The sequence below is a fragment of the Crassostrea angulata genome, chromosome 1, assembly GCF_025612915.1.
Source record: "Crassostrea angulata isolate pt1a10 chromosome 1, ASM2561291v2, whole genome shotgun sequence".
Taxonomy (NCBI): domain Eukaryota; kingdom Metazoa; phylum Mollusca; class Bivalvia; order Ostreida; family Ostreidae; genus Magallana; species Magallana angulata.
In genome coordinates, this window is record NC_069111.1 from 137,459 (window position 1) to 281,637 (window position 144,179).

The following is a 144,179-nucleotide window of genomic DNA, read 5'->3' on the forward strand; positions in this document are numbered from 1 at the left end:
AATCAAAATTCCTAGAACCTCAGCACATAGCAGAAAAAGATATGGGGAAATTGGGTCACCCTGTCTACATTTTGTATAACACAAGATTTAATATCACTATAAAATGTTCGGATTCAGTTTTTGATTGAAATCCCAAAATTTAAGAAGTCCAGCGTTTGGTATATAAATTTCCAAGAGATAGTATCAAAAGCTTTTTCAAAATCGATTAACATTAGAAAGCCAGGGATCTGATTTTGTTCAGTGTATTGCATTATATCATATATCATTCTAACATTTTCTCCAATAAATCTACCTTATAAAAACCCAGTTTGGTCTTCATTAATTAATTTATATAATACAGTTTTTATTCTATTAGCAATGCAACCTGAAGCAATTTTTATATGATACATTAAGAAGGCTAATTGGGCGCCAGTTTTTTAAGGACTGTTTTGGTTTTCCTGCCTTTGGAAAACATGTTATTATACCTAGTTTATTTGATTCTGTAAAGTGTCCTAACTCGTAAGTATTTTTTATGGCTCTTGTTATAAAGCTGCCTAAGTCGTTCCAAAAGAATTTAAAAAATTCGCTTGTAAACCCATCAGGCCCTGGGCTTTTATCGATTTCATATTATTCTAAAAGTTATAGACTTCCAATTTATTTAATGGGCCTTCAAGAAGATCAGACTCTTGTTTATTTAATTTGGGAATGTCATACAACTTTAATTTTTTGTAAATGTTTTCAGAGTCTATAGTTTCCCTCTTCTGATAAAGGTTATCGTAGAACATTCTTAATTCATTTAGTATTTCAAATTGATTAAAAACAGTGTAGCCATCTTCTTTTTCAACTTTTGTTATAACTTTGCTCGAAAAATTTCTCGATTCAAGGCTAATGAAATATTTTGATAGCTTTTCACCTTCCTCTATCCACTTTACTTTTGATCTAATATAATGACCTTGCAATCTGTTTTTTTCTAATAAGTTCTAATTCTGTTTGTTTATTTGATAATTCATCTTTAGTTTCTACTGAAAAATTCTGTTCAAGAAGCAAAATCTCTTGCTCTAATTGCTTTTCTAGTTCTGTTGTTTTCTTTTTCTTATAAGTTGAATAGGATATTGATTTTCCTCTAATTTCCATTAGTAATGTGTCTAGGAATGATTAGTCACTTATAATAAATTTCATATTATTATCATCTATTGTTTCAATATTTTCTAAATTGTAAACTGGGCAGGCATACTGCTGTTTTACAATTTTTATTTTTTATTTGATTAGATATACATATTCTTTGTCTTTAAAAAGAGAGTTGTTAAATTTACAAAAACCCTTTCCTTTACGAAAGTCATTTGTTCTTACATACAAGACAACTGGGCAATGGTCAGAGCGATAACTGTTTTCATATTTTACATAGAGAGATAAGTTAAGTAAAGATTCTGATATAAGAAAGAAATCAAGTCTAGCCTGTTTAATTGGGTTTTTTTTCCCTCAAAGTGAATTTTTTAGAGTTGGGTTCTGCTCGCGATATACATCTTTCAGACTAAATGTATCCATTATTTTTAAGACTTCGAGTCTTGATTTGGGATTACTTAAGTTCTTATAGTTCATGGAGTCTAAGTCCTTAGCAAAAACTAAATGAAAATCATCACCAATAACTATATGCTGGTTAGAATAAATATCTTGAATCTTATTAAGGAGGTTTATGTATAAGGCTGGTGAGTCCAAATTTGGTCCATATATATTTATTAATGAGAACGAAAGACTTTTTATGGTAACATCTAATAGAAGAAAATTACCATCACTATCTTTATGTTCATTAAGTATTGTAATATCACAGTTGTCATTGATTAGTATAGCTAGTCCTCTAGAATTTAATTTTGTATGAGTTAAAGTAGGCTTTATAACCCCATTGTCCCTTTATCATGCTTTCTTCCTTTTCAACAAAGTGAGTGTCTTGAAGAAAGTATATATTATAACTTTATGATTTTAAGACTTTAAAAAATGTCCCTCCTTTTATTGATATCACCCAAGCCTTGGCAATTTAATGTCAATATGCTTAGATAGCTTTGCTGCACTTTATCATCCATGTCTATATAAATGCTTTATAAGGTTTACAGTTCCCGAAAAGAATAGAAAGGGGGAAAATAAAAGGGGAGAAAAAACAATTAAAAAGCAAAAGTTTGGAATTGTGAAAGCACATCACGCTTGCTAATTTTACCAACAATAAAAAATAGTTGACTGCATGAAGTTGACCAAAAACAACCTTTTTTGTCAACGTAAAAAAATCGTACAATGATGAAAATAACTAGACACGATCTCGTTGCGAGCAACGAGGAGGTCTTCCGTCTGAGTTTTAGAATAAGGAATGACCTTACTCTTGATCTTCGTCAACGAAACTTATCCGGAAAAGGAGGCGGAATCCATGAGTGTAATGGGTGAAAGACTATCTATCCCTTTGGTGTCCCTTATTTAAGGGATCAGCTCCTTTTCATTCATTTAAGTTTAAAGGTATTTTTATGTACCGCTAATAAGTGTTTAGAAATTGGTTACCGTTTTTGAGATATCTGGGAAAAATCGTTTCGATATCCGGTCCTAAAACTCCTAATAGGGTCCAGATAACAAACAATACATGGTTGTACATTGTTAAGCACATTATTTTGAGCATCTTTTGTTAAATACTGCTTCTAGAATTTTCCTCTATTTCGAGATTTTGAAGATCAAAGTGTTGGACCTCTGGCCCCTTAAAATCCCTAATTACATAACATAGGAGGAAATGGTTACCATGTATAGGTAAATAACCTTAGAATAAACATAATTGGCTCTATAACGTATCACAAAATATTTCACAGTAAAAACTTATCATTAAAAGACTTTAGAGCACCCTCAGCCCCTTATTCGAAGGGCCAGCACCTTTTTCTTGACTTCATCAGAATTTTCTTGTCAATTCAAACACATTTTGTTCAACAAGTGTTTACAAATTTTGTACCGTTCTCGAGATATCTTGAGAGGGTCGTTTCCGGGGCCGCCCCTGTAACTCCTTTGAGGGACCGCATAACAAAGACATTATGGTTGCAGATTGTTAAGCTCAATATTTTGAGCATCTTTTGTTCAACATTGCTTTTCAAAATTTTCCTCTTTTTTGAAATATTGAGCATCAAATTTTTGGACTTCTGGCCCCTTGAATCCCTATTTACGTAACATAGGAGTAAATGATTGCCATGTATAGGTAAATGACCTTAGAATGAACATAATTGCTTCTATAACGTATCACAAAATATTTCATAGTAAAAAGTTATCATTAAAAGAATTTAGTGCCCCCTCAGACCCTTATTTGAAGGGCCAGTCCCTTTTTCTTGATTTCAAATGAAAGCTCTAATCAATTCAAACACTTCTTTTTTTCAACAAGTGTTTACAAATTTTGTACTGTTCTCGAGATATCTTGAGAGGGTCGTTTTAGGGGCCGCCCCTGTAACTCCTTTTAGGGACCGCATAACAAAGACATTATGGTTGCAGATTGTTAAGCTCAATATTTTGAGCATCTTTTGTTCAATATTGCTTTTCAAAATTTTCCTCTATTTTGAAATATTGAGCATCAAATTTTTGGACTTCTGGCCCCTTAAATCCCTATTTACGTAACATAGGAGTAAATGATTTCCATGTGTAGGTGAATAACGTTAGAATGAACATAATTGCTTCTATAACGTATCACAAAATATTTCATGGTAAAAAGTTATCATTAAAAGACTTTAGAGCTCCCTCAGTCCCTTATTTGAAGGGCCAGCCCATTTTTTCATGATTTCAAATGAAAGCTCTAATCAATTCAAACAGATTTTGTTATAATTATAATTAATTTGCAACAATGTCCTCTAAACCGGGCGTTGCCTTATCCGGCAAATTTTTTAGAACCCCGCTCTGCCGGATTAGACAAGTTTTGCTGTACAATGTACAAATCTATTTACAAAATACTTCGCCTCGTGTTTAGACTAGCTCCTTACGTCGAAGCTAGTATGCTTGTATTACGACTTTGACATCTGTCCTTTTTATATGATCTATCATAACATATAAAATATACAGCATGACTATTTAAAAGAACAAAAATAAAGCAGTGTACATTTGTTGATTAATAGTTTTTAAGTTTACGTTGTTTTATAATCGATGCTAACAATGCAGAATGAATAAAACCAATCATTCGGAAGATGAAACCAAACGGTTTTCTTTTCTAAACATTACCATCATGTATTTTTTTTTTTGGGGGGGGGGGGGGGTTGTATACCCAATTTTTAAAAATTACTTTGAATATTTTTAACGTTGAAAGGAGAGCAATTCCGTGTTAATACGTCTATAACTTTGTAAGACCATTCATTTGGTTTGCATGGAAAATTATTTGATACTGTAATGGCCGACAAATCGGAACATGCAACTTAAATAGGCACCTAACAATGAAGGGAAATGGAAATATCCGGCGGATCTAAATGTTAAAATATTCTATATATTTTTCTTAATTACAAGGCCAAAACAGCATTACTTCGTAGGTAATTGTATAATCTTTTTTTCATTTACTCTTTTGATATATGGTTAAAATCGGAATTCTTTGTGTTTGCAGCTACATAAATAAACACATGTGTGCATTACAGCAAGGCGCAAATTTTGTGTATTGGATAACGGTAGACCGCTCGCTAGTCCTGCCGCGACCTGTTTCCTTAGCCGCGGACAGTGGATCGGATACGCATAATTGTTTACATACATGCAGATCGGAATCCAGCTAGATTTTAAATGCGACTCAAATGCATTGCATGGAAGCGGTTCTTTTGCCCATATCGTGTTTTCCTAGAAAAGAATTAAACTGTTTAGACACTTTCCGAATGTAAGCTAGTACACTGTCTATGGTAGTATGTAGAGGTATAATCTTTGTTTTATTTACTATTCAAATCGTTAAAATCGGAATTTTTGAGTTTGCAGCTACAAAAATAAACCCATGTGGGCATTACAGCAAGACGCAAATCTTGTGTATTAGAAAACGGCAGACTGCTCGCTAGTCCAGCTAACCGCGACCTATTTCCTCGGCCGCGGGCAAAGAATCGGATATGTAATTGTTCACATACACAGCACGGAAATCCGCTAGATTTTAAATGCCACTCAAATGCATTGCACAGATGCAGGGGTTTTTTTTATCCATAATGTGTTTCACTAGAAATAACTAAACTGTTTAAACACTTTCCGAATGTAAACTGGTACCCTTTATGTCAGTTATACGCACAAATACAACGTTTATTTGTCAAATAAAACACAAATACATGGTAACAAGTCTAGCTTTTTACTCTCATATTACGCAATAACCGAACAAAATCTTATTGTTACGGTATTAATACGATCATAATGAAGAATTTTTGCAGAGACAGCCATATTGAAATCTTAAACGTTTTTTAGTTATAGATCGATTACTTTCAAGAACTCTAGGTCCCAAATTTGAGGGGCCAGTCCCTTTTTCTTGATGTCAAATGAAAGATCTTTTAAGCATAAATTTTGTTTGTTCTACATGTCTTAACAAAATATTTCCGGGAAAAAAGATAAAGTAAGAAAACCATGCAAAATCACAACACTTTTTTATCTCATTTTTGGAGCCCTGACGTGCTTCGGCGCTTTTTGCGCTGAAAAATTATAAATGCCCTATTGCATATCAACATTCTTTTGACTATCATTCCTGACATTTTGAACTCAAAATCTTTTTTAGTTTATGAGATCCTTCGTGGACGCGCCGACCCTCTAAAAATCGTTGAATTGTTAATATCTCAAAACCGAAAGTGACGTCCGGATTAAAAAAAATTTCTAATAAGGTTCAGAGCTATATCTATCAGATCTGAAAGTTTCACGTAAATCGACCGAGTAGTTGCTGGGAAATCGTGTACACAAAATTTGTAAGAAAAAAAATAGGGAAAAAGAAACCGAACGAAAACAATAAGGTCTTCCGTTGGAAACGGAAGACCTTAATAATAATAGGGAAAAAGAAACCGAACGAAAACAATAAGGTCTTCCGTTGGAAACGGAAGACCTTAATAATAATAATAATAATAGGGAAAAAGAAACCTAAGAAAAACAATAAGGTTTTCCGTTGGAAACGGAAGACCTTTATTAAGAAAAGAAACAATAGAATAACAAGAGGTGCTTCCGTCGTAAACGGAAGACCCTAATGAGAATAAAAAGAGAAATTGTAGAAAAACAAAAGGGTCTTCCGTTGGAAACGGAAGACCTTAATTAGAGATGTATCTAGCCAAGGCTAATAAGTGACAAAAAATGTTCCTTGTTCAAGCATGCGCTCTATATTTCCCATTCATAAAAAAGATGAGAAAAAAGTTATGACTGATTTTGATTGAATTATAGAAATAGCGTCATTTCAAACGTCATATACTGCCAGTGAGTGCAAATAAATCAAATAAATAGGTGAAAAGATATATTTTACATCAACTTTTCTAAAATATAAAATAACATTTTATTGCACCCGAAAGATTTAAAAATGGCGAATTATGGAGACCAAATTTAACTCATATCATATATACTTGTAGTTCTTTATTAATTTAATACTCGCTGACAGATTATGTTGAAAAAAAAATTTCACATATTGTAAATCAAATCAGCAGTTTGGGAGTATGCATTCACTTAAGATGATCATGTAACATTATGATGTTTTTCTTTTTTATTAATGTGGGATTTTTTATTATTGCATTAAGTTGTCCCTCTTTATAATTATTAAGAAAACTTGCAACAAAACTATGTAGATTTTGAGAAAGTTAGAAATATGGAACAGGAAAACAAAAGAATGCCGTACTAGCAAGGCAACAAATACTCTGCCTTCGAATGTCTCTTTGAGGAACAAAAGTCCGTAATCTGGGGATTGGGTCTATGTCCTGGTTGGTTAAATTACAGACAATAGAGTTTAATGTATTGTGTGATTAAGGAAATGTCAGAATTTAAACCATCCGACGTGTCTTTAAAATTTCAGATAATAATGATATAAAAAATCTTCTCATTGTTTCTTGTTCAATTCCTGGCTGTGTGTTTATCAAATGAATTCTGCAACGCATTGTGTACTTTAAATATACTCAACAGCTGATGAATGCATCTACTGGGGTGCATCAATTTTTAATGTTCTGTTATGCATTTTATGGCATTGCTCTCAAACCGGAAATACCACTAAAACGATCTCTAGCTGCGAAAGTTCCCATAACAACAATTGTTTGTTCTATTTCTCATATATTTATTTTTTACTATTGAACTATTATAGCTTAAAAGATTAAGAAACAAGTAAGAATACGATAATAGCATGTATAATAATAATATTTTTAAAAAAGCGTAAATTGCTCCAACCCAAGTTATACGAGTAAAATTTCGGTAGATATTGAGTTCATTCCTTATGATTTAATTTTCTGTTATTTACCGTACAAATTAAGTGCGTTTCACTTTTAAAAATGATATTTATCAGTTCAAAATTCTAAAGTCGTGTCAGGCGGATTAGTGCGTTTTTGATGTTGGTGCATTGTGACGTGTCCTGTGACGTGCAATTCAGGTTATACTTTAACTTTATTTTTCTATCCAATCAAATGCCGCGTTACAACCAGAATTAATTAATTTGGGGGGGGGGGGGGTTTGTATACCCAATTTTTAAAAATTACTTTGAATATTTTAACGTTGAAAGGAGAGCAATTCCGTGTAAATACGTCTATAACTTTGTATGACCATTCATTTGGTTTGCATGGAAAATTATTTGATACTGTAATGGCCGACAAATCGGAACATGCAACTTAAATAGGCACCTAACAATGAAGGGAAATGGAAATATCCGGCGGATCTAAATGTTAAAATATTCTTATGATAAAATTTTGTATTTATGGCAAACATAGATTTATTATTTTTTATCTCCCTCAAGACATAATTGCACTTTTGTTTGTATCAATCTCTTTTTAACTCTTTGTCACCAAATCTGTCAAAATTCGTGGTCGCTTTATCCTCTTGTGTAAACCACGCTGAAATGTTCACAATCCTTGTTCCTTGTTCCACTTAAGCTGCCTTTTCTTGAACGCTTTTCATTAAATATATTTCAACTGTTACTTTCTACACCCTGCTTAACTCTCTCTCTCTCTCTCTCTCTCTCTCTCTCTCTCTCTCATAAAAAGTCTAATATTTTGTTAGCCAAATGAGTTATCACTGATTACATATATTTAAGATGTTCGAATGGAATAATCCTGTTGTGAATAGCGCCCTTTTTGTTGAAATGGGTAATGTAATGCATTATATTCTCAGCAGCAAAATGTCAGAAAAGGACACAGGTGAATATATTTACATTTCAACTCGTACAACTGTAAAACGTTATATTATATTCATTGATGGCAGTGTTTTTCTTTATTTTACGCACTATGATTTTAATCAATGGTTTGATGCATCGTAAACCAATATAATTGAAAATTTAAATAATTTAACAACGAATCAATGTGTGATAACGTATACATGTAAACACGAGAAGCATGTGTCTTAGACTACAGCGAATCGGTTGTCCACTTGCGCGGCGTCTCCCGGCCCGTGTTATGTAAATGTACCCTCAACGTGCTGGGTTTGAAATGTTTTCAGTTTGATAACTGAATTTTATTTCCCAACAATAACACTATTTTATGACATATACAAGATCACAATGAACGCCCTATTTCATTCATTGACAGTCATACTAGCTATATATTTTTTTAATTACGGGGCCAAAACAGCATTACTTCGTACGTAATTAAGGTCTTCCGTTTCCAACGGAAGACCTTATTGTTTTCGTACGATTTCTTTTTCCCTATTATTATTAAGGTCTTCCGTTTCCAACGGAAGACCTTATTGTTTTCGTTCGGTTTCTTTTTCCCTATTATTATTATTAGGGTCTTCCGTTTCCAACGGAAGACCCTCTTGTTATTCTACGGTTTCTTTTTCTTTATTATTCTTTTTTTTCTTTTTCTGACTTTTTTGGAGCACTATTTCTCAAAAACTATCCAACCGATTCGCACAAAATTTTCAGGAAAAATAAAGCATGATCGGCGCTACATTTAATAAAATTTTTAAATGATGACGTCACTTCCGGTTTCAGATATTGACGATTTTGTAAATGTTTTAGGGTCATTTTGTCCACACATCTCCTCCGAAACTAATCAAGATATAAGCTTGAAATTTTCAGGGATTGTAGATGAATGTATGTAGATGTACCCCCATGCTTCCAATGATGAAAATTGCTAAAGGCCTTCAAGCTCGCCTGAACCTGAAAATTGGCACCAAATTTTTTCACGAAATTTTTGCACATTTCTGTGATATCTTTTGATGTATAAATATTTTGTTATAAGATGTAATGCAAAAGTTGTTTCAAATTACACGGGCTTTCGTTTGATATCAAGAAATAGGGACTGGCCCCTCAAATTAGGGGCCAAGAGGGCTGTAAAGTCTTCTTACAATAACTCTTTACTGAATAATAATTTGTTATTAATTATAGAAGCAAAAATGTTCATTGTTCGGCTGTTTATCTATACAGTACCATACCTAAGTCATATGTTACGTAATAAGGGGTTTAAAGGGGCCAGAATTTCAAAATTTCGATCATTAATATCTGAAAAAGGAGAAATATTTTGAAAAGCATTGTAGAACAAAAGTTGCTTAAAATAATGTTCTGTACAATATGCTACCTTAAATTTTTTTGTTCATGACCCCATTTAGGAGATAAAGGGCCGGCCCCTAAAACACATTTGTAAAGATATCCTAAGAAGGGTTAACATTTCGTGAACACTTGTTGAACAAAATATGTTTATATTTGCAAGACCTTTCATTTGATATCAAGAAAAAGGGGCTGGCCCCTCCAATTAGGGGTCAAGAGGGGTCTTAAATCTTTTTACAAGAACTGTTTACTGAACAATAATTTGTTATTAATTATAGAAGCAAAAATGTTCATTGTACAATTGTTTATCTATACAGTATCATACCTTAGTCATATATTACGTAATTAGGGGTTTCAAGGGGCCAGAAGTTCAAAACTTTGATCATTTTAAAATATCTGAAAAAGCAGAAATATTTTTTAAAAGCAATGTAAAACAAAATAATGTTCTGAACAATATGATACCATAAATGTTGTTATTAGTGGCCCCGGTAAAGAGTTAAAGGGTCGGCCCCTAAAATACAGTTGTTTAGATATCTCGATAACGGTTAACCATTCGTTAACATTTGTAGAACAAAATATGTTTATATTAGCAAGACCTTTTATTTGATATAAAAAAAAGGGCTGACCCCTCAAATTAGGGACCAGAAGGGCTATTAAGTCTTTTTATAATAACTCTTTTCTGACCAACAATTTGATAAAAGTCATAAAGCAACAAAGGAGCTTTTATTAAGCTTAATTTAAAACTGAAATCCGTTTTAAAATCGGACGATGCATTACAAAAATATTGGGATTTAAAAATTGAGTTTTCCGGAAATTTTGTTTCCACGTTCTTGGTTAAGAAAATAGTGTTATTTTAAAAGTTAAATTAACTCATGCCTAAAATAATTCGGAAATTGTTAATTCGTACTTGAAGACATTCGGGACTTTTTTTTATTAAGTTGTTCTAGAAATTGTAAAGGTTTTTGTTAATTCGTTCTTGAAATCATTCAGACATTGTTAAGTCGTACTAAGAATTATTCGATTTTTTTTTTTAATTTTTTTTAATTTTCTTTGTAGTTGGTTTTAGAACTCTGCTTCTTACAGGAGCTTCTATCTTTACTCTCGACACCACCGGAAGACCCACTCGTTGCTTTGCAACGAGCTTTGCTCTAGTTATTTTTCTTTTTTTTTCTTACAAATTTTGTGCACGCGATTTCTCAAAAACGGCTCAACCGATTTTCATGAAATTTTCAGATCTGATAGATAGTCATCTGAACCTTATAGGTTTTTGATTTTATTGGTGACGTCACTTCCGTTTTTGCGAAACTGACGTTTTAGCGATTTTCAGAGGGGTGGCTTGTCCCTCTAAGTTCTCATAAACTATAAAAGATATTGAGTTCAAACTTTCAGGGATAGTAGACGAAAGATTGTAGATTTGCAATTTTATTTTCATTTTGATCTAGCTTTAAAGGCGCCGAAGCTCGCCTGGACCCGAAAATTGAAATGAAAAAAACGTCGTAATTTTTTGTGGTTTTCTTTAATTATCTCTTTTCTGAAAAATATTTTGTTAAAACATGTACTGTAAGAATAGTTTTTATTTACAAGACCTTTCTTTTGAAATCAAGAAAAAGGGGCTGGCCCCTCAAACAAGGGGACTAAAGGGCTCTAAAGTCTTTTATCTGTAGCCCTTTACTGAACGATATTTTGTGAAATGTTATAAAAGCAAATATGTTTTTCTCACAGGTATGTATCTAAGCAATGTAATGATTTTATTATGTGTTACGTAATTAAGGGTTTTTAGGGGCCGAAAGTCCAAAATTTCGATCACCCATATCTCAGAAAGGAAAAATATTTTGAAATGCAGTACAGAAGAAAAGTTGTTCAAAATGATGTTCTTAACAATATGCAACCTTCAAAATTTCGTTAAACGGCCCCTAAAAGTAGATAAGGGATCGGCCCCTAAAACATTCTTTCTCATATATCTCCAGAACGGTAACACATTTCTAAACACTTGTTGAACAAAATGTGTTTAGAATTAAGCGACCTTTTATTTGATATCAGGAAAAAGGGGCTGGCCCCAAAATTAGGGAACCAAAGGGCTCTAAAGTCTTTTATCTATAGCCCTTTACTGAGGGAAATTTTGTAAAATGTTATAGGAGCAAATATGTTTTTCTCACAGTTATGAATCTAAGCAATGTAATGATTTTATTATGTGTTACGTAATTAAGGGTTTTTAGGGGCCGAAAGTTTAAAACTTCGATCACCCATATCTCAGAAAGGAAAAATATTTTGAAATGCAGTACAGAAGAAAAGTTGTTCAAAATGATGTTCTTAACAATATGCAACCTTCAAAATTTCGTTAAACGGCCCCTAAAAGGAGATAAGGGATCGGCCCCTAAAACATTTTTTCTCATATATCTCCAGAACGGTAACACATTTCTAAACACTTGTTGAACAAAATGTGTTTAGAATTAAGTGACCTTTTATTTGATATCAAGAAAAAGGGGCTGGCCCCTTAAATTAGGGAACCAAAGGGCTCTAAAGTCTTTTATCTATAGCCCTTTACTGAGGGATATTTTGTAAAATGTTATAGAAGCAAATATGTTTATCTCACAGTTTTGTATCTAAGCAATGTAATGATTTTTTTATGTGTTACGTAATTAAGGGTTTTTAGGGGCCGAAAGTCCAAAATTTCGATCACCCATATCTCAGAAAGGAAAAATATTTTGAAATGCAGTACAGAAGAAAAGTTGTTCAAAATGATGTTCTTAACAATATGCAACCTTCTTTAAGCTGAATTAGGTATAAAACGTTTATATATCCTAACAATATAATTATTTTCTCTTGCGTTACCTAATTAGGGTTTTTCAGAACCCAGAGGTAAAAAAGTTTAATCTTTTCTATCTTAGTTTGAAGAAATGCAAGTATTTAAAAAAGCAATATAAGAGCAGTTATAAAATGCGATACAAAAAAGCATTAGTTCTTCACTCTTTTTACCATATCATGTTTTTTGTCGAAAATCAAAGTCGATGATGTCAAATTTCCTTCTCATTATTTTTCTTTTTTTTCTTACAATTTTTGTGCACGCGATTTCTCAGAAACGGCTCGGCCGATTTTCATGAAACTTTCAGATCTGTTAGATAATGATCAAAACCTGATAGGTTTTTTATTATATTGATGACGTCACTTCCGTTTTTGAGAAATTGACGTTTTAGCGATTTTTAGGGGGGTTGCTTGTCCGTGGAACTTCTCTTAAACTATAAAAGATATCGAGTTGAAACTTTCAGGGATAGTAGACAAAAGAATGTAGATTTGTAATTTTATTTTCATTTTGATCCGTCTTGATAGGCGCCGAAGCTCGCCTGGACCCGAAAATTGAGATGGAAAAAACGTCGAAATTTTTTCTGGTTTTCTTTAATTATCTCTTTTCTGAAAACTATTTTGTTAAGACATGTAATGTAAAAAAAGTTTCTATTTACAGGACGTTTTCTTTGAAATCAAGCAAAAGGGGCTGGCCCCTCAAATAAGGGGTCCAAAGGGCTCTAAAGTCTTTAATCTGTAGCCCTTTACTGAGAGATATTTTGTGAAAGGTTATAGAAGCAAATATGTTTATCTCACAGTTATGTATCCAACCAATGTAATGATTTTATTATGTGTTACGTAATTAAGGGTTTTTAGGGGCCAAAAGTCCAAAATTTCGATCACCCATATCTCAGAAAGGAAAAATATTTTGTAATGCAATACAGAAGAAAAGTTGTTCAAATTAATGTTCTTAACAATATGCAACCTTCAAAATTTCGTTAAACGGCCCCTTTAAGGAGATAAGGGATCGGCCCCTAAAACCTTCTTTGTCATATATCTCCAGAACGGTATCGGTTTTCTACACACTTGTTGAACAAAATTTGTTTAAATTTAAATGACCTTTCATTTAATATCAAGAAAAAGGGGCTGGCCCCTCAAATAAGGGGATCAAAGGGCTCTAAAGTCTCTAATCTTTAGCCCTTTACTGAGAGATATTTTGTGAAAGGTTATAGAAGCAAATATGTTTATCTCACAGTTATGTATCCAACCAATGTAATGATTTTATTATGTGTTACTTAATTAAGGGTTTTTAGGGGCCAAAAGTCCAAAATTTCGATCACCCATATCTCAGAGAGGAAAAATATTTTGAAATGCAATACAGAAGAAAAGTTGTTCAAATTAATGTTCTTAACAATAAGCAACCTTCAACATTTTGTTAAACGGCCCCTATAGGGAGATAAGGGATCGGCCCCTAAAACCTTCTTTCTCATATACCTCCAGTACAATATCGGTTTTCTAAACACTTGTTGAACAAAATTTGTTTAGAATTCAATGACCTTTCATTTAATATCAAGAAAAAGGGGCTGGCCCCTCAAATAAGGGGTCCAAAGGGCTCTAAAGTCTTTAATCTGTAGCCCTTTACTGAGAGATATTATGTGAAAGGTTTTAGAAGCAAATATGTTGTTCTCACAGTTATGTATCAAACCAATGTAATGATTTCATTATGTGTTACGTAATTAAGGGTTTTTAGGGGCCAAAAGTCCAAAATTTCGATCACCCATATCTCAGAAAGGAAAAATATTTTGTAATGCAATACAGGAGAAAAGTTGTTCAAATTAATGTTCTTAACAAAATGCAACCTTCAAAATTTCGTTAAACGGCCCCTTTAAGGAGATAAGGGATCGGCCCCTAAAACCTTCTTTCTCATATATCTCCAGAACGATAATGAATTTTTAAACACTTGTTGACAAAATGTGTTCAGAATTAAATGTCCTTTCATTTGATTCCAAGAAAAAGGGGCTGGCCCTTTAAATTAGAGGATCAAAGGGCTCTAAAAGAATTTTATCTATAGCCCTTTAATGAGAGCCATCTTGTGAAAGGTTATTAAAGCTAGATTAAGTATAATACGTCTACATATCCTAACAATATGATGATTTGCTCTTGCGTTACCCAATTAGGGTTATTAGGGACCAGATGTAACAAGTTTAATATTTTCAATCTTATTTGGAAGAAATGCAAGTATCTTAAAAAGCAATGTAATAGAACTAAAATGCAATACTTTAAAGCATTAGTACTTCACTCCTTTTTCCATATCATGTTTTGATGTCGAAAATCAAAAGTCGATGATGTCATATTTTCTTCTAAAAATCGGACGGAAGACCTCCTCGTTGCTCGCAACGAGATCGTGTCTAGTTGTATAATATTTTTTTCATTTACTCTTTTAATATATGGTTAAAATCGGAATTCTTTGTGTTTGCAGCTACATAAATAAACACATGTGTGCATTACAGCAAGGCGCAAATTTTGTGTATTGGATAACGGTAGACCGCTCGCTAGTCCTGCCGCGACCTGTTTCCTCAGCCGCGGGCAGCGGATCGGATACGTATAATTGTTTACATACATGCAGTTCGGAATCCAGCTAGATTTTAAATGCGACTCAAATGCATTGCATTGAAGCGATTCTTTGACCGATATCGTGTTTTCCTAGAAAAGAATTAAACTGTTTAGACACTTTTCGAATGTAAGCTAGTACACTGTCTATTGTAGTATGTATAGAGGTATAATCTTTGTTTTATTACTATTCAAATCGTTAAAATCGGAATTTTTGAGTTTGCAGCTACAAAAATAAACCCATGTGGGCATTACAGCAAGACGCAAATCTTGTGTATTAGAAAACGGCAGACTGCTCGCTAGTCCAGCTAACCGCGACCTATTTCCTCGGCCGCGGGCAAAGAATCGGGTATGTAATTGTTCACATACACAGCTCGGAAATCAGCTAGATTTTAAATGCGACTCAAATGCATTGCACAGATGCAGGGTTTTTTTTTATCCATAATGTGTTTCACTAGAAATAACTAAACTGTTTAAACACTTTCCGAATGTAAACTGGTACCCTTTATGTCAGTTATACGCACAAATACAACGTTTATTTGTCAAATAAAACACAAATACATGGTAACAAGTCTAGCTTTTTACTCTCATATTACGCAATAACCGAACAAAATCTTATTGTTACGGCATTAATACGATCATAATGAAGAACTTTTGCTGCGACAGCCATATTGAAATCTTAAACGTTTTTTAGTTATAGATCGATTACTTTCAAGAACTCTAGGTCCCAAATTTGAGGGGCCAGTCCCTTTTTCTTGATGTCAAATGAAAGATCTTTTAAGCATTAATTTTGTTTGTTCTACAGGTCTTAACAAAATATTTCCGGGAAAAAAGATAATAAAGTAAGAAAACCATGCAAAATCACAACACTTTTTTATCTCATTTTTGGAGCCCTGACGTGCTTCGGCGCTTTTTGCGCTGAAAAATTATAAATGCCCTATTGCATATCTATATTCTTTTGACTATCATTCCTGACATTTTGAACTCAAAATCTTTTTTAGTTTATGAGATCCTTCGTGGACGCGCCGACCCTCTAAAAATCGTTGAATTGTTAATATCTCAAAACCGGAAGTAACGTCCGGATTAAAAAAAAATTCTTATAAGATTCAGAGCTATATCTATCAGATCTGAAAGTTTCACGTAAATCGACCGAGTAGTTGCTGAGAAATCGTGTACACAAAATTTGTAAGAAAAAAAACAGGGAAAAAGAAACCGAACGAAAACAATAAGGTCTTCCGTTGGAAACGGAAGACCTTAATTAGAATCGGTCGTGAGGAGGTATATATGTATAACTTATTGTCTGTTTTTTGAAAACCTTAAACCCTATGCTGCGCATACTATGTATTTAAAAACCCTAACCCTAACAAAAATTTTGACCGTGCGCCATGACCTAATTTTTTGCAGGATTAGATTCTAAATAATTCTTAGAAGTAAAGGAATTTATTAACTTTTTTCTTGCCAATTGGTTGAAACTATTGCTAAATTATGTATACCAAATTTAGTAATGATATGACGTTAAGTAACATAGCTATGACAAAAGTCTTCGTCTTTTTGATTGACCCTCGTATATTGTTAATTTTAACAACAAATTTTGTAAATGGTTTTTGAATTGTGAAAAATTATCTGAACAGAAATACTCAATACATCAAATAAATTATGGGTGTTTTGAGCCACTTAATATGCATGTCAGAAAAAACCATTCCGTTTGAACAAATAAACAATTGGTTATCAAAATAGCAATGATTATTTTTCACCTTTGTTGAAATGTATTGTATTATATATATGTTCAGAGCAAACGAATAGAACACAGTTTCTCAAAACTAGTGCCGTGAATAATGTGATAAAACTTGCTTCAAATCTCAACCAGTCATTAAGTGTTAATATGCAGAATTTCAGATTTATGGCTGAAGTAATTTTACATCGATTCGATAATGCAGGGTATAGGCTATTCGGTCACAGACAGACTATTTCATGACCATCGAGGGACTACTTAATAATCCTGATAAATATTTGATGTCTTTTTAAAGGGTTTGTCCAGTAAATTTTCTCATTAAGTCACAGAAATCAAATTAATTATTCCCCCTCACTTCGAAAAAGTTCGTAAATAGTAGGCCTTGTGCCAGAGTCACTAACCTGTAGTGAACAAACTATTCTTTTTTTAAATCTATTCTGCTACTCACTATCAGAAATGCTATTTTTACCAAGACTATGAATGTAATACTAGTTGAAACAATCAAACTAGTAAACTATATTCATCATCTCCCGTAAACATTAACAAAAAGTCGATCTATCATCAAAAAGTCATTTTCAAACGATACGATTTAGTACGTCTTTGTAGTCGAAAGATCTGGCCTCAGGATCACGAAGGAATTTCCGACTTAAAGCTGCTTGGTCCGATTTCATATCAATTTTTATGCACGCTTTTAAACGATGGCTATGCTTAGTATATGTATAATAAAAGACATTGCAGTAGTTTTACCCGTCAATTATGCCAAATTTCAATGAAGAAAAATACGTACAAAATTTGCTAACAAAACAAACGACATTAAAAGGTACCTTGTTATTTCGCCTCATGTTGAATTTCACCCCTGACGACGAGACGGGTATAGTTGTATTACGAATTTGAAATCGCCTTAAATAAAGGTCGAAATGATCAGACAAATTACAAATAAACATGTGTACATTTTGTTCGCTTACATTTCTAAAGTCTGCTTTCTTTACAATCGATGCATAGCATGCGGGTTGAATAACCCCAATCATTCGGGGGACGAAACCAAGGGGTTTCCTTTCTAAACATTCCCGTGATGCATTTTGGTTTGTTTTTTCGTTTGCCCAAAGAGAAATTATTTTTATTTACTTTGAATATTTCTAACTTTGAAAGGAGACTGATTCTGCTGGTGTAAATAGGAGAAAGTCCATAACTTTTTAAGATAAATGATTTGTATGAAAAAAAAAATGATACTGTAATTACAAGAAAATCGGACCAAGCAGCTTTAAGTCAAAATTTCAGTCAGCCATAAAATTATTGTTTATCATAAAATTACGATTAAAATTTGTAATTAACAAATCTATATCAAGCCAATTTTAGTAGCATTTCAATTTTGTCAGTGTTTTCAATCTAGAGACATTAAAAGTGTACAATGTTTTACTTAAGTCTAAGATTGCTTCATGATCATGAGGCCAGGATTCCTAATACACTTTTTCCACATAAATAAATTTAACAATTGGATGGAAATAAATATTTTTTTTTCAGATTAATTTTTAATACGTTTTCTTGTTATGTCACAAATGAGATAATTTTATTATTATACCCCAAAATGCTTAATCACGCCGAAAACAGTTATATTATAAATAGCTCGGACAGCTTCTCCTGTTCAGAAGAACTTATTTTTGTTTAATTTGAAAAATTATCTACTTATTGAGAGCATCGATCGACATTTTACAAAACATTGATTTGTAAGATATGAATATGCATTCATAGCTAAAATACACTTGTTTAATGGGGTAAATATGTTTTAAAACTTATTTTGATTTTTTTAATGTTATATAACATATTACATCTCTCCCCGAGCGTCAATACCAGAATATTTGTCCCTCAATGACTGGAAAGTCCTGAATTGTTATGTCACCGAGGGGCAAATATGCTGGTATGTCGCCCTCGACGCCATTCAATATATGAATTGTATTCTATTAATGTAGAATTTCAACACATGATTAATTATTTTCAAGAGATTTTTTAATATACATCTCCAATATTGAGATTTAACATTGTGAATGTGACACACCTCCAACGGGATGCAGTAAAAGTAAAAGTTTTTTTTTCAAAGCATCACAGATTGGCTATCGATCAAATACAAGTTATTTTTTACCTTATCCTAAATCAAAAGAGAAATCTCTTCATTGAACATTAGAATTTTTAAAAAAAAATGATACATGATTGCTCTACTCATGACGTGGTAATAAACCTAAATCTGAATGTTTTTTTATTTATTTTTTTTGTTCGATTTCACAATCATATATGATTTCATAAACAAGGTGATATATAAGGATGTTTTGGCATTCTCACTTTCACATTCTTTCTCTCCCTTTCACACTACATTCTCTTCAAAGCAAACAAAAAGGATAAAAATACAAACAAATACATAGATAAATAAATAAATTAATTAATTAATATATGAATAAATAAATCTGAAATTTAAAATTCTCAAAACTGTCAGAGCTGATTAACTTTTTGTTGAAAGCAAAAATCTTTATATTTTTTACCACATATAAAGAAATGCCATGTTTTCTGATATTTATCTCACATAGATACCTAAAAAGTTGCATAGCTTCGCAGTTCTAAGAGCGTCGTAAATTTAACAAAAGAAGATAAGAGTTTTCCCCATATTTTTCGATCTCAAAAATCCCCTTAGCAATTCCACTCAAGCTATTGCAAAGAAAGTGTACAACTGTAGTAACATTAATTAATGTAAATTCCGCCCACAAACTAAAAGATGGAGAGAAAGACCTGCCTTGATCCAATGATTCTTCTGGCTACCAAGTGAGCTAAAATTTAATTAGCTTTATAAATGTCGTTGCTAGACCAACATCTCCATTTTGCCTCGGAGGATAAGGGACAAGAATCAGGTAAGTAAGTGGCCACTGTTGTATTAACCAGACTAAGCTTGAATTTTTGTCAGCATCTTCATTTTTCGCGTTTATTTATCTAGGACTCGACCAAACAGGAAATGTTAAAACTTCTATGGATTTTGGGGCTAGTGGTTGCGTTTACAACAGACGAGGTACATTCTCTATGTACGTGTGACAAGATGTACCTGGACTGTAGGGTACACTGTTTTTCTGTGAACCAAATGTTTTATGCCAAATGCTCCAGGAGGTGTGGCAATGCTTACTTGTACTGCTTCAAAGATTGTATATAGTGCATCACTATCAAAATGAACGGAACATTAAAGTGATTTCTATATCTAATGAAATACTTGTATCATGATCACTAATGGAAGATTTTGATCGATGTTTTGAATATATAAAGTTACTGCAATGTTTTTGGAAGTTGTTTAGTTAATTAATTCTAAAATGTATAAACTCATATCGTGCCTTAACTATATTTCTATAGTGCATATTCGTTTACAGTAAGTATGAGGTGTTATTAAACCGTAGAAAACCGGGTTTTCTTTTCAAGTTACTTTTGTGAACTGTTAAAAATTTTAGAAATAATTTCATAGGGACATATAAAAAAATTCTTTTATTGTAGAAAACATTTGATTTAACTGAGTAATTAACAAGATATGCAACAACAACAAAATATTTATTTTTTTTAAAAGTGGATTACTTATATGCATACGGTATTTCATATGGTTCTGACCTTATCTCGGAGATACTGTCTTTTCGAACCTTGATATTCATGAATTTCAACTTGTCACTATCTTATTGATTTTGCAATTGGTTGATTTTCATTGTGATCGGAGGAATAAGATTTACGAGGTAAATAGAAATTAAATTATTTTCAAATTTTTAAATGAAGATACACGTCGATATAAAGTGATTTGTTTATGGTGATTTACAATGCAAACGGACCCCACTCTACAGATTCTAAAAATGTGTAACTGATATAATGAGAGAATAAAAGAGACATTTGTTGTTAAAAAGAACCTTACCAAATGTATTCAAAAGTGTGCATTAGACTAAATTTATGAGCAAAAAAAATGGTTATGGTATGTAAATTTTTATAATCATTGAATTTTAAGATCTTTGATTAGACCTTGTACTAAGCGATACTGTAATTCAAATTCGTCAATTTTTTTATAATGATAATTTCATTAAACAAGATTGTGCGATATATATCACACGGGAAATAATATCCATATCAAACATTCAAACTCAAAAAATAATAAAACCATCATGCAAACTCTTCTAAATGTAAATTTTATATATTGATCTCTATAATTCCGTTTTAATTATAGCGTACACTGTATCAACATCTATTGTGTTATTTTAAAAACAGCACACAACTGAATTATTTATCCTCATGATTTATTTATAACAGAATTGAAATTTAAATTATGTTACAAAATCATTCTCATAAAAAGTATCTTTGTTTGAAAGCTAAAAAAAGTATTGTTAGTAGTTTACTATGTTTCATAGAATTGTACAATCAAGATTTAAAAATAACCCAAAAACAACCCCCCAAAAACGGCTTCATTACAATGTTGCAGCAAATCAAAATACAATAAATGCAGACCTGCTGTTAATTCGAGATGACGACTGTAACCAGTTTTGTACATACAGCAAGTCTCGAAAAATCAACCCGACGGTCGACAGTCGACATCTCATCGGTAATGAACTCTAATCCACGTTATGGCGCAAACTAAAGGACATCTTCCAAAGATTGTTTGGCATCAAATATTCACAAGATGTTTTAGAATATCAGAAAGTATAATTTCAAATTAATCTTTCTCATCTTGTTGTCTACGAATATCAAGTATGATCTTTTTTTAAATAAGTCAACCTGTGAAGGCGTGTAGTGTTAGTACTTCTCTTTAGCGGGGACCACCTTGCCATTCATTATGTGTATCATGGTCAAGTAATGGAGGGAGCGTGGAATGTATGAGCTTGCTCACTTTTTATTGTATATCAAAAACAGCGCAGTCAGAGGATATAACCTAGCTGTGCTCCCATACATCTGTCTTTACATATACAGTATCAGGGAGGTGGTGTTTACAACAGAAGTCAGCCACACAGGCATGAACTTAGATTTGTTTCTACAGACAATTAAATTAAGTCGGACAAGGAACTTGGTTGTGCCCCTATATAATTCACCGCATAGACAGAGTATAGACAGAGTAAGACAGATTTACTTTGCTATGTTGTTATTTGTTTACCTACAAAGACATAGACTTTTATAAATTAACTTTAAAAATACGTGTCCATACGTAAACTGATTCAGACAAGTTAAACTTAGTTTACTTCTATATAGTTACCCACACCAACATTAAGGTAAGAAAAGCTATTCTGGGTGTGCTCTCAAATACACGCATTCATACAGACGCAAAATGTACTTAATGTAAGGAAAAAGGTAATCTCAATGTACTCTTTTTCTGTATTCAAGCAAAAACTAAATTAGACTAGGTAACTTGGATGTAGTTTCATATAGTTATCCAAGTTAACATGACTGTGCTCCAATATGGAAATATCCTTACAGACATAATACCACGGCTGCAAAAAAATAAAAGCCAGAATTTTTTTTAAATTGATAGTAAAAATAAATATCCACAAAAATCCTAACGAAACTAGTATTCGCTTTACCTTCAAATATGAATCGAAAAGTACAAAGTTCGCAATAAGAAAATTTAGTTTTTTCGGAAACGAGGAAACACAGCACCGACTTTAAATTTAGAGCTGACAAGAAAACCGATCGATAGAAGGATGCTGTGTGTAACGCTGGACAGGTAGGATTTCTGCAATGTGTGCGAGTGTGTGTCTGTCGGTATTCTCATGTCCGATGCTGTGTTAATTATTCGCTTAATTAATAACACATAGTGTGTGTTGAATTCCACTGGCCAGTATATCTTCTTTTTTTTTGGTTATCTATAAAGGAATCAATACTATGCTGCAGTATGCGATAAACATGTGTCGGACCGTTCTGGAGCGTTCAACAGCGACAGTAGTTCCTACAGCATATTAGATTGGTCCAGGTCTCCATTTCTCTGTTGTGCCCATACATTCAACACTTACCTTTACGGCTGTGTAAATCATTTCTCTAAAGCGGGTTAAATGTAAAAAAAAAAAATTGAGATTGAGATCGCAAGACATCTTTATGCAGCATTTTTATAGTTGCACAAAGATCCATATTTCTTCTGTGCAGGTAGTATGATCGATTGAATTCCATCGCATTCAAATGGATGAAATCGCTGACGAGTTGTCCCCTGATAATGAATTGCACCAGAGAATCAATCAGGAAATGTTGGCTATCCAATGCTCAGACATATTATTCGACGCTGTTGAAAACCACATTGAATGCATATGGAAGACGATTGAAAAATTAAAGAGGGAAAAAAAGAGACCTACGGTTATCGTTGATACGCTAGTAGATGATAACATAAAGAACCTTACAGAAAATGTACTTTGTTTGCTGTTCAAACATAAAGAAAAACTAGTAACCTTGGCTGGACCTTCATCACAAAACGTCCGGAATTTCCTGTCCATTGTGTGGGTGGGGACTGACTCATCTGCTCGGCTCTGTCACCAGTTTGTCTGCTCGTCAATCTTTGTTCAGAATACATCCCAGCTTCTAGACTTTCTGAATAATACCACCACGAGTGATGTCGTACAGTTTGTGATTAAGTTCATTCTGGGCTGTTGGCATAACTGTCTTAGGCACGTGACCTCAGCTGCTGTAATTCACTTCAAAGAATTCAAACTAGCAAACATTATCCAAAATACAATTGAAAAGTTCAATGATCAACAAATGATTCTAGCCAAAGGCATCATTGTACTGTCGTATTTGCTCACAGACGATCAAAAGAATGACAAAATTCTGGAGAACAAGGTTGTTGGGTTCATAGTTCAAATTTTGAAGCAGGCCTCGATATCGGAGGACGGTTTGTCTCGTAGACATGGAATGAGTGTCCTTGAGGTTCTCCGTGGAATCCACAACCTGTCCATCAACGACAACAATAAGGAGCAAATAGTCACATCCGGGGCTCTGCCGATCTTAGTGGAAATAATGAAAAAGAGGCGAGAGACGGGAGAAGTATTAGAAACACTCATGATTATCTGGAGACTTTCTTTCCTGAATCAAATATTTTCCAAAATCATATCCGAGCCTGACTTAATAAATGGTAAGCGTTTCTTGTTATTGTTTGATATCTTCCATCTTTAAAAGGTTTTTTCCCAACAATTTTGATGCAGCTTTGTCTATGAATGAACTCATTTGAAAAATATTTTGCTTTACTACTATGCAAAAGTTTGAGTATGTGTTTCAGTAATGATTTTAATCCTTAGCTATAGAAAGCCTCAAATTCGACACTGATGAAAGAATCCGACACTCGGCTACTGGTGCATTATGGGAAATAAAACAGCGCAATTCTAAGATGCCAATTCCTTTTGGTAATGCTCATGAATGAGATTAAGTTGAAATAAATTTCCCATTTGCTGAATTAGTTTCGCGTTTTAAAGAACAAGAAAACTACTGAAAAACAAATAGTGTACCGGTTTATGTTAAACATATACATGTATGTATAATTTAAAAGGAGACTGCCGACCCCATGTGATGATAAGTTACCAATGGGATTCCCAGTCAACGATGCTAAAGGTCAAGGAATCCTTAAAAGAGGCGGGCTTTAAAGTATGGATGGACGTCGAAAACATAAGTCAGTGATCACATTTCACGGCTGGTTATGAAAACGATTTGATATATTTTGCACTTTGAGTTAAAAATTTCAAACTGCGTGATATCAATGTATTCCTTGAGTTTCTAGGTGGTTCCACGTTAGAAGCTATGTCCTTGGCCATTGAGAATGCGGCAGTGGTGCTGATTGGTATGTCCAAGAAATACAAGGAAAGTCCAAACTGTAGATCAGGTAATGGCCGCGTCTTACGTTGTTTCCTCAGATATCAGAGTCGTTTAATTAATTTTCAAGATTCTAAATTATGTAAAAAAAAAAAGCACTCTGTGTCAACTCTCTGATTAGCTAATTATTTATTCTAATGCACCCGTTGAATCTAATGTAAATTAAACCAACACGTGCCTATACTGAACCCTTTTAGAGGCAGAGTACGCCTACAAGTTGAGGAAGAGCGTAGTGCCCCTACGTCTGGAGCCTCGCTACGTGCCGGACGGTTGGCTGGGGATCATTGTCGGCACCCGCCTCTACTTCGACTTCACCTCGCCACGTGATTACGACCACGTGATGACAAACCTTCTCCGGGAGCTTGGCTTACGGGGCAGACTGTGTGACACAGTCGATAGCGGCAGAGGTAGGGTAACACGAGACGCACTGTCTTCTGGCGCTATCCCACGTCTTTTGAATCATCTCTATTGCCTCTCTTTGTACTTTGTACTTACTTAATAACATTCTTCCTCATTAGGTACAGTAAGACAAGATACTTCTAACAAAAAAAGCGTCGACTTGGATAAGCAGTGGACGACAGAGCAGTTAAGAACTTGGTTGGACAGTTGTCACTTCACCGCAGCCAATGAAAGGTACGTATACATCTTATCATAATATGACTATGCACGAAGCAGATTGAAGTTTTCATTTGGTATACACGTTATCAGTGTACTGAAGTTTTACTGTATGCACTGTATCATATAACATCGACATAACAACAACAACAGAGTTATACATTAGAAGTTCTTAGTTTTAGATAACATTAACAGCAATTCTTTGAGTGATCTACATTTCGTAAACTTCCTGATAACCTGTCTAATATGTTTTGCAGTTTGTATGCACTGGACTCAGATCTTTTATCTGAACTACGCCTTCTGCAGTCAACCTCGCCGGATGCATTCTTCTCTATACTCAGATCTGACCTTCTTTTGAGAGGAATTGACATACTCAAGTTTTCAAATGCACTGCGAAAACTTAAAGATAATTTCAAAACTACCAGTCATTTTTCATAAATAAAAGTTGCATGTAAACAAGATGAACAGAATTAATGAACAGTATTACGAAACGTTTTCATTTGTCTAAATCTCAAATTATTCTAATATTGACTACATGTATGCAATACAAATGTAATATCTGCATGTGTTGTCTGTGCAAGCAGTAGAGTTATTTTTTTAATGATATGAATTTAAAACTTGGGAAGGTTTTTAAATTCGAAAAATCCCTTTTCTTCCATTCGTTTTAAAACCCAAGGACCATATTTAACAATTGTTCCAGAATGTTCATCCTTGGATTCATTCAATACATTCACACTTATATCGGCATCAAAGCGAGGTTCCAAGAAAAACGGCACAGAAAACCTGTCCACTCCAATGTCAAGGACTCTGTGTTGAGTGGCAACAAACCGACCTCCAACCATTCGGCTTAGAACGTCACCAACATTCATAACGAGACCGTCAGCGATTGGTTGAACAGGCAGCCACGTGCCCTCTGGCGTCAGAACTTCCAGTCCGTGATATTGAAAGGTTGCTAGGAGAGTCAGAAAGCAGGAATCGGTGTGTACCGGGGTTGTGACCGCCTTACCTTCGTCTAGGACAGCGTTGTCTGGCGGACTTCCTTCCCAGGGAGGATAATGTAGCAGTCTGAATGTCGAGCAAGGCTTGTCCCTAAACAGATACTCAAAACAATTTTCTTTGAACCCCAATCCTATAGAAGCTAGCTTCAAAATGTCCATGGCTATCTGATGCAGTTGGTCATAAGCCTCCAACATGGTGGCCTTGAACTTGAAGTCTCCATTTTCTGGGGGCCAGATGGACTTTTCATAAAACCAGTTTCCACTGATCATGTCGGGATCATCTGCTGGGATATCGGCGCCAATCTCGAAGCCTTCTTTTCTACTCGGTGAATTCTCCAGGACTGGAAAATATCCTCGATACACATTCCGGCTTTTACTGTTAAAAGATTTCTTCATGAGAGAAGATTTAACTTCCCAGGACTGACTGAAAAACCACTGACAACATTGTCTGAGTTTGTCCACATTAAATCCGGGGATATTGACAAGGCCCATGAACCCCGCCCCCTGCAGAGCGCTCACAACACTCTCTCCTCCGGGGCCTGGGTTCCTGAGGGCCTCCTCAAAATCAAGTACTGGTATATCAAAATATTCTAGCGATGACATTTCAAACGTTTTCCTTTGATCGAGCTCTATGTGTGTTAGACTATACAGTATGAATAACTGATAAACTTTGTGCCGAACAGTCTGGGTCTGTATTGATAAAGCAGATCTCAAGTCATGGAGTTATTTGGACAACGTAAACAAGACATGACAATACGATAAGATGAAGAGTTCGCTATATTACATAGAAACTTTTGGTCACTTAGATATAAAAAAAACCTGCACACTGGAATATGTGAATAAAACTGGAAGTTCTGGGTTTTCAATAAAACATCTTGGAAATGCTGACTGACAACAATGGCGCTACATGTAATCTGGAACGTACACACTAAAACACAAAAACTGAGTTAAAAATACAATCGTTTAATAAACTTGTTCTGTGGTAAGTTGCTAACAATGATTACTTACACAACAAAAACAGAAAAAAACAACAATCCATGATAAAATATATATAGTAAAATAATAAAGACTCAAGAAATAGGATTTCAAAATGAAAAAAAAATATACACTGTATTTATGTAGAGCTATAAACATATTTGAAGACTATATCGAAATACATTTAAAAAAAAATTTCTTTTTAGAATAAAACAATCACTCAAAACCATGATATATTTTGAATTTGTCTTCAAACATCAGAAGAAGGGTATAACATTTCAAACTGTTTCAAAATCAAAATGCAATCAACAGGGAAAATGATTTCTCTGCTTGACTTTCTGAGAAAAATGAATAACTGAAATTGGTGTATGGAATACCAAATAATACTTGGTTTCATACATGGTATTTTCTTTAATACACACAATGTATAAGATAATGACATTTTCAATTAGGCCACCTTTTAAAAAAAGTTTGTTAGCACTTTTTCATTTGAATAATTGAAAAATTACCAAACTCATGTTTTATGAATATTCTAGGCATCAACTTTGTTACAAAAATTAGTTTGCTGTTCCATTATTGTTATTTAGTAACAAAGGTTTGAAGACAACTGTACACTGTAAAAAGATCCGTTTACCTGACTACCCCCAGTTTACACGCAGTGTCAGGGAAGACAAACATTTTTTTTGGTGGCTTTTTATTAGGATATAAACAGTTAATCAGAGATCTCTTTAATTGTTCATATTATGGACAATTTATGGCAAGAACAGTTGGGGTCTACCATTAATCAATAAAAAAACTCCCCCTTTTGTCATACATCTGCAGATAACTGTTCTTTGGATGCCCTTGGTGGTTGCATGTCAGCTGATCCCAGAAATCTGCATCAGGACAACCAATCCACAAAGTTGACATCATTGATGTACAGTTTCACTTTTTCAAATTAAGATTTTTAAATCTCTTTTACATTTAACTTTCATTTTACAATAATCTACTTTCACTTTTATTTGCACTTCATAAGAATGCTGTAGTTGCTATTGCTTCCTTGTATTATGCAAATCCACCAAAGCACCAACTAAACGTGAAACACATGACTTACGTTCTATGTTTTTACCTTAAAGTATATAAATTAATATGCAAAACAAATTAACAAAATATTTAAAAGATAAGCAGTAAAATGTATATAGTCATGATGTATATATATCAAATCATTCTTTCAATGAATGATATTATAAAACCTTGATAAAACTAGACATCCAATATTATCACAGAGCTGTGTTTAATATATCAAGGAAGACCAGAGTACTATAGATGTTCTGGGTGGTTTCTCAGACAAGATATAAACTCTTTGGGATCCATCTCTCGTATGCAGATCTTGTGAATGGCAGTAAAGAGTGGAAATCTACAACAAGAGCAGTAATCTTCATTAGACATCAGTGTGATAAAGAGAAAAATATGGCCCCAACTGCCTTCTAGGTACAATGGAATCTTACAAAATTACAAGCAACCTTAATTTTTTATCATAGACATTATGACACAAAAAAATCATTATGCTTATGGTAATGGAGCACATTGCTCACCAGACCAATTTGAAATCTGTACAAAGCCAGTTCGTAATTAGATTTACTTTTTAAGGAATAAGGAATTATTCTGATGAGTTTTATTGGGGCATGTTAAAATCCAACAAAAGTCTAAAGGGCTTCATGATAGATTTGATCATGCTCTGACTGAGATGATCACCTCATAAAATTCAAAGAATGATTCTTTATTACTTATTTCTATATAATTTTTAGAAATTGTGCAACTAAATATAAAAAATATTGCCATGTGATTTTCATTTCTTTTAGTTATGCAAACCTTGTAGCTTAAGCCCCGACAATACATCATTTGAATTTATTGGACGGAACAATACAAAATTGATTGTAGTGTTATCACAGACAACGACACTAAAAAATGTAATTATATCAAATAGTATACAGTATTATAAGCCTGTATATTGACTTTGATGACAAAACTTTCTCAAGACATAGCAACTGCTTCCTGGGTTGCATTCGTAGTCGATTTTAACAGTCAGTATGTTTCTTAAAATTTCACCATTTTGTGGCTTGAAATTATAAACTGGGACAAAATAAAGAATTAATTAATTCTGTGTCTTTACTTTACAATGTTTTCTGAGCACTAGGACTATGAAGGAGATGGTTTAAGATGAAGGAGAGAAAATGCTTACTTATCGGTCATGTTCTTCTTTTCTAACATGGTATAGATCTCCCGCGCAATCAGAGGTCCCTGGAAACTCTGGCCCTTCATCAGCTCTTTTTCTAATTGCTTGATTGTCTGAAATAAGAATTCAATACTTCACATAACATCAAACTACAAACAGATCATGCAGATGGAGAGTTTTTAAAAGGGTTTGAATCTATGGAACTTATCTATAATACACTGTATTACAGGTGTACCTTGTATTTTAAGGAATCTACATGACCTAATGACTAAATCTATTGTTATCCTATTTGAAGAAATATTCTGTAATAAGTATAACATTTTTGAATAAGTTTTTTTTTACGTAACAAATAAGATAATTTTATTACTATGCCTTGGAAACTGCTCAATCATGCCAGAAACAGTTATATTGCCCTCTTAAAAAAACAGATATATTGCCCTCTTAGAAACAGTTATATTGCCCTCTCAGAACCAGTTATATTGCCCTCTTAGAAACAGATATATTGCCCTCTTAGAAACAGTTATATTGCCCTCTTAGAAACAGATATATCGCCCTCTTAGAAACAGTTATATTGCCCTCTTAGAAACAGATATATTTCAGATTTTATGACAGAATCAAGACTCATACTTTATCACATTTTATGACAGAATCGACTCATTCTGTATCACATTTAGTGACGGATTCTACACTCTTACTTTATCAGATTTAATCACCGATTCTAGACTCATACTTTATCACATTTAATCACCGATTCTAGACTCTTACTTTATCAGATTTAATCACCGATTCTAGACTCTTACTTTATCACATTTTATGACAGAATCAACTCAATCCACTCATTCTGTATCAGGCGAAAAAAAAAATGTGTGTTTCCGGTATCCCGACCGACCCTAATTTTACCCGCCGACCCTAGCACTTTTTATTGCAAATCCGGATTACGTACCATAATTCTTTCTAAAACTACAGTCTTCAAAACAGGCGCAGTTAAAAAGACGCTTGTAACAAATGAATAAAAAATCGTCTTTTCAAGCATTTAAAAGATTTCACATGTGTAGATACTCGACAACATGGCGGGTATCGCAACCCCAAGTCCACCACATGTTGTCATGGGGTTTAAGTTAAAAAATTGTCTGCATTCACCCGAAATTAATGCAATAAATAGTTTCCTGGGCACTGGACTGTGGGGAATTTATACGGAGAAATTCATAATTTTGAAGCAAGCAAAGCCAAAGGATCGACGTTTGAGGCATTAAATGAGTTCTATTGAGATGACGGTTCATTTCCCATTTATTATAAAATGGTTTGTTACACACAGGGCACACATGTTGGGGCTCACTATCATGTTTCTTCATATGTCTCTTGAGGGAGGAGAAGAGCTTATAAGAGTTTCAGACCTCTCGATTCTCTTTAATTGGGGCCGATATTCGGCCCAATTCCCAAAGTAAAAAAGACATCTTTTTCCCAAAATTGAGTGTGTTTTTCCCAATTTGAGAATGACCAATATAAATAATGTAACTAAAAGAAAACCATATTTATTCTAAATTTATATAACGTATATTCAGCAGTCATAAAAACACTGTGAAGATGTGCAACACTAACGCATTGTAAACTGTTTCTTGTGATCGGTAACTTATTAAATTAGGCAGAATTTCCTCAGACAGAGACAGTTTAATTGAAAAACGATGTTTATTACTTTTAATCCTGATATAACATTTGGTTGGTAAGCTGTTAATAGTTTATAATTCTGCAATAAATGTTAAAATTATTATAAAAATGTTTGTCTAAACAGATCCTCTACAAAACGGTAGTAAGTGGGTCAGAGGGTTGGACTAATACCCCAAATACACAGACTAGTACAGACTGATTTTATAAATATTGTCATTCAGCTTACACAATCAAAAAACATTTATTTGTAAAAGGTATAAATACAAAAATAAATTAAATTTTACATTAATACAAATAAGACAACTTTTTTAAAAATTCTGATAAACTTTCATTTTTTTCTTTGCCATTTGACATACATGTATATAGTAATTACACAAAGACCTTTTGGGAAATTTTAAATCTTCATTAAGAAACTTGTATCAAACTCGATGAATAAACTTTTTTATCTTTTCAATGTTTTACGCACATGTCCCCAGTTTTGAAAACAATTTAAAAAAAAAATATTAATTTCTCAAAAAATCATATTAGTATATCGATATCCTAGTTTTCTGTCCAGGGGACTGTACGTGTAAAGTAAGAAAAAAAATTCCCAATTTTTATCAAAACGTTGCATTTTTCCCAATCCATTGGCTCCGGCCCCAGTACCAAAAATGGGTGTGAGGGGCCTGCACTTTTCACATTCAGTTTACTTAAAAAAAACAGTTAAATATAATGTGAAGTTAAAATAAAAAGTTAAGTTAAAAAAAAAGTAATTGCCTACCTACCTACCCTAATTTTGGGGAACATGTTACCGGAAACACACATATTTTTTTTTTGGCCTCACTTTGAATGACAGATTCTAGACTTTTACCTTATCACATTTAATGACAGAATCGACTCATTCTGTATCAGATTTAATAGTGGATACAAGACTAATACTTTATCAGATCTGATAATGGATTCTAGACTCGCATTTTATCAGATTTAATCACCGATTCTAGACTCATACTTTATCAGATTTAATCACCGATTCTAGACTCATACTTTATCAGATTTAATCACCGATTCTAGACTCGTACTTTATCAGATTTAATCACCGATTCTAGACTCGTACTTCATCAGACTTAATCACCGATTCTAGACTCATACTTTATCAGACTTAATCACCGATTCTAGACTCGTACTTTATCAGACTTAATCACCGATTCTAGACTTGCACTGTATCAGATTTAATCACAGATTCTAGACTCATACTTTATCAGATTTAATCACCGATTCTAGACTCGTACTTTATCAGATTTAATCACAGATTCTAGACTCATACTTTATCAGATTTAATCACCGATTCTAGACTCATACTTTATCAGATTTAATCACAGATTCTAGACTCATACTTTATCAGACTTGATGACGGATTCTCCCAGCAGTCTGTTGCGTCCTCCATGGCAGGTCGTCACTAAATCAGCTATACCACAACTCTCAAAGAATGTGGTCACCTTCATTTCTAAAAATCAAAGCAAACAAGATCAGAATATCGTAAAGATAGCAGATTTGTATGTATTGAAAACATCCTTTTCAATTATGTTAAGCATTTTTTTCTTGTCCAATCATGATATGAAAAAAAAAAAAAAGGAATTATTAGATTGCTTACAGATCATCAAAATCTTAAAACTATCAGTTAAATCAATTTCAGATAAAGTGAGCCTGTAAAGTCTTTGAAATTGAGATGGATACATTTATTAAAACAAGAGTTGTTTGTAAAACACTTATGCCCCCCCCCCCCCCCCCTTGGAAATATCTGAAAACAAAATGAGCGGAAACTGCAAATAACTGGAATTTTTCTACATTCAAGGGCCATAACTCTGTCGAAAATTGTTCGATCGTACCCAATATCGAACTTGACCTAGACATTATCATGCTAAACCTGTATACCAAATTTCATTTCAATATGTACATCCTCTGCAAGAAAATGAACAGAAACTCTTGGTGGACCAACCGACCGACAGAAAGCAGCAAAGCAATATGCCCTCCCTTCTTCAAAGGCGGGCATAAAAATCAGTGAAAAATTTAATCTATCCTTGTACCTGGAATAAACATTTCTGTGGCCTTGATCATCTCCATAAGTCCGAGTCGTATGACGGCTGCTTTAGTGTTGTCACCATAACCCAAACCATCAACAATGCCTGCACCAATACCTACAATATTCTGTCAACAGAACAATGATATCAGTACAATCAATACATCCAACAATTTGTGAATAGAACAGTGAAAACCTGCAGTGTAATGATACCATTTGCAACAAACTGTCAGAATACTGTGTCTAGTGATGCATTGTCTGGATACTGTGTCTAGTGATGCATTGCCTGGATACTTTTTATAGTGATGCATTGTCTGGATACTGTGTCAAGTGATGCATTGTCTGGATACTATGTCTAGTGATGCATTGTCTGGATACTGTGTCAAGTGATGCATTGTCTGGATACTATGTCTAGTGATGCATTGTCTGGATACTGTGTCTAGTAATGCATTGTCTGGATACTGTGTCTTGTAATGCATTGTCTGGATACTTTTTATAGTGATGCATTGTCTGGATATTTCTAATGATAGATTGACTGGATACTGTTTTAAGTGATAGATTGACTGGATACTGTTTTAAGTGATAGATTGTCTGGATACTGTTTTAAGTGATAGATTGTCAAAGTGATACTGGTTCTTTTTACCTTTAGTGCACCACATGCTTCCACTGTCTGCCTGTCAGAGACCACTGCCACCCTGAAGTAAGGTGTCTCAAATAGCTCCTTCAGTAACTGTCCCATCTGGTCATCCTCACAGCCTATCGTGGATTCACAGAACTGCTCCTGGGCTACTTCTGTGGCAAGATTGGCTCCACTCAGGGCTGCACAGGGAATCCCTAGATCCTCACCAATTACCTTGGACATTGGAATTACTACTCCATCTTCATGAATCGAAAAACCCTGTAACAACAACAAAATAAAACACATCATTTCACAAATTGTTTTATCATTTCACAAATTGTTTTATCGCAAATCTAACTTGGGTGTACACACTGCAACCGATAGACTGATGCGTTGAGTGATGACACTATTGGTTGTAATAGATGAACAATTTGAATCTGAGTTGCAGTTTATGAAACAAGCATTTTCATTGGCCCTCTGAGTAACTGCCCACTCTTACCTGCTTTTGTGGTATGTATTGATAATTATGCATCAACTGCCACTTGTGATGTTTAACTCTGTATTAGGCTGCAAAAACTAAACCACTGCAATAGTTGACCAAGAGTTCTCACAATGATCACTTCTTGTTTTTGTGGTGCAAACAATTATCAAAAACACAGTGTTTAAACAGGTTCCCCATTTCATTTTTCAGCATAATGCTTCATCCATAATTTGGATCATTTTTAACTCATCAATTTAAGTTGAAGCAGTATTTATTTTGTTGTAGCTTATTCCAAAGAATTCACAGAGATACTAACAATTAATATAACATAAATTGCAATTCTATTGAACTTCAACTAATCAATGACACACTTCTACAAATGTGCTCCCATGTGTTATCAAACGTACACCAAACTAAATATTTTTGGTACAAACGTGTTCAATTTTGGACTGTTCTGTGATTAACCTTATTTTGTAACTCACTCAGTCTATAAAAACATTAATTTTATTACATGTTCCTCAATATTCATCAGACAATATTTACTACTAATGTTGACGCTTTACTTGCCGCCAACTTTCTCTCAAACATGTTAATCGACCCGGATTGTAAAATTCATGCGCTGATGGAGTCACCGTTTTAGAGTTTTACATGTATATATAAACAAATCACACTTCTTCATATTACGGATCTGGCGACAATGTTTCGAAGATTTTCAGTACAGATTTATTGTAAGCAAATACCGGTAAGTGAGGACATGCTGTAAAACGTCTAATGGATTTCATGACCTCTTCACCTGAATTTTCCAGAAATTCTACATTTGGCAGCAAGCTTTTTGTGAGGAAAAACAATCTGTTCAACTCATGCAATTGCACTAAACAGTTTCTGACAAATTTTTTCACAATAAACTGAATAACATTATTCTATGAGCGAAGTACAGTCTGTGACTTTAATTTATATGCACCAATCCGTACTTTTACCTTTTCTCTGGGTTTTTTTCACTAACATTATTTACTCATGTACCTAAACATCACCCCATTTGTTCTCAAATAACTCTGTATGTAATTTTAACTTGGGAATACAACTTTTTTACAGTTTAGTTTTCTTTCTCCAATATTTGTTTCCAAGTATAAGCATCATGTTCTCAACATGCATTTGATAAATTTGATAAATACACTAATCAGAATCTTTGTTGCAAATAGCAATTGAAATACACACCAATTAGAAAGTGTCATCAATCAATGCAATGCTACATAAGCTGTAGCATGTACTTTCATGCTAGATTTGTGATAAATGGAGGTTTACTCCGACAATGAAATTGCTGTGAACTAAAAATGTCAAAAAGTCAAAACCACTCTGCTTAGATTATAATGATTCACAAGTCCGCTTTTTGGGTTTCAGCACTATACATAAAAGTTTAAACTGTAAAGCATTTCATTTTATGGGGCTGAATTGAATTTTTCTTGATTTTTATTATTACTGATTCAATAGGGCCTTGTTTCAAGGATTTCATTGTTTAAGTACTAAATGAGTAATAAATGTGTGTCATTATTCTTTGAGGATTTGATTTTTAAAATATTTTTTTTTTACCTTGATCAAAGAAACTGCCACTGTGCCCTGTTTGATGTTATTTTTCAGAGTACTGCAGATCTTGTGGACATATTGGTGAGGTAGAACAAAAACCAAGATATCTGCCTCTCTTGTGGCCTCTAGAAGGTCTGGAACTGCTACCTGTAATCAGGAGAGGAAAGTCAGAACAAAAAAAGTATGCCTCTCTTGTTGCCAGAATGAGAAGGGCTGATCAAACATAGAAACTTCAAACTCACATTTCGAATGTTATTGCTTGGATCAAACATACAGATATCAACCTCACACACTGTTCATGTCAAACATGCAGTAACAACTCCACATATTGTTCAACAAACCACATTTTCTGGGAGTTTGATGCCTGGCAGGTACTTGACGTTTTCATGCTCAGTGTTGACGATCTCCGTCAGCTTTCTGCCGTCAATCATCTCCTCGTACATGTACATCTTAACTTCTGGGTTAAATTTTTCCTTCCTCTCCACCACATTTTTTCCAAGAATTTTGGCAATCGCAGACCCCCTGACAAAAAAATTCCCTTTAACAGAATATTTTAATTTATGTAGAAAATACACATCAAACTTTAGCTTAGAGCATGTATCTCACCATCTGTTTTGTTTTACTTCACAGAAAAACAATAATAGTTGCTGACGTCTCAATTCATTACATCCTAAAATTGTATTAAAATGGTTTCTTTTGCACTTAAAAAACACAGAGGTTTGTCTCCAGTAAATCAAAAGGTTTTCCTTTTATATGTTTTAGTTCATATGTGTTCATGTATTCTCATGTAATTTCAGTTCACATTTAAGGGTCCTTAACACCCAATGATTTATATTTCTAATGACAATACACTCCAACATTTAAATTGAATTGGGAAATTGTTTATACATGTATCAACAACACTGACTAACTTTAGAGTGCAGTGGATATGGTATCAGACTACTAACCTGCAGATACAGAGTTTGAATACAGCCAAAACTTTTGTTAATTTGTATGTTAGCAATATTTATACTTTGTCCCAAGATATCCTTGGTTCACATTTTGCTTAATTTTTCGATAATCACAAATACCCCAGGGTTCAAACAACGTGAACATTGTTGCCGTTTTTAACTATGGGATGCACTGTAGCTCTCAGGTCGTGCATTCAATTTTTTTTCAGACTGGGAGCTACAGACCTGCAGCTATACACTGCTAAACATAAAAGAGTCTACAAGGTTTTGGCATTGAATAGTACCTAGATGATAAAGCTTAAAACTTGTGTGAGGTATTCCGTGTGACTTCAAATGGAGAAAATATGTCATAACATTTCACATTAATAATCTCTGTATGAAATTTTTTTTTGTTCCTGTGATTTTTTCCAAGTGAAAAATGATAATGTATTAATGAAGATATTTGATCTTTTCCAATTTATCTATTTCAATTGTACTTTTATGTAAAATACCTATTTGAGGTCATTTTCAAATCCTCTACACATACAAGCTATTAAAGTGATACTTGACATCATAACGAAAACTGGTTGTACTTCCCCACAATAAATGGATCAGGTGGACTTGTAAGTATATCATGCAGTAAAAAAATTGTGCGACATGTACCTCATATTTAACGGATAAATGCTTGTACCTATCAGGTCCAGCACAATCTCCTGATTTAACTATATAGCTTTTTTAAGCTATAAAGCTTAAAAAAGCTATTCAGAATAAATTGATTTAGCTATTTTGTCATACAATTTTCTTAAATGTGTATTTTTTTCAGCATGTTAACAAAATTGCACTTTAGTGCAGTTATAGTTTTCAACTTTAAAATGTTCTGTAAATAATGCATGCAAAGATTACTCATCAATTTCTGTCTCTTTTAGAGACTTTGCATTTTCAAGTTCTACAAGATTTGGGGCAATTGATTCATGACTTCACAGTTACTTCTTGAATGAAATGTAAAGAAGGTCAGTTATGGTAAACAAGATAATTGATTTGTAATAATTCAGCACAATGAAAAGAACTCATACTTATCCACGCCTCAGTGCACATAACGTGGTGGACAGTTACCCAAACAATGGAAATATATTTTTTGCTTAAAAGTGTTCTATTAAGCTATATAGCTTTTCCAAGCTATATAGCTAAATCAGGAGGTTGTGCTGCATGAACCTGCCTATACCTTGGCTAATTTTTTTTAATTGCATAGTGAAATCGTTTGGACTGGAGTGTCAAAACCGATGATGGACATTTACATGCTATACACAACTGAACATTTTTGGAATGGTTCTTCTTTATTTGTTTAATTATCTCGTTAAAGGGTATTCCAGGAAAAGCTGGCTCATGAAATTTTGACAATTTTTTTTTTTGTTTCCTGAAATGCAAACTGTAAAAAAAAAAATGAAGAATACTCGAAGCACAGTGTCATCTAAAAGAAAACATGAAACAGACAAATGAAATGTCTTTCTGTTTCTCTCACCAATTTCCTGAACCTACGATGCTGACAGTTTTCCTCTCCATGTCCGTTTCGAGGTCGCTGTAACATCCGTGTGTATTTGGCGCTTTGAAATTTTCGGACATACTCTTGTGGAAGGCAATCGTAACCTCTCGGAAATGTTTCCCAAGACTCCCGGAAAGGCCCGAGAAGTTGCGATTGGATGATAAGGGAATTATTCAAGGTGTGCCGAACGAAGGATGTCGATTATTTTAACGCATGCGCAGATAACAACTAGACGTCACAACAAAAATAAACGTCGTCATAAGACGGGGAAGGTAAATTTTGTAAATATAGCTGATTTTTTATGTATTCGCCAAATGTTAGAAGATGACATTAATGTTTTTGATATTTTATCGTATTTGGCTAACGAATTCATCATTTAAAAGAGAGAGAGATTTTCTACTTTCGATATATTGGTAACAAAAGTAATGTAACGCAAAGTTTATTTTTAGAATTGATAAATGCACATTGCAAATATTTTCCAAGGCATTACAAATTATTTCGTCAGAAGATTATTATTAGGGTAGGTGGCATTAATTCAGAACAGTGATTAAGTTTGTTGAGGTCTCTTATGAGAAGAATTATTTATTTTATAGAAGATAATATGCGAAGTCTGTTTACACTGATTATACAGACCATTAAACCCAATATAAAATGTTCCACAAGATGAAATGTTAACTAAATCAATCCAACCACTAAGTATTTGATAAATAGAACATGTAACTTGTAAGTAATCTGGAGCTTTTTGATACAGCCGTCAAGTTTACCAGGTACAAGCAGCAAGGGTTCTGTCTTAAATCATTTGATTATTTCATCAAAACTAAGATAATTAATGTAATTCAAACCTTTCCATTTTTCCCCATTGCACTGGACTGACAACTTCTTAATATGATATAATTATAAGTCTGGGTCTCTTTGATGTTTTAGATAATAAATGGAGGAAGAAACAAAAAAAGAAATGGAAAACATTCCACAGAAGCGTCCAGAGTTTGCAGCCGTTGTCTTTCAGCGTATTCCTGAGACCTATCCAGCAGATGCTCACATTGAATGCCGATACACAATCACTCCAGATCTAATTCCAACTTCACGGGACTGGGTGGGACTCTATAAGGTCGGCTGGATGACCACCAGGGACTATTACTACTACGAGTGGGCACAAACACCAACAGGTTATGAAGCTGGAAAGGAAATTGATACAAGCATTCTTTTCCCAGGTAAATGTTATATGTATATTAAACTTTGATATATCTAAACATGAAAGAAAAAAAAAGATTTTCTCTGATTTGTTTCATTGTTAGCAGGGAAGTACATATGTATATATACATTAAAACCTAACTAAAATTTAGAGCATTCTAATGCTTACACTTGTTGTTATCTTGATAATTTAGAAAGTTCTCCATTCAGTGTATGGCTACTGTATAAACTGTCACTGTATTACAGCTCATAAGCTTCCTGGGGAGGATGGGGAGTTCTACCAGTTCTGTTACGTGACGAGTGCAGGACAGATCCGCGGAGCCAGCACGCCATTCCAGTTCAAGAATCCCAGTGCCGATGATTTTGTGGAGCTTGATGATGAGGAGACAAACATGCTTGTGATTCGGTCCAAGACAATAGTCCTGGAGGAAAACATTGAGAAACTCAAGTCAGAGCAGGAAGCCCTGGTGCTTGGGAAACAGGAGCTGGAGTGTGAAAGAGACGGGCTGCTCACCCGCCTGTCAGAGACGGAGAAAGAACTGCAGGTTGGTAGATCCCATGCTAAGAGTAGAACATACAAACAGGAACAACAGTAATACAGGTACAACAGACACACATGTACAACAGTCAAACAGGTACAACAGTCAAACAGGTACAACAGTCAAACAGGTACAACAGTCATTTAGGGACAACAGACATACAGGTACAACAGTCATATAGGTACAACAGACATACAGGTACAACTGACATACAGATACAACAGACACATACAGGTACAATAGTCATACAGGTACAACATACATACAGGTACAACAGACATACAGTAACAACAGACATACAGGTACAACAGACATACAGGTACAACATACAAACAGGTACAACATACAAACAGGTACAACAGACATACAGGTACAACAGACATACAGTAAGAACAGACATACAGGAACCACAGATATACAGGTACAACTGACATACAGGTACAACAGACACATACAGGTACAATAGTCATACAGGTACATAAGTCATACAGGTACAACAGACATACAGATATACCAGTCATACAGACATACAGGTACACAGATATGCAGTAACAACAGATGTACAGGTGTAACAGACATAAAGTAAACTCTGTGATAAAGCATTCAGCTGTGTCAGTTTCTGATCAAGGGATTTTTTGGATGAGTTTAAATGTGACCGTACTCTGGTTACAGAGTCTGATGGATGACAACAAGAGACTGGAGGATCAAGTGCGAGCGGGAGAGAACTACATCAAACAGCTGAACCAGGAGGCCAGGGACATGATGGTGGCCTCCGAGGCCCTACAGACCAAGCAGGAGACACTGTTCAGTGTGAGTAGTAATGCTTCACTGATCCCTCTTCATTGTTGTCCTTACAGTCGTAACCAATTTATGTCAGTTTGATGTGCACTCAACAAGATCAGATTTACTGTGGTTTTATTAATATATGTATGCATTAATTTTCATGAATTTAATGAAATTTATAGTTTCAGAGATACGTGAATTAAATCTACAAAAATTGATAATCAATGAATATTGATGAAACAGCAGTATGTTAGTTCATAAACTCTTTACAATTAGAAGTTTATGTCAGTCTTATAACATACACTATACAATTTGATGTTTACATTGGGTTTTTAAATGCTTTAAAGTTAGAATTCTTTGTCATTGCATTAACTAGAAATCAATGTCATAATCACCTTTAAGTTTAAAGAAGTCTTCATCAGCATTAAAAACAGTTAACATTTTTTTCATTAAGGATAAAGATTAATGTTTTACATGTTAATTTAAGAATGAAATATTAAGCAATTTCTTCAGATGAATGTTTGACATGTGTTTCTCAGACACCTTTTAATGTATAGATTTGGTGCCAGTGGTAATTAAGAAATAAATATATTTTATAGTACAATAAATTTGTGTTCCTTTTGATACAGGAAAAAAGTGATGTTGAAGCCAAACTGACAGAAAAAGATGAGGCTCTGAAAGGTTTGCAGGTCATTTTGATGAAAATGACAGGTGAAAAGGATGAGCTAGCAGGAGAGAACAGAACTTTGAAAGAACAAATGGAACTGTACAAGGTATGTTTCTCTGGTACATGTATCAATGGTTTAAGTTCTAAGAAAAATCAATGTTTTTAAGAAGGAATGCTTTAAAAAGATTAAATGAAATGTTCACTTTTTAACTCAATAAAAAAATAAGTAATCATCAGCACTGCCATTTGGCCTTCCACTGTTTTGGAATTTGATAATTGCATTTTAAGCATCAAGTATTTAATGACGCTGCCTGTGTGTTTGATTGATTTAGAATCACTTCACGACATCTGAGAGCTCGGCCCAGGAGTACGGTCGCCAGATTGAAGAGATGAGAGTGGAGGTCGCTAAACACGAGAGTATGGAAATGGAACTGAAGCGACAAATCCAGGAGAAGAAGGACCAGCTAGAGGAGGTCAGAAAGAGGCTGGAGAGACAGCAGGTCATGTCCAAAGAGGACAAGGTGTGTAACCTTATTTACATATACACACATTTCATGTATATATAGCTCATTTACTTGATTGTGTAGCTCAGTGTAATGTCATTTAGATGTACATGTAGCTCAGTGTAATGTCATTTAGATGTACATGTAGCTCAGTGTTATGTCATTTAGATGTACATGTAGCTCAGTGTTATGTCATTTACATGTATGGGTAGCTCAGTGAAACATCAATTGCATATACAGGCAGTGTTTTTTTTTTTAGCCTGATTTGGGGCCGAAATTTGGCCCCAGTCCCAATCGAAAATTTCCAAATATTTTCCCAATTTCAGACCAAAAATTCCCAATTGTAATTTTAAAAAAATCTTTGTACGAGTTGTCAAAATTTTACGTACGTCTTATCTAGCGTGTTTCGGTTACGGTAATGAATACTGGATGAACAATAGAAAAAGAAGCATTGTGCTTTAATTTGTATTTCATTTTGAATAAATTATAGTCATAGAAACCATTAAATTTCATTATTATCAATGAAAATGAATTTTCCCAATTTTCCTGTTTTGTCGCTATTTTTCCCAATTGAAAGGGCCCCAGCCCCCAGTCCCAAATTGGTGAAAAAAAACACTGACAGGTACATGTATTTCAGTGTAACATCATTTACAAGTATATGTTGCTCAGTGTAACAACATTTTACAAGTATATGTATCTCTGTAACATCATTAACAAGTACATGTGGCTCAGTGTAATGTCATGATATCTGTATTAGTTATCATCACTGACTTTTGCTCAGTAATATCATGTCAAACAACAACTGTTCATGTCAGAAGATCGTGGGATCAACCCCCTTATTTGCCGACCAAATGTTTTATAAAAATCTTTCCTTCTCCTCTATTTTCCACTGAACTTAACAAGACATAGTCATGCTTTAATTCGTAAACTGTGTTGATACCATGATATTGAACTCAATTTCATACATGTACTGTTATATATAATGTGTGAAGTGCATTGATATCTAAAGGATGATAAAAGTACTGTTGAATTTAGCAGATTGATGAATGGAGAACCTCATTCATTTTTCTACAGATTTATTTGATTTTGTTGCGCTTTTCTTTTGTAGAATCAGATTGAGTCTTTGACTGAAAAGTTACGTAACACAGAAGATAAACTTGATGCTGCTGAAAAGGTCAAGTTCATTCTTCAGGAAGAAATAAAATCATACGAAGAGATCAATGGAAAAATATCTCAAGATCTTGAGGTAAGTCGGCTGACTTTTTCCTGGAAAGCAGATTCATCTACAGTTGTGATCATGCTAAAAATGTATATATGCTTGTGTGATTTTTAGAAATTAATTGTGTACACATATTTTTTGCTTTAAATAAAGGTTAAGTCTTTGTTTATGATATTTATATAAAACTGAGTTATATTTAATGACATATCTGGTCTCATACTGTACACCTTGCAATAATGTGTTAAATGTTTACATGTAACTTAAGTGTCAAAATTTGTACAACATATACTGTAAACATATTATTTTTGGTTTTTATGATATTTTTGTGGAAATAAGTTTAATTCAAGTTGGCGTGGATTTGAATTAGCGCATTCTTGAATGTGACTATTCTTATATATATGCATGGAATAAGTGACATACTTGATTTAGCCGCATTCTGCCATAAGCGCTAAACAGAATACTCAGCCTAATGCAGTACATTTACAGTATAGATAGCAGCATAAAAAAATGTCTAGTTGTGATGTGTTCCTTAATTCTTGTTCATTTTTACAGAGGTCAGAAGGTCAAAATCATGCCCTGAAACAGCAGATGGCTCAGATTGAGGACCAGATGGTCAGTGAAACAGAACTATTGAGGACTGAGGTGATATGCTCACAGAGGGACCTCAGCCAGGCTCTACAGGTAAGAGACAGAGTTATTGAGGTCTCTCTTCGGTTCTTGACATTGTTATCCAAAGTCACCCTAAATTGGTGTCTGTTTTGTGAGGTTGTGTTGAATAAGAAATGTGTTTTCAGGAGAAGAGCAAGCTACAAGAAGAGGTGGAGGAGCTGAGCAGCCAGAGTCGGGGGGATATGTCCTCGCTGTCCTCCCTCCACTGTCTGCAGCTGGCCCAGGCCAGTCTCAAGGAGCGCTACGCCAAGATGGTCCAGACCCACACAGAGCTACAGGCCGACTTCTCCAAGACCAAGGTATGATTGTGTCCCCTTCTGTGTCACCTCTTGATAATAGGCTGACAAAGCATTGTAAAGGGGGGGGGGGGGGGGTCACACTAAGTCTTTTCTCTCCAGCTGTCTCTTGTTGATAACAGGTTGACAAAGCATTGTAGGTGTGATCCATGATTCTTAACTAAGACTGACTTCATATCCTAACCTAGAAATCGGGGAAGTTAATGTTGCTGTTACAAAAGTTTGAAGAGTTTAATTTGAATTGAGTTGCTACTACATGTACAGGTATAAACCTTTCTTAGTATTTAAGATAGAGGCATCAAAGAATTTAAGTGGATTTAAGTGGATATTCTAAAAAAAATTTAAAAAAAAAAACAAACAAGAGATGCTTGTTTGAAAAAGCATGCCATTGGATTTTTGGCAAGGAAGTAATAACATTAAGCCTAGTTTCCTTCCTATTCCACAACAGATTCGGATTTTAAGACGTGTTGACATGTTATTGGAAATTTTAGTTTAGTGGTTGTTGTTTCCTTGATCCCTTTATAGTACATGTATCAGAATCAGTTTTGGTATTTGCCTTCTGCTGTTGTTAAAAAAAACTATTTATCCAACAGATGGTTTTCAAATTAGAGGGTTGTATGTAGATATATTGGTTTATATCAAACTTGTTTTAATGACATAGAAAACTCATAATTATTATTAGTGATACATGTTCTGTTATCTGTCCTTTTTGTCCTCTATCTCAGCAAAGTAAGGTGTGTTGTATGCTTGTAGAAGGAGAATTCCCAATATGTGAGGGAACTCAAGAGAGAAATTGAGGATTTGAAAGAGAGACTTAACATGGCTGCTGAGGAATATAAAGCTTTGTATGTTGAGAAAAAGAAGTATCAGAAAGCAGCGGAAAAGCTACAGAGAAGTAAGTTTTGCAGACACTTTCGAAATGTAGGAAAAGGTTCTATCTAATAGAGGAAGTAAATTTAAAGTGTTTCTAAACAAGTACTGCAGACATTGTATAACTAGGACCAAAGTCATCAAATATGTATTAATATATTTCATATCCATATTACGTACTTCCGTTTTCGTTGAAAGTAACAGAAAACAATAGGCCCACAGATCTTTATAATTTTGTATTGTACACTTGTAAGTCATCTGCCAAGTTAATACATGTAAATCTGTATGTTTCATCAAAGGAAGTGGAGTAACATGTCGGTTTACATGAACTGATTCAGTAAGTACATGGTGTACCTTGTCTTGTTCTAGGATTGGGATCAGGACCCTCCAAAACTTCTTCATACGGATCCTTGTCAGAAGTGACCAGTGTCAGTCTGAAGACTGAGCAGAATACAGGTATTATAGGCATCAAATCTCAGCATCCTTAAGACAAACTGTTGTGAGAGTTTAACCAGCCATACATGTACCGGTACTTTAAGGATGTTACATTGTTTCACCATCTGTTGAAAGAAAACATTGTCCCTATTACTCTGTAGACTCTCTGTATGTATCTGCAGAGAAAGTTTATTAACATAAATTGTTTTATAGTTGTATATATACTTTGTAAACTATGTGTGTCAGCAGAGAAAGTTTAAACATTGTTTCATCGTTGTATATGATTATACTCTGTAGACTCTCCCTCTGGGACAGAGTTGAAGGAGGACTCTGTGTCCAAGCTTCAGACTGAACTAGATGATGTGTCCACAGAGCTTCAGAAGAGGAACGAGAAGAAAGACAAGTAAGATATCTCTCTCTTGTTGTGGAGAGCTCTGTTGACCAGGCCGTACTGTCACCAAAATGTAAACATTATTCAACTCATCTCTCAACTCAAATTATTTGAAGACAAGTGCACAAGTTGTGATAAAATCCCAGGATTTAGATAAGAAAACGCAGTGAAGGCAGGGCTAGGTGGACTATCGTAATTACTGTTATTGATAAGATTGTTGTATATAAAATGTAATTGCTCAATATCAAAAACCCTAATTTAGATGTGTAGCATTGTAATATCTTACAACTTAAGTAATTTAATTACATTCAGTCATGTAACAGTGTAAACATGTAAATGTATCTCTTTCTACAAAGTTCTTTAAATTGTAATTTAGGGAAAATCTGTGATGATAAAAGCCAGGAAAGTGTGCATTTGATACTGCTGGGACTTTGGGCCTGTATGGTCAGGTGCTTACTTCCTAAGAATTCATTTTATTTAATTAGGTACAAGAAAATGTACAAAGAAGAGAAGGAGAGAATGGAAGTCCTTCGGAGACATTTTCATGATGAGCTGCGAAAGAAAGATGAGGAAATTGATCGGCTCAGGAAACGTGTACAGGAGGTCTCCATGGAAACTGATATCAAGGTCCGCTCCCTGGAGGTAACTCAATACAAACTCTCTCAAATAGACATCTGTCTAAAGCTTTTTGTTTCTACAGACTCTCCTAATGTGGCTAATGTTAGAGGGTATTATTTGATGTGACTCTCGAGACTTTTGTTCCAATACTTGCAGAACTATTTGGTGAACAAAGACAACACTATAGAGGAACTGAATCGTAAATTACGAGACAATGTAAAACTGCATGATGTAAGTTTGATATATTGAGTCATAACAGAGAAAGCTTCATTTTGATAATGTAGTTATGTGAATAAACTAGAGAGCAGTGTTCTAAATAATGGACACATCTAGTAATGCTGTTTAAACAAGAAGCCAATGCTTTTTGTCTTACCACAAAGCTACTATATGTACACAAGGCTGTCAAAGTGAATCAGTTATATTTAACTACTTTACATATCTTAATACTAAGTTTGAAACATAACTGTAAAATGAGAAAATTTGCTGCATACATATTTGAGCACAAACTCGAAGTGTCCATACGTTGGCCAGATTAATTCTAGTGCTCACACCTTCACTTCAGCCAAATTTTTCAAACTTTATTCTATGTTCACGTCAGCACTCAAAGCAATAGCTTTCATTTTTTTCACACAGTCACTTTTCTAATGATTTAGGACATGAATGCTTTTTATCAAGACAAACCACATTGAAACAATCGGAATGTGAAAGGGGATAAAGAGAATTGACATGAAGAGATTGATTGGCCCTAACAATAATACAATTAAATTAATCAGCCCATGATTATTTGGCAGAGCATTCTTGATAACCCATACTCTTTACTTTTATGAATGTGTACAAAAAAATCTACATCATCCAACTAAAATTATGCCAAAATAATGGTTCCAGTGTTATAGGGGCGTGATCACTATTTTGGTCAAAAATTATTTTTCGATTTGAGTATTTAAAATGCTTCAGTAAGGCATTTTTAATAAGCAACCAAAATTTGACTGTCATTCATTGAGGTATAAGCAAGTTACAGAGCTTACAATTCTCTGCTATGTAAAGCTTTAATTTACATTTTGAATGTTGATCAGATGTGAAAATTCCAGTTTTAGACCTAAATTGAATGTGTTAATGTAAGAAACTGTTTATCGATGATTAAACTGAATAAGAGGATAGACAAATCAGCTTTAGAAGCTTAAAAAAGGTTCGTACATTGAACATAATTATGTAAACAAAACCAAGGCACGAGCCTTGTTTACATGACAAAGAATTGTGAGCCATAATCTTGCTTATAACTCCACAACTGACTCTTAAATTTTATTGGTCAGTAGAAATGCATTCCTTAAGCACTTTAAATAATAAAAACAGAAAAATTGAATTTGACCAAAATCGTGACCATGCCCCTTTAAGAAAAAGAGACTGAAAGTGATTGTTTTAACACATACATCTACAGTACTACAAAATCTTTAAATGTCAAAAAATTAAAAGCCTATCTCATTTTGATTTTGCTTTCAGTCATACATGAATTGATAATGTTTGTAGCATGTAACACAAGAGATGTGATTGGATATTTTGTTCTTCAGAGTCCAAAAGAAAGCCATCAGAACACGGCTGTGAAGCCTCCTCATTCCGGGACCCCTTACCCACTGTACATGTACGGCAACCCCTACCACGGGCCAGTCCTCTACCCTGCCCCCATTGTGTACCCCCCAATGTCCCCATGTCAGGGACCGGACGGCAAACCACTGCCCCCACTCCGATATCCAGGTACATGTATATCTCACCTGTTGTATGCATGCTGCGCTACATGTACATATAAAGTCAAACATGTATATTACATATACAGTACATGTAATATAATGTGATCAAGTCAAACATATGTTATAGGTACATGTAATACAATGTTATCAAGCAAAACGTGTACTTTGTTACATGTACATTTCATACATTGTAGTTAACTACATTGTGTATTAATTATCAATACTTTTGTGATTTTGACATGAATACATGTAATTGTCTTTTAGGTTTCACCAAGTTAATGTTACATGTATTGTCTTACATGAAGTCAAATTCTAATTTTCCTCTGGTATTTTTTGTTCACCCAGACAATGGGGGTCACTCAGCAACTGCACCCCAAACAATTAAGCCAATTGTGTACCCCGACCAAGTCATTATCAGACAGCCGCGACCAGTGAAGTCGGTCAACCCTGACCATCTGTCCGACGACCAGCAGAGTCTGACCAATGACCAGAAAGAACCCCTGAAACCACTCCCCCCACCCCTGGTTCCGGAGAGGCTGCCATCTGCCAGGCTCTCTGCTCTGAAGTCCTTTCTCATGGAGGGAGGTAATTCCTTAAATTGTATTGAATCTTGAATTCATTAGTCTGAAACCATCACAACCATATTTTGCAGAATATAATATACACTGGTGTATAATACACAACCTCACTTTGGGCCTGAACATTTTTGAACAAGCTGTTGACTTCTAAAATCATGGTTAGGCAGGGGAAGTCTAAAATGAAACTTTAATGCGCACAAAAAATTGCTCATCTTTAATTCACAAATGTGAAACCATCACTAATTCAAGGTCTAAAGACTAAATTAATCAAATTAATGTTATATTGAATAAATTTATGTGAAAAAAATTGCTTTATTGTAGCATTTGAAGAATAAATTTTTGTGAAATATAGAAATACAATAAGCTTTTTTTTCTCCAGACGTCCAGGTAGGGGAGATCAGTGTGAACTATGGCAGTAATCACTTCAAGGTGGGAGATGATGAGGTGGATGCCCCCCTCCCCACAGCTCCCCCCGACCAAGGAGAGGACACTGCCCCCCACGGCTACTATGGTCAGGGAGAGGACCGCTTCGAGGACGCCATTGGAGAGTCCATGAAGATCTGCCCGGTGTGTGGTGAGAGCTTCTCTGCGGACATTGATCAGGTTAATTTTGACGCCCACATTCTGAGTCACGTACAGAAAATCTGTCCCATCTGCCACAACCTTATAGAGGAAGTGGACGATAATGGCTTCCAGTTCCACGTCAATCAGCACCTGGACAAGGACCAGGACTAAACACACAGACAGACAATGTCAAACACAGAGCAACACAATGGATCCTGCTTGTTGGATCTTTCCTTTCTTGAATTTATTTTGATCCATGCAATTAATAACTGTAAAACTTCATTGGTGGTACTTGTATTGATTACTCTATCTCAGACTTTCAGTATAAGCATGATTATATAGATTATAGATTTTTTTTTTGTCATTTTCTTTCAGTGCTGTAAAGAGTCAGCTATAATTTATTTACAGCTAGTGTTTACACAGTAGTGCTGTGTTGTTTGTGATGTTTGTATAGTAACTATTTTGATTGTAATTTTACTATCTAACATTAGTTGTATATACGGTATGTATTGATCAAAATTCTTTGAGATAACAATCATGTTACTAAATGATTAATAAGAACACTCTGTTCCCATGGTTTAAGGGTTAATTATTTCTTGCTTAGTGTGACTAACTAGCATCACTAGTCCTGACTATTATGGCCTGTTGTTTAACTTAAAGATTTTTTCTTATTTTGTGTGTGCAATGCTGACAGCTGAATCCTACATGTATCAAATTGTATATGGTGGATACTGATGACACGTATCATGATAGATGGACATATAAATCTGAGAGTGATCAGTAGAAATTTCATGTGGAATGCGGTCGAAAATCCCAGTATTTTCTTTACGAGGTCTTATCATTTGATATCAGCTTGTAATGGTGTTTAAAAGCATTGGATTTTTGTTATATTTGCTATATATTCCCATTTTTTCTTAAAACAGATTGGCTGTCTTTCATCACCTTGTACGATTGTATTGTTTTGTTGTTTTACCCGAGTGGTTTGCATATTTATTTTTATTTTATGCAATTTATTTTTTTTTTTGCCTTTACCAGAGAAAGTTAGTTTTGAAACCTGTGGTCTTCACTCTATGATGAAGTGCTTACAGAAAACTGTACAAGTTATGAATGGTTTAAAAGAGAATGGGTCAGATAAAGTACCGAGAATTACACCGGTGTATCCAGACGTAATGCACAACAGTCTGTTGTCAGCTGTGTGGAAAAACGGGTGGAGCTGCAATTAGTTTTCATTTGTAACCGCAATTTGTGAATGAATCAAGTTTCAAGTACTGTCGTTTTTCAATACAATATGTTTTTTGTATAATGTAAAAGCCTTGATTTGTGATAAGAAGATGTGATTAAAGTTTATGTATACATTACAAAGCTTGTTGTTTTAACTGAATTCTTTAAATTTTCTTGGTAATGAATTTGATTTGCCAATTTGAAAAAAAAATTATAGGACTGGGCCCTTGTAATATGTAATCGGGTTTTCCAACGGAAAAATCCGGTTATTAAAATGGCGGGTGGGCGGGCGGCTTCCAAAGGGTACCCTCATTGTACAGATAACTCCTTCTACAGTTTTCAAGATAGGAAGTTGTTCTTATGCAGATCAATTGTACATATAATTTTATCAGAGGTGTGCATATTGCTAGAATTTTGATTTCTGACAATTCATGAAAAAAATACCAGCTTTTGAACTTAGTCATTTTCAGGCAAAATATTGCATATGGGTATTCCATTTCACTGGATACGGTAGGTAGTGTTTATCAAGTCAGGGTTGACATGGATTATGGATACAGTTCACATAAAAGAAAACCTGGTTTGCTGTCACATTGACAGCTTTTCACTGGCTTTATTTTTAACTTAATACGTCATTTGTAACCATTGTATCTTGGTCTTCTTTCAGACAGGAGGTACATGTACCGTTATATAAAGCTCCCGTTTCTATGGAGTTTGACGTGTAGGGGGAATAATCTAAAGAAACTAATGTTTACTTTTAAAATCTTCTCTACATTCTAAAGTTTATTACAAGAGCATTTCTAGACTCCAGAACTCTTGTAGTGCTGTATCTATTCATTAGGCAGAATATGAGAAGTTGATCAAGTTTTAATTGTATAATACATTAATTTGATGAGATTATGCTACAGAACATTACAGAGGTATGAACACTAATCACATGGCTCCATAGACAGTCAATAGAATTACTCCAGGCAGTGTAAAGACAAAGTTCTAGATTTCAGTGGACACCTGGCCTGCTCTACAAAGGATGCCTAGTGACTGTGTCTTGCACCCAGCTTCTGTGTCTCATGCTTTTGCTGGACCAGCCGACTGTTGAGCCTGCATCTGATTCTGAATCTTAAGTTGTAAAATCTCTACGGTAACTGAAACAAGAAATGCAGATACACGGTTAACTGTAAAGAGTACACATTGTAGATGTGGAAAACATTACAGTCATGGGGGTATTCATTTCATTATGTTCTCGACGAGACAATTTTCTGTGAACATAAAACCATCATGAAGATAATGCATTAATATTAAAAATCATTTCTCCATAGCTATACAGGGATTTAGACATTTACTTTAAAATATTTTTAACTTAAAAGAATTTTTGATTAAAAAAAATAAAGTGATCATTATTAATATGGTATTAATTGACACAATCATTGGACTATTCGATAACAGGAAAAAATTTAATTGAACCTCTGTGAAATTAAACCACCATGAAAGATATCAAAACAGCAAACCGTGAAATTTTAGGCACATGGAACATAAAAGCCCCCCCTCCCACCCCCACACTCCTCCAGACAGAGTTAGTGAGGAAATCTTACCTTGTTTCATTTTGTACTTCTCAGCCAAGACTGGTTGAACCTTCTCCATTTGTTTTGTGACAAAATCAATCTTCCTTTTAAAATACTCCTTTCCTTTGGATACTTCCTGATTTAACGAACAAAAAATAAAAATTTTACAAGAGGAAACATAGTGAAAGAGTAATTCTGCTTGTTTTACTATAAGAGAAAGTGTTATAATACAATTTCAGAGTCAAAAGACATGGCTCTAGGTTGTTGAAGAGAGGTAAATAATGGTTCTGTCTGGTCTTCCTGCCTTTAACAATTAGACCTCTTTCTTACCATTTCTACATAGTAGCCGGTCCCTACATCGACTAGCACTGTGGAGACATCACTCAACTGTCCCGGCACATACATCTGTTACTGTTAAGGAGCAGTTGATACAAGTCATGCTATCAGACTACACATACAATGTAAATGTGGATTACACATGTATTACACTCTCACGTGTTCATATATACTGGTACAATACATGTATTTACATTGATATGATCTCCTCACATCCACCCAACATGTCATATAATAAATTCTTTTAAATGTGGTATAATTGGAAATCTGTTGATATAAATGTGGATTAAAGTACATTAAAATTAGAATACTTTCACCGGTTTAGAATTTTCTAATTTTACACTATAACCAAAAAATAGCTAAATTTAAAAATTTTGGAGAGGTGAAAAATGTAAAACCCCCAGCGAGATTTACATGACTTACAGATTCATAGTAAACCCTCTAACCTATTGCGCTGTTAGGTGACTATACTGAGAAAGAAATACTTATAATATGATTACACTTCATTTTATTGTTTATTTCGATAAACAACATGAACAGTATGTCACAACATGGAGGTATCCCATACCACCTTAACAAGTTTAAATGTTTCCCAATCCCTTTGCCCTAAAACCTGACACCAATTCTCCAACTGTGTGTACAAGGCTCTCCTGTCCCTAGCTGCAGGTCTGTATCTCCCGGTCTGTAAAAATTCGGATGGACGACCTGGGAGCTACAGTGCCTCCCATAGTAAAAAACTGCAATTTACGGCGCACAAAAAATTGCACTAGTTTTGGACTGATTAATCTCATTTCCGAACATATTCTGTACAAATACTTGCTTCCAAAAAATTTCTCGGACAATTCACTACAGATATCGTCACTTCACTTGCCTCCGATATTCTTTTAAACACGATCACCAGCCCTGTAAAGTGAAGTGGTGCAGTTTGTTTACATGTAAAAATGGCGACTCTCGATCTCGACGTGAATTAATATACTTTATTTTCCGAGATCGGTTAGCATGTTTCAAAGAAAGTCTGAGGCAAGTAAAATAATAATATCAGTAGTAAATTGTCTGAAGAATTTAATGGTACTAATTGTTTTCACAGAATTTGCGTGAAAATAAGGTTAATCAGTCCAAAACTAGCGCAATTTTTTGTGCGCCGTAAATTGCAGTCTTTTACTATGGGAGGCACTGTAGCTCCCAGGTCATCCATCCGAATTTTTTCAGACCGGGAGCTACAGACCTGCAGCTATCCTGTCCCCACATGCAGATATTCTGGTATGTCCCCAAAGAAGGCCTGGTTATATATGTATGATTTTCATAATCTAATTTATAGTAGGGCTAAACTGAAATAAATTAGTCAGTGGTGTAGTTACATGTATTACTGATGAGCCTATAGAGGCTTGGTGTTAAAACAAGGATACAGAGCTGGTCAAAGGAACTAAGATGTCCTTGCTGTTGTTTTCAGGACTAACTTTATTCAAACATTCTTGGGATTCCAAAAATTTCTGTTGAGCAAGTTTTAATTGGTTAAGTGATGATGTGAATAACTCAATTTCCTGGAAAGAAAAAAAACGACAAATTATTTTAAATTTTATAGTTATTATCTACTTTTTCCCTTAAAAGAAAACAACTACAGAGATGATCCTAAAAGATCTTTTATCATCAAAAGATCATTAGATTCAAAAATTTTCATTCAATAATTAACGTTTCTTAAAAAATGAGCAGATTTTGGAAAGAAAGATTTGTTTATACAAAAAATAATCAAAAATCTTAAAGTAAACAAAATTAATTCGATTTACTGTTGACTTTATGACAGAATTTAGCTTCTAATCTTTGAATGAAGAACAAACATGGTGATTTTACCTGCTCCAGTTGTTGAACCAGTTGATTCAGCTGAGGTATCGGTAACTGACCGATGTCAACTTGGCCTGCTTGTTTGGAAGCCATGCTTGCTGTCAAGAGAATTCCTTCAAGGGAGAAAACTGTGTTCAATTATTTATAAAAGCAGAAACCATTATTGACAGATTTCAAAATCCCGGTTAAAGTATAATGTGTTGATGGCATCCAAATTATTTTAAAAAGTTTTAATCATTCTATTCATTAAAAGGTGCGTTTTATTAATTTATTACATGAATAATTGTATTTAGTTATGCATTATGTTGAAAGTAAACCAATAAATGAGTCTCTGATATGGGGGCAAACTTTACAAATTACAGATGCTTGCGGCATTATATAAGCACAGTTTCTCTATATAGTGGTTGATATTGCAGAAAAAAAATGTACAGGATAGGAATGAAGGTACGCTCCAGGCAAAGAATCAATGATGAATCAGAATCACGAGTCTGGCTCTACTACACAACTGCTCAGTGGCTAATGGACCATTGTACACTATGTACTAAGACCATGTTTTACTATAATTGAACAACCATTATATATTCAGATGAATCTTCTTATAAAGCAGAGTGACTAAAAAAAAGAAAGACACTTTGTTGTTCTAGCTGTTTTTATTACTCACCAAGATACATGCTACATGTATGCACATCGATCTATAGGCTGATAGAAAATAAGCCTGTAGAGTTTGATAGACTCAGATTTTAATCATTGCTACGGTATTTCATGAACTGAACAGACTGCATACTGTCATGTTAACCAGTATTAATAATATCTCCAAATAAATAAATACATGTACATATGAATAAATACTAGTATATGAAGATAGTGTACAATTTGTCATGTAGATAAATACATGCACTTATGCTATAATATCATATATTAATCAACTGTACTACATGAATAAACTCTAAAGAGCATTACATTGTGTAATTATAACGAGACTGAATCAGTCCTCTACAACAACAGACTAGCCTTAATTACATTGTGTAATAACGAGATACTGAATCAGTCCTCTACAGCTAGACTACCCATAATTACATTGTGTAATAACGAGACACTGAATCAGTCCTCTACAGCAACAGACTAGCCATAATTACATTGTGTAATAACGAGACACTGAATCAGTCCTCTACAGCAACAGACTAGCCATAATTACATTGTGTAATAACGAAAAACTGGAACAGTCCTTTACAGCAACAGACTAGCCATTATTACATTGTGTAATAAGGAGAAACTGCATCAGTCCTCCACAGCAACAGACTACCCATAATTACATTGTGTAGTAACGAGAAACTGCATTAGTCCTCCACAGCAACAGACTAGCCATAATTACATTGTGTAATAACGAGAAACTGAATCAGTCCTCTACAGCAACAGACTAGCCATAATTACATTGTGTAATAACGAAAAACTGGAACAGTCCTTTACAGCAACAGACTAGCCATTATTACATTGTGTAATAAGGAGAAACTGCATCAGTCCTCCACAGCAACAGACTACCCATAATTACATTGTGTAGTAACGAGAAACTGCATTAGTCCTCCACAGCAACAGACTAGCCATAATTACATTGTGTAATAACGAGAAACTGAATCAGTCCTCTACAGCAACAGACTAGCCATATATCCTGATTATCACGTCTAGCAGAACCCGGTCACAAAACACCATATTAAATCCTACAAAAACGAAATAGCTTTTTTGAATGTACTAAATAAATGATGCCCCTATGGAACCCTTACCCTCTCTATACCAGTATGCTGTCTGCCATACGTAAGTCTGGTATTCAATGTATTCATATATACTCAAATAAAATTGATAGACTAAGTATTAATTAATGTAAGAATGGTACAATTTGCTGATTATAAACATTACTGATGTTGGCTGTATACACTGTACACGGGAACACAAAGAAAGAAGTTGAAATTCAAACACAAAAAAAATAAGAAGGGACATTCTTAATTGGCACAGGTATTAAATTCCATGAAGCTTTTCAGTGTAATACTACAATGCAAGATAAAAATGTGTATTCCATCACAAAATCACAATGGTACATCAACTTTTTTTATAGTAGATATATAATTTTGTGACCATTTTTAAAACTTTTCCAAAAAATACATAATATACAAATTGTAATAAAAGCTTCCAGATTAAGACAAGTTGAATATCATATCTAACAATGAAAGCAAACATGTAATCCATACATGACACAATGACTTTTAATCTTCTAACGTATACATATGCTTTTATTTACAATCTAATATCTAATAAAATCTAATATCTTTTTTCTTTTGGATGGGGAGATTTCCCTTTGAGATCCTAGAAATCTATTCCTGACACCATCAGCTGCTGTTGGGAATTCCGGGCTGCAGAAAAAATTGCATACTTAGAAAAAGTCAAAATTGCTGATTCAACTTGCATACAGTAAACTGACATTTACATGCTGCGACAAATACACAAAGCACCAATGACAAACGGGGTTTCGACAACTTATTGTTGTTATCAAATATAAGATACCTAGGAGTACTAGATCACAGCAGAAAGAAATATTTTGGACTATGATGTTCCTGCATAAAATGTGATATCTTACCACATTCTTAAGGATTACATTTACTCAGGGTTTGAGATTTCAAAAAATATTTTTACAAAGTCCAATACCTGAAGTCAAAAAATGTTTTAAAAAATAAAAATAACAATTTTATTGACAAAAATCAATATTGATATCCGTGTTTTGTTTATTTGAGGAAGCTATGCTTCAATAGTAGATAAATAATGAAACAGAGGAAAAAAGTAGATCATTGACCTAGTTATTTGAAAGTGAAAAACAGCACCACAGTAGTAGGGTTATAATGTAGAATAAAAAGTTTTTCGTTCCTATTTAATAGTGGAATTTTTTTCGCCCCTGAGTAAACGTAATCCTTGATAAAGTTGGTGTAAAGTCATCTGAGATGAAGAGTTCTTTACCTTCAAAGTAAGTTGTGTCAGCATCATCGTCTGGTTGTGGGACAAATGGAGGCTCCACCTCAAGAAGGTGGTCCCAGTCCACACCGCTAAAGAAGCTCAGCTTCCTCACATCTGTAACAGAACATAGGGTAAAAAACACAGGGAAAATAAACTGAGTACAGATCTCAGTTATTCATTAAATGTTAAAAAACGGTGTATTGGTGGGGCTAAAAAGAAATTGATATTAAGTGTCTTTGGCCAAAATTTTTTATATAAGCAATAGACATGTATTTTGTTAAGATCAACCACCTTGGCAGCAATTGACATAATGCAGCAAGGCCTGAGAAACTATAGTAATCAATACTTTTTTTTGGACTAGTTCTCAAACATCTCTGATCTATAGCATACTAAATCACACCTAACGATACTACGATATAGGAGCTGACTTTGCATAGATTTGCTACTACAATATCTAATCAACTTTGTGGGCCTACAATACGTCTATAGATATTTCTTCAAACCTTGACTTTAATCCTGAACAAGAGCCTGTATGGCCTCACAATGACCTACTGACCTCGTTCTTTGGGTCTGTGTTGGGGCTCCATGGTCAGTAGTGCATCAATGGCTGACTTGGCAGCATCTGACAGAGGCTCCTCTTCTTCCCCTGGCCAAGGGATATCTACAAACCAGTCAAAAACTAGTAAGTCAGCAAGTCTACAACAAGTCAATACCAGATCTTTAGAGTGTGAGTTATCTATAAGTCAGTCAGGAATTAGTAAGTCAGCAAGTCTACAACAAGTCAATACCAGATCTCTAGAGTGTGAGTTATCTATAAGTCAGTCAGGAATTAGTAAGTCAGCAAGTCTACAACAAGTCAATACCAGATCTCTAGAGTGTGAGTTATCTATAAGTCAGTCAGGAATTAGTAAGTCAGCAAGTCTACAACAAGTCAATAAAAGATCTCTAGAGTGTGAGTTATCTATAAGTCAGTCAGGAATTAGTAAGTCAGCAAGTCTACAACAATCAATAAAAGATCTCTAGAGTGTGAGTTATCTATAAGTCAGTCAGGAATTAGTAAGTCAGCAAGTCTACAACAATCAATACAAGATCTCTAAAGTGTGAGTTATCTATAAGTCAGTCAGGAATTAGTAAGTCAGCAAGTCTACAACAATCAATACAAGATCTCTAAAGTGTGAGTTATCTATATTTCAGTCAAGAACTAGTATTAAGTCAGCAAGTCCATAACAAGTCAATACCAGATCTCTAGAGTGTGATTTATCTATAATTATTAGTTCTCTCTGTTTTAAGGCAGTATTAATAGACACCTCCATATTATCATGTATTTCCAATCAAAATAAACAACAAAATCTGATATAATTTTATTCTTTTCCAAAAATTGTTATGAATTCAAATCTCGCTGGAGCTTTTAAAATCTTTACCTTTCAAAAATTAATTAAACATATTTTTTGCACAAACAGTGTAAAATTTGAGAAATTCTACACTGGTGAGAGTAATTCAGTAATAATGAACTTTCATCTGCATTACCGGTAATATCGACAGATGTCTCATACCACCTTAAGTTATCTGTTTGCCAGTATATCAATTTACTACAGATCCTTTAAATATTACAAGAAGTGCTTTATAAACCAGCTATCTGTTTAATGAATTACAAAAACTAAGGATTGACTGTTTATTGGAATATATATGTAATCAGACAGATGATATCTACATACCTCTGTTGAGAATGTTTTGGAACACAAGTTCTGGGGTTTGGTCATTAAACGGTGGAACTCCTGTCAGGAACTCAAAAAGACAAACTCCGAGAGCCCACCAGTCTACACCTTCATCTGTCAACAAAACAAGAGGCCCAGGGGCCACATCGCTCACCTGAGCAACAATTGCCTTAATTCTGATCAAATTAGCATTACAGTATCAAAATATCTTAACAACTAAGTACAGTAGATCTTGCTAAAAAAATTGAAAATCTGCCAATTTTTATCCACCTCTTTCTTTTGGTAAATACCAAGCCCCTTTTCTTGTTGTACCTGTAAGATGATTTTTCTCTTTTCCTATATACCCCCCCCCCCCCCATTTTGTTGCCCCACTTTTCTCTAGGGTATCATGGTTTCACCAAACTTATATCTGCATAACCTGTGCTTTCACACTAAGTACTGAGTTTTGGACCGAAAAACTTTCCCAGAATATTTTTAAAGATTTTCTCTATATATGTAAAAATTCAAACTGCCATCACGGCCCCGCCCTACCACTAGGGACTCTGATTTTGAATTTACAATACCCGAGGATGCCTCTACACAAGTTAAAGCTTTTCTGGCCAAATGGTCTTTAAAAAGAAGATTTTTAAAGATTTTCTCTATATATACCTAAGTAAAAATTCATCCCCCACTGTGGCCTCACCATACCACTGGACTATTATTTTAACAAACTTGAATCTATACGATTTGGAAATGCTTCCACTCAGATTTGGGCTTTCCTGGCCTAATAGTTTTGAGAAGAAGATTATTTTAGAGATTTTCTCTATGTATAAAAATATATCCCCCATTGTGGCCCCGCCCTACCCTCAGGGACCATGATTTGAATAAACTTGAATCTACATTATCTGAGGATGGTTACCTGCCAATTTGAGCTTTCTTGGTCATATAGTTTTTGAGAAGAAGATTTTTAAAGATTTTCTCTATATATTTCTATGTAAAACTTGATCCCCCAATTGTGGCCCCACCTTACCCCCAGGGACCATGATTTGAACAAACTTGAATCTACACTACCTGAGGATGCTTCCATTCAAATTTGAGCTTTCTGGCCTAATAGTTTTTGAGAAGAAGATTTTCTCTATATATTCCTATGTAAAATTTGATCCCCCCGTTGTGGCCCCGCCCTACCCCAAAGGACTATGATTTGAACAAACTTGAATCTACACTACCTGAGGATGCTTCCATTTTAATTTGATCTTTTCTGGCCTAATTGTTTTTGAGAAGAAGATTTTTATAGATTTTCTCTATATATTCCAATGTAAAACTTGATCCCCCCATTTTTGCCCCACCCTACCCCCGGGCACCATGATTTGAATGAGCTTGAATCTACACTACCTGAAGATGATTCCATTATAATTTGAGCTTTTCTGGCCTAATAGTTTTTGAGAAGAAGATTTTTAAAGATTTTCTCTATATATTGCTATGTAAAAATTCATCCCCCTATTGTGGCCCCACCCTACCCCCCAGGGGCCATGATTTGAACGAACTTGAATCTACACTATCTGAGGATGCTTCCACTCAAATCTGAGCTTTCCAGGCCTAATAGTTTTTGAGATAAAGATTTTTAAAGATTTCTTTATATATTCCTATGTAAAACTTAATCCCCCAATTGTGGCCCCACCCTACCCCCGGGGACCATGATTTGAACAAATTTGAATCTACACTACCTGTGGATGCTCCTATTTTAATTTGAGCTTTTCTGGCCCAATAGTTTTTGAGAAGAAGATTTTTAAAGATTTTCTCTATATATTCCTATGTAAAAATTCATCCCCCCACTGTGGCCTCACCCTACCCCCGGGGACCATGATTTGAACAATTTTGAATCTACACTTCCTGAGGATGCTTCCATTTAAATTTGAGCTTTTCTGGCCTAATAGTTTTTGAAAAGAAGATTTTTAAAGATTTTCTCTATATATTCCTATGTAAAACTTGATCCCCTTCTTGTGGCCCCTCCCTACCCCCGGGGACCATGATTTGAAGAAACTTGAATCTACACTACCTGAGGATGCCTCCACACAACTTTTAGCTTTTCAGGCCAAATAGTTTTTGAGAAGAAGATTTTTGAAAAATACCAACAAATTTTCAATAATTCTCAATTATCTCCCCTTTAAAGAGGGCGTGGCCCTTCATTTGAATAAACTTGAATCCCCTTCACCTAGTGGTGCTTTGTGCCAAATTTAGTTGAAATCTGCCCTGTGGTTCTTGAGAAGAAGATGAAAATGTGAAAAGTTAACGACGACGACAACGACTACGACTACGACAACGACAACGACAGACAACGGACAAATTGTGATCAGAAAAGCTCACTTGAGCCTTTGACTCAGGTGAGCTAAAAACAGGCCACTCATCAGTCAAACCTCCATTGTGTATCTACATGTACATGACTTTTTTGTGTGTGTGTATTCGCAGACATTAGTCTACATAACAAAGATTTATCTTTTGTTACATTAATACATTCCTGATTTATGTGACTTCACCCATGGAAACCACTTTTTGATTAATTACAAACATAAAATTATAACAAGTCAGCTGTAAGTTTTTGTCTCCTGTTTGGTTTATGCACATGAACTTTAACTGATAACTGAGAGAATATGCATAAAAAATCTCACAAATAAAATAGTTAAAAGGGAGAGTGTAATCAGAGGCTTTGGGGTATTTTTCAAATTACGGAATTTTTTGTTTTGAAAAAAAATACCCAGTAGTTGTTCTACAAGAAAGTAGAATTGTAAAAGTTGGTTGTACAATGTAACTATTTTCTACCAATAATTCCAGAGACTAGAGGTAAAAGATCTTAAATATAGTCATGTACATTAAGGTTTCAAGTGTTTGATGAAAAAGTTCTAGTTTACCATGACTTTTACGGAGCAATATTTCAGGGGCCAGATAATCTGGAGTTCCAAGAATCCTCTCCTCCTCGTCGACCGGAGGCCGGCCCCGCCTCACACTCCGCGGTGTCTTAAATGGAGTTTTCCTGGTGGCGGGTGTTCTGTGACTGACCGGAGTCCCCATCATCTGTCCAGCAGGCGTCTTGGGGATAAAAGGTGTCCCAATTTTTCGAGCAGAGAGAGGGGTGCAGGGGGTCTGAAATCCTGCCCTCTAACAAAGAAATCAGAGTTTGACATTACACATTTAATTTGCTCATTCATAGGGAGATCAAAGAAGATAATTCAAAAAAGGGAAATCTGATAGCTGTATGGTAGCTATACTAATTTTTCTGTTGAAATATTTTAATTACAGATATATATTGAACATGAGCATTTCCATCAGATAAAGGAAACAATACCCAAGCTCATTAAAATGAGACTTAAGCTGTGACATCAAGACACAACATTAAGCTGATGAATTGTCACTTAGCTGTGATGTTAAGCTACGAGATAAAGCTATGACATCATGATACAACATTAAGATGTGACGTTAGGCTATGGTGTTAAGCTGTGACATAAGCTATGACATTAAGCTTTGACATAATGATGTTAAGCTGTGAAATGGGCTGCGACGTAAAGCTGTGACAGTTTACTATAACATTAAGATATGATGTTAAGATGTGACATTAAGCTTTGTATTTTACATTGACATTAAACTGTGACTTTAGGCTATAACTTTAAGCTTTAACATTCAGGATTGAGACTAAGCTATAACATTAAGTGATGTCTAGACCTTGAGTTTGCTTGGTTCTGGTGTGGCCGGTACAGAAGCCAGGGGTGAGGACTGGCAGTCCCCTGACCCATGAGACAAAAACCGCACATGTGCCTCTCTGGTGACAATCTTCTCCTAAAAAGTACAACATATTTTGTATATGACAAAAAAAGTGGTTGTCTAGATTTTGATAGGTGACGAATCTGATTTAGTGACTGTTAATGTCTTGTTAAAAGCTTTGAATTAAAGTAAAAATAAGAATTAAAGATTTATGACCTGATTTACCATTCACAGTATATTGTTACACATGAAAACAATATTTCAACTAGATTAATACACAGACTTAGTAAGTGACTAGTTTACACAGATCACATGACCTACTGACCTTTTGGACCTCCATTTTGACCTCTCTGCTGTCAGGAGAGCTGTCACTGTTGTCACTAATGCTGATGTTGTCTATCCCTGACATCATCAACACGGACTCCTCCTCTGTCTGGTCCTCTCCCTTATCCTGTCCGGGGTAGGGTACCAGATTACAAGGGGAAACAACTCCATTGTCAGGGGAGGCCACCTGTTCCTCTTCACAATGAAACGTAAGGACTTTAGCTTTAAGTCTTTCTTTGTTGGAGTTCTTTAGTATGCCAGGTTCTTTCATTGAAAAATTGCTTTGACTCTCAGAAATCTGAGTAGTCATTTGGTTTCCATGGTTACTATCAACATCTGCCTCCATGTTGCTGTCTTTGGCGACTCCTATCTGTTTTCGTTTGTGTCGATGCTCATCTCCAAACAAACCAAGAACCTGAATCTCCTGAGTCAGTCCAGAGTTAGAAGGATAGATCTGCTTAAGGGCAGGGCTCTTATCTATCCCACAGAACTTTCTCTTCCTGACACAGTTCTTTGTAACCGTGTCAAGGTCAGCCTCCTCTTCATCAGAGTGGTAGCTGAAAGAATTACTTGTTACATTCACTCTACTTCTTTGGACTTCCAAAGCTTTTTCTTTCTTAGTTAAGCTTTTACAGCCCTCATTATTGACAAGCTGCTTTTCTTTACTCAGCTTTCTTGCACTAGAGGAGCTTCCTAGTTCCAGTTTATTTTTATAGACTAAGTTTTCTTGGTCATCACTGTCCTCGGAATAGGACCCATAACGCATTGAGCGAAGATTACGTGCTGCGTAAGAATTCCACACAGATTCGTCTGTCCGATGCATTTGAGGTGTATCATCCAAAATGCTCTCTTGCCGTGATGGTGCCTTTAGATGGCTGTTACAGCAGTTCCCATGACAACCATGGTGTTCTGTTTCACACTGGTTACTATCACAGCTATGGTCTCCTGACTTACATTGGTCAAACACGGAATCACAGCTTTTCTTTGAAATGGAAATAGAAAACTCCACACTTGAACTTGAGCTAAATACACTTTCATCAAAGGAGATAGTTGACAGTCCTTTATTTTCTTCAATAGCTGACAGTTTAAGCATTGGCAATGATTGGCTTTGACTTTGGAGGCTTGACAGTTGAGTGGACTCAATCTGAACATGACTAGACTCAACAGACAGCCGAGTGGACTCAATCTGATTGGACTCACTGACATAGGAATGACTCCAGTTGAGTGAGTCCTGGAGGGTGGGGGTAAGGCTTTTGACTGGAGGGGTGAGCCTGGCCACCGTACTCTGGCTTACCACCCTGTCCCTCAGGGAAAGAGGTTTGGCTGACGACTGACACAGGGGCGAGTTCAGGGACCGAATGGAGCCGAATGACTTCTGGGATCCACTCTCCTCCAGCAGGGAGCTTAGCTTGTGCTTCCTTATGGACTGGAGATTCTACAATTATACAGAATCACATTACAATCATATTTAGAATGGAGATTCTACAAGTTAATACATAATCACATTACTGGTACAATCATGTTTAGAATGGAGTTTTTACAAGTCAAAGCAATAAACTACTGAAGAATTTTTTCACACAGTCAAAGATTGGGAGTTTTATAGATTCATGAAGAGACAAAGTGTATATTCTATTGTTTAATCCAATAGATAGTAACAAGCTCTGTGTTGTAGAACTTACAAATCCAAGGTTGCTCTTCAGGGACAGGATTTGGCCCGGGGTCCTGGTGTTGACAGACATCTTACTGTAGGGGAGGGGGGTCCTGTGTACTTCTCCTGACCCTTGACCTGTTTGCAAAGATTGACCAATTAATTACAGATGCAACCAACATTGTACACACCATACTTACACCATACTTACAAAATAAACATTCAGGAAAGAGACTAACATTAGACTTAGGGAGCCATATTTCTTTCAGTTTGAGGTGTCCTTACCAATACATAGAGCCAAAAATCTGTCAGTTTTAGGTTTCAGGTCTATTTTTTTCGAACACCCAGGTTAATCATTGAAAGTCTGCCATATGAAGTTGCCAATAACAATACTCAAATCAATCAAAGAAAGTCCAAAGTCCATCAGTTTCAATTGTTTCTGCTACCAGTACATTAAAGACAACAAGTTAATTAGTGGTAATGTTTTCTTACTCACAATTATCAGTTACTAATGCTCTAATGGAAAAATCAGTGATTTTATCATGGAACATTGCATTACCGGTTCGGTAATCTTAGATTCAGTGTCCAGTTGCCTTACCCACATTCAAGTTGATCTTGGAGAGCCCAAAGTCTGTCAGTTTGAGATGGCCTTCATTGGTTATCAGCATGTTGTCTGGTTTAAGGTCCCTACACACCACAGATAGTTTATTAAACAGGATATCAATGTTTACATGAAGCATGCATCTAAGAATGGTCCAGTTTTGTGTATAAAGCATGATAATTCAGACTGAGAGAGTGCATGATTTCACAGATCTATCGAGGATTCTCGGATTATCAATTATTTCACCTGTAAATCACTTTGTGACACGAACAAATCAGTCTATTTATAATGAGTTTACCAGTGAAATAAACTTGAATTTAAAAATCTGTCAAATTACATAGATATTACCTATGAATGATGCCGTGGGAATGTAAGTACTGGAGAGCTAGGGTGACCTCAGCAGAGTAGATGCGCGACATGTCTTCATCAAAATAACCATATATGGCCAACAGACTTTTTACATCACCACCAATCAAATACTCCATTATCTATTGAAACAGAACATTCCTTTCTTCTATTTAAACAAAGCATCATAGTCTTTAATGCTTCAATTTTTTGGTTTGCATTTCAGTAATAAACACTATTCTACAGTGATGTTAATTTAGGTTAATCTGCAAAGAACTATATTTGATATGGTCTAAAATAATGGTTTAAAGCTCTCTATAAAACTTCAGTTTTGGAGGCTAAAAATGCATAATACCATATATAGTCTTTATGTCTTTGTCAAATAACAATTCCTTCATAAAATGGCCTCATAATTTAAGAAATTAATAATATTTGGATGAAGCTCTTAGTTTGAGGTCTAAGTAAAAAGGATTTTTACAAGAATTAAATTACATAAAATACACTGTTCATTACCTGCTAGAGAATACAGTATTTGTTATTTATCAAAGATTACCTAACTCCTTCTCTATTAAAGAATAAAGAATCCTTTCTCTTCCAGAGAATATACAATCCATCGTTTACCATAGAATACAATTTTTACCAGAGATTACACAATTTGTTACCTTTTCCACAGAATACACATTTCATTATTTACCAGAAAGATGTTGTTCTGGGACTGCAGGGAGTAGTATAAGTGCACAATGAAGGGGCTGTTGGACAATGCCAGGGCATCTCGTTCTGCCAACACTGGAAGAAAAATTCCAATAACTGATGCATCTTTATCCCTCAAACATTGTTGAATTAATTTATAACAAATTAATCTGCGGTATAAGTTTCTTGAAGTTCACAAATCAATTTTCAGTTAAATAGAATTAAGACTTCATAAATTTGAAAGCAATGCAGAGAACAAATGGATTCACATAGACTCCTTATTCTGGAAATGTTCATAAAAAATGATAAGAAAGTTTTCACCCTGTTAGAAAATCTTGCAATTTTTAACTGATCCTACATTTATCATCTTATTACTACTTGAGTTTTCTCTCTAACATAACTTTGTGTATATTATGTTACTTGAAGTTTCTTTACCTTGGTTCACCATATTTTTGTTGACCATGTCCGACTTCTTCATCACTTTAATAGCATACTTCTTGTTTTCTTGGTTTTTCTTATGACCCAGAAATACTTTCCTTATCAAGTGAAACAAAATGATACACATGAATATAAAACTCACCATGTCGTGATGTGTACTGGCTAATCAGAAGTTTTATTTGACATACAAGAATACCTGAATGGCGAATAATTCAGGAATTCTATACATACAGCTCACAATGTTTAAAAATGGATTCCTTTAATAAAAATGCATTCTAATGCAACGAACTTAAAAAATGGTGTAATTAACGATTTCAGAAACATGCATTATTTATGATAGTAAACTTTCGCCCATTGTGAATGGCAAGGTTCACCATGACGTGATAGTTTGTTGTTTGTTTTTTTTGTAAGTGACATCTGTTAGTAATGTACTTAAACAGAATCATGGACAAATTTATCTACATTCATATGTAAATTACACATAGAAAACATCGTTGTTTTACAAACCCAAAGGCCCCTCTGCTGATAGGCTTCATAAACACAAAATCTTCTATTGATGTGGGCTGAAAAAGATAACAAAACACAATTAGCATCAACATTACATGAAACAAATATTACTGTACGGATTATCTACATCGAAGCTTTTTCAACATTTTATCTGACTCTTGAATAACTGTATTGACATTATTTGATTGACATGGGCAAATATTTTAGCTAATACCCATCCCTTTCAAAAGTGTTATATTTTTTTTCCATTAACTTTGTGTTAATCTGCCTTTGTTCTATCATTGGCAGAGTAAACGCGATCCCGTTCAAACGGATGACAACATTATGAATCATCGTTATTGGCACTGCATCCGCACTGCGCTTGGGTTGGCGGCTTCGTATAAAACTAACTTACTCTCTCAGGAAGATCGACACATCTTGACATTCCAACGTCTGCCATATTTACTGTTGAATCTATTGCTTGTTGTCTACATCTACATAATTATCTGTTTTGTACATCGGATCCTTTCATTTGCGGTGGGTTTTGAGTCAATGAGTGTTTTCGTATTTGGTGGCACATCTACACACAATGCGCCTCCTAAATGTAAAGAGCATTTCAACCGGTGTTGATTTTTTTCGCATCCCCTGAATTTCAGTCTTTTTAGCAGCAGGGTAAAACACACAGCGTATTTTCCCACCGAAAATAGGCCATCGTTCAAAACACCTAATACAATAAAAAAAATCTAAAATTAAAAAAAAATCGACTGTTTGCATGATCAGTGAGATAACATATCCATATAGGCCTAGGTCTACCTAATATTGTGCGCGTGTGACGCCATGAAAAAAAAAACCCTCAAAAGGGTGATAATGTATGTATACATATTGTAGAAGTAAATTATTTGAAATTTTCACATAGAGAAATATACATAACACATTTCTATTCCCTATAACTTTTTGTACGAATTCTTAATCTAAATCATTTTTGGGAGTGCTATAAAATGAAATGACGGATACTTTTGTGATTTTAAGAAGAACCCTTCTGAAAACTGACCAATATTTTTCTTGCAAATGACGTACATTGCGGCTCCTTACATTTGAATCTTGTAATTTCATGTATATATAGTTCTTTGTGTAAACAATTATTGATTTATTCATTTTGTAAGTACCTCCAAAAAAAAAAAAGATAAACAAGTCGATAGACCATGAAACACTATACACGTGTACACTATTAAAATATGTCAATGTGGGTAACAAATAGTATAATTAAAGATTAATGTTTTTACGCCAAAAAGGGAAGTCGGACTCCTTTAGAACATTCGGCAAACCTCGACAGATTCTGTAAACTACTACACCAACTTGGAAATAGATTTAATTTCCCATTAGTCACTAGATTGTACGCATTTACCATAACCTAATAGCTGTGACTCCAAGTAAACTATCAAATTTCAAATTTTGAATTAAACTTTCAACATATACTGTAAGATCTCAATAAAAAGTAGTCACATCACTTAATATTGCGAAGACGCGATAATAAATGTATACTGCCGGGTATATATACATACATGTAGGAACTCAGACATCCCCCACCACCCTTAAATCTATACAAATGAATCTAGTAAATGACAAATGTTATGGCTCGCGAATTAGAACAACTACAGTCCATGCAATCACGTACCAGAAAAGGAGTACAACAGAAAATAATCAACAATATCATGGGGTAAGTTACTTGTACCATAATTTACGATTATTCATTATATCTAATTATTATACTAATATCGGGAGTGCACTTGCCTCTAAACAATACGGTGCCAATGCATTGGTTTTTATATATGTATATTGTACTTTGTGAATTTCCAAAATGACTTTCTATCCCCGACAAAGATTAGTTATTCTTAATTTAAAAAAAAAAATCATAGCCCTAATGAATAGATCGTCTTCTCATTGTTATATTTTTATTTCATATTCATTCATTTTCCGACTTATAGTATCGATATTTGCTTCAAAGAATTAAGCTTATTAACACAATTTCATATTTCCGAACCCTAAATTGTGCAATGCTTCTGTTTAAACAATTGCAATCAAATTTAGATTAATGAAAGTAATTAGTTTTTTTAAAATCTCATTTAATACTCTATATCAATGTAGGTTTTTTAAAAGTGGCTGAAAAAACATGTACATATATATTTTGAACAAAATCAATCAATAAGCAAAAAAAAAAAATTATTTGAGAAATGCATGTCGCGAAACCGTGAATGTCCAATTCGATTGGCTACCGCTATTCACTCTGTCCACAAAACAAGTTTTCTATTCAAACGCTTTCTTATCACGTGATTGACATTTTATAAAACCTTTAAACACGATACCCCTATTTTATTTAACACGACGATCTCTATATGGCCGAACACATGGAGAGGAATATTAAAATAGAGTCTTTCTGACAAAGCCATTGCCGATATTATTTTGTCTCGAGCTAAAAATGAGATTTATTCGACGAACTAGGTTAGTCGAGTCATTTATCCGTGTTGAGTTTTGGCAATTTTGATCTGGAGGAAACTCTTACTGTTGAGTATTATGAACGCGCTAAATAACAACTTTGTTGATGTTGTTTTTACTCGAGATAGTGGGCGGATAAAAAAAAAATTGTAGGGTATGTAGTAGTTACCCCATATAATATTGATGGTTATGTGCAGATACCCCATGGGCGTGGTCATAATGACACTCGGGAGCGTAGTCGTTATGACCACGCCCATCGGGTATCTGCACTTATAAAATGTGAAGATTTTTTTCCTCAAAACATGGATATATTGTGCGTACATGTAATTACCGATAATTTACAATATATGAACTTTTCTAAATGAATACACTTATAAATAACCTAAATATAGATTAGAGCTAAAGAGATTAACAACTCAAAAGGGGGAAATTATTAAACAACTCTAATGATAGGCAAACAACATTGATTTCTTACAAATAAATTATCGCTTCTATCATGGTTTTGTGGAAAATGATTCATTTTTTATTTTTAAAAAATCACAGGCTGAAATGAAAAATAGACAGGTCAACATCAACGAAATGAAAAGAATTTCCTAGAGAGACGGATGAAATGTCACATACCGTAATTTATTTATATCAAACTGCCATAAAGTCGTATTCAATCATGCCCGGATCCATGCCTTTTTTTCTTCAAAGGGGGGGGGGGGGGGGGGGCGAGAGGTTTTTTTGTTTGTTTGTTGGGGGGGGGGGGGGGGTCTGAGGCAAATATTTTAATATGTTAATGCAAATATAACAATTAGAAGTCGATATGCATTGGCGGATCCAGAGGGGGGGGGGGGGGTCGGACCCCCCCCCCCTTTCTCTTAGGCATGTGAATTTTTTTGAAGACTTTTAATGCCTATTTAAAGGCAATTTTCCCCATTTATAATATAAATACTGTAGTTATCTCTGATAAATGCTTTTAAAATTGCTTATTTAAAGAATTTAGTACAACGTATCGTAATTTTGTTCTTATATGAAAAACCCTATCGAATTCTTATCGAAATAAAGTTGGCAGTATTGCTAAAAAAAAACAAATTTACAATAACAGCTCCAATGTATTTAATTTTCTACTCTATTTCTTTAAAAAATCGATTATAGTTCATACAGTTACAGTTTTGAACCGACAAGCCATCGAGTAAAACGACGTTCAAGTACGAGTACTCGCATTCATTTTACTTTTTAAAGCCGCTTTCAAATGTATTGTTTAGTTTATTAACTTAAATTGACAAGTAATGAATTTTGCACGTATTGATTTTCATCAGTTGGAACCAAACCCCCCAACCCCCCCCCCACCCCCCGCCTTTTCCAAATCGCTGGATCCGCCTCTGATATGGCTGTGTAAAGCAAAAACGTCAAATCAAATATCAATTATTTTATACCTAATAATTAATCATGTTGTGTTTTTTTTCATTCATCATAATACTGTGTTAAAATTAACATATTACTCTACACTCTCTTCGTGCTGTTGATAATATATGCGTATATCAGTGACAACTAGTCACTATAAATAAATAAACTATACTACTAGCGCTATAAAGCGCGATGTTTCATTCGATGAAGATATAAATACCCTACTTGAAATATATCGAGATTTACGAAAAAGATATTTCGTATTAAATATTTCATAAAATTTATGGAATAACTAGAACTGTTATTGTAATAACAAGATACATGTAGCTAAAAAGCCTGTTAATTTTTATTGGTGCCCAATTGTCACAAGACAATGGACTATGCAGCTATATAGTCTATATGCATCGAAAGAGTTGAACTTGATGCAGGTCTCAAAAGAATATTCACAGATTTTATTGGCAAAACTTACAGTTTGACATTTATAAGTTGTTGATTTCCACATATATGAGCCAGTTAGATTGCCAAAGTACGTGCCCATTTTTAAATCGTGAACTAAAGGGGCTTATTTAACAATAAAAGAGACATAATACAAGTTAGTCAAAAATTTGACAATACTTAAAAAACGGACACTCAATCAGAAAATTAAAAAAGTTAAAAAGAACAAGTTACTCAATTTGAAAAAAAAAGAAACATGAGAAGTATATTTCAAACGTTGCTACTGATATTTTTTTCCCGATGCATGCAGTTATTTTAAAAATATTATTTTTTTTAAAAATTATCATTATTAATCTATTCCAGTTTTTTTCACTTGTATAAATAGCATTTTTCATCAAATAATATATAGTAGTTATATTTCAGAAGATTTTTTCCTAAATAATAATACATTGTATATTGAAAGTTATAAAAGTACGAACGACAACTCTGGATACAAGTCTTTTCAGAGGGCGTGATCTTTTTTATTGGAATAGCCAATCAAAATCTTGATGTTGTATGGAAATATAGACACGATTTTTCATCGTACACGTTGAATTTAAACACAAGCAGATGTAAGTAACTGTATTTTTCATTGAACAATTTAAATTTTTATATTTCTTCTGTAACCATTCCCTTAATCTGCGGTACCAAAAACCAAGATGTAAGTTTACTGTCGACCGACTACCGAAAAGTTTGAATACCTGTGATTATGTTTTGTTTGAAATGTACCGACACGGTATCATAAAGTACGACAAAGAGCAATCAGGGAAGAGTATATACTGGTCACGAACTTTAAAATGAAATGTAACAAGCCATGCCTTCATTAATGTTGAATTTCCATACCACTCCTTTGAAATAACTTTCTGTGTTGAATGTTTACAGTTTACACCTGTGTGGACGCCATGTTGAATCATGGCGTCCGGAAAAGTGAGAAAGAGAAAAAATAGGGTTTAGAATAAAACAGATGCGTAAAACATATTTATGAAGTATTACACTGATTCCGCATACACATGTTGATAAATCAAGCCTCTTGGGGCCTACATTGTAATTTATTTGGCCTCAAAACTCCAGAATGATAAAAGCAATATTGTGCTGCTCAGGTGAAGAATTGACATTCCTGTTGGGGCCTTCAAGGGGCACTATGATAATTTTTTTTTTTAACTGTCAAGAATTTACTTTTTCTAATTTAATAAAGTAAATAATTCAAAAGTAGATCTATATGTTTATAGTATGTAATCTGTAGATCTTCTGGTCTTATTGCAAACTATAGTGAAATTATATAAAGGCATATTTATAAAAAAAAAAAAGAAGAAGTAAATATAGGATTTAGATACAGTGCATGAAGACACATGGCCATGCATTCAAATAAAGATATGAACCATAAACCTTGTTGTTTTTTTTAATGAAAAAATTCAGTCCAAGAAAAATATTGGGAGATTAGAGGAAACGACAGTATTTGTTGGATTATCTGAGATTATATAGATCATATAAAACCCCAGACTGTCTCAGAATCATGTAGACAGTATATATTATGCTCTAATATTTACTTTTAATATTTTGATATTTCCAGTGACTTTGTGAAAACACTACAAATTGATTTTGTAATGTATAGTCCAATACATTTCATCAAAGGCTACTTTAAAAATTTACCCATACAATTGCTGAAAATTAATATATAAATAAAAGTGAAAAGGAATCATTCTTTAAATAATATTAGGTGATCAAAAACGGTCGGGAGTGATCTATCGTAGCCCTTTGGGCTTTATTGGACTTTAATCATTTCCTCCCCTACCATATTTGATCATATCATTATACTAAAAGAATGATTCCTTATTCCTTAATTAAATAGAAAAGTATTTGTTTATTGCATGACTTTAATTTTCACCATGAATATATAATTTAGTGTATCACTATGTGCAGATTACTGAAAAATGCACAATGTTGCACATTTTAAAATTTTTCACTGAGTGCTGGTCATGCTTGTTTGGCCAAAGTTTGTGTGTATTTTTGGGTACTTGAATAAATGAAAATGAAAAACTGCAGATTGAAGGAGAAAGGTGCTAAATTAATATGATAACATCTAAATTATTAGTTTTTAGTGTTTTTCTTTTTACACTCAGTTTTGCAACTTCTCTCAGATATCTTTTATAAATTGGGAATTAAAAATTTAATATTGTTATTGACCTTGCTCATAATAAGTACAGGTCCATGTTCCAATATTACATGTATATACCTTATCTGCTTCCTTGTTTACAGAGATTTAGGTCCGTCTGACGGTTGAGACCCATGTTGTGATTCCGAGATGCCGGTGGGTCCATATGACCAAGACAGTTTTTATCTGAACACCCCAATCCATACCCCAGAGAGAACCCTTGGAAATGAATCCAGCTCCAGCTTGTTGAAGTCTGTGAAGGCACAGGTATGCAGCATTCCGCTTAGTTTGGTCAAATCATTCTGTGTCTTGTACCATATCAGTATTTGTAAGATACAATAATTATTTGATTTTTAAGACTGCTTTGCCTTAATCCATATGCATATATAACATGTATGTGCTAGAATATGGTATAATGTAAGTTAATGTCTTGTGGGGAAGTTTGAACAGGATCATTTTATCATGTTTATGGTGTTGGTAAATATGCTGCTCTGTCATAAGGCAGAAGTAACGCCTCCGACTGTTCACAGTTCTATGAAGTAACTTCAATCTCTGACAAATCTTCCCTTCTGAATTTTTACGCAAGCAAGATATTTCATTATCATTAAGAGTGCCCAAAATTAGAATTTTTGACATTTGTAAAATATAGGTGACATCATGGTCTTACTGGAATTTTAAATAATAGTTTTAATAGTTTTATTCAAAAGACTAAAGTCATGATTATGGAACATGTGTCTATTTCCTGTTCCTGTTGTAAAAAAAAAAGTATGTGGGTTTTATATAGCCTGTCTTGTGTCATAAACTGTATAATGACTCAGTGAGCTCTGTGGTTTCCTTACCTGTCTGAAACTTCCACCATGTAACTGGGTATAAATCAGGTAACAATGGAGACCAGTAACAGGAATTATACGAAATGTTGTGAAAACAATCTCCCCATTGCATGCCTATTGTGGAAAATGAAATATGTGAACTTATCTTTATTCACATTGTGTTTGGTTATTGAACTGAGTGCCCCTTTGGGTGGCCCCCGTGTTATGACAAGGTATCAGCCTACTCTAATGGCTTATAAATGCACCTACCTAACATACCTGGTCAATGAATGATTTACACAAATATCTAATCAGACGAAACATCTCACCTTCAAGATGTGACACAGGTGAAGTCAGTATGGACAAAAATACTTCATTTAATAATATGGATAACTTGTGTATAATTGGAAAATAATAGTTTCATTTTATAGATGGATTTATATAGCTTGGATGTACCACAGAACACTGTGCCATTGTGTTGTTACAAGTGAAAGGGGCAGCATTTTTATGGAGTGAATCACTGAATTAAAGTTGCCTAATTTAATTAGTTTGACAACAAGCATGTTTGGAGATTGTGTCTGATATATACTAGCTGCATGATTCAGTGGTGTAAATTTTTTTTTTATGCAGGAAGACCAATTTAAACGAATAACTCGGGAATTACAAACTGAGAGAAGAAACCACAAGCAGGTAAGAGTTTTCTTTGTAAGTGGCCTTAGACAAGGTGATACATGTATTATGCAGATTGAGTCCTTTGTTCCTGTGTAGGTAGTACACAGATCTAAAACAGCAGTAAGTAGTACACAAATCTAAGACAGCAGAGATTGTGTCGTGGATAGATCTACATGCCTCGAGCTGTCAGTGGATATTGTATGAAGATTATGTATTATCTCTGGTGTGTGTCAACAAGACAGACAGATTTCCTTTTACCCAGTGGTGGGACTAGATTCCTCCCCATGTGGACTAGTCTCAGATGTAAACTTTGAATTCTGAGGATATCCTACATTCTTGGAGTACGTGTGTAGGACATGTCTGGAGTGTTAAGTAAGAAACTGTTGACATACGGTGACCAGGAATAACTTCCCTTCCTCTGCTAGGTAATACCTGTCTCACCTGGGCCAGGTAAAAACATGCATACCTGCAATCTTTAAATCTGTACACACCACAGTTGGCTGACCTTTTTGTGCAATTTTCTCTTTCAAATTGGTTGATTTATTGAACAAGCCTTTAAGAAATGTGACGCACTCAGAAAGTGCTTTGCCTTCCCTGGGGAATTCTTATCCCAATTTATTGAAACTTTTGAAAGGCTTGTGTGAAAGAAGTTTTCATGAGTGAGTGTATGCAGCACATTTTGCTTCCGATATCAATGTTTTTGTTATTTTCTCACTGTATGGCAGTTTTGTTTGCTGTGTTGAAATTTGATTGTGAATACATGTATCTGTGTAATGTAACACAGAGATGATTTAATTCCTGCCTATTTATAAAAGGGAAAGACTATTAGAATCCCTAGTAAGTTTGGTCTGTAGGTAGCACTAGGTTATTTTGTATCAATGAAGTGTACTTTCCATCAATATTCTGTGTGTAGCCAGTGAGGGCATCGTCTTCATACACAGCTCCATTTCAATCCCCTGTTCCCCCTTCACACACCCACACACATCAAGGTACATATACAGGTAGGCTAGGAAATATGACATCTTATTCTGTATTGGTGTTATATTGTGTATCTGAGGTCTTTAGTGACAGATCTAACTATTGACTAGTACAGACTCATTGACTGTGAGACAGATTGTTATGTATGATTGAACATGAAGTATGTAACCTCAAGCTCCAAAGAAAACAAAAAATCCCAGAGTGTGGGTGAAATCGATGATTGAAGAAACTAACACATATCATACCTACAAATTGTAGGAGTAGGCCGGTCTGTTGAGTTTTAAAAAGGCTCCAATATTGACAGGATTGATTGAGCTTATAGAGGTAGATCACAATGTAAATATGATCAGGACAGATACAAATTAGCAGATACTGGCGGTTAGCGGGCACTGAACCAATTCTCTACATGGAGTCTAGGTCCCATAAAAGCCTTGTCGCAGTCTTCTATCCATACTTTCTCCCCAGAAATCCACTTTCAGAAACTTGGAGAACTAGCATGTTAGGAGATGACAGCCCTGAGGATAAAAAATAACATCTGGCCAAACTCCATGGGTTTTATTTCTCTAACAGCTGGAGGATTTATTATCTCCGGATAAAACTTTTAGCACTGTTGTGTATTTCAGTGCCTGAATTGAGTGAGAGTTAAATATTCCATATGTTTTCATTTAAAACTCATTATCTTTAAAATGAAGCTTGAAAATTCTCATTTTCCCAAGGGACTGTTAAAACCTTTCATTTATTGTTTGATTTATGTAATATGTAAGCTGTTTTGTGTGTAATTAAGTTCATGTGAGGCTTTAAATTGTGTGTAATGTAGCATGCTTTTTATAATTAGATGCAGGCAATTATAGCTAATGAAACTCCCTATGAGAAATATACATCCATTTTAGATATGCTGTATTCTTAAAGTTGGAATATTTTCTGAAAGTTGAATTAATGTCATCATTATTTTGTCTGTATGGTGTCACAAACAGTATGTTGTCACTTTGTACATGTATTGTTTCTAAACAGTATGTTGTCAATATGGTGTTACAGACAGTATATTGTCAATATGTTTTCAGTATGTTGTTAATACGTTGTCAGTATGTTGCTACATACAGTATGTTGTCGGCCTGCCCCTGTGAAGGTCTCGCTTTGTTGTGCATCAAAGTGTGGATGGCTTCTGTTCTGGGTGAGGCCGTCTCTCTTGTTTGCATTGCATGGCTGTTCCATCTTCTGTCACTTCACCTCCATATCATCTCATCATGTCATCCTCACTAAAGCCTAGTTGTAATGACTGAAAACTGTCATTTTAATTTTATATTTACAAGTCCTTGACTCCATGGATGTATTGTAATGACTAAAAATTTATAATTTTTAAATCATTGAAAATCTGTTTCCATGTGATTTGGAAAACCCCTAGGCAAAAGATGCTGGAATTGATATGTTCATTCTCACGTATTGGTGGTGGTTTCAATGATAAATGATTGATTTACTGACAACAAAATGAGGGGTCGGGTGGGTGGGTGGGTGGGGGTTGAAGTTTCTGGCCAATCTTAGAGATGACATCGAGTACGTACAGAGATGGAGGGGCTAGCTCCCTCAGATCAGGAGACCTGATTGTTGGTGATTTATATTTCCAGTACAAAGCTTCCCCAGGTATTATGACTAGTTTTAACACCACGGAAGACTCCCTCCCCTGGCGGAGTCCCCACTCCCTAGCCAATTCTAGAATAGAGGACGACAGTTTTGTCTCGCCAAAAATGAACTCCCACCTCTTGGATTCTTGTATGTAAGTATGCATAGACAATTAGAACCGGAATCCCACTCCCAATGGAAGAGAGTAACAGATTCAGTACCTAACATGTTGAGTTCTATAGATCCCAGTGTTATAGAGTTCTGTTCATTAATCTGTTGCATGGACCATCACTATATAATCCTGTGTTCTGCATGTATCATGTACCCCAAGGCATGTGTTGTGTCAGCTCATCTCTGTTTTAGACCTCGGGTGGCCAACGACACAACATCTCTATTTCAGACTATAAGGGTGGTCAGTATGTTGACTCGGATTATATGAACGTGTAGCATGGATAAGTCCTAGAATTTGTTTGTTATGTAGTCTGATAAATTCATCTGTGTGTATATAAGTACAAAGTGTTGACTACAATCTATGTACATCGTAAAAGCTGCATATTGAACACAAACCATCACATCGTTAAGGACTGCAATAGAAGTATTTATACTGACAAATATTTCACAGAGATCCCATGAAATAATTAGTGATTTAAGCTTTCAAACACTGAAGTGTTAAACAGTCAGATTATCAAGAAATATCGCTCAATTTCAGAGGTGATATGACGTCACAGAGATAAATTTAGTCCTGTTAAGTTTCTAAGAAAATCTATAACATCCTTACATTTTACATTGGACTTTTGGTGGATTTTGAATTCATTTTTGCTCAATATGTTGCACTGAGCTAGTTTCCTGAAGAAATGCCTAGCATAGCCACATTTCTATAGAGGGCTATTACAGCTAATGCCTCCCTCTCTGTTTATCAACTTGCTGCAAACAATGCCTAAAAGAATGTGTAAGAAATAGCTGTTCTTAATGTTGACATAAGAACATACCAGGGCTGTTTAATTGAATCGTCTGGCACTCGGGTCATAGATCTATGTTTGGTGTCTTATACACGGACAGGAACCTCAGTATACTCTATTCTACCATATTGATTTTATAGCGTAATATAAGACCCTCTCTCCTAGCCCCAAGCATGAAGCAAGCATGATGATAAAATGCACTTTTCATAAGTTAATTATGCAGGTTTTGGTAAAGAATTTAAGGAATTCAAATTGTAGACGAGCTTTTTCTGTCGCCACCTGTAGACCGACAGACCTGTGTACTCGTGTCATTACTGTGTAACACAGTGGTTGCTATATGATAGGAGGGAGTCCATAAAACAGTGTTAGGTAAAAAAAAAACCCCATTAAAACCACAAGGAACTTGGCCTTCACAGAGGAATAAAGAATTGCAGCTATTGGAATGTTGTATTGTCTTTTCACTATTGATTGGGATAGTATACATACAATGTTTGACATTTTTTGTGATCAGTCATGTGGAAATGTCTTTAGAGGTGACAGTGGGTTTTAATGGTGCATTTTTGTGAATGCATGAGTGACTACTTTAAGAAGAACACTTTGAGACTCTATTTTTACATTCGATGATCTCCACACCTCCACAGATTGTTTACGAGTCGGGCCCTGATCCGTGGTGTGTGAGAGTGTATTGGGATTTACTCCGCCTGCCATTAATTGGTAATGGTCACTCAACTCAAACCATGTCCATGTCCTAGTTCACAGGAATGAAAACAAGTTTTTAAAATATCTGCCAGGGAATTAAGGTTATGGCGTAGTGACAAATTGTTGTAACAGTAAGTGTATTCTGTACCTGGGGACCATTATTGGACCGTCATGTAATGGGTGTTGATGATGTGCTGGTCCCCACCTGTTTCTGTGGGGGAGTCTGTGTACCAATAGTATTTCCCTGATTCTGTGGAGGATCTCCCTGATTCTGTGGAGGATCTCCCTGATTCTGTGGAGGATCTCCCTGATTTAGAGGGACCTCTTGGATTAAAGTGAAAACTCTGTTTACTGTAGGAATCTATTTACTATTAGACTGTGATCTGTAGGTAAGGATCGGTAGGTAAGGATCGGTACTGGGGTGAGAGTGTTTGCACTGACACAAGAGTATTGGGGTTGGGCCAATGTAAAGTATCTGTACAATATTTTTCTAGGTGGAAAAGAACTACATGTATTACTACTGTAACAGCTGAAAATTAATATTATTATTGATCAATGTGATAAAACATAGATATGCTTATTGGGTATAATTGGATCATAGATTATGAACAAGTAGGAAATTCTCTCTACATCTTGCCTTTCTTATTGTAGGAGGGAGTTAGAAGATAGAGGCACATTTGGGTAGGTAAACATACCACATCATACAGCATTGGGGATAAGACTTGGCACATGATACAGTGACATTGGTATAAAGGGGATCTATATCATATATATCATACAATTTTATGATATGATGAAGTGACAATCTCAGCCGGGATCTGTTCCTCTCTTAGAATTGATTACCCTCACAGTTCCTAGATTCTACAACTCTGCATTCTGCTGTCTATGTGGTTTGAAGAGTTTCTTGTTTGACCTGAAGTTTATGACAGAAGTGACGAATGACAGAAATAAAAGCCAAATCAAATAGTTTGATTGAGTTTTATCAGAGATACAGGACAGAACTCCACAGATTATAGCCATCACAGCAGATTTAGCTCACACTCCTAGGTGTGCTATTATCTCACCTGTGACAGAATACACCTGTAATTAGCTCTCTATTAGCAATAGGTCACAGGAGTCTGTAGGTCTATTTATTGTGGTGAGGTAAACATGGTAAACCATTAATAGAATTCTATTCATGCTGTATAAAAAAATGACTTCTTTTAAAAATAAACAACTCCTAATTTAGACTTCCAATGACCTAATACAGACTTCATTTGCCCTAACAAAGATGATGAAATGCATGTACGTTTTTTTTTTAAATATCTAATATAATGATAATAATAATATAATGAAAATTTTGTGTGAAAGCTATAAAAAGGTTGGCAGTGTAATACATTTAATACCAAATATTCTTTGATCATCACCATTGTTTCTGTAAATGGGTAGAAATTGAATACAATATCTCATTGGGTGTATATACATGTGTATGTATAATAGCAGAATGCTAAAGTGCTTGAAGCAACAACAAACCTGACTCTGCATAATTCCGGGAACATGCATTTACAACACATCATAAAATATATACATGTCTTGATTTTGTTGTTGTTTTTTTTTTTTTTAAAGAATTGAAAGAAAGGTTATTTTAGAAATTTTTATAGGTACCGGTAATCTTAAAATAGAATTTAAACAACTTTGTGATATACAGACAGGCAGTCTATTTAAAATTGTTTTTATCCATGCTGCATGAAATTGAGAGAATACTGAGATTTTGTGATAGAAATTGGAGATAAGTGGAGTGCATCACATACAGAATTTGTTTAGAATACATTCGTAAACAGACCCCCACCTGGTTGATACACACATGCCTGCATCTAGTCAGTGTGCTGTACATGAATTTGTTGAATGCCTCAATGCCATGAATGAGCACAGCTAGATGACTAGATGACAGACATGCCGTAACTTCAGTCTTGTTGTTTTTGTTGTTCATTCCTCTGTACATTTATCATTGTTTATTGATTACAGAACGGACAACATGGATTTTGACAATTACGCCCATGAGAGTTCATATGGGGGTCATGACCCTGGGATGTACAGCAGTGACCCCTATGGACAGAGTTACTCCCCTCACCTCCCTAACGGTGGTCAGTATTACCAGGACGAGCGGTCCCCTCATGGATCACGAGTCTCCCTCCACAGTGGCGGTAGTAACAGAAACCTGTCCAGAATGGTAAGAAATTTGCCCAGAGTGATTAAACATTTTGTTGCGTCTCCAAATTTCCTTGATGATTGTAACTTGACCTTTTTTAGGATAACAAGCTGATGGGCCAGGGGTCGATGGGATCCCTACACAGAGTGGAGCCCTCCCAGCCCCATGACAACTACGCCTCCTACTCCTCGCTGTCTCGCCCCCAGTATGATGACGGTCCACCCCAGGGCTCACCACACAGCCCGGGCACCCCCACAAGGTTTAATGGCTATCAGGATCCGCCATACGGTGGCGGGGGGCGCTACAGTATGGCGTCCAATGATAGCATACACAGAGATGATCCTTACAGTGGTTATGATCCTAGGTAGCTAGCATGCTTATATATATATACATATCCCATGATGCAAATCTCTCTGACTGTCAGTAAAATGCAGTAGTTAATATTCTACCTTTTGTTGATGAAATATTGTGATATTTTTGCATGGCTGTAAATATTTTTGTTCAAACAAAAATTGATGCCTCGAAGCATTCTGTAATTTTGACAGATCAAATTGATGCTCTGTTAGATTTTGTTTGATATGAAAAAGATACCACCTGAAAAGATTTTAAGTGATTCCTAGCAATGCATTGTGGGATACCTGGGTATGCTGGAATACCTTGGTATGTAGTGTAATTGATGTTCTGATGCATGTTGGGTTTGGCACTCAATATTAACCTTGTATTGCATTCATTTCAATCAATGGTTACGCTTTTGGTAATTGTACGCTAAATAAGGTCGTTGCAAGTACATAAAGTGAGAATTATTACCAAAACATGGATAGAATGATACTTAAAGTATAAAATGTGTTTTTTTTGAATTACTTTTTATCTGAGAAAAGCAAGGTACATGTATCATAAAGAACTATTTTACCATAAAAAACAAAAAACTGAGCATGAGGTGTACTTTTGCATATAGAAAATTATCTACTGTTACAGCACAAAATGAATTAATGGTTAAATGATACAAATATTCATTCAGTAGGACTATTAAAATATAACTGTTTCTTAAGGGTTTTTTTCTTTCAAAGTGAACTAATTCAACTGGTGTGCTGTATCAGTAGAGATTATTGCTTGAATACTGATACATATAGTGTAGACTGATGACTTTATTTTCCTCATGCATTCATCTTTGTATATATGCACTCATTGTATATCGAGGACTTGTAGGACTAGGGAACTATACTGTAGATTCCTTATTTTATACGAGATGTTAATTCAGCTATTTGACCATTTTGTATTATTTCACAACAGTAACAAAAAGAATAGTGAGATTATTAATCTTTGTGCAGTGCTACTGCCAGGTAGCATTCAAGTGGATATTAATTTCTGGGGTATAATTGGGAATCTACAGTACTCATGTTGTCTGTGTGTTAATGTGTATAAAGTGTTGGTGTTATGTGCCTAATTCAACCTCAAAACTATTTTTTTTAAAATTCTTTGAATGATATTTTATCTTAATATCCTTAAGATTCATATAAATTTTTAAAGATTTTCTCCAGAAGTCTTCCATTGTTAATTGAGTAAAAAGATATGAAATTTTAGACCAAATGATGAGTGAAATTTAAGATTGAAAAGGGAGCATGACCATGATGACAGTGTACAAACGATAATTTAACAATTAGACACAGACTCTAGTTATAGAGAGTGTTAATAATCTGTTTGTGTTGTCAGGGATGGCCCTCCACGGAGCAGAGGCAGCTACGACCAGTCTCCCCCCTACAGCAGTAACCAGCACCTGACCCAGGACCCTCACTACCCAGGATACCCCACGGATGACCGCTACGGGGATCCCCAAGGTCACGACCCCTATGGCGATCACATGGGAAACGATCGCCATGGTGATCCCCACAATGACTCTCATGTCAGTGACTCCTTCTATAGAGATTCCCCTGACAGAAATAACATGTATCCAAGGAATGGGCCTCACCATGACAACTATGCAGACTACCCACCAGAAGACATTCATGACCCATCTTACACTGACGACAGATACAGAGGACATCCTGACGATTCAGGCAATTACAGGGAATCTCCTCTTCCTAGGGACCCTGGGAGTTACAGGGAATCCCCATTGCCAAGGGATCATGGGAATTACAGGGAATCTCCATTACCAAGGGATCCTGGAAATTACAGGGAATCTCCATTACCAAGGGATCCTGGAAATTACCAGGAATCTCCTCTCCCAAGAGAACAAGGATATGGAGATCCTCCAGAGGATAGGTTCCACAACATGTCCCTGAATGATCCCCAGGGGAACTATCCCCCGGACGACAGTTACCCTGGTAACCCACAGAACCCCGGCTATGACCAGCGTGGACCAGATGACAGGTATGGAGATGAGCCACAGACATTCGGTGATTACGACGATCAGCCGTACAGGAAACACGAGGGACTTCCTCCTGTTCACAGTGACCCATTCGCGGATGATCCATTCCAGCAGCAGCAGATGATGATGCAGAGAAGTCGCACTCCCACCTCTCTCCATGATCAATATGGTAAGTTCAGCTTCTTTATGACACCCTATCGATGAAAGCAAACTAAAAGGTATAATTTGATGGAACTTATTTTTGAAACCATTTTATCAATAAGGACAGTAAAACACAGTTACATAGAACAAGCTTATAACAAATTATCCCTTTAAACAAGGTCTCATTACTCATAGCCTTTAACAGAAACTTATCAGATATGAGGAATTATGCTTATATTATATTTGTGTTCAGGTTGTCTTCCCCTGGCATTTCTCTGTTATTGTGTTTTACTCTAAACGTATCAATTGGATATTCACTTTGAACATTACCATTTTGTAGTTGCTTAGACTTTTTCTCTGTTTCTTTTTATTCTCCCAAACTGTTGTGTTCACTGTTACTTTGATATATTTGTTAGTCTTGTTCTTTGCCTTTCTTATATTTTGTGGATTCTCTTCTTATTTCTTTATTTCTCTCTGGTGTCCCGACTTTCTCTATCGAAAAGTGTTTTTGTACAGTGCTTTCCACTTTGTTCTGTATTAACCTAACACTGATTTGCTGTCTCTGGCTGAGGAATATTCTGATTATAAAGACTGTTGATGTGTCTACAATTAAATCTCCTCTGCAATAACCCTACTCCTATCCTTAGTCCCTCGCTGCGAGATGAAGGTTTTGTGTATGGATGTTTATTTGCAGATTCTAACCCTGATTTACGGTATATGCCCCAGGATGACTTTGACCCCTATGATGGTCGTCATGGTGACTATGCGCCAATGATGGCCCCAAATATGGAATCCCACCCTGAGTTTGATCAGTCAAATATGAGTGAGTATTGTCCCAGATAGTCAGCTAACCTGTATGATAGTCAGCCACTCTGTACAATGGTCAGCTAACCTGTAAGATGGTCAGCTAACCTGTAAGATGGTCAGCTAACCTGTAAGATGGTCAGTTAACCTGTAAGATGGTCAGCTAACCTGTAAGATGGTCAGCTAACCTGTACAATGTTCAGTTAACCTGTAAGATGGTCAGCTAACATGGCTGTGATCAATTATGTGAAGTGTCAGTGATGATGTATGATAGTCTGCTGGTGTGTGAGTCTTTGATCCATTAAGAGTAACAGTGATGATGCAAGATTCTTATTTTGTACAGCGCCCTCTGTTGGTAGGATTGGTTTAGGCTATCGTGTTTGTCCTTTGTGGATTATGTTACAGTGGTTGATGTGTCGGGAAGGGGGCTTGTTTGTCCAATATAAAACTTTGTGTTTGATCTTTCAGGTGGATATAACGATCATCCAGCGGGGCAGTATGATGATCGCTACAGTAACGACGGGAGGGGGACGCCCCAGAGAGGGCCGTACGATGAGGATATCCCACGGTCAGTCGCGGCCCTGGTCAACAATCCGCCCAGAGATCAATACTCAGATGGGCGGCAGACACCCTCAGTTCACGGAGAAGGTAAGGTAGCTTTGTGTAAAATATCCCCGTCTATAAAGTTGTTGTTTATAATTACCTTGAACAACTGAGCACATCTTTACAGAAAATGACATGACAGATACATGTAGCTCCTGACTGATGAGCCCTATTACATATTTCATTGTTCTCTTGCTGATGGAGTGGACTGTGTTACATTATTCATATGTTGGATACATTTGTATTTGTTTGGGCACATACAGCTCACACAGTAGCACTCCTTGACTAGTATACATTGTGGAGTTAAAACATTATCAGGACCGGTAAATAATGACTTGAATGGTAACTAACTGTGCTCTAACATTCAGCCAGTGTGGGCTCTTTGTCAAAAAAAGAGCTGATAAGAAGAGGTAGAGAATACTAATTACAGAGCATTCTCTGTGATTTAACATTCCATCGCCTCAAAAGGAGAGCACCAAACACATGGAGTGAAGATAATTATCTCATTAGAAAGGCTTTAATTGATTGGATTTATGTGTCCTGTTAACTTTACCTAGATCTGATGGAATTTCAGTTAACTGACATAAGAGGTAGGTTATTAAAGCGACATTTATTGCCTGTCTCACACTCCGTGATTGACACTTTGCCAATTAATGTTGATTTGGAAAACTTAATTTAATTGTAAATTTAATGTAGAATCATTCAAAATTAAAATGCTCTGACTTTGAAATGAGAGGTTGACACTGGTGTAGGTTGTTTGGGGTGTATGAGATGTGGAGATAAGGCCCTGCTCTACACTCAGGGGCTGTACCTTCTACTGTACAGAGGACAGCTCTATTGAACAGTGATTTAAATCTTCCCAGCTGTGGGACAATTATTGATTTCTTGACCCAGTAAACGCCTGAGTAGCTCCACTATGTCTCTGCTGTGCTCAAGATCCTGTATACTGGGGCTCACTGATGTTTGTTCTGGGTTTTGTTGAGTTTTACAAATCCTGTGTACCGGTATTCCAATGAACAGAAAGCGTTACATCTGGGCATTCAGGGTTCTAGAGGGGACATTTCTTTCTTTCTTTACATCAAATGAATATCATTTTAAATGCAAAAGCTAGAAATACTTGACGTGTATATTTTACACAGGCTAAAGGTGTAATTTACAGTGTGCTCTCTGCCTGCTTATTTGGAATTAAATGCAAACAACATGAACAAGTCAGACTAGATTTGTTTATGCTTCCTTGAGTTTTACAATTATTTGTCAAGAGGGTTGAAATTACTTTCTATTGAAATATGTGTAATTAAGTCAGGTAATTGACCAGGGAACTTGAAGATTGTATCCATCAAAGAAAACTTTTTGCCAAAAATGTCTTCCTCGTCTCTCTCTCTCCTCTCTTTCTCTCTCATGGACACAACTTCTTTTTAATTTGCTGACCTGGCCATGCCCTCAGACACGATTATTGATTTTGTTTCATCTCATTTCTGTCTTGGCACCAGAATTTTCATTAGTGGTCCTTGTCTGTTCTTGCATTAACAGCTAGAACCAAATTTTTAGCATCCAAATTCACTGTGGGAAAAATTGTCATGTTTGAGATTATTGCCATTGATTAAGTGCAGGCAGTTCAACCTAAGAGTAACCCTAGGATCCCAGACTGAGATCAGAGACTAGTGACGATGTTTGGTGCGGATTCTTCTGACAATGCTTGTTTATAATAGAACATGTAGATTCTCTGATTATTTATATTTTGTTCGGCTTCCTGTGTGTATTATTTTCTTACCTTTACACATTGTTGTATCAACTCTTCCACAGGTAACAGCTGGCGACCCCCTGACCTACAGGAAGTGATTGATTACCTGAGCCACCCTAACAACCAGGTCAAGGCCAATGCTGCAGCGTACCTACAACATCTCTGTTTCACTGACCAAGATATCAAGGTCAAGACCAGGTAAGTCAAATCACAGACTCAAAGGTCAAGGTCAGATGCTATTGCTGAACAGGTCATAGTTTTGCTGATTTACTTAACATTTATATCTTTCTGAGGAAGAGACTTCATTTGATAATGTTATTGATGGACATCAGAGAATTAAGACCTCCAGAAGGTGTATCTGCTATTAGTGTCCAAAAATACTGTAGCAAGTGTTTGACTTGTCACCACCAGTATACAGTTATTTTGAGTTTGTGTCATAATGATATGAGGATAAGCAGAGTGCAGAATTTCCTCTCAGTGCTGAGACTCTACAGTTATCCACAGGGTACGCTATTAAAATGAATTTGAATGAGGTGAAATTTGATGCATGATTTCACTTCAGTCCTTGAGCAAATGTAGGTCACCTTGAGTCTTGTGAAATAAATGAAATGATGATAATTGAACAAAGCTATGGGGGAGGGTAAATATGGTGATGGAATATCACATTCCTTGGAATATTGAGGTGGCCAGACCAATTCCACGCTACTCCTACAAAGTCTACGACTGGTAGGTCCTCAGTTCTGGTATAATGTCTAGGTTTGTTATTGTATCTGCCATGGCTGTTTAAATGACTGGCATTTCAGGCTTTATGTGTATACAATCGTAATGTTTTGAAGTTTCATTTGTTTGTTTACATCCAACTAGAGTCTATGTCTCCTCTCCAGGTTTAATATTTTTAAATCACCAGCTTCTGAAATTAGCGATTATTTTTTGTTAGATGTATAGAATTCAGTTACATGTTTTTTTATTGTAACATGCAGAAAATACAGACAACTGTCTCTCATGAACAGTGTGTACTGGTTTTGCAGTGAGGTGTAACATGGAAGATTGATAGAAGGTTGATTAGGTGTGGGTGTTGGACATTATTCCTCTACTTCTAAGAAGGGATTTTTTCATGTCCAAAACTATTATCCAAAAACAAAATATAGAAAATTAATGCAGATTTTTTTCTTCATTAGCTTCTGATAAACACTGAATAAAATATGGAAAAAAAGATGTATTTCTTTTCAATAAGATGTAATTGTCGACCATTTATACACTGTACGTATATTATCTAACATTAACACTTTCCATGAATATTGACAGGGGTCTAGATGTGTTAAAGCTATACACGCTATAATTTACGTCAATTTTGAATGACAGTGAAAACGCATGTGTTTGTCTACTTATAAAAGTTATCCTTAATCTGTAAATTACAATGGTGAATTCCATCTCGTTACAAAGATATAGATTTTTAATTGTTTATTTTCCTGCCAGGAAAATATACCTTTTCATGAATATTGATGAAGGAAGAGCGAAACCGATCTCATTGCGCATGTCCGCGGAGAACTAGGTGGTCGTTATTGTTTGCCTAATTAAATATCCAACTTGATTTTTAATATGCTTAAGAGTAGTTAATTTGAAATACATACATGTATAATGAGTAAAATACGTTTGTCATTCACGATACCCTTACTTCTGCATTAACACTTATAGGATCTATAAATAGCACATAGGGGAAAAACACAGGTCTACGTCATTTTTTTAAAGGAAGTATTCATATCTACTCACAGGCTTGTATTTTTTTCTTTTGTTTGTACTCGTATATCGGACAAATTTATGCTTTACTGAAAATATCCTTTCCTTTGTGATACTATCACAATTATGAAGATTTGACCCTTCACCAGTTGTGGTATGATAGACTAAATTTAGCTGTCGATATCACGTGATAGATTGATATTCACAAGGAGGCATTACTTTCCTGGCAGGAAAATAAATATTTTTTATTGTTTAATATTTGATATATTTGTTACGTGATCGAATTGAGCATTATAATTAACAGCATAAAGGTAACTTTTATTAGTAATCAAACACATACATTTTCCCCTTTATTCAAAATTGACGCAAATTATAGCGTGTATAGCTTTAACATTAACAATTTCAATGAATTATTACCATTAATGATTTTCTTGGATATTGACAGGGGTCTAGATGGAATTCCTCCGCTGGTAGAACTCCTCCACAGTGACTACCCAGAGGTCCAGAAGAACGCATGTGGGGCGCTGAAGAATCTGTCGTATGGACGGGGACCAGCAGGGACCGATAACAAGGTATTCACAGGGCAGTGCTCACAATAACCCCTCCCCCTGAGTCAATAAATTGGAAAGTTTAATTTGGTTTTAATATTACTTTGTCATCTTACAGAAAGCCATTGCTAATGCTGGAGGAATCACCCAGTTGATTCGAGTTTTACGTAAAGCTCGAGAGGAGGAGATCAAAGAACTTGTAACGGGGATCCTATGGAATCTCTCGTCTTGTGAGGTGAGTAAGTGTAAAGGGGATCCTATGGAATATCTTGTCTTGTGAGGTGAGTACTTGTAATAAGGATTCCTATGGAATCTCTCATCTTGTGAGGTGAGTACTTGTAATGGGGATCCTATGGAATCTCTCGTCTTGTGAGGTGAGTACTTGTAATAAGGGATACTATGGAATCTCTCATCTTGTGAGGTGAGTACTTGTTATGGGGATCCTATGGAATCTCTTGTCTTGTGAGGTGAGAATATGTACTTCAAATCAAACCAGGGTGCTGTGGAATCATTTAAATTTGTGGGGGTCAATTTCGTGGATTGTGGGATTTTTGCTTATTCGTGGGGATATAATTTCGTGGATTTGTCGGTTTTTGGTATCAGTAAGATAACTTGCTCTTTCAAAATTTGATTTTGTCAAGGATGTAAATTCGTGGGGGAGGGCTACCCATGAATACCATGAAATTGAGACATTACAAATTTTAATGATTCCACAGTATTAGATTAACATTGAAACACAAACTAAAGCAGTATTACCTCCTATATTACAAGTTTAGGCATACTGATGATGGGTTATTTGACTTGGTTAACGGTTAAGCATATAGATCTGATGATTCTTAGCTTGACCTGATCGGGTTATTATTTATGACAGGATTTAAAACCCAGTATCATTGCTGAGGGCCTACCTGACATAGTGAGTCAAGTGATTGTACCGTATTCCAACTGGAACCAGAGGAAGATGATGACCTACGAACCCTGGACCACAGTGTACAAGAACGCAACGGGCATCATCAGGTAATGAAGCGGTCCCTGCTCAATCTACCAGACAGATAAAGATAGCATTAAGATTGGGTTCTCTACGACATTTAATGCTGATTATAAATGTTTGTGTTGCAGGAATTTAAGCTCTGCCAATAAAGACAATGAACAAAAGGGCTATGACACGAGGAACAAGTTAAGGGAGAGCACACACCTTGTGAAGTGTCTGATCTACACCCTCAAAATCTCCCGCGAAAACAATGACCGTGAAAATAAAATCGTGGAAAACTGCATGTGTGCTTTACGGAATCTCTCATTCAGAATTCAGGAAGTGACGGAACAAGACTTTTATAAGAAACGCACAGTGACCTTAAAACAGAGACAGCATCCAGATAAAGGTAACACATGATAGCACAGTTTTATCTGGTTTGAATAATTTTGGAAATAAATCATATTTCTACTATCATCTAGGGTATGTAAGATATACACAAACATTATTGCTGAAGAATTGTTGATTTGATAGAGACTACTGGGTGCTTTGGTGGAGGTCAAAAGAAGAAAGGAACAACTGCCAAGAAAGGAAAACCTGACCTCAATCAGAAGTAGGTCATATAACATTACAAGAAGTTCTGATTTTATTGTTTGTTTGGATAAAGTTTATAGATCTGACATATTTTAATTTAGATCTTACATATTAATTTTTAACTATTTTGAAATTTAGATATTGAATTTGAGTACAAAAAATTATCATGTGACTTTTGTGGTTTCCTGTTTGTGTGGTTGACCTCTGACCTTACATGATTGCAGTGCTGAGATACAACTGCCTCCTGGGGCCCAGGAGTTTATGGGGCTCTGGCAGAATGAGACAGTGACACTGTACCTGGACATCTTGAAGGAGAGCTCTAATCCAGTCACAGTGGAGGCGGCAGTGGGGGCCATACAGAATCTTACTGCCTGTTACTGGAAGGTGAGCATTCGCACAGCACTATAACTAACTCCCTATGACTAAAGAGCTCCCTTAATGGTAGATATTACACACAGGTATTGTAACTTAGGGTTATTCTTCTTGATTCATAGTAAACTAACTAAGACCATTAACTTTGTCAATATTCTGTTCATTATTTACCAATAATTAACAAACTTATTTGTCAGTTCATTATTTACCAATCTTTTATACTTAACAAACTTTGATATTTTGACTGTCAGTTTGCTGATGATGCCAGAGCACTGATTCGCAGAGAGAAAGCTCTGCCCTCATTGGTGGATTTACTGGGCCAGGACCGGGACGATATCGTCTGTCATTCAGCCCTCGCTCTACGCAATCTGGCCATTGATGACAATAACAAGGCTTTGATAGGTAAGTAGACTGGTACCATGCCATCAGCTTATGTTTGCATAGAAAAAATCAACAATATTTAGGGATTAATTATCATACTTTTATTTTCTTTATCCAGGTAAATATGCTCTGAAGCCCATTATCAATACCTTACCTCTGGAGAAGCAGAAGGAGAACGTCCCAGACAAAACGATATGTGCTGCTGTAGCGCTGCTACAGGAAGTGCTGAAAAACAGCATGGACTTCGCTCAGTATGTGATCGTTCTTGGTCATCAATAAATTGCGTTTTCAACACAATATTCACTGGCACATTTCCTACCAGGATTATTTATTTGAATTTCATAATAAAAATTTGATCAGTGGAGGATTTTGTCAGCCCTTCAACGAATTCATGATGAATGTCCTTTACATTATTGTCATTTTTAATTTTAAGGATTTTTGTGAAAGAAAATGGCATTCCAAGATTGAAGTTTGTCAAATTTGCACAAGGAAAATTTTTGAAAAAAACCAAGGATCATACTCAGAGAGTAAGTTAACAACTGTAAAGAGTTGGAGTTGGTCAGCATTGACATGTTGGGTGTTTATGTATCATACATTAATGTGTTTCTATCTTCAATGTTTCTGTTTTGACAGCTCCTGGAGACTCTTTGGGAATTCAAATCCCTTCATCAAGAAATTGTGATCAGTGGTTTGTCAGAGCAAGATGTCAAGGCCCCTCCAGCGGCCAGCAGGTATGTCACCCTATGTTAAGAGTCACCTCCCTCCACCCAACTCTAAATTCAGAGGGTTGTTTAAGACATTATTTTAGAAGTCTGTACCCCTTACAGCAATTAAAAAAAAAATCATGTCTGCATCCATCGGGCAGGTATTATTAATTTATGAAGTTCTTTGATTATCCTCCAGTGTTATCAACATGAATTAATGAGAGGCACAGATTTGATCAAAATCATGAATGAATGGTCACTCTGCACGTCCTTCACTATAACCAGCTGTATTGCGGCAAAGTGCATGATGATAGAGTTAATGTTTGTGGTTGTACTTTAGACCCCCTGACACCGGACTTGCCACGGCAACCAACACTCCATACAGTACCATGAGTCGCGGTATGGAGAGCCACGGATATGACGACGCCACGCTGTCTCCAGGTCGACCAATGAACAAGCCCTATCACGCCTCTAATGGGGGCTATCACGGCATGGTTCAAGGTCACAGTAATCCAGCCATGAATGTGGAGGGTAAATATATATTAAATCTTTCATTAAGGACTTTCTAACAATCGTAAACTTGTATGCCCTCACTAAATTTTAAAATAAATTATCTTTTCTTAAATAATTTTTTAATAATATATCAATCCATTATCACTAGAAAAATGTTCTTAAACTTGAAAAAAGGTGAAAGGGCACAAAACCCAGGGTTTTAATATTTTTATTGATCAATGTATTGATCTGTGCATCAATACACATATTCACAATATACAACAGAAATTTTTCATTTTGACCAAACTTTGATTCTTTGCATTATTTTTACAGAGCCCTATTCTTATGATGACAGGAGAAGGGTAAGTCATTGAATGAGAAAACTTTTCACTTGAATGTTAACAAGTTTTTTTTAATGCAGTTACTACAGTTAAAACAGTTATTATTCTTTTGATCACAAGTCTGTTCACAATCAGAAAATTTGTTGATGTATTCGGGTTATTATTTAACTTTGTTTAAATGTAGATGAGTAAGCAGTGTATATTGATTGTCTGTATTAAAAAGAAAATTCTGACTAAACATGATTGTTTTAGGGAGAAGAAGTTCCAATGCGAGACATGGGTTATGCCCCTTTGGAGGATGATCGACGGGAGAGGAAGACCCCTGTCGGAGGAGTCCCCCTCTTTCCAGGGCTGCAGCCTGTAAGTGACTTTAATCCAGGTTATTTTTCAAATCAGTTCCTTAATGACTTCCTTCAAGTTACTATCAATTGAATCAACTTATTTTCAATTTAGCAACAGCAAGCTCAGCCACAGTCCATGTCACACGGAGGGGAACCTTTGTATGCTCAAGTCAACAAAAACAAACGCAGGGACGACCTCGGGCCCGGGTACCAGGTGAATCTGAGTGATCCAGCCAGCCCGCCAGGGGGCGCTGACTCCTGGGTGTAGTGACCAGTGACTAGAAGTGCTAGGACAAATTTATGATGAAGTAAAGAGTACATTAGTAAATGATGGATTTACACAGAGGTTGTGAAATGTTCTGATGTTGTGATTCTTGGAAGGTTGTACACACCATGGACAAAAGGTTGTGACCAGACAAGGCGTGATCTCTGATCCCTGGAGAGAGATTCCACACAATGAAGCTTCTCTCCAAAACTTAATCCATTCAGAAATTTGATGGTTTCCTGGCCTTAAAGAGTGGGAAGGCTGCAGTGAATATCCACACCTCCAGATCATAAGAAATAAGACTACTTTTATGAAATCAGATGTCAATAGAGACTTTTATCTGTATACAGACTGTGACAGGAGATATGTGTTTGGACAAGTGTGATCCATGCCGCCATCCTGTATTCCTTGAGCGAGCGCCACTCCACGCTGGCCACCCCGGATATCGGACAGGCTAGCTGCCATCATCTTATTTATTAGAACAACATTCCTTTTTATGTATACTGACAATTATATCATAGTATGGCTAGTGATGTTTTTCCCCAAAGATTTTTATATATTTACTATGGTTTATAGAAGGATTATTTTGTGTTTTAGCAGGCTCCATGTCTGGGCGACTTTTCTGCATTTTTTGTAGTTGATCAACAACAATGTACAAACCAGAAACCATTGCTTGTCATATTTAATATTATTATCACCTCACTCCATATTGACCTCATCCTACTATGCACACGCAGGCTTCATTCAGTATGTATGAACAATGATGTACAGCATTCCACTCAGTGGTCTAACAGACAACTCACAGCAATAGGGGAGGAGTGTGCCAAGCACGCACCTTATTTTTGTACTCGAGTTGTTGTCTGCCTCACTCCCTTCTACATCTTCTCATCAGGTGGGCATTATTTAACCTGTGGGACATTGAGAGGCTGACCGCCGGCATTATATCACCCCCTCCACAAAACAGTCAGCCGATGTGATGGTATTAAGAAAGACCGACTTCTGTGCATATTTCACAATAACTATGGCTGATGTATGTTCATCCTCATGTAATAGCAGGCACGTAGATAACCATGTATATGTGTTAATTCCAGGTTGTCATCTCATCTTATCTAAAATCAAAGCAGAATCAATGTATCACGGCGTATCATTTTTTACAATATACAAAAATAAAAATTTTATATGACAACATGTAGTTTGACTTCTTGTCTGTTTCTGCAATTGTGGAAGTTTTTATTTAGAGAGAATGTATATTTTTATAGAGAGTTAAATTCTTTTTTTGTTGTTTCATGCAAGCTATTTAGGTACATGTATTGGTCATTGCAGGAAAAATTACAAAACCTATGTCAGCAGGTAATGTATTTTTGCTGCAATATGCTAGCTACCTTCATACACACATGAAACACCAAATAATCATTTTATTGTTTAAATATTTACATACATCTTCATTCATTATTTAATTAGTGAGTAAACGTTAATTATCATTGTTGTCGATCAGCATCTCGCACGGAATAGCATCAGGTTACAGTCGTTTGATTTACGACCGAAGAATTCAGGTTACACGGACTTCTATAGCTCTCACTCCCAGTTGGCTTGTAAATTAGTATTCACTCCATATGTAATAAAACTAGGTATGTCTTTTGGCAAGAGTTTTCAAAATATGCGCAGTATCTTGCGCAGAAAGGGTTGCTTTACTTTTTGTACATGTACACATCGAACACGCGAGTCATTTCCAAAGAGTGCATCATATTGCAGACCCTTGCACTATACCCAGCATAAGGAATCATCCTTTGAATATTATGAGGTGATCAAATACGACTGAGGATGATGGAATACAATAAAGCACCAATTGCTTTATGATAAACTAAATCACGGCCGAACGTATTTGATCACCTCATAGTATTAAAAAATGATTCCTTATTACTTTTATTAATCAATTTTCTACCAATATTAAATTTTTGACATTTTCACGTTATTTTTACTTCGTATGATTATGCAAACCCCGCCTGTGCCCCACAGTACGTCATTTGTGTCATTGACGATACGTTACATTTGATTCATAGTCTTATCAAGAAAAACGCACCCCTTTTTTAAAACTACTCTACATTAGTTATAAAAGATAAACATTAGGTTGCTTGGTAAAACCATAGCTATATTTTATGCTTTTGATATGCAATCCAATGCTTTTAAAACATGAATATGTTCACCTTGTATAACAACTTGATATGTATAGTGCCAAATTCAAGCGACATTTTGCATAAAAATAGTAAAGATGGTTTCATTAGGGCCCGCTCTGTGGGCGCTCTATTGTGTTGTGTCCGTCCGTATAGAATTACTCGTTCAGGGCATTTTTCCTTTCCCTTTGATACAGTCTGGTTCATATTTCACCCATAGAGTTTATTTCGGGAAAGGGTGTGCAGTGACCTAGAAACAAGTTTCTTGGTCCAAGGTTAACGTCAAAGCAGAATTATGTAAAAACTTCTTGTCTGAATTTTATATTCCCTCCCCTTGGTCCAGTCTGGCTCATACTCGTACTTCACCTGTGTAGCCACGAAGTGCCTTTGGTCGAGGTTTCTAGTTCATTGGTCAAGGTCATATAAGACCACGTTAAAAATCGTTTTCCGTTACATTCTCTCTCCTTACCCCAGTCCACAGAAACAGAGCTTTTAGGAAAATTATATGCTGTGACCTTGAACCATACTTCAGAGTCAAATGTAAAGGTCATCGCAGATAATATTATACGTAGCATCGGGATCGGGGAGGGGTATCCCCCCCCCATATTATGGGACCATGTAAAAAATTGAATAACAAATAAGGAAATAAACACTGAAATTAAAATGTAAGATATGAATTATTTCTAATTTGCTCAATCTCGCAAAGATTAAATCCAGAGAGTGCCTGTAGGTAAAGTTCCATGCCAACTGTTCAACCTCGTAGTCATAGGTCAAAGCAATGTCCTCTGAAATCATTTTTACCCTAATGTCTCTTATATAAGTGGGACCCTTTGAGCCATATGTATGCCATAACCCGAGGTCGGATCCCTGTACGTGGGACGGGAGTCATACTCCTATTGTACACTCGGAAGGTAAAGTATACGCAGGTTGGAATTGGGAACAGATATTTAACCAAGTGGGAAAAAGAGAAAACCTAATTCTTAATATGCACATCGAACCAATGGACGATGTCCTTTAGCTACGCAATGAACTAAAACTTAATGTTCAATCTACTGATCCTGTTGATTGTTGCCATTTGATATGTAGTTTCATTGCCCAACTCTGATTAACACTCAGTTTAATGTTTGCTTCATTAAAAGAAAAATTAATCACTATATAAGTCTAAAGCCCGTGAAGATAAAGAACGGTTAAAGGTTAGTAGTCAGTATCACCAAGCTGGGGTTCCAACCGTTAATTTCCTCTTCAGTAGCATTTTTAAGTCTGTTAATATATAGAATATAAAAACTTTCTTGAATAAATTTTCCTTTCCTAATTTGTTTTTGTCTGTTGTTTGCATTTGTCACCATTTTGTAATAGATGCTTATCAGTTCCAATGCAGGTGTGACAAATCTTTAATCAATTATTCGTGAGATCATAAAATTGAATTGAGATGCATTGTAAGTGACTGCGTATGTTTAGGCCATGCAAGGAAATTTGTCTGAAACTGTGTCTGTTGTGTGCAGAATGAACAGGGCGAGGAAATGTTAGATAACGGGTGCGATGTGTCAGGGTGCTACGCAATGGGACCTTAAGGAAAAAACAAGGATACACCTTAGCTAAGTGTGCCGTATTCTCGAAAGTCCACTTAATTCCGTATTTATTGGTCAAGTCTCAGCAACATTATACATGATTCAACAAAGAACATCTTACAATCAGGTCGGATAAGGCTGAGATATACCTCCGAGCTCAGACTCTGGGTGAGTGGCTGAGGCTGGCTTACGTACTACGAACAAAAATCGACAATTATGCTTGACCATAGAAGATTCCAAACATTGGGCAAAAATTACAGGTGTTTACATATAGTAACCGATTGAAATTGTCACAGGCAAAGAGTAATAAACTCAGTGACTCTTTGGTGTCCTGGTGATAAAAAAAAGATGATAGTACGATCAGGATTAACCCTGACCCTGACAATGTTCTTTTATGTGAGACACAATACACTGTCTCTTTCGTAATTACAAATTAAACGTAGTGTCAGCAAAATGTCATTCGCCTATTGAACAGATGAATTGGTGAACATTAAAATGTGAGAAAATATACGAAACATTTATATGTTGAATCTAAATAAATCCAAAACTAGTAATTGTAGAAAAGTTTGTATTTTACTGTGATATAAGCCCCGAACAAAGATGACTTTTACAGATAATCAACAATAGGAAACCCTCCAAGAAAATATCATTTTGAATAGATATCTAGTTAACGCAGTAATGAATAAGTAGTTGCTACAATAAAATGATTACGGAAAATGTTTTTTGAAACATCACACAAAAACAACAAGTCATCAAAATGGCCAAAAAAAGAGTTTGCAATTTTGAATGTGCGAAAGTATTAAAGCACACCAGCAATAGCCTTAAAACTTATCAGATTTACAATGAATTGGGGAGGGGGGGTCTGGGGGCTTAATTATGTTTTGGTTCCAGGTTCTTGTATATTTATTTTTACTCATTAATATTTTTGTGATTACTGTTCTGAAGAACCACAGATGGTACGGATATGCCAGATACAACGTCTGTCCATTGCTTTGTGATACATATCTGGAAAGTGCGCACAATAACTTCCCAGTTATCTTTAAATATATGCCTATCTCAACTTGACTAAATAGAAAAAGTTCATGAAAAGTAAAGATGCTGAATACACGTATCTGAATTAGTTTTCGCGTAAAATCAAATGGAAAGTTTAGGAACTGTTTCATTTTCTGCATAATTCCATATAGCCGGAAAGTACGGGAAACGAATATATCAAATCAAATGTAACGGATCTAGCAATACAAACACTCTAAAATTATTCAAATATATATTTTATCCTATCCTTGCATTAATGTCAGGGTCTAGCTTTACCAAAAATGCTCGCAGATATATTCGTTCAGCGTAAGAAAGCGTCGATTAATTTAAGAGGGCAAACCTATAGCAGCTAGACCACAATCGTACATCTGCGAGTAATATACGAAAACGATCAAATTAAAAAGATTGAAGGAGTGTGAAATTTCAATCTTCATGCATAGATTAAGAATTATTGATCCAGTCAGCTTTCCGTACTGGATTATTCAAATATGCAAATTTTATCACAATAAATGTTGCAAATTATGAGTACAGCTACAACACGGTAGCAGTCAGTCAGACACATGTATTATCATATAGTGAACTTACTAGGAAATATCTAAATATCCAGACAAAGTTAATATCTTTCTATTGAACACACAAAGCGCAAGAATATCTAAAGTACAAAATATTTGACATCAAGTACGTAACCCCATTTCATTTGGTCACTTGATCTCTATAACATTTTGAACAGAAGTTGTTGGGTTTTGTTGTTGTTGTTTTAGGCTGGGACATGTCCTGACGCGATGAACTTTTCTAGTCTGATGGCTTCTATGTGGGAGAAATTGAACTCGTTGATGAGGATATTCCGTGTAAGGTCTGTCAGGATTTCCCCGTCAATCATTTCAGATTTGAACTTCTTGACAAACTTGCCGAGTTTGAGTTTCTTCAGGATGTCGCCAACGTCCTTGACAGACAGATTGGCGTGATTGAACCTTATCAGCGCCGCGCTGTTCGAACTCTGGGGTGAGGAATCGGAGGCAGACGACGTGTTCTGTAGTCCTTCCATTTTTGTGTACTGATCATTCTTTGTTCGATGAACATCTTTGATTTTCACGTAATGCTCATATAGATCATCTTCATTGCCAGCAGTTTCCTCTTTTTTCCTCAGAGATTTCCCGCGTGCAGGAACAGGCGGAGGCGGAAGTCGATCGCCCGTGTCTCCATAGATACCGGTAGGAAAAATGGCGTCGCTCCGAACAACTTCTTTTATTTCAGGGTCAAGAATGTTATATTTCTTTATTCCTGTAAATCAAGAAAGTATAATTAGATGGGAAAACATTAAAGTAAACTGCATTTACAAAAAATTACAAAGAATTTTACTTAGATCACAGTTCCTCTCTGGGTATGTACAATTTTTGGCCACGAAGTCGTCCAGATCTTTGAGGTATGTATCGAATTCTTCCTGTGGTTTGTCAACAAAACCGGAGACAGGGGTGACTGTGATCATTGGACTCAGTGAGACTGCAGCGGTATCCTTGGACATTTTGCCTGAAATATGCATGGCGTCTTTTCAATAACTATACATCATAAAGCACGGCTCATTTTTGTGGTATGCTTATAAATGTGATTTGAACAGGGACATTTTCTGCACACACATCAATGTTAACTTCCAGAATAACTTATGTATGTTGTTTGAACGTTTGAGTATGAGCGTACCATTATATTTCAGTAAGACGCTTTGCAATCTTTACGTAGACGGCTGTACAGTATACAGTGGCTACCCCATCTATAGGTCATTTAAAACACGCCATGAGTTTATTTGAAATGATATTTTACAAAAGATAAGTGTCAAGTTTCAGAAAAAAGGTCATGAAATTGCAATTAATTTATGTATGATATGTCTAATTACTTTCCGTACACTTTTAAGTAGGATACTTTGTATGGTATACCAAAGATAATTTTTGTATCTGTCTTTTCCATATACAGTAGAAATTTAAGAGCAATATTCTTATATGTAAATATAGATTGCTTAATATCATTCTATGTATTATATACCGTTCGTAGTTTAGTATTATACTATGCTAGTATTATTGTTAGTTTGATTAAATAATTCATAAGGTATATTGATTATCAAAATACCATGTTATAGTCAGATTTGGTTTGGTTTATTACAGGGCTTTTAGAACTTGACAATTTACAATAATGAAATTGTAAATAATTTTTTAAATCATGATGTAATAGTTACTTGGTTGAGGGCCTACGTAAGTATTGCCCAATATTGAATGGATGACAGAATAATATTAAATTAGAAAATCACATTCATGAGGGATAGCATTTCCTTTCAATCTCATTTTCTGAAGTAATCAAATCAGGAAGAAATCACATCCTTTGAGGAACTTTTGACAAGGTTTGGTAAGAATGGGTTTGTGGGTTTTGGAGGATAGGATAATGTTGTTGCTGTTCTCTAGACATCGCGTTATGTATTTAACAATGGCTCGTTATCATCGTTTAAACAAACGCTTAATATATACATTACAACAAAAGTGTATAATACTGTGGCAAATTTCGCAAATTACTTTTTGTAGGTAACATTGGCCCATTTATATAGGCTGAATAAAATATAAATTGTTGACTGACTCAAGAACAGACTATACAGCTATAAGATTGATACAATTTAAGACAGAAACAATTGACAAAGCCATCTTGCTCCCAAAACATGGAAAATTTATTCACATTGTAACAGTTTGAAAGTGACTTATAGGTCCGTTGGGCCGGGTGTATTGATGTTATATTTGTAAAATGAATTTTGTAATCATGATATATACACATGTCACTATAATAAATTATTTACTTACTTACTTACTATAAGAACAATCTCTGGATTGTCTGCCTTGGATCCATACCTCGTATATAACTTATTATTTTCATATGGGTAAGAATTATATTACTTATATATTATAATGCTATACCATTGATAGTTTTGCATAATATCCAGTATGATACACAATCGGTAGTTTAGTATAATAACCAGAATAGAATATGGCATGGTATAGTTAAGTTGTGATATTGTGTTTATCACATATGACATGCTTTGGATAGTTTAGTATTATATATTGTATTTTTATGATCTGGATAGATTAGTTTTTTTTTTCTTTTGTTGACTACGATACATAAATATGATAATCAAAGGGAAAGCTAACAATAACCAGGACAGGGTTACAGGGTTACCGATGTAAAATCATCAAAGGGATATTCATTTTAGAAATACCAGGGGGGGGGGGGGGGGGTTAATGTAGAAATATATGGGGCTGAAATACTTTAGATAAGGGGCTGATTTATGCTTCGCTCTATGTGTACTTTTTACAAGGACATCACACACTTCTTTTTGATGATTTTATTCTGAGGTTTTAGACAAGCCATAAAGGATTTCTTCCAAATTCTAATGTTCAGCCCTGTTATATCCTGAAAAGTTCATGGACACTTTACTGTGGACACTTGTTTCAATGAAGTAAACAAATGTTGTCGCCATTTTGTAGAATTTGTTTTTGGTCTTTGAGTAAAACCAATTTTTAACTTATATGATGTGAAAATAAATGTGTAATTCAAAAGGCTAAAAATATTTCAACTGTACTAAAATGTTAAATGAGACAAGGTAATTAGATTAGGTTACTTTTAAGATAAAGATATGAAACAGTTGTTCACTACCCAGCGCCTTTTTTATATAAATTCTTCTAGTTTAGTGTCATATGTTGTTGATAGATTGAATTGATCAGAAATATCAATCTGTTGCCGTATCATACCTTAGCAAGTTTCAGTACAATATGTTATATGAATGATACAATTGTACATAACATATCTGAATAAGTACCGTATATAATCTGTATGATACATTTGTACAATACGTAATCTATATAATACACTTGTATATAACGTATCACAAGTAAGTACAGTATGTTATTTGTATGATACATTTGTACGTAACATTTTAAAAGTATGTACAGCATGTTATCTGTATGATACAATTAAGTAAATATGATATGTAATCTGTAGGATACATTTGTACATAACGTGTCAGTGTAAGCACAATATGTAATCTGTAGGATACATTTGTACATAACGTGTCAGAGTAAGCACAATATGTAATCTGTAGAATACATTTGTACATAACGTGTCAGAGTAAGCACAATATGTAATCTGTAGAATACATTTGTACATAACGTGTCAGAGTAAGCACAATATGTAATCTGTAGAATACATTTGTACATAACGTGTCAGAGTAAGCACAATATGTAATCTGTAGAATACATTTGTACATAACATGTCAGAGTAAGCACAATATGTAATCTGTAGAATACATTTGTACATAACGTGTCAGAGTAAGCACAATATGTAATCTGTAGAATACATTTGTACATAGTGTCAATATAAAGTACAGCATGTTATCTGTATGATACATTTGTACGTAACATGTTAAGAGTACGTAAAATATGTAACCTGTGTGATGTACGTGTATGTAACATGTCAATACATTTGTAGTAAGTTTAGTATGTAATGTGTACGATACATAACAGGTGAAGAATAATTTCATTTTATCAAATAAAATATACATCATGAGTTGTCATGTTGTATATTTTATTTGATGAAATGAAATATATCGGAAAGGACAGTAAGTATAAATGTAATCTGTATGATACATGTGTACGTGTACGTAACATGTTATTAGTTAGTTTAGTAAATAATTTGTACGATACATATGTACGTAATATGTCAATAGTAAGTATAATATGTTATCTTTATGATACATATGTAAGTGTACATAATATGTCAAAAGTAAGTACAGCATGTTGTTTGCATGATACATTTGTACGTAACATGTTCAGAGTAAGTATGATATGTTATCTGTATGATACATATGTACGGTACATGTTAAGAGTAAGTACAGTGCTACCTGTATGATACATATGTACGTAATGTGTCATTAGTAAGTACAGCGTTACCTGTATGATACATATGTACGTAATATATCATTAGTAAGTACTGTATGTAATCTGTATGATACATATGTACGTAACATGTTAAGAGTAAGTATGATATGTTATCTATATGATACATATGAACGGTGCATGTACGTGATATGTCAAAAGTAAGTACAGCATGATCAATGTTACGTAAGATGTCAGGAGTTTGTACAGTATGTTATCTGTATGATACATTTGTACATTAGGTGTCAGAGTAAGCACAATATGTAATCTGTAGAATACATTTGTACATAAAAGGTCAATAGTAAGTACAGTACCGGGTATGTTATCTGTAATGTACATTGTTACGTAAAATGTCAATAGTACGTACAGTATATTATCTGTTTGATACATATGTACGTAAAATGTCAATAGAAAGTACACTAGTCTAGTAAGTTCAGTATGTTATCTGTTTGACCAAGGTTGTTAAGAGTGAGTACCATTCAGTAAGTAGTTGCCTTGGATAAAATGTTCTTCATATGTTGCTATTATCAGGAAGGAAGCCGGGCTTCCATCTCTGTTTTTGCCTTCGTCAGGTACTATCTTGTCGGTTGAGAACTGAATCAACACAGGAAGTTCTCTCTTCTCTAAAATCTCATTCATCGTCATTGGCTCACTCTCTGGAAAATAATTAACAAGGAATTGAAAATAAGAACTACGTAACGTTTTGACAGAAAATTATCATGGTGTAAATCAGCACAAAGCAATTGATTGGTGGGTAAATTTAAAACGCATACTCTGTGTCCTGGTTTTGACCAGCTGATACAAGTAGTCGCCGTTTACAGGTATACTCAGGTAGTCCAGTTTGATGTCACTAGCCTCTGTCGGTTCCCGCGCCAAAACTCGACGAACTGAATGGCAGCAGTGGAACCTCATGACCTGAATCAAGGAATTTAGCAATTGATATCACTAATGACAAAATTGACTTACAATCAATTAACAGACATCTTTAGAAATATTGCCAGAAACTCAACGTAAAAAGTGTAAATAGAACGTGACGTAAACATGAATAAAATGCATAGATGGAAGTCATTTGAATTTACATAAAAGAATTTGAAATTTAAAAAAACAACAAACAAACACAAAATGACCTCATATATCAGTCAAGACATGACGGAGAATCCCATTTATTAGCATTAAAAACTGATTGAACGATACCGACAGTGGCTTGTCATCAATTTAACAGAGAGCCTTAAAACTCGCTAAAAGTATCTATTACAATACATACATCATATATTTTTAAATAGAAATAATTATTTACTATCCATTACTAACTATATGCAAGATTATATTGACGCCAATGATTAAATAATCCATAGTCCAACAATGTATCACAATAATACATAAGTAAAAAAGTGACCTATGTTGTTTTCCATTGTTTTATGAATGGAAACAATATCAGAGTGACCATGTCTGGCCTACATGTCCAGATAACATAAAATCTGATTTCTCTCTCACACAGACTTCTCATACAATAGCCTGCTCACACACTCATGCCACGGTATGCAACATGGTGTATTCTGAATTTAGATACTTTCTTAATGTCTTTCCTTTACACACCTGGTCTGTGGACATGTCATCATACTTTGTCTGACCGTAATAACCCCCACTGACCACTATCAGCATTGGTAGGTTATTCTTGTGCTGGTTGTAGAACTCTGGCAGGACCAACTCCTGGGAAATGTCAAACTTGTACCGCTGCTGTACCTCTATCTCCTCCATCTCTTCTTCTACAAGGTCAAACAGGCATTGTAAGCTAAATTAGATATAACTTTATATTTGATTTCCGTCAAATGAAACAGTTCATGCGATGGAAATGGTAAATGAATTGAAGATAATCTTGTGTATTTATTTCCCAGGGAGATCTGAAGACCTGAAGAATAATTGTGCTTTCCAGTCAGTAGGTGGGTCAAAGGCTTTTTATAGGTTACTTTAGTATGTAAATTGTATAAGTTTGAATTTTCAGGGGAGGGGGGACCCGCCAAACCCCCATCTAGATCAGAGCATGTTGTCTCTTACACATAATGGTATTCTATGTTTTTAATAAACATGTGCTGTTTAGTTATTTAAGATTTTGCCACCCCTTCCCACCCAAGTTCTTATGATTTTAAAGTATTTGTTTTCGTTATTCAGCGCGGGATATGGTTGATTTTTGGGAGTTTTAAACAGTGTCTGCTGTAACAAACCAAACTAAAACTATATATGATTGTTTGTATATCATATATTTAAGTTAAATAAAAAAAACTCATTCAGTTTTCTACTCTTACCTTTCTAATGATTTATATTAAATATATATGCAAATGTGCATTTGGTTGAAAAACTCCACAATATATTCAAATGAGTTGAATGTAAGTAACAAAATAAGGTAATTATACTAATGCAAATTTAATGCTTAACATAACGTTTATCATGGATTTATTTGCTTAGAGTAGGATTTCTACCACATATATATTTATAATTCTCTATGTCAACAGCCTTAATACCGAGGATATTGAATTTCTTCCTTACTCGCATCTCTGCATTTCTTCTTAATTATACTTATAATCTGTGCAATCACAAGATGTGCCAAATACTCTGTACAATCACTAGATGTGTCATATACCCTGTACAATCACAAGATGTGTCACATACTCTATACAATCACTAGATATGTCATATACTCTGTACAATCACTAAATGTGTCACATACCCTGTACAATCACTAGATGTGTCACATACTCTGTACAATCACTAGATGTATCAGATACACTGTACAATCACTAGATGTGTAATATACTCTGTACAATCACTAGATGTGTTATATACACTGTACAATCACTTGATGTGTCACATACTCTGTACAATCACTAGATGTCATATACTCTGTACAATCACTAAATATGTCATATACTCTGTACTAGATGTGTTATATACTCTGTACAATCAATCAATGTGTCAGATACTCTGTACAATCACTAGATGTGTCACATACTGTGTACAATCACTAGATGTGTCACATACTCTATACAATCACTAGATGTGTCATATACTCTGTACAATCATTAGATTTGTCAGATACTCTGTACAATCACTAGATGTGTCAGATACATTGTACAATCACTAGATATGTCATATACACTGTACAATCACTAGATGTGTTATATACCTTGTACAGTCACTTAATGTGTCATATACTCTGTACAATCACTAGATATGTCATATACTCTGTACTTGATGTGTCATATACTCTGTACAATCACTAGATGTGTCATATACACTGTACAATTACTAGAATTGTCACATACGCTGTACAATCACTATATGTGTCATAAACCCTGTACAATCACTATATGTGTCAAATACTCTGTACAATCACTAGATGTGTCATATACCCTGTACAATCACTAGATGTGTCATATACCCTGTACAATCACAAGATGTGTCAAATACACTGTACAATCACTAGATGTGTCAAATACTCTGTACAATAACTAGAGATGTGTAATATACTCTGTACACTCACTGGATGTGTCATATACATTGCACAATCACTAGATGTGTCACATACTCTGTACAATCACTAGATATGTCATATACCTTGTACAATCACTAGATGTGTGATATACACTGTACACTCAATCAATGTGTCGCATACTCTGTACAATCACTAGATGTGTCATGTACTGTGTATAATCACTAGATGTGTCGTATGCTCTGTACAATCACTAGATGTGTCAAATACACTGTACAATCACTATATGTGTCACATACTCTGCACAATCACTAGATATGTCATATACTCTGTACAATCACTAGATGTGTCATATACTCTGCACAATAAGTAGATGTGTCATATACTCTGTACAATCACTGGATGTGTCATATACTCTGTATGATCACTAAATGTGTCATATACTCTGTACAATCACTAGATGTGTCATATACTCTTTACAATCACTAGATGTATCATACTCTGTACTAGATGTGTCATATACTCTGTACTAGATGTGTCAAATACACTGTACAATTACTAGTTGTGTCATATACTTTGTACTAGATGTGTCATATACTCTGTACTAGATGTGTCATATACTCTGTACAATCACTATATGTGTCATATATTCTGTACAATCACTAGATTTGTCATATACTCTTTACGATCACTAGATGTATCATACTCGGTACTAGATGTGTCATATACTCTGTACAATCAATAGATGTGTAAAATACTCTGTACTAGATGTGTCATATACGCTGTACTAGATGTGTCAAATACACTGTACAATTACTAGTTGTGTCATATACTTTGTACTAGATATGTTATATACTCTGTACAATTACTAGATATGTCATATACTTTGTACATTCACTAGATGTGTCATATACACTGTACAATCACTGAAGTGTCGAATACTCTGTAAAATCACTTGATGTGTCGCATACTCTGTACAATCACTAGATGTGTCATGCACTGTGTACAATCACTAGATGTGTCGTATGCTCTGTACAATCACTAGATGTGTCAAATACACTGTACAATCACTAGATGTGTCATTTACACTGTACAATAACTAGATGTGTAATATACTCTGTACAATCACTAGATGAGTCAAATACACTGTACAATCACTATATGTGTCACATACTCTGCACAATAAGTAGATGTGTCATATACTCTGTACAATCACTCGATGTGTCATATATTCTGTACTAGATATGTCATATACTCTCTACAATAACTAGATGTCATTAGTTGGGTTATGTACTCTGCTGCACCATCACTAGATATGCCATATACTCTGAAAAATCTTTTTATTGCATACAAGTGGTCAGAGTTATGGATGGAATTGTTATTTATTCTGTAAAATTACTAGGGGTCTCAAAAAGTCTGTTTAAATACTTCATAACTTTCAAACTCTTTGTAATGACAACATGTTGACTAACTTATCTAAATTTTTTACACAAAATTACATGCATCCATTTGGCACCAAAAATGTTGTTATGGTAAAAAAATAATAATAAAATAAAAGTTGTATTTGTAGAACTTTGTTCTCTAGTAATAGCTTATAACATCCCTACCTGGGAAGTTTATTTTCCTTTAAATGCGCATATTTCTATACAAACGAGCAAACATGAAGGTCAAACTGAAACAATTTTATTGTTCAAACTTTGTAAAAAAGTGAGATAACATTCATTATCAAATATTTACATAAGTAAGAAGGTTGGCACACATACCTGCCATCACTGGACTCTATGAGTAGCGCTGCATTTATCTGTGTTCTGTTTTATCGTGACCAGGAAGTAAATAATCATTGGATCTCCTAAATTCACCTCGGTGCAGTAAAGTGCAGCAAACAAATTAAAACCAAATCACTCCACAGTTATGTTTCTTACGTTTCCTAATTACCATTGCTTTTAAATCTATTTACGATTAAAAAGACTCCACCCTTAGATGGTTTTTCATAATATGCAAATCAGTTTCTGTCACACTTTAATCAAGGTTGATAAATTGTTATGTAACTCTGTATTTAGTTACGTCTCAAATAAAGGACGAATAGACGAAAAGAGCATGACGTGCACCATTCTGCTATTGTTGGCAATGAGTCACAGCTTTGGTTTATCTGAATACAAGACAAACAACGACCACGAATGATTCTTATTATAAAAGGAGTCAGTAAGTCTTTATTGGTGTAAAATAAATCATGTTTCGCAAAGATAGAAACACTGCACATCTTTCAGTTCTCAAGTAGCGCGAGAGGGAATATTAATGATTTCATACTAATCATGATAATCCGTTTTCCGGTTTGTTAAACTGTCTTTTTTACAAATACTCATATATCTTTGATATCATTCTTATTTCATTGATTACACTATCTAAATATGACCCATATGCCTGGAGATGGGTCGAAAGTAAGGGAAAGAAAGAAGGAGGAAATATCAATGATCCGAGCAGATTAATTTTTGTATGTAAACGGGAAAGCATTTCATGCATTAAACTATGATTTTGTATTTTTGGTAAAATTGTAATTATTAAAAATGAAATAATTTCAGTTTGTATTTGTACTTCAAACAAGATTATCATAAACTGTCATAATTCATGCTTGGGTTTAAAGAACAAGTTTTATTGATTCGAGTCTCTCTATTATAGAAGAAAAGTGAAAAAGTGGGACTGAAGAAAAAAAAAGAGTTTGTGTACGGTTTAAAGCCCTGTGGCACGTTCCTTCCCCCTTTTCAGGACCTTAATGGAACACACACACAGCAACAAGTCTTTCTATTACAGAAGGAACTAGTAAACAAATAGGACTGAAGTTAAAAAAATTAGATTTTGTAAGGTTTAAAGCCTCTTGGCATGTTCCTTCGCCTTTTTCAGGACCTTAATGAGGACACAAGCAACAACAACAACAACAACAACAACAACAACAACAACAACAACAGCAACAACAACAACAACAGCAACAACAACAACAACAACAGCAACAACAGCAGCTGTAAAGGTTGATAAGTAAAGGTATTTGCTTCAGTAATAGAGAACATCTTGTGTCTTGACTACTGATTTGATGATGAACAGTTTAATATTTTGAAATATTAATTCAATACAAAAACTAATTTAACTTTGTTTGCTGAGCTGATAAACAGAAACGCATTAGAATTGCTGTGTCTATCGATATACATAAATGAATTTCTACGGGTCAGTACGAATACATTAGATGAACTCCAACGAATGACAGTTTTCTTATACCATTGCCGAGCTGATATCCATGGTAGGACAAGTTTGTCTTTTTTGTAATTTTTATTCATCGTGAAAGTATGTATGCAAAAACTATACACATAATCTAAAGATTACACCATAAGACAATTCATCAACACTTGTCATTACTTATATATTCCGTGGTTAGATGAATTTTAGTTTGAAAATTTTATGTACATTATTCAAACATAAAAACAGTTTATGATTTGTAATAATATATATTTAATTAGCAATTTATTTTCCGTTCAGGAAGCGCCAAGATTATTCATTGCATCAATAGATCATTTGGATGTTTTTGCGAAAAAAGACTTCGCTTTTATGGACTCAAATGTCTAATGTTAAAATAAAGATGGATCAAGACTGAACTGAAAAATCACCATCAGCTCACAGTCTAAGAAGGAATATGTCCCTGTTCGATGTATTTCCTCAGCCGAATGGCCTCCGTTTTCGTGAACTTATAATCTTCTTTTAAATCATCAACAGTCAGATCAGTAATAATTTCGCCGTCAATAAGGTCCTCGGCAAACCGCTGGACGTGTTTTTCTAACCTCAGTTTCACTAGGATCTCTCCAAGCTCTTGGATATTCTTTCCAGCCACAAAATTTTGTTTGGAGACCGTTTCCGGGATAGCAGCAACGTCACCTTTAATATCAGTTTTCTGTGTAACATTTTCGTCAAGTATTGAATATTCATCATCAAAATCAACACTAGTATCCTTTTTGTGATTTTCAGAGTTTTCAAAGTTTCGTATTTTACTAGGTTCTATTGGTACTGAGTATACATCTTCAGGTGTTGGTGAACTGTTCTTTTTGGACTCCACATTTCCGTTTGTTCCTGTCTTGTTCTGTTCAGGGAAACTTGGAATTGGTTTTTCTTCGATCGCTTCGTACTCATCACTTTCGTCCGATTCGTTACCAGGTTTTGCTTCAGAGAACGGCTTAACCTGACACAAAATGTCGTTTACGTAACCAACAGGCTTTTGATCTAAGACTGGTTTCGATTTCTTTTCCTCAACAATTTCTTCATAATCACCGCCATAATAAATTTCATCATCGTCATCCTCTTCCGTTGGTTTTTCTTGTGTTGGAGAAGGTTTTGGTACTGGAGGTAATTTGTCGACTTTTCCAGCCCCTTTGACATTGTTTGGTTGTTTAGGCGGACTTTTCCGATCTAGGAGACGGGGAATTAGTCCTTTGTTGGCACCACGTGGTTTACCACTTTCTGGTTTTGTAGCAGCAGGGCTTGGTTTACTCCTTTGTGGAATTATTGGCGCGGGACCTCTGTCGACGTCATCTTCTTTATGGAAAATATGGGCTATCAATGGATCGGTTGCTTCTAGTACTTTTACACCTGTGATATATCAATTTTAGTTTACGTTAAAAATGAATTACAAATATGTCCTTTTCCAAACCAAAAGTGTTATTTAAAATAGCATTGATTTAAAGGTTTTTTGGGGGACTTTGTAATATTTTCACAATATATCTTCAAACAAGGTTTAACCTGGATTACACGAATCCTCAGAGAAAGTTGTCTTATTCTTGACAAATGTGGTCATGCGCGCCAGGTACTGTTGATATTCCTCCTCCGTCTTGCCCTTAATTCCATGTACAGGTGCCATGGAGATGTGGGGACACAGGGTCACCGAGGCGCTGTCCTTGGCTATAAGACCGTGGAGGTAAAAGTTTCCCTGGAGATAAATGTCCTCGTGGTGGTACTCTATCAGAAAACTTGTTAAACCGTCCGCACTTTTCGCTTCTCTTGGGAGCTCTCCTCTAGCAGAAAACTGGACCAGTATTGGTAAAGGGTGCTCCTTTAAAATCTCCGCCATAGTATAATCCCTGCTCTCTGAAATACGCCGTACATGTGTAACCTATCATCTTATATCTTGTTAGATATACGTCATTCATATTGTAACCTATCATCTTATATCTTGTTAAATATACGTCATTCATATTGTTTTAAATGTCTTGTGCTTTGCTTTGTAAATGTATTGTTCTAAAGTTTATTTGGTTCTGCTAATCTTACTCTCTTTGATGGACTTGACAATGTTGAATAGGAACTTTCCATTAACAGGAATGCTGATGTAGCGCTCCCTGTAATACACGGGGTCTCTGGCAAGGACCCTTGGTTGTGCAAATTCCCTGTCAACTCTCATTACCTAAAGAACATACCAATATTATCATCAGGTAACAGAATTATCACCTAGATATGTCAATATACCAATATTATCATCAGGTAACAGAATTATCACCTAGATATGTCAATATACCAATATTATCATCAGGTAACAGAATTATCACCTAGATATGTCAATATACCAATATTATCATCAGGTAACAGAATTATCACCTAGATATGTCAATATACCAATATTATCATCAGGTAACAGAATTATCACCTAGATATGTCAATATACCAATATTATCATCAGGTAACAGAATTATCACCTAGATATGTCAATATACCAATATTATCATCAGGTAACAGAATTCGTACTTAGACATAAGCCAACTACCACTGACTGATATGCAAAATCTCAAAATCATCTATAAATGTTTACTAACAAAATAATATGTCAACTGCCAACGCTTAGGGTAAACAAAACACACAGACACATTGCTAGAATGATATTTTTGAAAAAATATCAAAACACAATGCATAAAAATGTAAATATATAAAAATTCATCTATGTAAACATAACTAATTAAAAATCAAATAAAAAATAAAAAAGTAAAGATATACATGCAAATATGCCAGCAACCACTTTATAGTGAACAACTTTCAGATACCCAATAAGTTAAACACTGCTGCCTTGATTAAAAAACATATCAGGTAGCAAATGTAATAGCCCCCCCCCCCCCCGAAAAAAATAAAAACAAACAAAAGTCCCCCCAAAAATATGTTTTTGGGAGTTGATTTTTAATCAACTCTCCTATGCAGTCACTCGGACAAACCGAAAGTGAAACAGTGTTTGGACCTCAGCACAAATCATTGCTCCTGACAAGACTTAGTTCTTGAAAATAATTGATGAATTCGATGTAATGTATGCTAAAGCATTGTTTTTCAAGGAAACTTATTTACAAATACCTTTAAAATAGTCAGATTTTAAATGGTACGAACAATTTAAATATTTTTTGTAGTCGTATGTATTCCTACGCCAGAGTTCAATATAGTCTCGTTCAACTCGACGCTCGGCTGTCTCCGTAAACCCTTGTCGGAGATTTACGGTGTCAGCCGAGCGTTTGGTTGAACGAGACTAGAGTTCAATATTGCTTGGATCCATACAATTTTCGAGAAATATTTCTACCACTGATACATAGTTTGATTGAATTAATTTTATCTTTAAATATTATTTAACATGATTCATATGGAGGTTTCTCGACATTCTAGTAGAAAAAGTTCAAAAATTCATATTATAAAAATATGCGTAATTCAAATTAGAAACTACGTATACCTGTACTTGTCATGCAAAATAACATATCATTGAAAACATCGACAAAATCAACTCCGGTCAGTTCTTCAGTACTTTGATTTTTATTATCCCCACTAAAAGATATATTATATGGTACAATTGATTCAATCTCTTTTTTGCGATCATGCCCCATGCAGTTTAAGATAGTCCAGAGTAATCATTACAAAATCATTGAAACGTGGAGTAATTTAATGGGGGAAAAAATACAACAAATAGAATTTCTAACAGACATTAGCGAAAAGCAAGTTGATCGATAAACACTACATTTCTTCCTTAACATACATTTAATAACTCAACAATTTACACAGGTTAAGATAGTGCATTACAACTGGTTGAAAATTACAGATCGGGTGAGACCCTTTTATCATTTTTCCTAAATGTACCTATAGAGAAGATTTTCCTAAACAAAAACCCGACATTGTTGTAACTCCAATCAACACTAACCCTGGAAGAAAGTCAGAAATTTTACACATGCTTTTTAATTATTTATTTTTCTTGTTTTATTTAAAAAAAAAAACCAAATTAATATTTACAAGGTCACTGGGGAGGTCGTCCCACTTGGTTTGTCCATAATGCCCTCCAACAACAATGGCTGTTATTGGAAACTGGTCTCGATACTTCTTGTGAAACTCTGGAAGTGATAACTCCTCATCTTCGTTGTATATGCAGGTGTTGATGTCCATAGTCATCTACAAATACCACAGAAGATGTTCATAACCTTTCAAAGTTTATTCATGCGTATGAAACTATATATACTTTTGAAAATTGTTTCAATCAATATGTGCTTTGTTGTTATTAATTCAAAGATTTATAATTGATGATTTTTTTTAAATTACAGCATACATGTAAAGTAAAATTACATAAGACAGGTTTATCAGAGAAGGTTTAAAATCAGTGGTGACGGAATAAGGAAACTATGTTTACATAAGGGGTTTTCATTCACAGTACGTCCTCAAACCTAAGATCAGATAAGATAGTTTAACCACATTTTTGTGAAATGAAATGCTTAGGTAAACATGTATAGGCTGCAAAGTAACTACATAACATAAAAAGGAAAATGCGTCTGCAGTGTTAAAGGAGATATAAGGAGTAAATAATAATACACTATAGGCTTGTCAAGATATTAAAGCATATACCCCTCAATAACTAACCAGCTGCTTTATAAGCCTATCTAAACAGATATCAAAGTTCGTTATTGCAAAAACTTTATCAACAGTCGGTGGTGTTTTCTTTAAGATGATGTGTTCAAGATAATTGTGCGCGGTTTTTTTTAACATATTGAGCATCTCCCATCAGTAGCATAACCTTACTTTCTTGTAACACGCCAATATACTTAATATTGGAAACGTATTATTAAAGGTATTCACCTTAACGCGTTGAATATAATCTCTATCACGGATAACCCATGTCAATGCAAGTCAAACTGAATGGATATTGTATGAATTCGACTTAAAATAGGACACACGTCATAATCAATGGACGAAAACTTTATTAGGTAATAAACCAAGTGCAGATATTACAACGATATTAGGATCATCATTCCTGATGTAATGAACAAACGATATATAATCTAAAAACGTGTGGTAAATGATAACGTGTTGGGTATAAACTATCTAAAAATAGACCTGTTAACAAATGCATGTGATTCAAGCATGCCATTGCCTCCATTCAAGAAACCGGTGCTTTAATATTCTTAAAGTTAAACTTCTAGAACTCTCGTTGGCAATTTCAACCGGTACAGATACTCACAAAAACAAAAAACAGTGTTTAACAGCAACGGACTTGCCAATGTATATATAAATAACCAAAGATAAAGGTAGCCCAAGACTATTTATAGTGCAACACTTTTTTATTGTGTTTGCTTTTTTATTAGTAAACGATCATCTGTGGAGTTATATGCAGCCTTTTAGTTTAAGTCAGGACATTTTACTCTCATATTTCTGACACAAACTGTTCTAGGTCTCTGTCAATGGAGGTAATGAAGAATATTGCGCAATGGGGGATCTGTATGGTGGTATCATCCGTCGGAAACTTTGAATCTTGATAATCCTTAAGACCTCGTTTAAAAATGGGACAGACAAATTAACAAAGAGACTTACCAAGCTTTGTATCCCGAAGCGTCCTCCTCGTCATTTGTATCCAGGAAGAGAAATAAGAGTTTGCTCTATCTTTTCCTTGACATTAAAACAGGAAGTAAAAAACGATGTTTAAATGTCCTAAGTACAGGTGCTCCAAAAAAGACTATAATCGTAACAAGATTTAACTAAAGCTTCAAATAGGCGTTCACAAACACCGAGTTCTATGTACTAGAAACATAAGATAATTGGTTTAGCCAGTTATTATATAACCAGAACATCATCCTAATTGGAGGACAGGAAGTATGCTCTATAATAATTTTCGACGTTAAAAATTTCCCTGTTTTTTTTTCTATATTAAACAAAGAGATTTAAATGGATGTTGTTAATTTGGAAATGTTTGTTGATTTGACAGTTGTCTAAACATTTTATATAATGTTTATTTCTTTTAGCTTCTAAAGATATCGATGGAGTTATGTAAACATTAACATGTAAATAATATAGATGACTATTGCATATTTAAAAAACAAACAAAAAACATGCCGATTGAACAAAATATGCCTGATTTTTATTTATGATGTATTTACAAACAAAATTTTTTAATGAATGATAAACTCTAAAAAGTCTTTATTCTATGTTTTAAACTAGTTGTTCAAATATAAAGATTATTTTTACATTTTATTATGCCTTTAAGTTATGTTTAAATGCTTTTGATATGCATGTATTTGAAATTTTTAAAAGCACCAACTGTATTCTGCTGTATTTCATGAATGTAATATTAGTTGATTTTGTTACAATATTAATAACTGCCACTCTTTGGAAAAATACAACAATTTATCTTGTTATGACAGTCTTAATGTTTTAACTACACTCACCATTATATATATATATATATATATATATATATATATATATATATATATATATATATATATATATATATATATATATATATATATCAATTCATTCTTCAATGCATCTGTGTTGACATACAAGATACACCAACTGCACCAGCGATGTATGTGTACGATTTTATGACAGACTTGAATATGTAGTCCATTGTAGAAATATATATCTCAACTTCCTGATCGATTATTCATAACGTATCTATAAATAAGTTTATTGTTCCATTGCCAAGCCCTTGACGTTGTTTGTTTAAGGTTAAAGGGGTCGGTAAGTCAGTGTATAATGATTCACTTGATGTATGCAAAGATTTCCTGCTACACATGCTTGGAATATCTTGGCTTGTGATGGTATAACAGTTTTATCCAACAAGTTGTAGAGTTTCTTTTCTCTGTTAACGAAGTTAAGAAAAAGGCCCATTTGATATGAATCCTATAACATCTCAAACCAGGGATGATTTCCGGAATTTTTTTTCAATTGTTCATCACAATAGAATTAATTAATCTGTTTTGATAGGAATTTGAAAGGAAAAGATTCCAATTTCATGTTGATGGTCAAAATGATCAAAATTCAGAAGACATCTTCATAATGTATGACCATCAATTTTATTTCACGGAAGCTAACAAACAAACGTTAAAGGAAAGGTAAGTTTTGTTTAATTTCATATCATTAACTTCCAAAACATGCTCTTCTATACAGCTTAATGAAAAAAAGGGAAAACGTACATTGATCACAAAAGTCATTAGTTTTGTTTGCAAATTACTGTGATATATTGAAACTCATTGTCAATACAGCTAAAACAAAGATCCTCATTTTTTTTCAAAAGGTGCAATGTCAAAGCGTAAATTTTTGTATAAAGGAGTAACTATTGAAAACGTAAAATCATTTAGCTATTTAGGTATTGTTTTATCAAGAAGAGGAAAATTTAATAATGCTAAAAAGCATTTAGTAGAACAAGCGACAAAGGCATTATATGGTGTTTTACGAAAATGCGTTATTTTAAGGAGGTTGTTCACTCAGGGTTTGGGTTCTCAAATTCGGATTGCTCAATGTCATGAGTAAAATTTGTTTTTAACAATAAAAGTATCTATGAACTTGATTATTATTGACAAACCATTCGATATTTTAACTATATTATGGAATTAGGCTCAAACAGATTTGGACTTTTAGCAAAACAGAGGAAACTCGGACTAAAATTTTCAGATTTTGTTTTTCACTGAAATATTTTTGGTAGTACTGTAATATTCATTTGTTAGAGAACATAATTTTGCATATTTCTGTTGGTTTTATGTCACTTTTTGGTTTAGATATTCGAATGACACACACTATAAAAATATTGAATATTGTTTTTTTTTGTAAAAATTGAATCAAAAAGGGTAGGAATTTAAAAACTGATAGAGGAAATTCGGATTGGAATATTTATAAAAATTGTGGATGAAAACTTAATGCTTTGTGTTTATTTAGTGCCACTGCCATTCATAATCTATATTTCATTTTTAAAAGAGTTTAGCAATTTGTATTATTTTCACAATTAAAAAAATTTCAATCATAGTGTAATATTTTTAGGGACTTTTCTTAAATTTTCAAAAAATATTCAGTTGCCATTATCTCAAAAGTAGGTCTTTGACCTACTTATTTGAAAGTGGAAAATAGCACTGCAATGATAGGTTTTTAACACACAATAGATGGTTTTTCATTATCATCAGTGGATTTTTTTTTTCATTCTGAGTAAACGTATACCTTAACCTACCAATTGATTGTCAATTAGACCTATTTGACAAGGTTATTAATCCAATTTTACTTTACTCGTGTGAAGTATGGGGTTACGAAAACATAGATTTTATCGAAAAGGTACATATGAAATTTTTTATATTATTCTTAATCTGAAATCTAGTACTCAAATTGTATGGTATATGGAGAAACTGGAAGGTATCCATTGTCACTCTCTCTTAAAAGTAAAATGATAATGTATTGGGCAAAAGTTTTGACAGCCAAAGATTTTAAACTCACTAATGTAAACTATTGTTATTTTCATAGATGTTACAAAAATGGTTCTTTTATACATCCATTGATTAAATGTGTACATGATATACTCAACTCGTGTAGGTTGTCTTATACATGTATATGGGAAAATCAAACAATATGTAGTTATAACTGGCTTAAGTCAAAGAAATATTACAATATTAATTTATACAAGATTGGAAAAGTATAGTAAATAATTCACCAAAATGTATAAATTATAGAATTTTTAAAACAAATTTCAATTTAGAAAGTACTTGTTGATTTTACGTTTACAAAATTACGAACATGTAACCTTCGATTCCCAATAGAAACAGACAGATGGTAAACTATTATAAAAATTTAAAAAAATGTACAAGGTGGGACTCTAATAGTTTTGGGGATGAATTTCATATTTTAGAATGCACACATTATGTAAATGATAGAAAAATGTTTTTGTCCAAGAGACATTATGAAAACCCAAATATTATAAAATTTAACGAGCTCATGAATACTTTTAAAGTAGAAAAAATAAAAAACTTGTCAAGATTTATTAAGAAAATTTTCAAAGTCTGTTCTCTGTTCATCTAATAACCAACTTTAACAACCTACTGTATTGTAAACTATACCTTTTTTTAAAATCATTATTACTTCTACTGAAAATGTGATCCTTGACTGTTTTTGTGTACATTTGTATATACTTATATTATATTTAGACCTCAAATACCAGTGAACTGGTCTTCAGTGAATAAAAAATTGAATTCATCACGGAAACGGTTCCTGAAATAATTGATTTTGAATTTAATATAAATAATTATTGAGACAAACTCTATTTATCCACCACATCCTTTTTCTTTAGCAAGCAAAACCAACAAAAAACTTCATTAAAAACGCTTTGCCATTTAGAAAGTCATAGGCAGATATTAGTCTACATGGGTTGATCAATTAATTCTACACATTGAACAAGGACTTCATTATAACACAGTTTATAAAACAAAAGAAAGGTCAGGGGATTTTAAAGAGCTGTTACATTGTATATAACTCTGATTTCTTTATTGCTCACGGTTTGTTATTGTCATGTTTTCAATCTAATAAGAGTTTATTTACCCGATATAATGATTATCGGTAATCTTTTAATAAGTACAATAAATCACATCTAACTGTATAAGACAAATTATATAGATTACCCGACAATCATATCATCCATTCTTACTCATTTTTCTACTGTAATAATTTTGTTTTGTGTTGCGACCTATATATTTTTTATTTCATTCATTTCTGGTAAAATACAAATAGACGATAAAATCATTTATTCACGATTACTAATAATTCATTGTATTCAAGAATAAATAGTACAAACGAATCTATCTAAATGATAATTTCTTTAAAGGAATGTTTCGTCAAAATATAAATACTCTACGTATGTAACAATATCTTTAAAGATATATAAATTTTCTTAATACCTTTTCTACAATAAATAATTTTTTCACAAAATTACTTAATCTTATGCGTGAATATCTAAGGAAACTAGAAGACATTTCTGATGTCACAAATACAGAAATATTATTTAATCTTTATTTTTCATGGAACTAACTCAATACATGTACCACCAGATGTAGCCCGCCTCCGTGTTTGAGAGATCTGAATACACTACTCATCACGGTACACCCCCCTCCCCGTAGGACCGCGTTAATGACTGTGTCGCGTGAGTAACCCGGCCCGGTGTGGGGACGACAGGTGGCGAGCCGTCACCAGACCTTACCCGCTTCAGACGTCTCACTACTGGCGGACCCTGGTAGCGGTATGTACTAGCTTTTCTTCTATACTGGTTTGTTTCTCGTTACTCCAAGTAATAATCCCCATTCACATGATTGATAAATTATAGGTGAATGCATTAATTAATTGAATGATATTTTCTTAAAACTATTAAATCAAATTGTTTAAAAAATATTTAAATAATAAACCACAAAGAGTGAGATTTAATATTGAGTATTAATTCTGTTATAAACAGCTAAAGAATTATTTCAAAAATGTACAAATTAATTCAATAAATAAAGTAAATATCAATTTTATTTTTTTACTGATTCCAGGTATACTTTTTTCGGTTTACAAAGTGAATAATACTGTGCAATGAATTACACTGTTTTATTAAATGATTTCTTTTCACATAAATTCACCTTTTAACCCTATCACAGTTCCTGTGATGATACTAGCTGACAACACTATGTGGAGTTTGCTTGTGGGCCTAGCTTTAGTGTGGATTTCTGGCGCTGACTCTCAGTCCTTTACTGAGCGCCAACTAACGCCAGAAAGCGCAGCGCTGGTCCAGTCGTTCAGGACATACTTGTCTAGTGTCGAGAGAGACAAGCGAAATGAACTGGAAAGAATCGGAAGGGGTAAGGCCAAAACCAAACAAATAAGATAAACAACACTAACACTAAAAAATGCAGTTTTGAAATGGAAGAAAAGAAAACAAGAGTAACGGAACGTGATCATTTTGTTATTCTGTAAACTACTGTGACACTGTGACATATATCTCAAACAAAGCAACTCAATTTTCATATAAACGTATATTTTGTTTTATCTATCAAACATTGAAGAAAACACATATCATTTGATTATAAAGTCGTACTGTTGCCTAATGACTAATCATGTCTACAATCCCCACAGAAAATTCCTTTAGTTGAGCGCTTATAGGCTTCTATGAGCAATAGAAATCGAGGAATGGATCAGTTAAATTACCGTAAAAAATGTGTCCATATCATATTTAATCGTATCCTACAATTACTAATATAAAAAAGTCATGAAAAACTTTTTTTCATAAAAAGATAAGTGGGTCTTGTCAATGCGCTTTTTTGACGTTACAAAAAATCCTTTTTGTTACTTTATCAAAATACACCAACCTCTGAAAACATATCGGAAACATGATTTTTTAGTAAGAAGTAAATTTGCGATTTGTTTTCAGAGCTAAAAATGCCATTTCATTATAAATTGTTTGTACAATTTTTTAAGCAAGAATACAGAAAAAAGAGTTTGATAATTAGATACAATATCATGGAATGTATTATTACTATAATTCAATAAATATTAATTAACAGCAGCATCTAACGCGAGCGATCCGACGTGTAGCCTCCTCTGTACGGACAGGAAAGATTGCGGAAACATCATTCAAAACTTTGGTCTCTATCTGGATCCAAAGTCAGCAGTGCGGATGTGTAAGTCGGGAGCAAAAAATATCCTGGTCCAGAGCAATTACGACACCTCGCCATATTGCCAGTACCTGCAGTCTCATTTTAACATCTGTGAAAACAAGACTGCGGTGATGGAGATTGGGTGCCAGTTTACCTGCGAAAAGTGCAAAGTCTGCGGTAAGGGTAAAATCTTGTATTTTTAATGTTTTTTTTTTTTTTTTTTTTTTTTTTTTTACATCTTGTTACTTCTCTAAAGGTAAAAAATAACTATTTGAAGACATATTTTACACATTATGAAAAGTTCCGTCAAGAAATGATGTTTACTTTCAATTTAATTCCCCTCAAAATGTTTAAACATTGAATTTGAATGCATGTTACAGACCAAATTAGACATTTATTAAGATGTTTTTTGAAAATCATAATGATTTTTATGGGAATATATATACAAAACTATTTGTTTTGCCATGTGTAAAAAAAAAACAAGGTCTATCGACATGTAACAGAAGCGTGTATTATATGATGAGGCTGTTGTTTGTTCTGTAGATGACGACGAGTGTAAATGCAGTAAAAACTCGATCGGTGGTTACGTGGACGGGCGCTATGTCTGTAAATGTAACAAAGGGTTCCGAGGGGACGGCTTCACCTGCATAAGTAATCATTTTAATACAGTATTGCGACCATCCTGTAAATTGTTTAACATGTATATCATACCCACTATATAACAATGCTTCCTGTGAAGTACCTCTGACTCTGCTATGTTTAGATATCAATGAATGTAAAGAGAACACCCATGACTGCCACAAAACACGAGCCAATTGTACCGACCTGACACCCTTCTGGAAGTGTGCCTGTAAGGAAGGGTACAGCGGGGACGGCAAGGAGTGTGAAGGTGGGTAGAACAGTTGAACTGTAAAGATTTGAAAACATTAAACAAGGTTAAGACAAGTGTGTCAGTGAACAGACATAAAGTCGACATACTTTGTATTTTGTATGTTACTTTCAGCATAACTTCAGGAATAAACATTTAATGTTAAAAATCAAGTTTCATTTTCTTTTAAAAAAGTCGATTTAAATAAAAATTATTAAATGGAGTATGATGTGAATTAAACATACAAATAGCTGGTTTTGATTTTATTTAGTTAATTATATGAAACATTATGGTTTGTAAAACAACTGAAAAAAAGCTTACCAGTCTTAAAAGTGGGAAAACATCTTTTTAACCTGATTAGTGCAAGATAATTGTGTAAAGTGTAGTATTTTTGTGATAAATTGTTGAAAAGGGATACAATTGTTGAAATTGTAGATGTGAATGAGTGTACGACAGAGGCGTTTCCACCCGGCAAAGCCTGTGACACATATGCGACATGCACCAACACCATTGGGAGCTATTATTGCACTTGTAACCAGGGATTTACTGGAAATGGTTATTTTTGTGAAGGTGTGGTAAAATTCAGGCTTAATTCGCCATGCTTTAAAAAAAACAACTTTGTGATCAATGTCAATGTTTGATATCAAACGGTACTACTTTAGTAAATATAATACCTTTCTGGTCAAATTTTAGACATACCTGAATGTGACAGAGGAACGGACAAGTGTGCTCGTGCGTCTGATGGCGTCACACGGATAGCCAGCTGTACTAACACGTTTGGGTCATACAGATGCAACTGTAGTGAGGGTTATAGAGATGTTAACAACCCAAAAGACGGAAAGAATTGCACCGGTAAGGATAGGATACATTTTTTACAGACTGATTAAAAATATCATAAAAGAATTTCAATGTCAATGTAACCATATTACTTTAATCCTCATTCTTTATATTATTTTTTAATATGACTAGATATTGATGAATGTAAGGAGGGAACCCACAATTGTGATAGAAGGAAAGGAACTTGTACAAACACTATCGGATCATTCAAATGTCACTGTAACAAAGGATATGAAGGCGATGGAGTTCGCTGTTTCTGTAAGTATTCTCAAAATTTTCTTAAAGTACCATTGATTTCTTGAATAATAAAAAAAATGCATCTCTATAATATTTCATATACGAATCTAAAATTTTCTTGATAGGGAAAAACCCATGTACCCAAGGAACACATGACTGTTCAGAGAACGCTAGATGTCTCGCACAGTCTGATGAAACACATGAGTGTGAGTGTTTGGTTGGCTACAAGGATTACGCGGCTGAAAAGGGGACAGACTGCAGAAGTAAGGATTCTGAATAATTCTACTGTAACAGGGCTTGTTAAACCAATTAAAATAATAAAAATAATGAAATCTTCAATCATGTTACAAATAACTTTCACCAAGAAAACACTCAATGAATATTGTTGTCCATAAACCTTTGGTTCACAGACAGAAATGAGTGTGCGGATGGTTCACATGGCTGTGACAAGAACACGACCAGAGCGACGTGCACGGACTTGGTGGGCAGCTACAAGTGTTCCTGCAACAAGGGATGGGAAGGCAATGGGTTCCCCAACTGTAGAGGTAACCAATTATTGTAACCTACTTCTAAACTCTAATTCTCTAACCACAAACATTGATCAATAATTCATTAACATACATATAAAAACTTATATCAAAATTTGGTACAATTACAATTAAGATCTAAGAAGTTTAATAGTTTAATAAAGCATATACAACTATGGAGGGTTTGAATATTTTTATAGCATCTGTTCACTGCAGTTGTAAATATTTATTAAAAACATATCAAAAGTATTGATAAAGCAAGCTCTATTTTTTTTAAACATTAGTTGTATCTACTACAGTGTCGACAAAATACACACCACAGTACCATCGATAAAAATCGCAGATATGAAAATTAACAATAATATATAAGTTTTATAGAAAATTATTAACAGAATTATGAAATCATAATTAAATAAAAAATTCAAGATCAATAATTCTCTAAATAAATAGCAATCTTTTGTTTTATATACAGATAGAAACGAATGCATTGATGGTTCACATTTGTGTCGAGGAAAGGCATCTTGTGTTAACACACTTGGATCTTACGAATGCGCATGCCCCGTCGGTTACAGACTGACTGAGGACGGGAGAAGTTGTGTGGGTAGGTGTTCAGAAAAATAGATATCATACATGAAATTGTAACATGTTATGAAAGTATATTGTATAAAGACATCCAAATGCCATGTTCTCCTTCCTGACACTCTTGTACAATTCTGAGAAAAGGTGAATATATCCATTATTAAAATACAATGAAAACTCTTCTCATGAATACTTTTTTCTATTATGTAAATGATGAAGTAACAAATTGGAATAATTGGAAAAGACGAGAAACGTTGGCAAATAATTTTTGATAAATGTCATCTCATATATATTTGAGAGCTGCTCTTCACAACTTATTCCAAATCCAATTTAAAATTACCGAGAAAACATTCCTTCTTTCGTTTTTAGTAATAGTCATTCAATTTAGTATTTCCATGGATTTGTTTTCGATACAACTAACAAAAAGCGATAAATATTTATGTCTGGAAAACTTATGAAATACTAATAAACAGAAATAATTATGGATATGATGAACATCTATTTACTTCTTAGACATCAATGAATGCCGCGAGGAAAGCGACAATTGCCACTCATATGCCACTTGCACAAATACGCAGGGATCTTTCTTCTGTACTTGCAATACTGGGTTCGAGGGTTCTGGAGTACTCTGTAAAGGTACTATTGCATTAAGATCTTTTGATTCAAGTGCGACTATTGGGTGTGAAACATTTTAATATATTCGACTAACTCTTTGAAATGCTATTGTCATATATCTTTGGTCAATTTTATATTGTATATGATCGTTCATATTGACGTTTCTACATTATATTATGTACGCAATGGTGATTAAACTTATCTGATCAAAACAATTAAATGTTTGATATTATGATATTTTTAATATATCAATTTGCATACCTATTCTTCATGTGATCCAAGATTATATGTTTAAAAATATAATGTCAACATGATAAAACATATACAATTAGCACAAAGTTTCAACTCCCAACTATAGAATGAAAAAGATAAAAAAAATTCTGTTGTTTGAAAAATGATATTTTGAAAGATAGTTCTTAAATAGAATCGTACAATGTTATGTTTTTTCTCCATTCCATTAAGATATCGACGAATGCTACAAGAGAACAGCAAATTGTGATGCACGTGAATTCTGCACCAACACATTCGGCTCTTATAAATGTTCATGTAAAACAGGATTTGAAAGAAACGAAAAGACCGGGAAATGTGACGGTAATTCATAAACAACATATCAACGGTTTGAGTATAAAAACAATTCCATTAAATAAAACGTTAATTTGCTTTGTATATAATGATTGGTTTTCCTGTCATGTGCTTTGTGAAAAAAAAATTGCCTAGGCTTACTTTTGTTTATCGGTTTAATCTATTTATTTTGCTTTAAATGATATAATCAATATTAAATGATATAGTTAAAACTACTAAATCTTTGAGCGGAAAATGATTCTGTTGTTGAATGGCATTTCTGACATCCATCATCAGACATAATTAATATATTTTCAGATGTCAACGAATGTGAAAGGCGAACCGATAACTGCAACAAAACCTACACCTATTGCAAAAACACTATTGGATCATACTCCTGCTTATGTAAGACCGGCTTTGAGCCGTGGAGCAACGATTGTAGAAGTAAGCATATTCATTTTTTAATTATATCTTTGATTTGAAGTTCAACATATTATTCTTTCAACATTTTGAGTTGCTGTGATGTGGTTTTTCAGATATCAACGAATGTCTCAGAAATACTCACGAATGTTCTGCACACGCCTCATGCACAGACACGTGGGGTTCATACACCTGCTCGTGTAGGACTGGCTTTGAAGGAAATGGTAGAATTTGCAATGGTATGACTAACTGTTCTACGCCCATATTACAAAAAATAACTGGATGAACTAGCAAATATTTCTACTTGTTAAGTACCTTATGTTGCAATTTACTGAAAAGCTGTGTGATCAGTTTTCTTAATATTTTCATAAGATACTGACGAATGCAAAAGGAAGACAGATAACTGCCCGAACCCCCGGCCTCCTGGAATTTGTACCAACACTATTGGCTCCTTTAGGTGTTCTTGTCGCATAGGCTACAAATACCAAAACAACAAATGCATAGGTAAATGATTATCAATTACGAATTTATTAACAAAGCCATAAATGATGTTAAATCAGCAAAAATAAAATGTGCATTGATATGAATGTTAGCCCAGGTGATAACCGGACAAATTAAATTTATGAGATAAATTAATGACGTGAGTGCATTACATAATTAAGTAATAATTCAATCAATTAGTCATTGCACAATACGTTTTTCATTGTAACAATTTAAAATTAACCAGAGAAATATAAATCATCAAAGTTCTGAAATGAATAACGTTGTTTTCTTATTTTAGACAGAAATGAATGTTTACTTGGAACGCACACATGTGGGGGCTCGACTTACTGCTTTAACACTATAGGATCATACGAATGTCGCTGTAGGAAAGGATTTGAGATGAAAAACAACAGATGCGTTGGTAGGTGTTCAGCCTGTAAACATTATAAACATGCATGAACAAAATAAGCAATACCATATTCTTTAAACTTATGAAAACATGAGCAGAATGCATAGACAAACATAAAATTAAAACATTAAATTCACTTTATGTTTAAGCCACAATAAGTAAAATGTTATGGTCTGGGGGTAATTGTTTTTTACTTTTAAAAAATCTTATTAATTATCTTTACTCCGGGTTTGAGTTCTCCAAAAATTGTTTGACGAAGTGTAATATCTGAAGTAAAACATGGCTTTAAAACACACAAAAAAATGTTAAAAAACAAATACTGATTTTGATATTCATATTTTTTTTAGGAAGATATCAAATGACATAGGTTATTTAGAAGGGAGCAGACTATTTTATTCAATTCTCTGTTTTCACTAAATATTTATTTACATTTCAAGACCTTTCAGTTGTGCCATGATTATAACTATTTTCATGAGTTATTATTTCTTCTAGATATAAATGAATGCGTGAGAGGGACCCACACGTGTGACAAACGACCAGGTGCTTCAACTTGCACAAACACCATTGGATCCTATACCTGTAAATGTAACACTGGATATGAGGGAAACGGTCACATCTGCAAAGGTACATGAAAATTTCTAAATGCATTATTTACAATATTTATTTGATTTAAATGATTTTTTAACATTTTGACACGATGGGTTTCAAATTCAACGACTGTGATAAATCGCAAATACAGCATGTTACATATGTTGTAACTTTTCTAGATATCAACGAATGCGAGAGAGGCACTCATAATTGCCATAGCCAGGCAACGTGTACAAACACCATTGGCTCCTTTAAATGCACATGTAATGTGGGATTTGAAGGAAGTGGAGTTGTATGCAAAGGTAATTATTTTCAATATTGTGTAGAACACTGTCAAGATTATCAAAAGTAAGCGCACATATTGTGTTTGATATTGTATTTGCTATGTTATGGAACACATTCTGTAAAATATATTCAAGTTTATAATGTCATGCATATAGGATAATTCATGATTTTTTTTTAGAGTAATGCTCTATACCATAGCAATAATTGATTTGAAACAAAACAAATATATTTGGTTTAAATGTTGTCCTGTAGATATCAATGAATGCAAAAGGAGAACTCATAACTGCCATAAGGACTACGGGCTCTGCAATAACACATACGGAAGTTTTAAATGTTGTTGTAAGAAACCTGGATTTGAAGGCAATGGAGTCATCTGTAAAGGTAAACACTTCCAAAACAAACAAAACAAAGGCTCATAAACTCAAGTTTGACAGTTATAAGCCTGCTTCATTAAATATTAAACTTTATTGCATCAAGTGCACATTAACTATCATTATGAAAGTGTTGAATTGTTTATCCTCGCAAACGTAGTATTAGCACAGCAATTATATGTAGTTAAGAGAATTAAAATAAGACGAAACAGGAGGAGAACAAATTCATGTGTAACTTGTTTTATTGCATATTTATATACAATATTTATTTTTATATATTATTTATATTGTTATTTATGTTATGTTTTCATCATTTAAACTGTTTCTGTACATATTTTAGACATAAACGAATGCGTCCGTAACACACACGATTGTCATCGCCCCCACGCACAGTGTACTAACACTATAGGAAGCTTCACGTGTAGCTGTAAGACAGGCTTTGAGGAGAGAAACGATGGTCGTGTATGCATAGGTTAGTATTTTCATTTTAGCATCAGAACAAGATTTAATGCAATTGTTTCATAAAAATGCATTATTTTAGATCCACTTGCACATCACTCAATTGATTAAAAACCAGTTATGTATTTTTCCATGTATTTTTTTTCAAGATTTGTTTTCAATTTAAATTGTTTTGCTATTTTCCAGACATCGACGAATGTAAGAGAAACACTCACAATTGTCACCGACCCCACGCGATGTGTGACAATACGATTGGTTCCTTTAAATGTAGATGTAAGGACGGTTACCGAGGGGACGGATACACATGTACACGTACGTAGTTCTCGATTTATCCTCTTAATTCAATCTAAGATAAAGAATAGAAATCGCCACAGTTACGTTGACTTAATACTGTAAATTCAATATGCTTATTAAAACTCAATAAAACTCAATACTTGCAGCTGTAAGACCATGCAGTGAAGGTTCGGATAAATGCAGCAAGTACTCGACATGCACTGACCTGACTCCAGGAGGAAAGTATAAATGTGACTGCTACTTTGGTTTCTTTGGAGATGGAAATCAATGCACAGGTTAGTTCTACTGTTTTTGTAAAAATTCTTGCACCTTCAGATAAAAAATGTATTTATATTAGTGGCTTGTATAAAGAACCTGTAGCATTGTAAAAATCTTGATCCATACTCCACATGCCCTCTTTTGTTTTCAAATAGAGCAGTTATTATCTGTTCTTAGAGCGTAAATTAAAATAAAACCACTCATCACTTGTTAACTTTGAATGATATTTATCATGTAAGACCGATTGATTTTGATTGGTAGTCTTTTTTTCTCGGTGAAATCATAAAGAATAGATAGTGCATTTCAATACTTAATGGACAATCTCTGATAGTTGTGAAATGCTTAGGCACCAAGTATGAGTTTCTTTTGCATCAGTGAACAGAGTGTCATCTATAGATGATATCAAATTATCCCTACATCAGTTAGCGTCGCTTGGATCCTAAAACACTCCCCCAACCCTCAACCAACTAAGTGTTTTTAGTTGTAATGCAACGTAAATACAGTTAAATTTTAGAAGTGTGTCACACTGAAGTAACCGTAAGAATTAGGATAAAGGCTTGTCCGTTGATATATTTTAAAAGGGGATAATTATTGCATCATTTCATAAACATACATATCTTACTTGTAATATGTTTTATAATTAAATTAATTGATTTTGAAAATAGAGAAAGTCGAAATATAAAATTTTTTCCAAGAAAAATCGTTTTTGTAAGAAAATATTACATACTACAACAATAAAAAATGTGTTTACATTTAAATTGAAATAAATTAATGTTGCAGGAAGCAGAGGGAAAAGATTTCTCGTACTCTTCATGAAGAATATAGAAGATCCGACAGAAACCAGTCCTCGACCACGCCATGCTCAAATATACATTGCCTCGCTCAATAAAACAGACGTGAAAATCACAACATCTGACTCGTTAGCAAAGTCATTGAAGTCCAAAATAGACCAAACAGTATCGATGAACTCAAACTCTGAGAAGATCGTCAGTATATCCCAAAATGTCCGCGTGAATGATGCAGTGGTGGAAAACAAAGCCGTGATGCTGGAGACGTCAGAGGTGACGTCAGTGTTTGCTCTGAACCATGATGGCTACACGTCAGACAGCACACTGGTTCTACCCATAGACAGACTGGGGCTAAAGTACGTGACACCCTCTACAGAACCCCATAACAAGCAGCACTCGGATTATAACAGTCAGCTCGCTTTTGGAGCGGTTCAAGATCAAACACGCGTGAAGATTACACTGAAACTTAACAGTGGGCAATATATCAAATACGGAGGGAAAAAAAATCGGGATGGAGATAAAATCATTGTGACCCTGAACAAATACCAGACATTCCAACTCTCACATAACGGCGATCTAACGGGTACCTTAATCATCTCCTCCAAACCAGTAGCTGTATTCTCGGGAAATCGATGTAACAAACTTAACAGTTTTGGCTTCTGTAGTCATTTGGTAGAACAAATTCCCCCCATGGACAGTCTTGACACGACTTATATCGTTCCTCCACATTTTGAGAGAAGTGGCACTATGGTCAGAGTGGTCTCCGCCCACACTGGATCCACCACTTTCTCTTATACCATAGACAAGTCCACAAGTACAAAGACTATCGGAACTTTTGGCAACTTCGACATCACCGTCTCTGGTAAACAAGCGGTTGTGGTGGACTCCAAACGGCAGGTCCTAGTCCTGAGTTTCGGTCTTGCTGCCCGCAGACAAAAAAATGGCGACCCTTACATGACCATGGTTCCCGGGATCAATCAGTATGTCCACCAGTACCACGTGTCTGTGCCTCAAGGATTTGAACAGAATTATTTTGCAATCATGGTGAAGAAAGGCTCCGAATCATCACTGCTGTTGGACAACGACAGCATCAGTTCGAAAAACACTGTATCGGAATCTTCAGTGACCGTCAAGGGGCAGGACTACGTTGTTCTGACCGTGATGGTGAACCAAGGGGTGCACCGAGTGGAAACCAAGGACAGGTCAAGGTTCGGTCTGATGATCTATGGTCACGGCCACGATGACGGATATGGATTTGCCGCCAACATCCTGGGTCCTGGAAAACTGTAAAACGTCAAGTAACTTTAAATTCATCTCTAGGGATTCTTTGTAATTTCTGGGAAGGTTCAATAAATAGCTTTAAACGATTGGTTGTCATTTATTGTCTTCATCGGAACCGAAATGATATATATATATATACATTGCTTTTGAAGTGACTGTTGTGGTAATTGTAAAAACAACATTATAGGCAATTTTCTGAAAATCATTACTTATCTAACACATACATAAATTTTAACGAAAAATTAATCATCACATACGCAATATATATATATCGGCAATAACTATTGGTGGTATCGAACCCACTCCTTAAAAGCCTAGTTCTTTAAGGATATATAATGTCTGGTGCTCAAACCATTGAACCGTTTCAGACAGAACAAATTGTATTGTTTAAATACTACTGTGGTTTTATCAATATTCGTTGAATACCAATTTTCATGGACTTTTGATAAGTTTATCCATAAAATTAAATGTTCTTTAAAGTGCTATTTCTTCTAACTCTTTGTATCGATGGGGTCTTTAACCACGAAATTACTTATCCTTAAAACTGTTATTTTTACTTTGTCCACGGAAATTGATACCCTTGAATATTAATGAAACTACAGTATATGCGAATTTTGCACGAATTTACGGACTTGTATTTTTTTTATTAAACGTTCAGTTATTGGGATACAAAATAGTATTTTCAATATACATTGGGCCATCTCTCCACGTTTTTGTTGATTAAAATCGGTTTGTTTTCCGTTTGATTTTTTAGTCTATGGCAAAATTAAGGAGCACAAACCTACTCTACAAAAGAAACGGCATTGACGTTTAAGAAAATGACACCATCTGGAGGTTTTGATACTCATACTTAAGTTTAAATGAACATATTGCAAATATTAAACATATCAAGGGTTTACAAATCGATGTTGTGTTAGATATTACTTGTTTTCAATGATTTCGAAAATCTTAATGTACTTGTTGATATTTTTATTTCATGGTAGCTTATCCGTCGCATATTTCACGCCCTAATTACCCATCTTCTTTAAATGTGAAACGTAATTGGAAATGACTAATCCAATCTTAAAAGATCACTGTTTGCAACAATTTTAAGCTCCAATTTTAAGAATAATGTTTTGAGGTGACTAATTTGGAGAGGACAATTTTGTTGGAAGGAAAACGTTGGCACGGTATCAAGAAAAAATTATCCTACTTTAGGATTTTTTAAAAGGCATTTTAACAAATGAAATCGGACGAACAGAAGGACGAATGAAAATACACAATTTTCAAAATAAAACTCCCAAAGAGCGAACCACTGCATTTGATTGGCTGAGAACAAAATGGAGACCATAGCAGTGTTTATTTTTTTTGCTTATTTTGTTGCTGTGTAATAATATTTAATACGCATGCTCCTCTTTCTGGCGTCTTAGTTATCGTTTCCACTGATCCAAAAACTGGATGTGAAGAATATTTTTGTACATTTCTAAAACAAAAATCATATTCTAACACAAATAATTTCACTTTACAAGATATTGGTTATATTGTCAATGAAATGATATCTGACAAAATTATACTATATATATCCAAAGTTAAGAAAATTAGGTTATTGATATGAAATTGACGAACTTAAGATTTTATGTGCTAGTTTTAATATTTACTTATCGATGTTAATGTATCCATTTCCGGGATTTCCTTTTGCAAAATTTACAAAATTGCAATGAAACCATTTTATATCATCAAATAACTAACAGCATTGCTATTCTACGTAAACATTAATTGATCATTAGCATTTTATCCAAATGGTTTATTTCAAAATTTAAAAACTATAATTTTTTTTAATATAAAATTTTCCTTTTTACCTATCACCGTGTAGAAGTACGTGCAATATTAATATTGATACGATTCAAACAAATTGATATCAGCTATCTTTAAACGTAATTTCATTATCTACAATAGCCATCCCTTGACCAACAATAGTCCCATACATGATCGCAGCCTCCGCCTAATTACTAGGTTGCGTGTCTGTACCGGTAGGTATGTAAATGACATATTTGTCACGACACCCTACTAATGTTGCACTATTGGGGGACCTCGAAGATAGTACCATATTTATATTTATTCGTTCTTATCTATTTTCTTTGTTAGGTTTTTGGTTGATATTTGGAAAATCCATTATTTGAAATTAAAGTGTATTATATATTTATTTAAAACGATTTCTAAAAACCTCTTTAAAACGCTCTTATTCATAATTTCAGGACATATAATTTCACTTTATAAGCATTTATAAAAATATTCACTGATTTTTTTTCATAAGTGACATTCTAAAACATAATTATTTAAATTAGTGTAATGCATTGAAAAATAATAAAATGAATTGTGATACGCAAATCAATTATTACTTCTGCAGAGCACTTTTACCATTTATCAACATGATATTAGAACACACAGAACGCCATTTTTGTTGCTGAACCTATGTCTGGTGTGAGTTTTAAGCACTTACTCTCACAAAGTCGTTTTTGAAGCATCGAGTGTCACAGGAAAATGCATTTGTAGCCCAATCATTTAGGGAACCTATTCCTAAAAGAATTTTAAAGGGTAAGACTTCAACATACATTTGAAATCAGAAAACAATTGACGTTTTATTTTATTTAGGCCTATAAGGTTGGAAAAAACAAATGGAATTGAATTTTTTATTTTGTTGGGTGGGTTTAAATACAAAATTAACATTATGACAAGTTGTCATGTTGTAAATTTTGTATTTAAACCCACAATTAACATTATGACAAGTTGTCATGTTGTAAATTTTGTATTTAAACCCACCCAGTAAATTGAAACTTTACAACATGAACCAGCTATAAATTTATGAAAATAACTCACTGTATGAGACAAACTTGAATGAAAGTACAATGCACATTTTAAGAAAATAATTAAATCTCTGTCATGGTAGATGGTTTCTTAATATTAAAAAATAAGTCATTTTGCCCATGATTTCCTTTCCGTGACTTAAATTTCTATCAATTAAAGACATGCTTTCCAACTATTATTATTTAACTTGCACAAATTTTGTTAGGGGGTGTGAATGTTCCGTAGTGAGTTTTATAAAAGCTTACTATATTTATAAGAATCTATTTAATTGTTATTTAATAGAACTTGAGCCAGTGAACAAATAATTTACATTCTGATCCGCATCAATATAAGTATCATAACTTAATTTTGATACAAAATCTATTGCATATTTTTTTAAAATAGTTTTTCTCTTACAAGAACGTTTTTCCCAATTATGTTCAATTGAAAAATAAAAAAATAATAAACACAACTTTTGTAATGGTCCCAATTGATAGTCTAATTCAATTTTCATGTTTTTTTTTTCATTGATTTTTATATATCATTTGTAACTCTAACTCACATAAAATTTTCATAAAAATCCCTATTTGGGTATATTGGGTCTGCCGTTCTGAAATGGCCAAACACAACTTTAAACATGCACTACAACAAAACACCAAACAAGATAGAAAGAAATTTACAACGAATTGTCTGTTTCTTATTTTTGTTTACACAGATTTTTAAATAAATAAATGAATGTCAATTGCTGGAAAAATTAATAAATAATTTTATTTTACTTTCCCGACAGATTTCGTTACAGTAATATCTTCTTCTTTTTTATTGGGTTTTTCATTTTACAATATATGTACATATATAACATAATAATGATTGGAACATTTATATAAACATCTTACATAATCTTTTGACTATTTCTACTTAATAGTACAGTTTTGTTTATTTCATATGAAGTGAAGCTGATTTTAAGAGAGAGAGAGAGAGAGAGAGAGAGAGAGAGAGAGAGAGAGAGAGAGAGAGAGAGAGAGAGAGATTATGCAAGTGGATTACAATACAAGTATAGACTATGCTATACTGAAAACAAATGAAATGATATGAGGGTTCACAGCGATAAAAAAAACAAAAAAACAGAAAAATTAAACTTATCTCTACAGTATAACTAGAATTTTTCACAGATATTCTGCCAGTGGCTTTCGTATTCCTTATAATTACATCTTTTCAACAGCAAAGATTCAGTTAAGATTCTTTCTGTTATGACCTTTTTCAAGGCATGTATATTTGGTGTCGGATTACTTTTATATTTACATGAAAAAATATATTGCTTCACAATAAGAGCTATCATGTTAAAAATGTTATAACTTTCTTTATTTTTATATTTTCCAAAAAGAACTGATTGAATATCAGATGTAATCGAGATTTCAAACTGTGTAAAAATCCACTCTTCAACATCACACCACAATTCTTTTACTATATTACATTCATAAAATAAATGACTAATACTTTCTTCATCTTTTTTACAAAAGGTGCAAACAGCAGATTCTGCTTTTTTGTATTAAAAAGATATTTATTTGTAGGGACAATCCTATGAAGTATTTGATATTGCAGCCAATGTAGTTTTGATTCCTGTGTACACTTAAAAGGGAGTTCAAAAATTCTATTCCAAGTTTGTGAATAGTTGTAACCCTTTTCTCTCCATTTTGATATTGATGTACATATTTCTCTTTTTTTGTCTAATAGTATGTTGTACATGGGTTTACAACTTTACAAATAATAATAAACAATAGAATATGATTAGGAACAATTGGTCCATATTGTAATGTGTTCTGTAGGTTTGATAAGTGTATATCTTGTGTATGCAGTCTGGTTGTAACTGCAGTTCTTAAACTTGCATAGTCTATGAAATTTGTCTTTGGATTAATGTGTTTCGATTCATCAAAGTTTCTAAATGTTCCATCTATATTAAGCAGATCACTATCAAAAATAAATCCTTTATTAACATAGCTTTTGATAAATATTGATTTATTGTCTATGGTGATTTTGGGATTATGCCATATATTATCATTTATGATTTGGGGTTTAGTAAGTGGCGTTTGTTCAATTATTTTTAACCAGCTGAGGAGCACTTCTTTCCAAAACGAATTTTCTAAATTTTTACATAGAAGGTACGAATAATCAGGACCATTTCTCCATATTTCAGAGATACTAATTTTCAAAATTGATTCTAAAAGCTTTACCCATTTTGTATCAGTTTTAATTAGTCTTCTCATCCAAGTAGCTTTGAGTGATAAAATTTCCATAATCAACCATTTTGAAACCCCCATGATTATAATATTGTATGATTTTACTTTTCTTTACTTTATGAACTTTACAGCCCCATAGGAAATGAAAAATATCATGTTCAAAAGTGTTTAGGTATTCAGTTTTTGGGTTGGGCAATGCTAGTATCAAATGATTTAGCTTTGGTATTATTAGTGTCTTGTTTAAGGTAATTCGACCAATTGGTGTTAATTTTCTTAACTTCCACTGATTTATCAACCTTCTAATTTCAGACAATTTTGGTAAATAATTTAATTCTTCCATTTCATCTAATGTAACTGAAAATTTGATACCTAGAAGCTCAAACTGTTCCAACTAAGTTTCCATCGTGAATGATGAAATACATCCTTTGAAAAATTTTTGCTACCAATCCAACCATTTTTGTTTTTGTAAAATGTATTTTTAAGCCTGATACTTGTGCGAAAAAGTCTAAAACCCTAAGAATGCCATCATATGATTGTGGTGTACCATCCATTATAATTGATGTGTCGTCTGCATATTGAGATATTTTATATTCTTCCCCATCAATATTTATACCTTTGATGTCTTTTTCATTTCTTATTAACATTCCTAAATTTCTCAGCGCAGAGAAGAAAGAGTAATATCTTATTTATCTGAAATCTGAAAGTATCTTTCTTTAGGTAAAACTATTTGTGACAAATCTTACAAATGATAATAAATGATTGAATAATAACAAAACTCTATTTGTTGAAATGAAGATCTGAATAAATAGAGATGGGAATGGAGAAGCTTGCAGTTATGTGAAATACAATAAAATAAATCACATATTTAAAGAATTAAAAAAAAAAATATAGAAACGGACTTTTGCTCACTTGAAAGGTAGAATTGTGGGGATTTTTTTGCTATTGTGTTACACCAGGGTATCATATTAATGTTATTGTTACAGGAAATCTGTTCAATACCATTTTGTTAACTAAAAAAGGTTATATGTAATTATATATAATTATTCAATCTGATATTTTGTTTTTTTTTAATGATAGATTGTTTTCGTGAATTTGAACTTATTGTATTCATAATTGGTATTTTATTTATAAATATTCAAATACGCCGCATTCTCTTAATTTTTTTAAGATGTGCAGATATATATGAAAACGGTATACTTTTGTAATGTGGTCTATATGAAAAGAAGAGACCCATGGGCAAAGGCGCTCATCTGAGTTATTGTGTCTTTTTCGATATTTATAAATATGAAAATCTTAAAATAGTTTAAACCTCATAACAATTCTCATTTGTTGCATGATTTGACAATTGGTACAATACCGGTAAAAGGTATAAAAGAGGCCCACTTTTCTTATTATTAAATCCTAAGATCTAAATTGCATCAACTGGCAAATCTAATTGTTCATAGTCTCAGCGTATCAAAGATAACAGAATTGGAAAATATACTTTTATAAATAGTTATTAAAAGTGAAATAAGCTCACTATGACCTTAAAATGAGATTATGAAAATATGAAGATTCTTACATAGTAATATTACTAAACTTAACACAGAATATCTCTAGGAACAAATTTTAAAACATTTTCCATATATATTTCTATGTTGAACTTTAAACCCCTCATGGGGCAAAAATATTAGTCATGGTAATAGTTTACACAATTTACAATCTACACTATCTTTTGATGTTTGGTTAATTATATCACAAATATAGCTTTGTAGAATTGTAGTTCTTGAGAAAAATCTTTAAGACATGTATTTTCTTTTTGCTTCTTTGCGAAACGTTAAACCCCTTTTGGGGCCCCAGTAATGGTTCGATAAGTTATTGTTTTGACCTTTAAGAATTTTAACGGACTTTGCTTCTAAAATAATTTCACAACTTGTAGCATTACAGTTCTTGGAACCAAGAGTTTTAGACATTTTCTTATAAATTTCTATATTGAAACCCGATTTATGCATCAGTATTGGTTTGGATAACTGTTTTCACAATTTGGAAACTACACTCACTTAAAAAGAATAAAAAGAAATGTCAGAATTGTAGCATTTTAGTTCTTGAGAAATGTTTTTAAATCTCTTCCCTATATATTTCTATGTTGAATTTTGAAACCTTCTTGGGACCCACGAATTGCTCCTGGGACCATGGTTTTTACAGTTTAGAATCGGTACTATCTGAGAATGTTTACAGTGTAATATCATATATTGTAGCATTGTAGTTCTTGTGAATAAGATTTAGAGACATTTTCCCCTTTTTGTTGTTATGTTGTACTGAGGGTCGTCGTCTTTTCCTTAAGTCAAGATATCAACAATTAGAATCTATACTATCTGAGGATGCATCTTGCATAGTTATCTTACAAATAGTAAAATTGCAGTTATTGTGAAGATTACCATAAACATTCCCTATATATTTTATGTTATGTTAAACTTTGAACTACTCTTTGGACCCTAGCATTAGTCCAGGATGGTGGTTTTAACAATGTAGAATCTTCAATATCTGACAATGCTTGGATAATTGTTGCATTGTAGTTTTTTTAGAAGAGGAATTTCAAACATATATTTCCTTTATGTTTCTAAATTTAAAATCAATAGAATATGCGTTACCCATTAATATACTGTTTATAAATAGTAGACTTGCGTAATAGAATATTCTGGACTATTCCAAAGTGGTCAGTTATTCTTTCTATATATTCTTGAGTGTTCAGGTAATTCATGTAACTTCTTGTACAGATAATTTCTATAATTTGCAAGATTCATATTTTAGCATAAATAACCTGTAAACAGTGCTCATAAAAATAAAATCGTATTAGACTTTTGTTCAAAGACTGAACAGTTACCTACTTACTTGGACATCGTGAGATATACATGTATTCAGCAGATTGTAACAGACACTCTTAATTAAGGACTCTTAGTGGAAGTTGAATTTTTGTTTTTATATATATTACTGTAAATAAATTATTCAGTTTAAAATTTAATGTGAGTGATCTTTGCTGGAATCTAGGGTTATTCTAACATAACAACAGAAATGTTCTATCTTATTACTATATATACCTTTTAGCTAATGATTGATAAAATTAACATACATGTATCTTCCTATATTCTTTTTTACAATTCTCACACAAATCACATACAATACTTCAGTAGAGTTCTTAGATTAGTTATATTTTAAATCTGTTTACAATGCTTTCCAATCAAATTTACACATCATTCAACTTTCAGTCATGACGTCATCAATGTGTAAATCTACGTTATAACTAGTATGTCCACCAGTACCACGTTTCTGTAAACATAATTATTTTGCAATTATGGTGAAGAAAGGCTCCAAATCATCATTACTGTTAGACAACGACAGCATCAGTTCATAAACACCGTATCGGAATCTTCAGTGACCGTCAAGGGGCAGGACTACGTTGTTCTGACCGTGATGGTGAACCAAGGGGTGCACCGAGTGGAAACCAAGGACAGGTCAAGGTTCGGTCTGATGATCTATGGTCACGGCCACGATGACGGATATGGATTTGCCGCCAACATCCTGGGACCTGGAAAACTGTAAAACGGCAAAAAACTTTAAATTCATCTTTAGTGATTCTTTGTTATATCTAGGAAGGTTCAATAAATAGCTTTAAACGATTGGTTGTCATTTATTGTCTTAATCGGAACCAGAATAATAAATGTTCTGCTTAAGAAGTGATTGTTGTGGTAACTTTAAAAAAGAAAACAACATTATAGGCAATTTTCTGAAGAATCATTACTCATTCAACACAGATTAAAATTTTAACGAAAAATTAATAATATATAGGTCGGCAATAACTATTGGTGGTATCGAACCCACACTTATTAAGCCTAGTTCTTTAAGGTTATCTAATGTCTGGTACTCAAACCATTGAGCAATTTAGTCAGAACGAATTGCGTTGTTTAAATGCTACTGTGGTTTCGTTGAATACCAATCTTCATGGATTTTGTTAAGATTATCCATGAAAAAATTTGTTTAAAGTACAATTCTCATTTAATAATTAAAAGGGTCATTAACAACGAATATATGCATCCTTGAAACTGTGTTTTAACTTTATCCACGAAAATTGATACCTTTGAATATTAATGAAACCACAGTATATGTGAATTCGGGGACGAATTTACGCACTTTTTTTGTTTTCAAACGTTCAATTGTTGGGATTCAAAATAGTATTTTCAATATACAATTGGCCATCTCTCCACGTTTTTGTGGATTAAATCAGTTCGTTTACCGTTTGATGTTTTAGTCTATGGCAAAATTATGTAGAACAAAAACCCATTCTACAGAAGAAAAGGTATTGACGTTTAAGAAAATGACACTATTTTGGGGTTTTGATACATGTACTCATACTTCAGTTAAAAACAACATATTGCAAATAGCAAACATATGAAAAGGTTGCAAATTATGTGAAATTCAAAGTGATTAATTTTGAAGAGGACATGTGTTTTAGATAGGAAAATGTCTCGGTCTCAAGAAAAAATATATCAATATATCCTACCTTAGGAAATGGAGCGCAACAAGGCTCAAGAAAAGAACAAACTTGTATGATCTTGACAAATGAAATCGGACGAATAGACAGACGAATGATAATACACAAATTTCAATACAAGACTCTTAATGAGCGGACTACTGTATTTGGTTACTTTGTTGCTCTGTCTTAATATGTTACTAGATGATTACCCGCATAAGCGCGGGAATTAATAATTTACACATTATTATGATACAATGCCTTACACATTGAATCATATTTTTGGTTCACTATTGTATATACTTTGTCCGATTATTTTCTTTACTTCTTCATTAAAATGGAAATAAATAATAAACTGCATTGTTAGACATTCTGAGAAACGGACAGGGATGAACAATCTAAACTGAATGGATAATATATACATGTACGTGACCTAAATACTGTTTGTTGCAGCTGACTGGAAAAAAAAATATTTGTTGTATTTATTTCAAACCAGTGAATATGTATTTAGTGTATCTCACCCTTAACTTGGTTTTTTAGGTAAATTTCAAATATAATTTCCATTACTCCCCCAAATATTCGTTTTATGCATTCATCATTTATCCATATAGACGTAGCTAGAACACAATAATCTGTTAATAAATGTTTATAAATTAATGCCCAAGGTTGACATTATTCTGTCGTGGTATGAAAATGAATGAAATTAAAACACGCTAGGTTTATAAGCATTATTATCCTTTTGCATGCATATTTTTTTTTACCAAAATTGTCAGATTCAAAATATTTGCCCGATGGTTAACTTGCCCAACACTTTCCGCCATGTATCAATTAGTCAACCCTTTTCTAGGCACCCCGTTCTGGAAAATTGTTTTACATTAATACTTAAATAGCATGAATTGTTCCATTAAATTTATCAACTTGTTTTAATAATCGAAGTCCGATCTAAGGTATCTGGCCGCGATGCATGATGAACTCATCCTAAACTCTTTGGTAATTCAGTCAATTCGCGTTCTTGGTTACCTCTCACCAGTGGTCGTACTTCTCAAGGGAATGAGTATCAAAACTAAAATCGCCCACTAAAGAAACGAATTGACTCATTTTATTTATTCAACATTTGTCATATCTGAACCTTTATGAATTCTCTAAATAGTCTCATAGTAAATATATTCACTCTATACGTAATCATTCAATATTATATCATTGCAATTATATAGTTTGATCGAGACTATCCCTGACTTGGATCCGCCAAAGCGTGTCCACCACCTCAATCTCATTTCAGCTATTTCGGGCTTGTTTATCGAAAATGTAAGTAGGTTTTTTTTTTATTAATTTCACAATATTTACTTATCAGTTAAAATTCATTTATACCTTACTGACATAATCTAACATGTGTTGAAATACCAAAGGTGAAAGCAAGTACTCTGGTGCAGGCATTTTGTAGTTTATTTGCAAAATCCCTTAATTTTTAAGTATTTATGCATGCTACTCTTTCTGGCGTACTAGTTTATTTCCACTGGTCTGAAAACTGGATGTGTGGAATATTTTTGTACATGTAAAAAAAATCATATTTTAACACAAATGATTTCTCTGTACAAGATATTGGTTTTATGTTCACTTCATTGATATTTGACAAAAATTTTACTGTATATATCAAAGTTACAAAGATTGGCATTGATATGAAGTTGATGAAATTTAAATTTCATGTGCTATTTTTGATATTCGCATCGATATTACTGTATCTATATCCTGGATTTCCTACTGCAAAATTAAAAAAAAAATACAATGAAATCATTTTATATCGCTGTTCTACGTAAAAATTAAATGATCATAAGCATTTTATAAAAATGGTTTATTTTTAAATTCTCCTCTTATTGTTAATCATCTAACTTTTTTTTTACATAAAATTTTTCTTTTTAAATATCACATTGTAGAACTAAGTGCAATATTGATACGATTTCAACAAATTGATATCAGCAAATGTTAAACGTAATATCATATCATTACAATAGTCATCCCTTGACCATCAAAAGTCGAATGATCACAGCCTCGGTCTAATTACTGTTTTGCGTGTCTGTTCTGGCCAGGTCTGAAAATGACAAAAGGCGATCTGTCACGACACTCTACTAACGTTACACTAATGGAGGACCTCGATGACGGTATGTATTGATTTATGTGTGTATCCATTGATCTCCGTCAAAATCGGGAATTAAAATACTATCTATACTAGTATATATTTTTCGTTGATGCATGTATCTATTTCTCTTTGTTGGTCGAAATTTGGAAATTAAACTGTTTGAAACATTTTTTAACAAGAGGCCCAGGGGCCACATCGCTCACCTGAGCTACGATTGCCTTAATTCTGATCAAATTATCATTACAGTATCAAAATATTTTGACAACTAAGTAGAGTAGATCTTGCTAAAAAAATGGAAAATCTGCCAATTTTTATCCACCTCTTTTTTGGGGTAAATACCAAGCCCATTTTGTTGTTGTACCTGTTCAAACCACCATCACAGCCCCGCCCTACCA

The 144,179-nt window shown here is 34.3% G+C and overlaps 9 protein-coding genes across 21 annotated transcripts; 4 read left to right on the forward strand and 5 right to left on the reverse strand.

The window, feature by feature from the left end:
* Window positions 1–22,405: 22,405 nt before the first annotated feature.
* LOC128172723 (uncharacterized) lies at window positions 22,406–25,651 on the forward strand. 3 transcript variants are annotated; one of them, XM_052838483.1, is made up of 8 exons: window positions 22,406–22,473; window positions 22,621–23,865; window positions 24,029–24,133; window positions 24,277–24,396; window positions 24,505–24,606; window positions 24,794–25,003; window positions 25,115–25,229; window positions 25,469–25,651. In XM_052838483.1, exons 2-8 carry the CDS (start codon window positions 22,923–22,925, stop codon window positions 25,647–25,649), a joined length of 1,776 nt encoding a protein of 591 aa, XP_052694443.1. In that variant the 5' UTR covers window positions 22,406–22,473; window positions 22,621–22,922; the 3' UTR covers window positions 25,650–25,651. The 3 variants fall into 3 exon arrangements, with proteins under 3 accessions (XP_052694443.1, XP_052694454.1, XP_052694447.1); XM_052838494.1 differs by having other exon boundaries at window positions 22,430–22,473; window positions 22,890–23,865; XM_052838487.1 differs by lacking the exon at window positions 22,406–22,473 and having other exon boundaries at window positions 22,489–22,771; window positions 22,890–23,865.
* A 33-nt stretch (window positions 25,652–25,684) lies between these two features.
* On the reverse strand, window positions 25,685–26,961 carry LOC128172753 (uncharacterized). Its single transcript, XM_052838510.1, has one exon. The coding sequence runs from the start codon at window positions 26,810–26,812 to the stop codon at window positions 25,823–25,825; it is 990 nt and encodes a 329-aa protein (XP_052694470.1). The 5' UTR covers window positions 26,813–26,961; the 3' UTR covers window positions 25,685–25,822.
* A 195-nt stretch (window positions 26,962–27,156) lies between these two features.
* On the reverse strand, window positions 27,157–38,439 carry LOC128172744 (glycerol-3-phosphate dehydrogenase [NAD(+)], cytoplasmic-like). The gene is made up of 8 exons (XM_052838502.1): window positions 38,250–38,439; window positions 36,143–36,323; window positions 35,808–35,948; window positions 33,764–34,018; window positions 33,128–33,248; window positions 32,438–32,547; window positions 29,406–29,512; window positions 27,157–28,580 (listed from the first exon to the last, which is right to left on the reverse strand). The coding sequence occupies exons 1-8, from the start codon at window positions 38,348–38,350 to the stop codon at window positions 28,484–28,486; spliced, it is 1,113 nt and encodes a 370-aa protein (XP_052694462.1). The 5' UTR covers window positions 38,351–38,439; the 3' UTR covers window positions 27,157–28,483.
* On the forward strand, window positions 38,414–49,676 carry LOC128172705 (tax1-binding protein 1 homolog). 2 transcript variants are annotated; one of them, XM_052838472.1, is made up of 17 exons: window positions 38,414–38,542; window positions 39,195–39,481; window positions 39,708–40,006; window positions 40,673–40,810; window positions 41,413–41,556; window positions 41,783–41,971; window positions 43,062–43,199; window positions 43,725–43,853; window positions 43,967–44,140; window positions 44,891–45,032; window positions 45,377–45,463; window positions 45,740–45,845; window positions 46,319–46,475; window positions 46,608–46,682; window positions 48,017–48,200; window positions 48,539–48,778; window positions 49,151–49,676. In XM_052838472.1, exons 2-17 carry the CDS (start codon window positions 39,202–39,204, stop codon window positions 49,504–49,506), a joined length of 2,838 nt encoding a protein of 945 aa, XP_052694432.1. In that variant the 5' UTR covers window positions 38,414–38,542; window positions 39,195–39,201; the 3' UTR covers window positions 49,507–49,676. The 2 variants fall into 2 exon arrangements, with proteins under 2 accessions (XP_052694432.1, XP_052694438.1); XM_052838478.1 differs by lacking the exon at window positions 46,608–46,682.
* Window positions 49,677–51,400: 1,724 nt separating this feature from the next.
* LOC128190837 (serine/threonine-protein kinase greatwall-like) lies at window positions 51,401–73,938 on the reverse strand. Of its 2 annotated transcripts, XM_052863162.1 has the most exons (18): window positions 67,679–67,836; window positions 67,285–67,340; window positions 66,775–66,875; window positions 66,344–66,435; window positions 65,653–65,792; window positions 65,302–65,390; window positions 64,735–64,841; window positions 63,057–64,490; window positions 62,693–62,806; window positions 61,885–62,131; window positions 59,000–59,113; window positions 57,841–57,945; window positions 57,288–57,398; window positions 54,297–54,400; window positions 53,855–53,989; window positions 52,443–52,517; window positions 52,143–52,248; window positions 51,401–51,695 (listed from the first exon to the last, which is right to left on the reverse strand). In XM_052863162.1, exons 1-18 carry the CDS (start codon window positions 67,721–67,723, stop codon window positions 51,619–51,621), a joined length of 3,252 nt encoding a protein of 1,083 aa, XP_052719122.1. In that variant the 5' UTR covers window positions 67,724–67,836; the 3' UTR covers window positions 51,401–51,618. The 2 variants fall into 2 exon arrangements, with proteins under 2 accessions (XP_052719122.1, XP_052719043.1); XM_052863083.1 differs by lacking the exons at window positions 51,401–51,695; window positions 52,143–52,248; window positions 52,443–52,517; window positions 53,855–53,989; window positions 54,297–54,400 and adding exons at window positions 54,927–56,689; window positions 73,856–73,938 and having other exon boundaries at window positions 67,679–67,987.
* On the forward strand, window positions 72,077–95,284 carry LOC128190315 (catenin delta-2-like). Of its 9 annotated transcripts, XM_052862369.1 has the most exons (25): window positions 72,077–72,194; window positions 73,879–74,041; window positions 75,214–75,273; window positions 77,856–78,004; window positions 80,160–80,189; window positions 81,513–81,717; window positions 81,798–82,060; window positions 83,407–84,230; window positions 84,897–85,025; window positions 85,475–85,654; window positions 87,413–87,548; window positions 89,533–89,659; window positions 89,754–89,870; window positions 90,507–90,649; window positions 90,752–91,011; window positions 91,137–91,215; window positions 91,421–91,580; window positions 91,820–91,970; window positions 92,068–92,200; window positions 92,383–92,476; window positions 92,583–92,680; window positions 92,994–93,184; window positions 93,479–93,507; window positions 93,739–93,846; window positions 93,940–95,284. In XM_052862369.1, the coding sequence occupies exons 2-25, from the start codon at window positions 73,925–73,927 to the stop codon at window positions 94,093–94,095; spliced, it is 3,939 nt and encodes a 1,312-aa protein (XP_052718329.1). In that variant the 5' UTR covers window positions 72,077–72,194; window positions 73,879–73,924; the 3' UTR covers window positions 94,096–95,284. The 9 variants fall into 9 exon arrangements, with proteins under 9 accessions (XP_052718329.1, XP_052718484.1, XP_052718558.1 ...); XM_052862524.1 differs by lacking the exon at window positions 72,077–72,194 and having other exon boundaries at window positions 81,798–81,955; XM_052862674.1 differs by lacking the exons at window positions 72,077–72,194; window positions 73,879–74,041 and adding an exon at window positions 74,911–74,930.
* A 2,587-nt stretch (window positions 95,285–97,871) lies between these two features.
* On the reverse strand, window positions 97,872–109,352 carry LOC128165087 (uncharacterized). The gene is made up of 6 exons (XM_052829302.1): window positions 109,075–109,352; window positions 105,421–105,590; window positions 104,598–104,739; window positions 104,301–104,480; window positions 100,223–100,390; window positions 97,872–100,144 (listed from the first exon to the last, which is right to left on the reverse strand). The coding sequence occupies exons 1-6, from the start codon at window positions 109,079–109,081 to the stop codon at window positions 99,621–99,623; spliced, it is 1,191 nt and encodes a 396-aa protein (XP_052685262.1). The 5' UTR covers window positions 109,082–109,352; the 3' UTR covers window positions 97,872–99,620.
* Window positions 109,353–110,365: 1,013 nt separating this feature from the next.
* On the reverse strand, window positions 110,366–116,629 carry LOC128165230 (uncharacterized). Its single transcript, XM_052829533.1, has 5 exons — window positions 116,159–116,629; window positions 114,593–114,748; window positions 112,613–112,745; window positions 112,088–112,432; window positions 110,366–111,937 (listed from the first exon to the last, which is right to left on the reverse strand). The coding sequence occupies exons 2-5, from the start codon at window positions 114,746–114,748 to the stop codon at window positions 110,979–110,981; spliced, it is 1,593 nt and encodes a 530-aa protein (XP_052685493.1). The 5' UTR covers window positions 116,159–116,629; the 3' UTR covers window positions 110,366–110,978.
* A 4,583-nt stretch (window positions 116,630–121,212) lies between these two features.
* On the forward strand, window positions 121,213–132,172 carry LOC128165171 (fibrillin-1-like). The gene is made up of 23 exons (XM_052829422.1): window positions 121,213–121,431; window positions 122,134–122,403; window positions 122,770–122,877; window positions 122,990–123,115; window positions 123,530–123,664; window positions 123,788–123,946; window positions 124,064–124,189; window positions 124,294–124,431; window positions 124,579–124,713; window positions 125,168–125,296; window positions 125,788–125,910; window positions 126,352–126,480; window positions 126,769–126,894; window positions 126,987–127,109; window positions 127,243–127,374; window positions 127,652–127,774; window positions 128,255–128,386; window positions 128,530–128,652; window positions 128,888–129,016; window positions 129,347–129,478; window positions 129,652–129,777; window positions 129,906–130,034; window positions 130,798–132,172. Exons 1-23 carry the CDS (start codon window positions 121,239–121,241, stop codon window positions 132,093–132,095), a joined length of 4,344 nt encoding a protein of 1,447 aa, XP_052685382.1. The 5' UTR covers window positions 121,213–121,238; the 3' UTR covers window positions 132,096–132,172.
* The last annotated feature ends 12,007 nt before the right edge of the window (window positions 132,173–144,179 follow it).

Excerpts from the sequence above, each read along its gene's own strand:
- LOC128172723 (XM_052838483.1), top strand. The coding sequence starts at position 22,923 with ATGGATGAAATCGCTGACGAGTTGTCCCCTGATAATGAATTGCACCAG. Across the intron at positions 24,134-24,276 it reads TAAGATGCCAATTCCTTTTG|GAGACTGCCGACCCCATGTG; the intron begins GTAATGCTCATG and ends ATAATTTAAAAG. Across the intron at positions 24,397-24,504 it reads GATGGACGTCGAAAACATAA|GTGGTTCCACGTTAGAAGCT; the intron begins GTCAGTGATCAC and ends TTGAGTTTCTAG.
- LOC128172753 (XM_052838510.1), bottom strand. The coding sequence starts at position 26,812 with ATGTCATCGCTAGAATATTTTGATATACCAGTACTTGATTTTGAGGAG.
- LOC128172744 (XM_052838502.1), bottom strand. The coding sequence starts at position 38,350 with ATGTCCGAAAATTTCAAAGCGCCAAATACACACGGATGTTACAGCGAC. Across the intron at positions 32,548-33,127 it reads CACAGAAATGTTTATTCCAG|AAATGAAGGTGACCACATTC; the intron begins GTACAAGGATAG and ends TTTGATTTTTAG. Across the intron at positions 28,581-29,405 it reads AAGAAGAACATGACCGATAA|ATTTCCACTCTTTACTGCCA; the intron begins GTAAGCATTTTC and ends CTCTTGTTGTAG.
- LOC128172705 (XM_052838472.1), top strand. The coding sequence starts at position 39,202 with ATGGAGGAAGAAACAAAAAAAGAAATGGAAAACATTCCACAGAAGCGT. Across the intron at positions 43,200-43,724 it reads AAATATCTCAAGATCTTGAG|AGGTCAGAAGGTCAAAATCA; the intron begins GTAAGTCGGCTG and ends TCATTTTTACAG. Across the intron at positions 46,476-46,607 it reads TCAAGGTCCGCTCCCTGGAG|AACTATTTGGTGAACAAAGA; the intron begins GTAACTCAATAC and ends CAATACTTGCAG.
- LOC128190837 (XM_052863162.1), bottom strand. The coding sequence starts at position 67,723 with ATGGCAGACGTTGGAATGTCAAGATGTGTCGATCTTCCTGAGAGA. Across the intron at positions 67,341-67,678 it reads GTGTCGATCTTCCTGAGAGA|CCCACATCAATAGAAGATTT; the intron begins GTAAGTTAGTTT and ends TATCTTTTTCAG. Across the intron at positions 62,807-63,056 it reads TCAAAATGGAGGTCCAAAAG|GAGAAGATTGTCACCAGAGA; the intron begins GTCAGTAGGTCA and ends TGTACTTTTTAG.
- LOC128190315 (XM_052862369.1), top strand. The coding sequence starts at position 73,925 with ATGCCGGTGGGTCCATATGACCAAGACAGTTTTTATCTGAACACCCCA. Across the intron at positions 82,061-83,406 it reads TACAGTGGTTATGATCCTAG|GGATGGCCCTCCACGGAGCA; the intron begins GTAGCTAGCATG and ends TTGTGTTGTCAG. Across the intron at positions 92,681-92,993 it reads GCCCCTCCAGCGGCCAGCAG|ACCCCCTGACACCGGACTTG; the intron begins GTATGTCACCCT and ends GTTGTACTTTAG.
- LOC128165087 (XM_052829302.1), bottom strand. Across the intron at positions 104,740-105,420 it reads ATGACATGTCCACAGACCAG|GTCATGAGGTTCCACTGCTG; the intron begins GTGTGTAAAGGA and ends TCCTTGATTCAG. Across the intron at positions 100,145-100,222 it reads AGAGAGGAACTGTGATCTAA|GAATAAAGAAATATAACATT; the intron begins GTAAAATTCTTT and ends CTTGATTTACAG.
- LOC128165230 (XM_052829533.1), bottom strand. The coding sequence starts at position 114,748 with ATGACTATGGACATCAACACCTGCATATACAACGAAGATGAGGAGTTA. Across the intron at positions 112,433-112,612 it reads TGTCAAGTCCATCAAAGAGA|AGAGCAGGGATTATACTATG; the intron begins GTAAGATTAGCA and ends GGCGTATTTCAG. Across the intron at positions 111,938-112,087 it reads TGAGGATTCGTGTAATCCAG|GTGTAAAAGTACTAGAAGCA; the intron begins GTTAAACCTTGT and ends GATATATCACAG.
- LOC128165171 (XM_052829422.1), top strand. The coding sequence starts at position 121,239 with ATGATACTAGCTGACAACACTATGTGGAGTTTGCTTGTGGGCCTAGCT. Across the intron at positions 125,911-126,351 it reads TTCTGGAGTACTCTGTAAAG|ATATCGACGAATGCTACAAG; the intron begins GTACTATTGCAT and ends CATTCCATTAAG. Across the intron at positions 128,387-128,529 it reads AAACGGTCACATCTGCAAAG|ATATCAACGAATGCGAGAGA; the intron begins GTACATGAAAAT and ends TAACTTTTCTAG.